At 42.0% G+C, this 143027-nt stretch overlaps 8 protein-coding genes, 1 long non-coding RNA gene and 1 pseudogene across 16 annotated transcripts; 4 read left to right on the top strand and 6 right to left on the bottom strand.

The window, feature by feature from the left end:
• Window positions 1–6125: 6125 nt before the first annotated feature.
• On the bottom strand, window positions 6126–16569 carry LOC115149108 (nuclear FMR1 interacting protein 2-like). The gene is made up of 4 exons (XM_029691633.1): window positions 16465–16569; window positions 13341–15011; window positions 11890–11922; window positions 6126–11723 (listed from the first exon to the last, which is right to left on the bottom strand). Exons 2-4 carry the CDS (start codon window positions 14845–14847, stop codon window positions 11671–11673), a joined length of 1593 nt encoding a protein of 530 aa, XP_029547493.1. The 5' UTR covers window positions 14848–15011; window positions 16465–16569; the 3' UTR covers window positions 6126–11670.
• A 31212-nt stretch (window positions 16570–47781) lies between these two features.
• LOC115148310 (dystrophin-related protein 2) lies at window positions 47782–61901 on the top strand. The gene is made up of 22 exons (XM_029690238.1): window positions 47782–47825; window positions 48016–48172; window positions 50176–50284; window positions 50461–50723; window positions 51037–51183; window positions 51380–51458; window positions 51600–51660; window positions 52047–52108; window positions 52203–52277; window positions 52386–52605; window positions 53738–53823; window positions 53960–54117; window positions 55306–55472; window positions 55562–55673; window positions 55770–55906; window positions 56021–56086; window positions 58507–58554; window positions 58691–58822; window positions 59029–59263; window positions 59383–59506; window positions 59618–59716; window positions 61546–61901. Exons 1-22 carry the CDS (start codon window positions 47782–47784, stop codon window positions 61563–61565), a joined length of 2601 nt encoding a protein of 866 aa, XP_029546098.1. The 3' UTR covers window positions 61566–61901.
• Window positions 61902–62265: 364 nt separating this feature from the next.
• On the top strand, window positions 62266–63552 carry rpl36a (ribosomal protein L36A). The gene is made up of 5 exons (XM_029691632.1): window positions 62266–62353; window positions 62656–62761; window positions 63001–63068; window positions 63242–63364; window positions 63477–63552. Exons 1-5 carry the CDS (start codon window positions 62351–62353, stop codon window positions 63495–63497), a joined length of 321 nt encoding a protein of 106 aa, XP_029547492.1. The 5' UTR covers window positions 62266–62350; the 3' UTR covers window positions 63498–63552.
• Window positions 63553–66334: 2782 nt separating this feature from the next.
• glra4b (glycine receptor, alpha 4b) lies at window positions 66335–78142 on the bottom strand. Its single transcript, XM_029691631.1, has 10 exons — window positions 78057–78142; window positions 76828–76955; window positions 69767–69834; window positions 69450–69673; window positions 69171–69253; window positions 68828–68965; window positions 68524–68738; window positions 68127–68285; window positions 67459–67563; window positions 66335–67173 (listed from the first exon to the last, which is right to left on the bottom strand). The coding sequence occupies exons 1-10, from the start codon at window positions 78113–78115 to the stop codon at window positions 66904–66906; spliced, it is 1449 nt and encodes a 482-aa protein (XP_029547491.1). The 5' UTR covers window positions 78116–78142; the 3' UTR covers window positions 66335–66903.
• A 4159-nt stretch (window positions 78143–82301) lies between these two features.
• Window positions 82302–102212, bottom strand: aifm1 (apoptosis inducing factor mitochondrion associated 1). Of its 6 annotated transcripts, none has more exons than XM_029691625.1 (23): window positions 101951–102212; window positions 100722–100852; window positions 99616–99724; window positions 99480–99506; window positions 94193–94450; window positions 93220–93282; window positions 93034–93099; window positions 92856–92930; window positions 92700–92783; window positions 92525–92590; window positions 92366–92431; window positions 91750–91898; window positions 91427–91557; window positions 91255–91345; window positions 90795–90879; window positions 90602–90678; window positions 88535–88643; window positions 84889–84996; window positions 84501–84730; window positions 84130–84272; window positions 83913–84037; window positions 83087–83280; window positions 82302–82966 (listed from the first exon to the last, which is right to left on the bottom strand). In XM_029691625.1, exons 1-23 carry the CDS (start codon window positions 102036–102038, stop codon window positions 82895–82897), a joined length of 2547 nt encoding a protein of 848 aa, XP_029547485.1. In that variant the 5' UTR covers window positions 102039–102212; the 3' UTR covers window positions 82302–82894. The 6 variants fall into 6 exon arrangements, with proteins under 6 accessions (XP_029547485.1, XP_029547486.1, XP_029547487.1 ...); XM_029691626.1 differs by having other exon boundaries at window positions 92700–92768; XM_029691627.1 differs by having other exon boundaries at window positions 92700–92753.
• Window positions 102213–102773: 561 nt separating this feature from the next.
• LOC115149102 (uncharacterized) lies at window positions 102774–103243 on the bottom strand. Its single transcript, XR_003866798.1, has 2 exons — window positions 103180–103243; window positions 102774–103048 (listed from the first exon to the last, which is right to left on the bottom strand). It is a non-coding gene; the product is annotated as an uncharacterized LOC115149102 (long non-coding RNA).
• A 3009-nt stretch (window positions 103244–106252) lies between these two features.
• On the bottom strand, window positions 106253–111339 carry LOC115149101 (non-POU domain-containing octamer-binding protein). 2 transcript variants are annotated; one of them, XM_029691622.1, is made up of 10 exons: window positions 111224–111339; window positions 110417–110543; window positions 110131–110324; window positions 108529–108830; window positions 108324–108419; window positions 107970–108166; window positions 107554–107741; window positions 107272–107293; window positions 107061–107161; window positions 106253–106752 (listed from the first exon to the last, which is right to left on the bottom strand). In XM_029691622.1, exons 2-10 carry the CDS (start codon window positions 110541–110543, stop codon window positions 106648–106650), a joined length of 1332 nt encoding a protein of 443 aa, XP_029547482.1. In that variant the 5' UTR covers window positions 111224–111339; the 3' UTR covers window positions 106253–106647. The 2 variants fall into 2 exon arrangements, with proteins under 2 accessions (XP_029547482.1, XP_029547484.1); XM_029691624.1 differs by having other exon boundaries at window positions 106253–106749.
• A 6300-nt stretch (window positions 111340–117639) lies between these two features.
• On the bottom strand, window positions 117640–125758 carry zgc:113208 (uncharacterized). Of its 2 annotated transcripts, XM_029691620.1 has the most exons (12): window positions 125244–125754; window positions 124549–124710; window positions 123854–124015; window positions 123159–123320; window positions 122464–122625; window positions 121769–121930; window positions 121074–121235; window positions 120645–120800; window positions 120467–120565; window positions 120282–120352; window positions 118349–118479; window positions 117640–118244 (listed from the first exon to the last, which is right to left on the bottom strand). In XM_029691620.1, exons 1-12 carry the CDS (start codon window positions 125386–125388, stop codon window positions 118010–118012), a joined length of 1809 nt encoding a protein of 602 aa, XP_029547480.1. In that variant the 5' UTR covers window positions 125389–125754; the 3' UTR covers window positions 117640–118009. The 2 variants fall into 2 exon arrangements, with proteins under 2 accessions (XP_029547480.1, XP_029547481.1); XM_029691621.1 differs by lacking the exon at window positions 120467–120565 and having other exon boundaries at window positions 125244–125758.
• A 2637-nt stretch (window positions 125759–128395) lies between these two features.
• Window positions 128396–134712, top strand: LOC115148309 (melatonin receptor type 1C-like; annotated as a pseudogene).
• Window positions 134713–139270: 4558 nt separating this feature from the next.
• vma21 (vacuolar ATPase assembly factor VMA21) lies at window positions 139271–141339 on the top strand. The gene is made up of 3 exons (XM_029691619.1): window positions 139271–139459; window positions 139958–140067; window positions 140289–141339. Exons 1-3 carry the CDS (start codon window positions 139398–139400, stop codon window positions 140432–140434), a joined length of 318 nt encoding a protein of 105 aa, XP_029547479.1. The 5' UTR covers window positions 139271–139397; the 3' UTR covers window positions 140435–141339.
• Window positions 141340–143027: the final 1688 nt, after the last annotated feature.

Here is a 143027-nt window from a genome sequence, read left to right as displayed (position 1 = left end):
ATTGTGGTGGGGATCATGATCCTGAGTTCCTGGAGTGCCCTGTAAGGGTGAAGGAGATTGAGGTGGCAAAAGATTGAGTGGTCAATCGAATCTCCTATGTGGAGGCGATTAAAAAATGGAGAGAAAAAAAGTGATGCTAGTGAAGATATGGTAGTGGACGCACCATAGCCTGTAGTAAATGTTTGCTGCCAGGCAAAATATACCCTGTGTGTTAAAAAGGTGGATTTTGTGGCATTCATTGCCACAGTTATAAACGACACAAGTTTCAAAGAAACTGGACATTATTGTGGCTGCAGCAGGAAGGTTTTTGGGACTTAAGGATTTTACATCTGAAGACTTGCAAGGGGTACTGGCACCAGAAGACCCGCCCTCCCAGGTTCCCCTTGAGCCTGTGTAGGGATTACATCTGTTTTATTTTTAAAAGAAAAGTTGTTTGATTTAGTTTAGTTTATTTAGAATTTCTTGGGGTAGTTTGGTAGTTGTTTTGGTATTTAGTTAAATTTGGGGGAATCCTGTTTCCATCCTGCACAGTAGGTGGTGGAATGCACATTAAATTGGGCAATCGCAAATATACCAAAGAAGAATGTCACGCTACCAATGGGATTAGAGCATGACAATGTTCTATTTCCCACGAGGCTTGGTGGTTATCCAGGGGAGTGTTGGAAAGATTTTTTTGAAATGAGAGAGGAACTGTTGTCATTCGCAATGGATGTAAAAAACAGACTTGACTTTCTGTGTAATGAAAAGAAAATGTGCCACCTTGCATATGTAACAGACACAGTATTTGGGGAAACTGAATGCGAGCATGCAGGGGAAATACAAAACAAATTATTTGACTGTAATCCTGGCTCAGTTGACATGCCGTTATGTGAAATCGAACAGCTGATCGAGTGGTCATGTGACCGAATGCTGCAGACAACGCATTTCCGGGTCACTATGGAGGAGTTTTGGTTCCTGACTTTACTTGGCTCATCGCGCTCTAGCGACTCCTTGTGGCGGGCCGGGCGCCAGCAGGCTGACTTCAGTTGTCAGTTGAACAGTGTTTCATCAGACACATTGCTACAGCTAGCTTCTGGGTTAAGCAAGCGTGTGTTAAGAAGCGCGGTTTGGCGGGTCATATTTCACTCGCCCTTCGCCACTCCCAGGCCCGTTGGGGAGTTGTAACGATGAGGGGGTAAAAACTACAACAACTAGGTGAGTTGAGAATACAATTAGAAATACTGTTTGAATGTTTTGCAATTGACTGCCATAGCTATCTGACCCAATTAAAAAGTAAACATTGGTTGAGTTCGCACGAATTTTCAGATATCAAAATGGGGTCGTAGGCCAAACATTTTTGGGAGCCCCTGTACTAAATGGAGTGTCTCGGATTTAAGTAAATGCTCTGAGATCTGGTTGTTAACATTGTAACCACTAGTGTGCTGACAAAGGATGCTAGCTAGCTAACTAACAAGTTACCTAGCTAGAGACAGTACCTGAGTTCAAAGGTTAGGTAACTAGCTAGCTGGCATGTTAATCCAAAAAAGCTAGCTAAACAAATTGCATGAAAATTCTGTTATGTTGATGTTAGCTAGCTAGCTGGCAGCAAACGTTTAGCCAGCGAACGTGATCTACTTAGCTAGTTAACTATATCATGCCAAAGATTGTTATCTTGTAAACATTGTTTCTTTCACGCACTCTTCTGTCTTCTTCTTTAAAGATGAACTGAAATGCTAAACCAAAGCATGATATAATGTTCTCATATGTATTTAATAATATATCGTGAAATGAAACTTAAAACAAAAAGCTAAATATGAGACTTTTGTCAAACACCTCATAAGTACTTGGAAAAATGTAGGTCACCGGCATGTTGGACTGACATCAGAATCATATCTCCACATACACTATATATACAAAAGTATATGGACACCCCTTCAAATTAGTGGATTTGGCTATTGCAGCCATACCCGTTGCTGACAGGTGTATAAAATCGAGCACACAGCCATTCAATCTCCATATACAAACATTGGCAGTGGAATGGCCTTACTGAAGAGCTCAGTGACTTTCAACGTGGCACCGTCACAGGATGCCACCTTTCCAACAAGTCAGTTCGTCACATTTCTGCCCTGCTAGAGCCGCCCCGGTCAACTGTAAGTGCTGTTATTGTGAAGTGTAAACATCTAGGAGCAACAACGGTTCAGCCGCAAAGTGGTAGGCCACGCAAACTCACAGAACGGGACCGCCAAGTGCTGAAGCATGTAAACATCGTCTGTCCTAGGTTGCAACATTACCTACCGAGTTCCAAACTGCCTCTGGAAGAAACTTCTGCACAATAACTGTTCGTCGGGAGCTTCATGAAATGGGTTTCCATGGCCAAGCAGCCACACACAAGCCTAAGCTCACCATACTCAATGCCAAGCGTCAACTGGAGTGGTGTAAAGCTCACCGACATTGGACTCTGGAGCAGTGAAAACGTGTTCTCTGGAGTGATGAATCACGCTTCACCATCTGGCAGTCCGAAGGACAAATCTGGCTTTGCCGGATGCCAGGAGAAGGCTATCTGCCCGAATACATAGTGCGAACTGTAAAGTTTGGTGGATGAGGAATAATGTTCTGGGGCTGTTCAAAGGTGGGCCAAGTCCTGGGACAGAGCACCAATACATCACACCCAAAAGTGAGAAAATAACTATTCCCTTAAACGCAGATTTAACTCCCACAAAAGACCAGAACAAAGTTTTGAAAATAAGGTTGCATGGTGATACATAAGGGTTCAATATTATAAGCATTTGTAAGTGCATTTATAAATTGTTAATAACTGGAGGTAAATATTGGCTCACTACTTGGCAAACACTGACCAGTTATTGCACTATTTTGACCAATGAAATAACCATTTATTAATGGTTATACATTTACAAATAATTAAATAATCGTTAACAATTATAACCCTTTTATAAACCCCTTACAAATGGAACCTTATTGTGAAGTGTTACAGTATTGGGTAGTTGTAGTGGGGACTAACATTGGAACTTTCTAAAAAGAATACTTTAAAGATGTTTTTAGCTCACATACTATATACTGAACAAAAATATAAATGCAACATCAACATATAAATGCATCAAAATTGGAAAATGTATGGTTGCCACACGTTTGCCGGCAGCCCTACATAGCAGGGCAACTTCCTGCAGACAGAAATCAACAACAATATTCCGAGACCCTTTGTCACTAAGTACAAAAAGGAGATCAGTAAAGAGTACATGTATAACACAATGGGTTAAACAAGCAAGTTGTGTCGGTATAAACACCTCATGACAGAGGAAGCAAAAAAAAGAAAAACAGCTGAGACAGGTTCAGTGGCAGTGAACAGGGAATGATGGGAGAGGGAGAGCAAGGCGCAGCCAGAACTGCACAGGATATTATTAGAACCAAAGGTTTTCCCAAATCAAACTTCAGCACTAATATAAAATAACACGGCTATTACTGGAAAGTATTCATACAGTACATAGTTCATACACTATTGAAAAGAGATGTGTATACTGATTTATTCATACATTGCCTTATGCTTCTTTGATAAATATCAAGTCTACACTGAATTTTTGTTTTTAAAGCCATACTTGTTGGTTGGGGCTGTGAGCCTGGAAGAGGATTAATCAGATAAGAGATGTGTGAACCTTAACTAGCTACAAACATATGATACACATGCATAAATATATAGTAGAACACTGAACTAAGGTTGACAGACGCATAGGAGAGGAAATGGATGAAACCAAGAGAGAAGAACAATATTGAACAAGTGGGTTGATGTTCTGGCTTCAGGAATGGAGGTTCAAATCCACTCTCTTCCTGTGCGTTACACTCCAGCTGGGCTTTGCAGATGGACGCCACTGAGCGAGGCAGATCAGTCAAACTAGATCAGAAAACAATTTAGATCTGTTACTCAGCACCTGAGACCTGAGAGAAGCAGAAAGTCCAGACACACAGAAACAAAGACAGACACACAGCCATCAGCTTTACATGGCTTCATTCTAGCTAACAGCAAACCCAATCCCAAGAAGTACTGCTTGCCACAATATGAATAGCTATACTGCAGTGTTTCAGGACCACCAGGAGATGGGGGTGTTGTCAGGGTAACTGGGACAGCACTTTACCACTCATGATTATTTCCAGACATAGACAAATTCATGTTTTTCTGCTATCTAAAGTAGCCTCAAATGTTTATGAATGGGTTACCTAATGTAGCCTCTGCTTTGGGTACTTGTTGTTCCTCATTTGCCCACAGTTTCCAGTGGTGTAAAGTACTTCAGTAAAAATACTTTAAAGTACTACTTAAGTTGTTTTTGGGGGGTCTCTGTACTTTACTATTTATATTTTGGTTCCCTACATTCCTAAATAAAATAATGTACTTTTTACTCCATACATTTTCCCTAACACCCAAAAGTTACATTTTGAATGCTTAGCAGGACAGAAAAATGGTCCAATTCACACACTTATCAAGAGAGCATCCATGGTTATCTCTGCTGCTTCTGATCTGGCGGACCCACTAAACACAAATGCTTCGTTTGTAAATTGTCTGACGGTTGGAATGGGCACATGCCTATCCGTAATTTGAAAAAACAAGAAAATGGTGCCGTCTGGTTTGCTTAATATAAGGAATTATTTATACTTTAACTTTTGATAAAGTATATTTTAGCAATTACATTTACTTTGATACTTAGGTATATTTAAAACCAAATACTTTTAGACTTTTACTCAAGTAGTATTTTACTGGGTGCCTTTCACTAGAGCCATTTTCTATTAAGTTATCTTTACTTTTAATCAAGTATGACAATTGGGTACTTTTTCCACCACTGAGGGTTTCCGTGTTTTGTTCTCTACCTGTAGCATAGAAGGAACTGTGTTTAGAATTACAAACTCAACCTTTTTTGGTTTCCAGACCAATGTATACCCCTTTTCCATCTGGTTTCAAGATTTGTTCATCCCAAAATACTGATATAAATGGAAGAATGGCGCCACAAATAAAACATGGTATTACTCAACTTTCAATGCTCACCAACATAGCTGTCTATAGCAAATGGTCAGGTGCTGCAGCAACCTTCCATTTTCATAGCAATTCAGCGATGGAGCACCACAGTATGAGTCATAATACCCATAAAACCTAGCAGTCAAACAGGGAAATGGTTCCAATCATTTTCCCACCATTCATTTTTAGGTACTTAAAATGTGCTGTGTTTCATGTAGTTTTGATAACCGTGTAAATCTCTCTGGGACAAGGTGACTTATCAATATAGTCGTCTGTATTTATCCTCCCCCCAAAAATGAAATGCTAACTAGCTGTGAATTTGGCTATTATAAAAAAAAAAAACACAAATGCTGTAATCTGGACGAGACTGCCGAATCGAGGCAAAGGTAAGAATCTCAGGATTAACTGTTAGTTAAATGTAGTAATGAATAAATTGGCTACATTTCTTTAAATGGACAATTCTGTGAACTGTTTTGTGCAAGTTTTAAATCGACAATACCTGTTAGCAAAGGTGTCAGTTAGAGATGACGTGCAGGAGCTTGCAGGGATTTGTAGTCTTGCATGTCTACTTTGATGGTAATTTTAAAAGCATTTTAAAATCAGAGTAAATAGTGCCAAATATATTGGTAAGTCACCTTGTCCGGGAGAGATTTATGGTTATTAAAATGTCACGCCAGGTAAGCCGATGAGAAACACAGCCCTTTATTTTAAGGGTTTCTAAAAAACCTTATGGTAAAAATGAATGGTGGAAAAACAATTGGAACCACCGCTAGGTTTTATGGGTATTATGACACCTCTACTGTGGGGCTCTATTGTAGATTCAGGCACAGGAGGTTGATGGCACCTTAATTGGTGAGGACAGGGTCATGGTAATGGCTGGAATGGAATAAATGGAATGGTATCGAACTCAAATACACGGTTTCCGGTCCAGCCATTATGAGCCATCCTCCCCTCAGCAGCCTCCTGTGGAATCAGGTGCACTTCAATTTTCCAAGTCTTGTCCCAGACCTACTGTGAAATCCTTTATTTCCATTGAAATTTCAATTGAAAATGTTAGGGTAAGGGAGAACAAAACAACTGAAACCGGTAAGCATTTTTAAAGGAAATGTAACACTAATGGAAACTGAAATTGTGAACACTGAATTTCTTTAATTTATTACATTGGTTTGGAATTTAAGGGATATCATGCTTTAAAAATAAAAAAATACATTTAGGTACTCGTAATGTGATGCATTTGTTAAACCATTCCAGATGTCACATTAACACTTAAATGTCAAATTATAAAACAAAATACACTTTCTGCTGTTGCCTCAAATTCTGAGGGGTCAATTTACTTGGAGCAGATTGATAACTCATCAACAGGCACAAGATATGACAGTGAGAACTGGTACAGAGATGGACTTGGCACCACACAGCTGTAATCTTCAGACACATATTCCGTATGACCGCAGTAGCACTGTGGAGCCCCAGAAATAAAACACTTCTTCCTTGTCGTTAACATAGCGATGTGTGTGTCTACAAATATCTCAGGTGCCAAAGAGAGTAAACATGCGTGCGCACGCCCACTCCCCCCATATAAAAACGTTTTAACAGCAGGCATGGACAGCAAAAAGTTGGAGACAGTGTTTTGTGCTCCATTTTCATCCTAAATCCAGCATTTCCCATTACAGACAACCGATAACTGGAAGAAGCAGCACTTTTGGTATTTGTTATCTCTATTTATGTTTTTTTGGAGGGGGGGGGGGGGGGGGGGGGGGGGTGTCCTAACAAATACAACAGACTCCCACAATGGCATTCAGCTGCTGTGGTCCCACCCAAACCTGACTGGCTGAGACAACGGGTGGCTTAGGCTTAAAGTCTTTCCAATCTAAGTGCATGGACCATACAGTAGCTGAATATCTGAGTTGTGTACTGTACCTTTGGCAAACTTGAAATAAGATGGTTGTCAAACAGTACATCTATCTCCTTTACATCACTCCCCTTTAACACGTGATGAACATCAGGGAGAAATTCTTATCAGGAACACTGTGTTCAGTGCTCACGTTGCCAGCATTACTATGAGGAAATGCATTGAACATAAAATCATGTGTACTCTGACAAATAGCAAAACTAAGCAAGGAGTAGGCTTAACATTGTTTTCAGCCACAAGGATCTGAACATTGGGGCTTTATATAAAATTGAGAATTTAGCTTCAATATACAGTAACGAAAATGGTCTTTAGAAAAGTAGGTCTGTGTTATGATCAAATGAGACACCTTAGCCTAATTCTCCCCATTTTCCTTTAAAGCAAAGTAGTTTCGCTCTGGTTGTGCAACTACAAATAAATTAAGTGACAATTCAAAAATAAAACAGCTTATTAAACACGTGTTAGATCAATTGAAAAGTAAAAGTCAACGTTGCTCTACTTCAGACCATAACAACGGACTGACTAGAATATACCAGCAAGCAGTTTATTCAAAATGCAAGCCCACTGAACAATTATTTGCAGGTCATATGATTGAGAGCTGTGAAATTAATTCAAAACAGCTAAAACGCACATTGCTTTCAGCTTCTTCCATGTCAGTGAAAGGAAGCAACAAATGAAGCTGTAAGAAATGTTCAACAGCATTGCAAAATGTTTTAGAAAGAAATATTGGACAAAGAAAATGGCACATCATTTTAGTAACAATATTCAAAACACACAAAAAAAAAAAAATCTTAAAATTACTGTAAAAGCATACTTTTCACTCAGGCACCTGAACATGAGGTCTTGAGAAAAAAAAATAAAAAATAAAATAAAAAAAATGGGACACTTGCATATAATTGGAAGAACTCACTTTCACACGCACACCAAACAGCTAGGCAAAGTGGCCTAACCAATCATTCGGAACTCAGAGGCCTGTGTGAGTATCCTTGAGGTGCTTGCACCTCCTAAGGGGGTTGAAAATACAGACACATCACTTTCATGCTTTTCTTTCATCACACAAAGCACACCAACTCACTCACTTCCCCAGCAGAGTGCTCATAAAACAATCTCCATTAAGAACCAGTTTTTGGTTTACAGGCTACAACACTATCGTTAAGTAATATAGCTATGTTTTCTGAAATCCACATAGCAAAATGTTTTTTTTTTGTTTTTTTTGTTAAGTGTTTGAAGACTTTTGCAATATTTCCCTGGAGATCACTGATCGCTCTTAAAAAAGGTCCAATGCAGCCATTACCTAAATATCAAATCATTTCTGGGAACAATTAGGTACCTTAGTGTGATTCTTTTTGACTGTTTTAATTGAAAAAAAAAAAAAAGGCTTCTTAGCAAAGAACAATTTCTCAACAAAAGCATTGCTGGGACTGTCTGGGAGTGGCCTGAGTGGGGAGGGGGAAAACTGAAAACTTGCCTAGCTGTTACTAGCAGAGAGGTTTGGAACTCTTTCTTATTGGTCTATTAACTCATTTACCGCATAGTGATGTCACCAGGCAGGCCAACACTCCATCCCACCAACACAGGCTGAAATGTCTGGTCATTATCACAATATTATTACAACCTCAGTGTGGAAATATATAAAACACGGGAAATTACATTTGACTGCACAGGGCCTTTAAGAATCAAATTCAACATAAGGGGACATGTCTGAATCAAAACAATGAACAAATGAAGTACTTTGGACTGTTAGCACACTTCTACACACCCATGCAAGACTGCTCCCCCTGTTTTACAAAGAAGCATAGGGCTTCTTGTTCTTCCACTCAGGATCAAAAGTTAAAAAAATAAATAAAATAAAAAAAGGAGGTTAGAGTTATGAAAAAGACAACTTGTTTTGGCTTTTTTACCTCATGCTATGATCTGGTGTTTCCTATTCCAATATTTAGGGAACCTAGTGAAGTTACATCATCAACTGTGCATAAACAATCAAAGCACAAAAACCCAAAACAGTTTTAGCCGCTAATGCCCACCATTGCAAACTGGGTTGTCCATCGCACAAAAATAATTTCCGCTGCCAATCAAGTCAATAAGTGATATTTTTGCTATTGTGCAGCATTAGCAAAATAAGATACCGTGCTCTTGATTGAAGCTGAGCTAATCTGATAACACTTCAACACAGCATACAATGGAAGCAAAACAAAAGGTCTTAATTACCACGTCCCAGAGGTCTATCCTCTGCTTAGAATTCCACAGTGAAGTAACTTAAGTGTGTGTGAGACACAGTTTTGTACACAACAGGGGTGTGTTTGACCTTCTTGTAGTTCCCTCTGTCTGGAAGAATAAGCCAAGAGGTCACCAGGAACCCCAAGTGAGGGCTGGACTAGGAATCTCAGGCATAGATTCCTGCCTTTGCATATAACCTGGACTGGGATTCAGCAGCGGGTACACTCAGAAATGCTTCAGCCCATGAATGACGAGGTGAAAAAAATAAAAAATAAAATAAATCAAGGACAGTAAGATGTCACACTGTCCTATAACAGGTGGAAACCGGTGGAAATCAGTGTGCTTATTAACGTGAAATTTCCTGAACAGAGAACTTAAAGGTTCAAAGCCTACATAACATCTATGACAGCTGATTGCAAGCCATGTCAGTGTTTTCTGCAAGCTAAATGTTTTGGTATTTTAAATCACAGCTCTGTAGTTCATTATTAAATATCACTCCAATTCATATTTGAGCACAATACGAGGATCTTGTTCTGAACCATTTGGCAGAAAACAAAATTATCCAACTTTGTCATGGCTTTACCAATACTACCTGAGTGACATTTTGTATTTCGGTATTTATTCATTTATTTGTCTTACAAAGAACAACAGTCCAAAGCCATTCTTAAAAGAAGTTAGTATTTCATGTCATTTTATATATATAGTATGTGTATCTGTAGTAATTAAAATATATTTAAAAAAAAAAAAGTGTTACATAAAGTGCTATTAATCCACACAATAAACAAATCACTTATGCTAGAGAAAATAAACTAAGACACTTCCTCCCTTAGCTCAAAAAAAGAAGAGAAAGATGGTAGTTCCAATGACATTGTGGCTGTCCACTCATTGTATTACCAAATGTGGCCTGCCTTGCCATGTATAGGCCTCGACACAACCACTTTGATCAAAGACACTGACTGGATGATACTGTATTATGAAACGTCATCACCACATCTCTACAAACAGTACAACAAAGAGTGGCTGGTCTGCGACATGAAATAATTAGTATTGCGATGGTTGTCATGTTTTCTTGGTTATATTAAACTGCGACTTCTCACGTCTCATCCACACCAATACTTTGTGCAAGAAATATTGTCATAACTAGAGAGAGATTAAAAGACCAAATGCTGAAAAAGCACAAAGTATCCTAGGCTGAATAAGTTGGCTAGCAAATAAAAAGCAAATTGTTTGAGCAAGAAAATAAGGAAATGAGCCATTTCTCCATGTAGTATCAGCAGATATAACCTAGGTAGGTCTAATGAATTACTGACATCTTGAGCCTCTTACGGATCAAATACACCAACATTTTTTTTTTAAAGAAATATCACATACATAGCCCTTGTGCCACAATAAGTCACTTCTCATCTTTCAGAAAACTCCCACAATCAGGTGAATAGCTCAAGAGAAGCTACAAATTAAGGAATAGCCTACATCCATCTTAATTTGAAATTAATTAAATATGTGGACTGACAACTGCAAGGGCTTAAGAAGAGTCAAAATAATAAACAAAAGCAAAACTCAGATGAAGACAATTACATAATTAAACTGTTTTTTCAACTGATTAGCATGCCTACCAAAAAGTGAGAACCGAACCACAAGATTATGACCTGTCTTTAGAGAAGTGTCCAATTAGAATGAAACTATCTGTGCTCTGGAAGTTTGTTCCTACTGTAGATCACATCTGAAATCGCTAAACCATACAAAACAAAATAGGTATAAAGAGACACCCAGCAGTCAGTTCTTTGCTGGGCATAGTTATTTCAATAAAGTAATTAAGACAAATGCTTTCCCTAAAATATATTTATAATTTAACCTGCAGCCTAACAGTCTTCTCGTAATCTTTCAATTTCAAGGCATTCTTATCTGAGCTTATAGTTCATTTTATTTCAAAATGAATTCAAATTTGCACATATACTGATGTGTATGTATAAATCATAGCACAGATCTACATATATTGGAATAATTTGAATGCATGAGGACATAAAATGATTGAGGCATCTTACTGTCAGACCGATACTCGCCATATAGTACAATGGGCAACAGGATAAAGGCTTGGGAGGTGCAGTTTGGGCCTTCATCTTATTTCTCCTCAACACCCAGAGGAAGGCGCTATGAGACCAATGTCTAACACAGCAGAAAGTGTCACAAGTGTCCGTTCACATGGGAGACTGAGGCACCCAATATCTCTTTCAAGTGTTTGCGTCTTTGTGTAGTCAAGAGCATCAGCAGAAGCGTCTGCGCTCAACTTCATTCCAATACTTGGATTTATATGTCCTCACAATACCCCTCCCCTTGTCTTCCTCTGCAGCGATGCCCCCCACCGCCCAGCAAAAAATGTGTCCCCATTATCCCATTCTATATTCCAATGAAAGTCTGTCACAGGACACTCATCCGTCAGTCCCAATATCACAGTTGTCTCGATTTTGTTTTTCCAAAGGGATTATAACCGCCAAAAAAGATAACTGCAGCACCCAGGTAGGGAGAAGGTTAGTGTTGACAGACAATCACTACCTCACTGATCAGGTCCATCCTTGGTCTTGTCATAGAAGACTACTCTTTTTGGATCTGGAGGAAGGAAAGGACAGAAATGTTTCAGTGTGTAGGCCCTGTGGAACTTAGTTAGCAATTCATAATGTATGTTATTCAAACTTCAGCTGTATACCTTTTGAACATCAAATAGAAAACCCAATTTCACAACTTTGAAAACACTATACAGAAGAGAGACCTTTACCTTGTTTTTGCAAATTGAAAACATATTCCATTTCTGTATAGAAAAAAAACAAAGATCAATTAATACCTCCAAGTGCATAATACATTTTATTATTAGACACACAATTATGTGATGCTAAAGGATTAAAAGCTTTTGGTGCAAGTGAAATAGTATGTTAAAGCTACCAATGTGTAATAACCAGTGCTCGACTTGGGCCAGAGCTGTCTGGAGTGCTGTACCGGCACCTCCAATTTTTTCAGAACTGCGTACCGGCTCCTCTATGAAACAAAGTTGCCTACCGCTGGCCCGGATTCACACACAGCGTCAAAAAAAGGTTGATCAAAGCGGAATGAAGGTGGGACATGCATCGAATAGCAATGGAGAGTGGGCATTCATATCCTGATTCCACTTTGTTCAGGTTTATTTGCCACTAGTCTGTGAATCCGGTGTATGTGTGCCAGTAGACAATGCGCAGATTGAGAATGCGCAGGATGCGCTGGTCCAAGTTGTCAAATAAGGGAAAGTCATGGAATTTTAATATTGCATTTTCCTAAATACAGTATATTATCAATCTATCAGCCATAATCAGAATTAGGCCTAACCTTCAGCGTGTCTCTGTGTGTGCTGTGCATCATTTGCGTGTATGCCAGTGGGCCGTTGCCCGAGGAGGTAACCTATAAAATAATGATAGACTAACTATATAGCCAATTCAAAACATAACTAGTCATAATACAAGCTCTCTCGCTACTTAACCATTTAGCTATAAGCATTAATGTTGTTGATGCCTTTCCACCAGCACTATTGCGAAATAAATCTGACACCGTTATTGGAAAGCTGGGATTCCTCTATTGAAACAGTAGGCTAGCCATGTAATTCCGACATTAAAAATATTCTAATAGCCTAATCGACAAACTACTTCTATGCTGTGCATAGATATTTTAACCTTATAAGGTTATAGATAAACATGTCTTAGTTAGCTACCTTGCTTTGAAGTAGCCTAACTTATCAATGTTATTTCTGATTCACTGAATGAGGGAATAACTGAATAAATACAAAAGTATTTGGTTGTAATATTCTATATCAAGGGTGGCCAACCATCCTATAGGAGAGCTACTGGGTGTGCAGGCTTTTGTTCAAGCCCCGCTCTAAAACACCACATTGTAGCCTAAACACCAGCTGCTCATATAGAAAACAGACCAGCAGCCTTCGTGTCAATACCACATTTGCGAAGAGTTTTTCCATGTAGGAGACACCACTAATTATTGGTCATAGAAATTTGGTTAGAAGTCATGAAATTCCATCAGTCAAAATGTGTATGAACCCTTAACAGTGAATAATCAGATCTAGCTATAGCATAATGTACATTTGTGAACATGGTCTAATGGGCCTGCACCTTTCATCCCAAGTCAAGCACTAGTACTACCATGTGTTATGCGTTTATAGAAATGACACAGCAGAGCAAGAGGACTTACCTTTAGTGTGATAAGTAACAGCAGCTTTAAGATCAAACAACCCCCAGCTACCTCTGTCCAGGCTCTTAGAGTGGGCCTGCTCTTTAGACGGACCCAACACCAGGTTGGTCAGGGGGGCCTGTGCAGGCTCATCACTAATGTCTTTACCAGAGGCCAACACAACTGCACCTAGACCCTTTGCCTCGCCCTTTGTCTCATCCGGTCCAGACAGCTGAGCCTTTGCCCCATCCTCACCCTTCATTGTAGCAGGGGGGCAAGCTGAGGCACTAGTCCTTTTCTCTGAGTCTTGAGCCAAAGTGAGAAGCAAAGGCTCTGGGATTGATAGGCTAGCATCAAGGCCTGGCTCAGCTGCAACAGCAGGGCATGGCTCCCCTTGAAATGTGACCACCGTAGCCTTTCCCTCCATAGCAGCCACCGGCCTGCTTCCTCCTTCTGGCCCCACATTTGGCTCATTGATGAAGGACAGCCCCCACTGATTCTGGAAGATGTCCCCCAAGGCTTTCTGATTTGTCTGAGCAGCCGGGGTGTCCACTTGGCGAGCACTCGGGAGCACAGGTTGCATATTTAAAGGATTTAGGGGGTAAATGAAAAGAGTACATTTTCTCAGGTCTGCTGTAAGGTTGGTTGAAGAACTACAGTCATTGTCCAAAAAGGATGCTACATTCTCCCCGCATGGGAGAGAGGGGGCTGGTGGAATACTACTAGCAGCAGGAGTGAAGAAGGTACCGACAGAGGGATAACCATTTCCATCTCCAGAAACAGAACCATTAGTAACGCTAGCTGAGGTGATGGTTTTCATAGCAGACATGGGGACCTGTGATAATCTACCAGGCACCTGAGGAGGATGTACCTCTCCTCCAGCTTGGGCTGCTTTCTTGAGGTTCTCCTTAACTTTACTTGCATAACTGATCTTGGGCACTATTTTAGCACTACTGTTGTCCACAGGAAATACTGGAGGGGGCTTGAATAAAGTCCAAGAGTCCTCTTTTGAAGAGGTTGAGAGCTTGGCTTTGGGCCTATCCTCAAACTTTTTACCAAGGGCAACTGCAGCAGTTTTACTGTCTGAGTTTTTCCTCTGTAACTCACCCATAGCCACTTCTGAGGCCACCATCTGCCTGACTGCTGTCTGGGCATCTGCTTTATGGACAAGTCTCGAGTTCACCGCTTTCTCCATTGGTTCAAGTCCAGAAGCCTCTGGCTCCTGTGTAGCATTACCCTGCTGCATGGCTCGCTCCTTTTCGCTTGTCACATGCTCTGTGTTCTTGATGCTGTTACGTCTGGCCTTGCGTTTCTTAGGAGTAGTATATCCACTTTCTGAGCCACTGCCATCGTTGTCAGGGGGTGACTTGCTGGAGTAACCATTGGTAATATGAGCAGAGTTTACCACCCCATTCAGAAGCAATGCAGACTCCTTGTCAAACAGCTTTCCCTCATAGTCATTAGTGAAATTTAAGTCCTTGTCACTGTCCATCTTCTTCTTGTGATCAACACCTTCTTTGCTGTCCATTTTTGAAAGAGTGGTATAAACCTTTCGTGTTGACTTCTGTTTTACATTAGTGTTTATCAAATGTCTGTTACCATTGCTGTTGGTGGGTCGAGGGATACAAAAAAAATAATTTGCAGACAGTATCTTCTCCCCCTCCACGTCACTGGTGTTTATTTTCCCATTGCCTGTAAACGGAAACAAAAGAAAATTGCACTGCCAGTGATACAATAACATGTGAACAGACACACAAACATAAGTCCAAGGAAATTCCATAATTCCCTACCACCTCTCTATATCAAGAGGGACTAACAGCCCTAATCTGTTTACAAGACCTATGCAACCTCGAAGCTCCTTTTGCAGGAAACATGGTGAGGCCTTTACAAGACATGCTGTATCATGGCAATTTAGACTGAATAGGTCAGCTGGTAGCAAGCAACCATGCCAGTGCCCAGATCAGATTCCCTTGAACATAATAGTCCCATAGCCTACTTGTTAACAGATACCATACTTAAATCACTTCAGAAAAACGTGTGCTGTATGTAGAAATAGCAATTACCTACACTCCTATAACTTTTGGTAACCGGAAGGTGGTTGTCAGTGTGACTGAGCCTGACTTTAGTGAATTCAACAGTACTTACCACACTAGCGTCTAAAGACAAAGCTTTCAACTAAATTAATGATTTGCCATCTTGCTCCTAAGAGATATGTATACAATATGAGTTAACAAATAACATCTTAAGTAATGTTATAGAATAACAAATTGTGTTAAGCGTTTTATTTTCCTTATCTGAACTGAAGAGAGGGTTCAAGGTATGCACAATTTTGTTTGCATGCATACCATCAAGTCTAAACTAGTCTAAAGAAACTGGTGATGCTACAATTACATTTCAAACCATGTAGCTAAAAACATCAGTAAGCAATTGTTTCAGAATTGTTTATTAAAAATCTAAATCCTATGCATCAATCAGCTAACTGAAAAGACAATTCTAACTGTTAACACTCCTCAGGTCATCTACCCAGGCTAACATGTTTGCGTGGCTTCATGGCTAGTTAGTTAGACGCAACAGGCCCGACCAAGCCGCAGCTGCGTAAGTGTAAAATGTCTGGCACTAGCTCCAGTAGTTATTTAATCACTGGAAAGTCTCAAAATTAAGTTAGGTAACTAGTCATCTTGCTTTTGTAGCCCTGACTGCAGCCAAGTGGTAATTTGTAAACAAAATAACATTGAAACTTATTTTATACTCTCGTTATTAGGATTAGCAGGCTAGCTCGTTAGCTTCCCCGCTTGCATTTTCTAACATGGCCGACAGGAAATGGCAATTCAGAACATTCCAGTGGAGCCGGCTTGTTTTTGTTAACAAAATATTTCACGGAATTCATACCAAATTAGCCCTTACTTTGTGGGATAAACTCAACGTATTCACGTCACAAAATAATTTAACTACAAAATGACTAATTAGTCAAACAGGGGAATTGTCAGAGTACCATAAATGTAGAAATGGGTGGTAAAACCGGCGCACAAGGTCAATCCCCTCTGTCAAACCACCAGCGACAGCTGTCACGCGACGGTTAACTATCCCTAAACTAGCCATACTCAACTCTAGTCACAGCTAGCTAATAAGTTAAATTGATATTTACCAGCTCGCTACCATCCTGCTATGACTGTCCTGCGAGCTAGCACGCTACATTGACGTCGGTAATAATGTGGCTATCTAGCTAGTTAAGTAATTTGTATTTGCTGCCTAACTTTTCCGGATGGCCCAACCTGTTTTCTTCGTCTGCGTTTCCTGGTACTGGAAGTAGATCTGATCATTTTTTAGAGATGATTTGTATTGAATATGATTTCTTTCTTCTTCATAGTGGTGATATCGTCTATCTTGTGCCCGATCTTTGGGCTGTTCCTCCATTGAAGTGTTATAGAATATCCGAGTCCTTCTACCAGTGTGCGCCGTAGCTCACTGGGCAAGTGAAGCAGAAACAGGGACCATCTCAATTGTATCGCCTCGCGTCCTTTCTCCTCGTCTCCTTCTCAAAATCCATTGGAGGAGAAGACCAGAGGGGCGGTACCTCTGGCTTTCTCATACAATGGGTTTTGAGAAGGAGAGAGGACGCGAGAAGAATTCAAATTAAGATCATCCCACGGTCTACTGTCCAATCAACGCGACTGACAAACGGAAGCTATTCGAGGCCTCTGTAAACGTCAGCAGTATGTCTAAAAAGTATCAAAGTCTACTATTTTTGGTGGTTCCCCACCATCATTGCAAACAAAGGTAGTGTAAATACATACATATACAGGTTGAACTAAATAAAAGTTTATGCGAGATTATATAGAATTCAAACAAATGTGAAATGCCACAAGTGGTCTTCACGACCTTTGAGATCTGCTGAGACCATAGAGATAGATAGAGGACTCATCTTTGTATCTGGGCTATTATGGCATCTATGACAGCATGGGCAGCGCCATTGAGGCTATATTCATTATGATTTACCCGCCAGCCACCTGCAGTGCTGGTGTACTGAACCAAAACCTGCATGTCATTCATTTATTTATTGTGGCCACTAGATGGTGGTGATATAGCTAAAATCCATTTACAAACCAAAGGCATTCAAATTCGAAGAAGACAATGCTCTGACAATTGGCTGATAGCTCCCTACAACTGAAATATCCAACATGTCCGATTCATGGACTGTCGATCTATCCGAGTTGCATCCGGATTATACAGACCAATTTCACATGCACACTAGCACTCAGTGCAAGCAGGGAGCAGTGCAAGCAGCAATGACATCACACTGGCGTACCGGACACCCCAGCAGTCTCCGCAAATACATTTTTTTGAAGGCTACGACGGTGCCGGTGCATTGAGTGGAGTTTACTCAGGTGTTCAAAAGCGCATTTCAGACCGAGAGCCTAATGCTTCTTAGGTAGTTCTTTATGAGTTTTAGCTTAGAAAACGATCTCTCCACAGAAGCGACAGTTATAGGGATGGTAAAAACAGTTTGATTGCCGTAGCAACATCAGGGAAACTGGGCAAAAGGGAGTGGTGCTTGAAATACAGCAGTTCTGCAACATCTTTAATTGACTCTCTCATTCTCCTCAGTTGCCGGCCTTAACATGATACGGAAAGATAGTAACTGTATAGGAAGCTCTGTGGACAGGTTGTCTGAATACTGGACAGCCAATAAATTAAAATTATGTGTAGCGCAATGGACATATAATCCACTATTTCTCAGGAAAGTCTGGGTTGGCAATACTCAGTATAGAAATAGTCTGGCCCGCAACCTGGACCTAAAGGCTGTGGTGAAAACATTTGCACACAAAAGAAAGAGGACTTCAGGAGACCAGGGGAGTCTCTCAAGTTGGATTTGATTTAATTTACTTAGAATATTGCTGCCCATTTGTGTAGGCTATTAGCCAGACAAAACCCGCAGAGTTCAACAATAAATAATGGCTGAATTTATCCTCAAACTGACTACTTTTTTTTCTAATTGTTAGGATATTTGATGTCTTTTTATTAAAACGTTTTTAAATAGCTGCTAAATACGGTATAAGCTATAGATAGTACACTGCGTAATGAAACAATCCCTAGTAGGCTAGTGTTTTGAGGTTGAGCTGACTGTATTATTTGACATTAATAGACTGGTTTTATGCACAACAACTTTCTATCCAAGCTGGGAGAGAGCGCGAGGACGGCTCATGTCATGCAGGTTCAGGTATCCTATACAGGACAGTTGTATATTCAATAAATATATATATATATATATTACAATAGGCAATGTTTGAATTTCCAACTTTAATTACTGAACATGCAATGTATTTATTGCCACCAGCTAGAAGTCTCAAACTGATAGCATTGGAACACCGTGTATAGCTTCTTGAAATGTTAGGCTTAACATGAGAAAATGACAACCAAATACACCTACCAATAAACATTTATCCATTAGCCAAAGCAAAGCTATACATGCCCTGGCTCCACAGAGAGCCTATAATTGATTCAATAGGTATGCAGCCGCATAGACATGTCGCAATTTCAGCACCATGCACAGCGATCGGTGGTTTATTCTTTGTGAGTGGCAGTCTGGCTGACACATTCTATTCCATTTTTTTAAAGGGGGGGAGGGGTGAACTTCAACCTTGCGGGGTCCAGCAAAACGTAATCCACAATAATGACGACAGGAATTTTTTATCTGACTTTTCTATGTGGCCGTCTATGGAAATTGTCTTTCAGGGCCCAGATGTCAGTTAAACCGAGGTACAGAAGCAAAACTATAGGAGCAGTTGAAACCGTGTTTCTAGACCAGAACCCTGGCCCCTTGCTCCTGACCAGAGGAGAAAGACTTCCCCCTCTCATTGAAATTCAAGACCGACCCGGTACTAAAGGCATTGTTAGCAAAAAACAGGATCCCCCATTATAGTGAATGGAGGCAATCTTTGTGTAAATATTTCTTTCTTCAAAGACAATCATGGTACCAATAATTGCTTCTAATACAGCAAATGTACAGTGCTTTCAGAAAGTATTCAGACCCCTAACCTTTTTCCATATTTTGTTACATTACAGCCTTGTTCTAAAATATATTAAATTCATTTTTTTCCTCATCAATCTACACACAATACCCCATAATGACAAAGTGGAAACAGGTTTAGAACTTTTTGCAAATGTATATAAAATAATAAAACCGAAATACCTTATTTACATAAGTATTGAGACCCATTGCTTTGAGACTCGAAATTGAGCTCAGGTGCATCCTGTTTCCATTGATCATCCTTGAGATGAGTCTACAACTTGATTGGAGTCCACCTGTGGTTAATTCAATTAATTGCACATGATTTGGAAAGGCACACCTGTCTAAATAATGTCCCACAGTTGACAGTGCATGTGTAACAGTGTAGGTTCCGTCCCTCTCTTCGCCCCAACCCGGGCTCGAACCAGGGACCCTTGCACACATCAACAACTGACACCCACCGAAGCATCGTTACCCATCGCGCCACAAGAGCCACGGCCCTTGCGACGCAAGGGGAAACCCTACTTCAAGTCTCAGAGCGAGTGACGTCACCGATTGAAACGCTATTAGCGCGCACCACAGCTAACTAACTAGCCACTTCACATCGGTTACACATGTAAGAGCAAAAACCAAGCCATGAGGTCGAACGAAATGTCCGTAGCGCTCATAGACAGGATTGTGTCAAGGCACAGATCTGGGCAAGGGTATCAAAACATTTCTGCATCATTCTTCAATGGAAGAAGTTTGGAACCACCAAGACTTTCTAGAGCTGGCCGCCCGGGCAAACTGAACAATCGGGGGAGAAGCGTCTTGGTCAGGACGGTGACCAAGAACCCGATAACTCTGACAGAGCTCCAGAGTTCCTCTGTGGAGATGGGAGAACCTTCCAGAAGGACAACTATCTCTACATCCCTCCACCAATCAGGCCTTTATGGTAGAGTGGCCAGACGGAAGCCACTCCTCAGTAAAAGGCACATGACAGCCCGCTTGGAGTTTGCCAAAAGGCACCTAAAGGACAAATAAGACCATGAGAAACAAGATTCTCTGGTCTGATGAAACCAAGATTGAACCCTTTGGCCTGAATTCTAAGCGTCACGTCTAGAGTAAACCTGGGACCATCCATACGGTGAAGCATGGTGATCATAGCATCAGGCTGTGGCTGGGTTTTTTGGCAGCAGTGACTGGGAGACTAGTCAGGATCGAGGGGAAGATGAACTAAGCAAAGTACAAAGAGAGATCCTTGATGAAAACCTGCTCCATTGTGCTCAGGACCTCAGACTTGGGCAAAGGGAAAAGACTCTGAATGTCCTTCAGTGGCCCGGACTTGAACCCGATCGAACATCTCTGGAGAGACTTGAAAATAGCTGTGCAACGATGCTCCTCATCCAACCTGACAGAGCTTGAGAGGATCTGCAGAGAAGAATGGGAGAAAGTCCCCAAATACGCGCCAAGCCTGTAGTCTCATACCTGTAATGATGGGGCGGTGAGTCGGAAGCAGGTGCAGGTGAAACGCTTTAATAAAACAAGACCACGACACTAACATAAGGCAGTATGCCGATACACAAGAACAATACCAACTGGTGAGTGAACCTGGGAGAGTGACATAAAGGGGAGGAAATTAAGGTAATGGAGTCTAGGTGTGAATCAAGGAATCCCAGGACCGGTGGTTAGTACTCTGGCGACGTCGTACGCCGGAGGGGAGGAGAAGGAGCAGACGTGACAGTACCCCCTTCCCTCTGATGTGCGGCTCCAGCCGCAGGACGACCCCGAGGACGAGGAGCGGGTCGTTCCAGGCGGCGAATGGTGGAAATCAGGGAGGATGTTTGGGTCCAGAATGTCCTCCACTGGAACCCAACACCGCTCCTCTGGGCCATACTCCTCCCAGTCCACCAGATACTGGAGCCGACCCCCACGACGTTGGGAGTCCAGTAGGGATCTGACAGCATACGCCGGGCTCCCCTTGATGTCCAGGGGTGGAGGTGTGTCGTGGGGGACAGCATCAGCTAGGGGACCAGAAACCACCGGCCTGAGAAGGGAGACATATAAAGGGGAGGAAATGAAGGTAATGGAGTCCAGGTGTGAATCATAATGAGTCACAGGTGCAATTAATGATGAGTGCAAGGTGTGCGTAATGATGTATCCCAGGACCGGTGGTTAGTACTCTGGCGATGTTGTACGCCGGAGGGGAGGAGCAGGAGCAGACGCAGACAGAAGACTCAAGACTATAATCACTGCTAAAGGTGCTTCAACAAAGTACTGAGTAAAGGGTCTGAATACTTATGTAAATGTTGATATTTCAGTTTTTTTATTTTATAAATTTGCAAAAATGTCTAAAACATTTTTTGCTTTGTCATTGTGGGGTATTGTGTGTAAATTGATAAGGGGAAAACCAATTTTATACATTTTAGAATAAGGCTGTAATGTAACAAAATGTGGAAAAAGTCAAGGGGCCTGAATACTTTTTGAATGCACTGTATGTCCTTGAACCGATTATTTTAAAATCACCCACAGAAGAAATTAAGGATAATTTAGTTGCTAATGGCAGCCTGCAGTAGCCTGGTAGGCCTTCAACTTGAATTACTCAATGAGAGAGGGAGCACTGAGCTAACCTGCAACGTCACTTCCTATAATAGCTCAAATTGTGCATGTTATGTCTGACTTCATTTGGCTTCAATGCGCTATTGAGTCTTCACATAGGTATGAATGGTGTCACGTGATCGATAGCTTTGTCCATTCATGTATACAGTCATTGCTCCCAACCCAGAGGAATCCCCACCCAGTTGACTACTTTAAAATGGTAGAAGCCCTCAATGGCAATGTCGAAATTAAAACGAGTTATACCCAGTGATGTATATAAACCCTGAATTGATGATGCTATGTATTGGCCAGTGAGAGGCTTTGAAGGAGCATTCCTCCAAAGGAATGAATGGAATTCTACAGTATTTCAGTAAAATGTTTCAAAGACAAAATTACATGTATTTAAGTATTTTATTGTTTTAGTGGGTACAGTAACATTAGAACTTTCATTATTTTACATTTTTTGTTGATCACATATAATTTAAAAGTATGCATTAAGGTGTCTGTAATAGAATAAACATGGCAAAAACAAATGTATACATTAATCAAATATTTTAGACTGGTGGGGGAGTGCTAAGATGGAGGTGCGGTGATTTCAAAACCGTACCCATTGTCAGTCATTTGGTGTATATACATCATTGGTTATATCCATCTAGAGTCCTCTATCTATCACAATGGCTAACACACATTGTGGGGTATTAGCTGCACAGCAGAATGGTTTTTACAATTTGTAATTCTGTAATGTGCATCATTCTAGCTGGTATTCAACTCACACAGGATATAATTTAATCTACATACTAAACTGTCTGTGTGAAAAGCATACCAATTAGATAATATTGTTGAACAAATTTAGAATTTTCAAATATGTGTTGTTGTAGCCATTTATTGAGCGGTGTGTGGTGGACAGCAGTGGTGGACAAATAACCCAATTGTCATCGCTGAGCAAAAGTATTGATACCTTATTAGAAGGTTACTCAAGTGAAAGTCACCCAGTAAAATAGTACTTGAGTAGAAGTTTTTAAAGTATTTGGTTTTAAATATACTTAAGTATCAAAAGTAAAAGTAAAAGTATAAATAATTTCATATTCCTTATATTAAGCAAAGCAGATGGCACCATTGTCTTGTTTTTGAAATTTACGGATAGCCAGGGGCACACACCAACACACACATTATTTACAAAAGATGCATGTGTGTTTAGTGAGTCCCCCAGAACATAGGCAGTAGGGATGACCATGTGTTATCTTGATTAATGTGTGAATTTCACCATTTTCCTGTTCTGCTAAGCATTCAACATATAACTAGTACTTTGGGTTGTCAGGGAAAATGTATGGATTAAAAAGTATAATATTTTCTTTAGGAATGTAGTGATGTAAAATTAAAAGTTGTAAAAAATAGAAATAGTAAAGTAAAGTACAGATACCCCCAAAAAACAACTTAAGTAGTACTTTAAAGTATTTTTACTTATGTAGTTTACACCACTGGTGGACAGCTCTTCCCGTTAGATCTACTGTAAATTGCTATCCAGGCACCAGGTGGTGCCATTTCGTAGTTTATATATTTGATCCCATAGATTTCATAAACTTGAAATGCTGGTAGTCAATGAATGTTTGACCACTGAGAGCGACTCTGAATTTGGCTTTTAGAAGCACATACTGATATTAATCCATGTATAGACATATGTCCTAAGGGTACTACCATGCCATAATAAGAAATGACCTTGAACTGTGAATAGCTTTCATTATAGCATGAAGATAACCCCACTATTTCCCATTTACTTATTGATTACCATAAGGCACCACTAGACATCTCATCACAGAAGATATGTAATATTGGACATCACAAGAGAATCCTTCCCCATAGAGAACCTAGACACTGCCAGTTCCAGTGATTCAGCCACCCCCTCCCCTCCTCACCCTTCCCTTCCCCCCTCAGCCTACTCTCTGAGGCGCTGGAGGTCCCTGTGCATGTGTTGTCCTCTGGAAGTCTACTTGAGTGCAGTGAAGATGAGGATGAGTTAATGTGGCATTATCCTCATCGGCTCCGTTGCTGCTGGCTGCTCGCTTTCATTTGCTTTTCAATTTCTCTCCTCCTTTTGGCGCTGTGGGTGATGCAGCAGGACGGGTGTGGCAGTGAGCAGATTGTGGACGTCCTCTCTCTCAGGAGCCACAGAGACTTTTGGTGGTCCTCGGAACATTGTCCAGTCTGTGGAACGATTGAGCACAATGGTAAGATTCAGATGTGAATCACTTTTGTCTGTGTGTGTTGATATCTGGAGTCATTCATTTCTATGTAGTTGATAATAGTTTGTAAGTTATGTATTTTCCTTCATACCAATCAAGAATTGTATAACACAATTTGCCCAGAAGTGCAATTAACTAATGTGAAGTCGTAAGCAGTCTGAGATTGTTATGCTGTCATTGTATGTTAAAGACTCAAAGACTGCATGAGGAGATCCATGTGAAACAGCAGCACATTATGCTATGTCCTCCAGACCACAGTCACTCCAATGGAATGGAAACAGGGCTCTGTGACAGGATGACCACCAACCTGACCAGGGACATTGACCGTAAGTAGAAATACAACAGTCAAGCATGTGTATTACTCTGAAACTGTAATCTTTTAATAATGTGTCTTTGGTTTTCAGTCACTCAGGCAACATAGAGGGATGTGAAGGCACATGCCTTCTTTACTAAAGTGTCTGTACTAAAGTGTATGTGCCAGACTCTTAAGGCAGCCCTCATCCTCTACATACAACACCCGTTCTGTCAGTCACATTCTGTTAAAGGTCCCCAAAGCACGCACATCCCTGGGTCGCTCCTCTTTTCAGTTCGCTGCAGCTAGCGACTGGAACGAGCTGCAACAAACACTCAAACTGGACAGTTTTATCTCAATCTCTTCATTCAAAGACTCAATCATGGACACACTTACTGACAGTTGTGGCTGCTTTGCGTGATATATTGTTGTCTCAACCTTCTTGTCCTTTGTGCTGTTGTCTGTGCCCAATAATGTTTGTACCATGTTTTGTGCTGCTACAATGTTGTGTTGCTACAATGCTGTGTTGTCATGTGTTGCTGCCTTGTTACAGTATGTTGTTGTCTTAGGTCTCTCTTTATGTAGTGTTGCGTTGTCTCACTTGTTGTGTGTTTTGTCCTATATTTATATTGTATTTATTTTTTATTTTTAATCCCAGGCCCCCGTCCCCGCATGAGGCCTTTTGCGTTTTGGTAGGCCGTCATTGTAAATAAGAATTTGTTCTTAACTGACTTGCCTAGTTAAATAAAGGTTAAATAAAATAAACGGCAGTAACCATACTATTACCGTACTAATATAGTGCTGCTGGAACTCTGAGGTCTGCTTAAAATGGGTTCAAAGCAGTGCTTTGTTTATGCTGATACCAAATTGCCACAGCTTGAATGCTATTGTGGGGAAAAGCCATGTCTTTGCACAATAGACAAATATTGATATTTACGTATGACGTTGATTTACTTTGAATGTTTGCTTTGTTCGTTTATCCCGTATGTGTGGCTGTGTTAGTTTGCAGAGACAGAGGTGTTGACTTGTTTTCCTCTCTGGCTGAAAACACCAGATTAATTAGATTTTCTGCTCAGCTAAGCGTATTAACCATTTTATTTCTCTGCATTGTACAGTTCATTATTTCAGAGACTTGTCTTCAAAAAGAGTGCTCATGAAATAATTTGAAGGCCTGAGGAGTGAATTAATTTAACTATTTAAAGGATTTTCTCTGTGGTAGGATGAGAATGTCTAAACCTTTAACACAGATTTCCAAGGCTTGCTGGGTTGAAAATAATAGTTACTTTTACTGTTATACAGTGCCTTGCAAAAGTATTCACCCTTGGCGTTTTTCCTATTTTGTTGCATTACAACCTGTAATTTAAATGGATTTTTATTTGGATTTCATGTAATGGACATACACAAAATAGTCCAAATTGGTGAAGTGAAATGAAAAAAATAACTTGTTTCAAAAAATGTGAAAAAATAAACAACGGAAAAGTGGTGCGTGCATACAGTGAGGGAAAAAAGTATTTGATTCCCTGCTGATTTTGTACATTTGCTCACTGACAAAGAAATTATCAGTCTATAATTTTAATGGTAGGTTTATTTGAACAGTGAGAGACAGATTAACAACCAAAAAATCCAGAAAAACGCATGTCAAAAATGTTATAAAATGATTAGCATTTAAATGAGGGAAATAAGTATTTGACCCCTCTGCAAAACATGACTAAGTACTTGGTGGCAAAACCATTGTTGGCGATCACAGAGGTCAGACGTTTCTTGTAGTTGGCCACCAGGTTTGCACACATCTCAGGAGGGATTTTGTCCCACTCCTCTTTGCAGATCTTCTCCAAGTCATTAAGGTTTCGAGGCTGACGTTTGGCAACTCGAACCTTCAGCTCCCTCCACAGATTTTCTATGGGATTAAGGTCTGGAGACTGGCTAGGCCACTCCAGGACCTTAATGTGCTTCTTCTTGAGCCACTCCTTTGTTGCCTTGGCCGTGTGTTTTGGGTCATTGTCATGCTGAAATACCCATCCACGACCCATTTTCAATGCCCTGGCTGAGGGAAGGAGGTTCTCACCCAAGATTTGATGGTATATGGCCCCGTCCATCGTCCCTTTGATGCGGTGAAGTTGTCCTGTCCCTTAGCAGAAAAACACCGCCAAAGCATAATGTTTCCACCTCCATGTTTGACGGTGGGGATGGTGTTCTTGGGGTCATAGGCAGCATTCCTCCTCCAAACACGGCGAGTTGAGTTGATGTCAAAAAGCTCAATTTTGGTCTCATCTGACCACAACACTTTCACCCAGTTGTCCTCTGAATCATTCAGATGTTCATTGGCAAACTTCAGACGGGCATGTATATGTGTTTTCTTGAGCAGGGGGACCTTGCGGGCACTGCAGGATTTCAGTCCTTCACGGCGTAGTGTGTTACCAATTGTTTTCTTGGTGACTATGGTCCCAGCTGCCTTGAGATCATTGACAAGATCCTCCCGTGTAGTTCTGGGCTGATTCCTCACCGTTCTCATGATCATTGCAACTCCACAAGGTGAGATCTTGCAAGGGGAGTGACTACAGACTAAAGAAATTATCAGTCTATAATTTTAATGGTAGGTTTATTTGAACAGTGAGAGACAGAAATACAACAACAAAAAATACAGAAAAACGCATGTCAAAAATTGTATAAATTGATTTGCATTTTAATGAGGGAAATGACACCTGGGAGCCAAAAACCTTTCTGATTGAGAGGGGGTCAAATAATTATTTCCCACATTAAAATGCAAATCAATTTATAACATTTTTGACATGCGTTTTTCTGGATTTTTTGTTGTTGTATTTCTGTCTCTCACTGTTCAAATAAACCTACCATTAAAATTATAGACTGATCATTTCTTTGTCAGTAGGCAAACGTACAAAATCAGCAGGGGATCAAATACTTTTTTCCCTCACTGTATGTAGTCACTCCCCTTGCTACGAAGCCCCTAAATAAGATCTGGTGCAACCAATTACATTCAGAAGTCACATAATTAGTTAAATAAAGTCTACCTGTGTGCAATCTAAGTGTCACATTATCTTAGTATATATACACCTGTTCTGAAAGCCCCCAGAGTCTGCAACACCACTAAGCAAGGGGCACCACCAACCAAGCAGCACTATAAAGACCAAGGAGCTCTCCAAACAGGTCAGGGACAAAGTTGTGGAGAAGTACAGATCAGGGTTGGGTTATAAAAAATATCCAAAACTTTGAACATCCCACGGGCACCATTAAATCCATTATAAAAAAATTGAAAGAATATGGCACCACAACAAACCTGCCAAGAGAGAGCCGCCCGCCAAAACTCACGGACCAGGCAAGGAGGGCATTAATCAGAGAGGCAACAAAGAGACCAAAGATAACCCTGAAGGAGCTGCAAAGCTCCACAGCGGAGATTGGAGTATCTGTCCATAGAACCACTTTAAGCCGTACACTCCACAAAGCTGGGCTTTACAGAAGAGTAGCCAGAAAAAAAGCCATTGCTGAAAGAAAAAAATAAGCAAACATGTTTGATGTTCGCCAAAAGGGATGTGGGAGACTCCCCAAACATATGGAAGAAGGTACTCTGGTCAGATGAGACTAAAATAAAGCTTTTTGGCCATCAAGGAAAACGCTATGTCTGGTGCAAACCCAACACTTCTCATCACCCCGAGAACACCATCCCCACAGTGAAGCATGGTGGTGGCAGCATCATGCTGTGGGGATGTTTTTCATCGGCAGGGACTGGGAAACAGGTCAGAATTGAAGGAATGATGGATGGCGCTATATCCTGGGAAATCCTTGAAGTAAACCTGTTTCAGTCTTCCAGAAATTTGAGAATGAGACGGAGGTTCACCTTCCAGCAGGACAATGACCCTAAGCATACTGCTAAAGCAACACTCCAGTGGCTTAAGGGGAAACATTTAAATGTCTTGGAATGGCCTAGTCGAAGCCCAGACCTCAATCCAATTGAGAATCTGTGGTACACCAGCGGAACCCATCCAACTTGAAGGAGCTGGAGCAGTTTTGCCTTGAAGAATGGGCAAAAATCCCAGTGGCTAGATGTTCCAAGCTTATAGAGACATACCCCAAGAGACTTGCAGCTGTAATTTCTGCAAAAGGTGTCTCTACAAAGTATTGACTTTGAGGTGGGTGGGTGAAAAGTTTTGCATGCTCAAGTTTTCTGTTATTTTGTCTTATTTGTTGTTTGTTTCACAAGAAAAAATATTTTGCATCTTTAAAGTGGTAGGCATGTTGCGAATTCTAGCTAGGTGGCTAGGTGTCTAACGTTAGCTAGGCTAGGTATTAGGATTAGGCGTTAGGGTTAAGTTTAGGAATTAGGTTAAAGGGTTAAGGTATAGGGTTAGCTAACATGCTAAGTAGTTACAAAGCAGCAAGTAGCTGAAAAGTTATTAGCTAAAATGCTAAAGTTGTCCGTGAAGAGATTAGAACTCGTAACCTTTGGGTTGCTAGACATTCACGTTATACACCTAGCCATCTGTCACAGCTGTCTGAATGATCCGACCAAAATGCAGCGTCTGTTTCGTTCCACATATTTATTAAACTGTGAAACTTAATGCAATACAAAAATAAACTGAAGGACAAAACAAACCGTGACGCAGGAGGAACAAACACTACTCACAAAATATAATCACCCACAAAAACCAAGTGGGACAAACATCAACTTAAATATGACCTCCAATTAGAGACAACGACAACCGGCGGCCTCTAATTGGAGGTCATGCCAAACAAAAAACAACCTAGAAATACAAAACTAGCAACTAAATATAGAAATACAAAAACGGACAAACACTCCCTGTCACGCCCTGACCTACTCTACCATATAAAACAACAACTTACTATGGTCAGGACGTGACAGTACCCCCCCCAAAGGTGCGGACTCCAACCGCACCAACAAAACCAACAACAAAACCCCCCCAAACAAACCCCCCCCCGAAAAAAACTAAACACAAAGGGTGGGTAGGCTGGGTGACTAATGTCTATGGCGGCGACTCTGGTTCCGGACATAGTACCCCCACCGCCCGCTGATCCTCCCGCTTCTGTATGTCTGGAGGAACCAGACCATGGATCATCAACGGAGGCTTCGGACCGCCAACCGCCGCTGAAGACTCCGGGCTAAAGGCCGCCGCTGGAGGCTCCGGGCTGCGGACAAGCACAGCCTAGTTCGTCCTGTGCCGGCGCTCCACCCTTGTGGAGGAGCGTCGCTGGAGGCTCCGGGCTGGGGAGCGTCGCTGGAGGCTCCGGGCTGCGAACAAGCACAGCCTAGTTCGTCCTGTGCCGGCGCTCCGCCCTTGTGGAGGAGCGTCGCTGGAGGCTCCGGGCTGGGGAGCGTCGCTGGAGGCTCCGGGCTGGGGAGCGTCGCTGGAGGCTCCGGGCTGGGGAGTGTCGCTGGAGGCCTGATGCGTGGGACTGGCATAGGAGGCGCCAGACTAGTAACACGCACCTCAGGGCGAGTGTGGGGAGCATGAACAGGACACCCCGGACTGGGCAGGCGCACTGGAGGCCTGATGTGTGGAGCTGGCATAGGAGGCGCCAGACTAGTAACACGCACCTCAGGGCGAGTGCGAGGAGGAGGCACAGGACATACTGGGCTCCGGAGGCGCACCGGAGGTCTGGAGCTTAGAGCTGGCACACCCCGTCCTGGCTGGATGGTTATTTGAGCCAAGCAAGGGCGGAGCGCCGGCACAGGACGAACTAGGCTATGCTGGTGAACGGGGGGTACCGTGCGTAGAGCAGGCGCAGGATAACCTGGGCCGTAGAGACGCACTGGAGACCAGATACGCTGAGCCGGCGCACTTCTTCCTGGCTGATGGCCAAGTCTAGCACGGCAACGGTGAGGAGCTTCTACCGAGCGCACCGGGCTGTGAGTGCGCATGGGCGACACAGTGTGCATCACCGCATACCACGGTGCTTGTTCAGTCACTCGCTCCCCACGGTAAGCATGGGGAGTTGGCTCAGGTCTTAAAACCACCTTCGCCAATCTACCCGTGTGCCCCCCCCCAAAAAATGTTTTGCCGCTGCCTCTCGGGCCTCCGTTGTTGCCTTGCCTGTTGATCTCGTCGCTGTACCTCCCTCGCTGCTTCCACCTGTTCCCATGGGAGGCGATCCCTTCCGGCCTGGATCTCCTCCCACGTCCAGGATCCTTTTCCATCCAGGATGTCCTCCCATGTCTAGTCCATCGGCCCACGCTGCTTGGTCCTTTGGTGGTGGGTGATTCTGTCACGGCTGTCTGAATGATCCGGCCAAAATGCAGCGTCTGTTTCGTTCCACATATTTATTCAACTGTGAAACTTAATGCAATACAAAAATAAACTGAAGGACAAAACAACAAACCGTGACGCAGGAGGAACAAGCACTACTCACAAAATATAATCACCCACAAAAACCAAATGGGACAAACATCAACTTAAATATGACCTCCAATTAGAGACAACGACAACCGGCGGCCTCTAATTGGAGATCATGCCAAACAAAAAACAACCTAGAAATACAAAACTAGAAACTAAACATAGAAATACAAAAACGGACAAACACCCCCTGTCACGCCCTGACCTACTCTACCATAGAAAATAACAACTTACTATGGTCAGGACGTGACACCATCCACCCCAACCAACCACCCTACTTTTGTTTTTGCCCTAAGTAACCATCTGTCTTATGTAACAATACCAAACTTAATGTCTTACTAATTTGAGTGTCCCGGATTTAAATCAAATCAAATCAAATTGTATTTGTCACATGCTCCGAATAGAACTGGTGTAGACCTTACTGTAAAATGCTTACTTACAAGCCCTTAACCTCTCTGGGACATCTGAGACGCTAGAGTCCACACTATCAACAGCCAGTGAAATAGCAAGGCGGCAAATTCAAAACAACAAAAATCTCATAATTCAAATTTCTCAAACATACAAGTATTATTCACCATTTTAAAGATAAGATTCTCCTTAATCCAACCACAGTGTCTGATTTCAAAAAGGCTTTACGGTGAAAGCATAAAATTAGATTATGTTAGGACAGCGCAGAGACAAGAAAAACCACACAGCCATTTTCCAAGCAAGGAGAGGCGTCACAAAAACCAGAAATACAGCTAAAATGAATCACTAACCTTTGATGATCTTCATCAGATGACACTCCCAGGACTCAATGTTACAAAATACATGTATGTTTAGCTTGATAAAGTTCATATTTATATCCATAAACCCCATTTTACATTGGCGCGTGATGTTCAGAAAATGTCTTCCCACCAAAACCTCCGGTGAATGAGCACATCAATTTACAAAAATACTCATCATAAACGCTGATAAAATGTACAATAGTTATTGAAAGAATTATAGATACACTTCTCCTTAATGCAACCGCTGTGTCAGATTTTAAAATAGCATTACGGCAAAAGCACATTTTTCAATATTCTGAGTACAGAGCTCAGCCATCAAAGCAAGCTGTACAGTTACTGGCCAAGTTCGGGAGTCAACTAAACTCAGAAATAGTATTATAAATCTTCCCTTACCTTTGCTGATCTTCGTCGGAATGCACTCCCAGGACTCCCACTTCCACAAGAAATGTTATTTTTGTTCGAAATACTCTATATTTATGTCCAAATACCTCCGTTTTATTCGCGCGTTCAGATCACTAATCCAAAGGCATAACGTGAGAGCGCAAAACCAGAGACGAAAAGTCAAATAGTTCCATTACCATTCATAGAAACATGTCAAACGATGTTTACAATCAATCCTTAGGGTCTTTTTAACATAAAACTTTGATAATATTCCAACCGGACAATAGCCTTTTCATTACAGAGGAAAAAGAAGGAGCGACACGCCAGTGTGCCTGCGCAGTAAACAACTCACTGGTCCCAGGCAGTCCACTGATTGACTGAGCTCCTATTCTCTGCCCAGTAACAGTAGACGCTTGAAACAAGTTTCTAAAGGCTGTTGACAGCCAATGGAAGCCTTAGGAAGTGCAAAATGACCCCACAAACACTGTAGTTTGAATAGGGATTAGACAGAAAAACTACAAGTCACTTCCTGGTTGGATTTTTTTCTTAGGTTTTTGCCTGCCATATGAGTTCTGTTATACTCACAGACATCATTCAAACAGTTTTAGAAACTTCAGAGTGCTTTCTATCCAAATATACTAATAATATGCATATCCTACCTTCTGTGCCCGAGAAGCAGGCAGTTTAATTTGGGCATGCCTTTCATCCGGACGTCAAAATTCTGCCCCCTATCCTAGAGAAGTTAACAAACAATGCAGTTTTAAGAAAATAGAGTTAGGAAAACATTTACTAAATAAACTAAAGTTAAAAAAAGTAACACAATAAAATAACAATAACGAGGCTATATACTGGAGGTACCGGTACTGAATCAATGTGCAAGGGTACAGGTTAGTTGAGGTAATTTGTACATGTAGGTAGGGGTAAAGTGACTATGCATAGATAATAAACAGTGAGTAGCAGCAGTGTAAAAACAAAGGGAGGCCATTTGATTAATTGTTCAACAGTCTAATGGCTTGGGGGTAGAAGCTGTTGAGGAGCATTTTGGACCTAGACTTGATGCTCCGGTACCGCTTGCTGTGCGGTAGCAGAGAGAACGGTCTGGGACTTGCGTGACTGGAGTCTTTGCCAACAATTTTTTGGGCCTTCCTCTGGCACCGCCTAGTATACAGGTCCTGGATTGCAGGAAGCTTGGCCCCAGCACTTCATGGCTACCGACGGGAGTGCTACGGGGCGGTAGTCATTTAGGCAGGTTACCCTCGCGTTCTTGGGCACAGGGAATAAGGTGGTCTGCTTGAAACATGTAGGTATTACATACTCAGTCAGGGAGAGGCTGAAATGTCAGTGAAGACACTTGTCAGTTGGTCTGCGCATGCTCTGAATACACGTCCTGGTTATCCGTCTGGCCCCGCGCCCTGAATGTTGACCTGTTTTAAGGTCTTGCTCATATCGGCTACCGAGAGCGTGATCACATAGTTGTCCGGAACAGCTGGTGCTCTCATGCATTCTTCAGTTTTGCTTGCCTCGAAGCGAGCATAAAGGTATTTAGCCAGTCTGGTAGGCTCAAGTCACTGGGAAGCTTGCGGCTGAATTTCCCTTTGCTAAACGTTATATAGTACATGTGGTGGTGTGTGTGTCTATTTGTCAATAACAGCTTGTGTGTGATGTCTAATATTAAGGAAGTCTCGAGGTATTGCTCACCTGAGGTAGAGTACCTCATGATAAGCTGTAGACCACACTACCTACCAAGAGAGTTTGCATCTATATTTTCCATAGCTGTCTATGAGACCAGGCTGTTGAGCCTGCTGGGAGGTAGAAAAAAGACTAGTTGACCACCACCACTGTAAAAACCCTTTCAAACAGAGAAGATCAGATCTCACTCAGGGAATTTGATGTATTGAGTTGTGTGCTCATCAACAAATAATGATGAGTACTTCTTTACAGCAGCGGATATGCATATATGCATAAATGCAGACACTTTTTTCTGTCATGTAATTCCTTAGGCCACAGTTGTAAGTGTCAACATGTTTTTTCAGTTCATTCTTTTTTAAGGGCACTTCACTAATTCTAAAGCTCTGGTCCTAAGCCAGAAATTGAATCTAAAAGGCTTTTATCAGATCATGTATCAAAGAGCAGACAGTGTGAGACAAACTTGCTTCTTGTCAGGCAACAGAGTTGAATTCCCGCGCCAGCACTGGCGTAGCACACACCCCCGAGCCCAGGGGGTCGGGCCCCCCAGATAGCATAGCATATGAAAGAAATGTTTAGAATTACAGGAAAATAGTTTTAAAACTGCAACATTTTCTCTCAACCTCATGGCAAAATGTGTAGAATAGCAGGAAATTAGCTCAGAGATTCTTGAAAGTTGGGACAACCCTTGTCCATCGGAAACTTTCTTTTTATGGTAAAAAAATTAAGGATTTTGTTGCATAATTATTTTGCTTAAAATTGACATTTAGTGGAATTTTATAAGGGAAAAGATGTGTTTGGTGATTTTTCTAAATACTTTCAATATTATTAATTTCCATGTCGGCTCTATGCTTGGAAATTCCCTTGTTTGGAGCAAAGGATCACAATTATAAACTCTCCCAAAAAGTAAAAAAAAATCTAGAAACTGCCAATAATGGATATTAACAAAAAAATGTTGTTTCTTGCAGTGACTTTAAATAGTTTTTCTTCGCAAAACTGTGATTCCTAAAAAAAAAAAAACGGAGATTTGGATAACTCCATCAGGTTTGTCTATAATCCTAAATTAATCAGGAATGAGCAGGGTCAGCTATACCATGACCCCTTATTCATGTCTTCATTACATATAGTGCAATAAGACACTCATGGTCTATAAAGTTCTCTATTTTTTATCAATTTAAACATACAATATTCGAACCACCATTGTCACAATCATAACAGCATGATCATTACAAAGTTGCACCTCGTCCTTGGGATAATACAAGGCCACTGTTTCAGTATGATATATTGGATAAAGTAATAAAGACAGACACCAATGTCTAGTTCAATAGCCTTGTTCATGCATTGTACAAATCCCTACACGCGGAGTCCGGGGAACAGTCCGGCTAGTCGATTACCTATCAACTAGACTCCGTAACATCATCCTTTTCAATAGAAAGTGCAAACATAACAGCATAACATTAAATTCTTAACAATCAAGTCATAACAATTAAAAACGCATGACATTTTCTTTTTACTTCAGTTGTCATCTTCCTTTCTTTTTAAATGTTTTTTTTTTTTTTTTAAATAAACAGGAGGACAAGTTAACACAGTCTCTTGCTTACAGAGTAAGCCTGTCCGGTGGCTTGCACAGCCGACCCACCCGTGAGTAAGTATGGGCTCTGACAGGGGTAGGATTAGGGCCACGAGCTGGAGAGCTTGGTGGGGTAGAAGCCTCACCTTCAGTTGGCTCATGTCTCAATTCTGCACCTCTTACCCTTAGGCCTGGACTGTGATCCAGCTCATCTAGGTGAGTGTATGGCGTGTTCTGGTTTGTCTGCTCTGCTACGCGCAGATCCACCCGATTGCGACGATAGAGGGAGCCACCAACATCCACCAGGTAAGAGCGTGGTGCAACTCTCTGTAGGCACGTGCCCAGCCTCCAAAGTCCTGTGTGGTCTCCCGGCAGCGGTTTCATCCTTATCGTTTCACCCACCTCCAGCTCTGGTAGGTCTCGAGCAGTCCGGTCGTAGAAGCACTTAGCGAGCTGCTTTCTGTGACGCAGTTTGTCCGTGACGCCAACCATGACGCAGGGCTCAAGTAGCTTGTTAGCTACGGGGATGGCAGTCTTCAGACGTCTGGACAGAAGGCGTTGTGCTGGGCTGCTGTCCATGTTTTCGGTGGGTGTGTTCCTCCACTGTAAGATCGCTTTCCATGGGTCGTTGCTGTCGCGCGCGGCCCTGCTTAACAGGTTTTTTGCAATCTTGACAGCTGACTCTGCCTTGCCATTTGCTTTTGGGTGTCTTGGAGAGGAGGTCACGTGGTCAAACTCCCATTCTGAGGCGAAACGCTTGAACTGTGCAGTGAATTGTGGGCCATTGTCCGTGATTACCTTGTCAGGCTGACCTTGCCTGGCAAACTGCGCCTTGCAGCGCTTTATGACCGTTTCTGCAGACAAGTCAGGGAGCAGTTCAATTTCCCAAAAGTCAGAGTAGTGATCAACAATGAGAAGATAGTCCTTTTGTCTATGGCTGAATAAGTCCATGCTGACGATTTGCCAGGCCCTTGTGGGTAGTTCGTGTGACATCATGGTTTCCTTTTGCTGTTCATGAGCGTACTCGTTGCACGTGGTACAGTTGCTGACAAAGTCTTTAATTTCTGCTTGCATGTTTGGCCAGTATAATGTTTCACGAGCCTGGCGGTAGCATGCGTCACCTCCAACGTGACTGGAGTGTATGCGGGTAAGCATCTCTGGACGTAGTGATTTGGGAATAATGACCTTCTGACCTCTGAACAAGACGCCATTTTGCACGCTGATCTCATCTCGAAAGGTCCAGTATTCTCTCACTGTGAAAGGTGTCTCCTCTTTCAGGTATGGCCAACCTGCGAGAGCCATGGACTTCAGTGATTGTAGGTGTTCGTCCTTGTCAGTGTGTTGCCTGATCTGGGCTAGGCGGTGATCTGTGACGTTTAAGTAGTCTGCCTGATTGATCTGTTGAACATCTTGTTGTTCCTGCTGTAGCGAACAGATGGCCTGCCGCTGATAGGCAGTGCCTCTGCCTGTACATTGTGCCGTTGCCCTGCTCAGTGTGTCGCTGATGTACATCTCTGGTCCTGGCTTGTAAATGACCTTCAGGCTGTAGTTTTGCAGAGTCGGGAGCATGCTTTGAAGCCTCTTGGGCGCGTTGAGGAGAGGTTTACTGAATATGGCAATGAGTGGTTTGTGGTCAGTTTCAGCGGTGACCAGCTCTCGACCATATAAGTAGTGATGGAATCGCTGGCAGGAGAAGACGATGCTGAGGCACTCTTTCTCAATTTGTGCATAGTTCTGTTCGGTGGGGGTGAGCGCTCTCGAGGCAAACGCAACGGGTTGGCCTTCCTGCATAAGGCAGCATCCAAGTCCCCTTTGGCTGGAGTCACTCTGGATTGTGACAGGCTTCGTGACGTCGTAGTAGCGCAACACTGGCATGGATGAAGCCAGAGATTTCATCTCCTGCACCGCGGCCTCGTGCTTGGGTAGCCAGTGCCATGGTGTGTCTTTGTCCAGCAACCGGCGCAGAGGCTCACAGACTGCTGATAGGTGTGGCATGAACTTTGCAAGATAGTTTGCAAAACCGATGAGACGCTGTACGCCTTTTGCATCAGATGGGTTTGGCATGTCGAGGATCGCTCGGACCTTGTCTGGGTCCGGCTTCAGGCCTTTTGCTGAAAGAATGTGGCCATGGAAGTGAACGTCTTTCACCTTGAACTGTAGCTTCTTCAGGCCAAGACGAAGCTTAACTGATCGACAGCGCTCCATCAGTGCCAGGAGCTTCACATCGTGGTCGCGTTCTGCTTCATCGTCTGTTTCACCACAGCCTACGATCAGGACATCATCGGCGATGGGTTCAATGCCCTTGAGCCCAGCCAGTAACTCGTGCTGCTTGCGTTGGTATATCTCAGGTGCCACTGAGACACCAAACGGGAGCTTGAGCCAGCGTTTCCGACCCCAGGGGGTCCAGAAGGTAGTCATGAAGCTGCTTTCTTCGTCCAGCTTGCATTGAAGGAATGCATCTCGGGCATCCACCAAGGTGAAAATCCTGGCCTTGGGAAGCTTGTAGAGGACATCCTCTAGTGTCGGCATGATGTAGTGGGATCGTTTCAGTGCTTGGTTCAGATGCTTTGGGTCGATGCAGACCCTCAGCTTCTCTGGTTTTTTCACTATGACCATATTGCTGATCTAGTCAGTTGGTTCGGTCACAGATGTCATGTGGCCATCGGCCTCATACTTGTCCAGCTGGGCCTTCACAGCCACTTTCATTGCAATGGGCACATTGCGAGGAGCACACTGGACTGGAGTGATGCTCTCATCCACTTCAAAGTGTACCTCCCCAGGCACTGATTCAACGGGCATGTTGAATACATCGTCATATCTGCTGAGTAGTTGTTCTTTGGACAGGGGTCCATGCTGGACATGATCCACAACGTGCAGGTCATTTGGTACAGTGAACTGCATCAGTCCCAGGCGTTCGCATGTAGAGCCTGAGAGGAGAGGATGTTGGCTGGTTTTCACAATCTCAAACTCCAGCTTGTGTTTGCGTCCCCGAATAAGACATTCGGTCTCAAAGGTGCCCATAGAGCTCATTAGCTCTCCTGAGTACAGCTTTAGTCTAGTGTCGCTGGGCAATAGATGTGTGTCAGGTGCCAGATTGATTTTGTCTTTGTAGCTCATTACATTGCATGTAGCACCGGAATCCAGTTGACATTGTTGTTGCTTGTTGTGTAATCGTAGTGTCACAAACCATTTCTTCCCTCTTGAGTGTACAGCCCCAATGGATTCATGCATGTAAATGTCACTTTCACTGTTCAGCTCTGAACATGGAGTGATGTCATCAACACAGTGAATCTTGCCCTCACTCACCCTTCTTTTGCTTTTGAGACACACTTTTGCAAAGTGATTATTAGTTCCACAAGCTCTGCATGGTTTTCCATAGGCAGGGCAGTGCTCTTTGCCACGTGTGTGCGTATTCCCACAGTATTTACATGCTACTGGGCTCTCTGTGTTCACCGTTCGTGGTGAATTACTCTGCCTCGATTGGTTTTGCCTGAATGTCTGCCTAGCAACAGCGTGAACAGTATCAACGTTGGAGCGTGGTGTTTCGATTTCCATTGCTCTCATTCTCATGTCAGTGACTTCGGCAGTGCGGCACATTTCGATGGCAGTTACTAATGTTAAGTCCCTCTCTCTCAGTAGACGCCGGCGTGTATCATCATTTGCAATTCCCAGTACTATTTTGTCACGAATCAATTCATCTTTCAATCCCCCGTATTCACAAGTGGCGGATTTTTCTCTCAAACGGGTTACAAAGTTGTGTACTGACTCACCCTCTTCCTGTTTGCAGCTTCCGAAAACCAACCGCTCGTAAATTACGTTTCTGGCGGGTTTGAAGTAATTCTCCAATGCATCCAATATAGCCTTTGCATCACACTGTTGTCGCGCTGTGAGGGTGAGATTGTGCCGGTAGATATGCCTGCATTCGCTGCCCATTAAACTCCTCAGAGTTGCTGCTTGTACCTCGTTGGGTTTCTCATGTAGACCGGTCGCCAGCGCATAGTCCTCGAATTCATCCCTAAAATTGTCCCAATTAGTATTCCAGTCCCCTGTGAGAACCATGGGATTTGGTGGCGGAATGTTCGCTGCCATAGCGATGGAATAGGAGATTTCTTTGCCTTCAGTCATCGAGGTAGGTAGTGATGCTAGCTAACCAGCTAACAACTAGTTGATCAGTGTTGTGAGTAGGAATCGGCGTGTGTTCGCATATGGAACGTAACCGCGCCTATACTGTACTTAGTTACAAAAATAACAAACGTGTGGTTTTCGAGCCACTTCTGATACCATGTTTCAGTATGATATATTGGATAAAGTAATAAAGACAGACACCAATGTCTAGTTCAATAGCCTTGTTCATGCATTGTACAAATCCCTACACGCGGAGTCCGGGGAACAGTCCGGCTAGTCGATTACCTATCAACTAGACTCCGTAACAGCCACTCTAAATATGCAGTTTTGTCTCACAACACCATGTCACAGATGTCTCAAGTTTTGAGGGAGTGTGCAGTTGGCATGCTGACTGCAGGAATATCCACCAGAGCTGTTGCCAGAGAATTTAATGTTAATGTCTCTACCATAAGCCTCCTCCAACGTCATTTTAGAGAATTTGGCCGTATGTCCAACCGGCTTCACAACTGCAGACCACATGTAACCACGCTGGTCCAGGACTTCCAAATCCGGCTTCATCACCTGCGGGATCGTCTGAGACCAACCACCTGGACAGCTGATGAAACTGTGGGTTTGCAGAACCAAAGAATTTATGCAGAAACTATCAGAAAGCGTCTCAGAAAAGTCATCTGCATGCTCATCATCCTCACCAGGGTCTTGACCTGACTGTAGTTCGGAGTCGTAACCGACTTCAGTGGGCATATGCTCTCCTTCGATGGCCACTGGTTTCAGTTGTACCGGGCAGATGGCGTCGTGTGGGCGAGTGGTTTGCTGATGTCAACGTTGTGAACAGAGTGCCCCATGGTGGCGGTGGGGTTATGGTATGGGCAGGGATAATCTACAGACAACAAACACCCCATGTTGCAAGGATCTGTACACAATTCCTGGAAGCTGAAAATGTCCCAGTTCTTCCATGGTGGGTATTCACCATACATGTCACCCAATGATTATCTTTGGGATGCTCTTGATCGATGTGTAAAACAGCATGTTTCAGTTTCCGCCAATATCCAGCAACTTCACACAGCCATTGAAGAGGAGTGGGACAACATTCCACAGGCCACAATCAACAGCCTGATCAACTCTATGCGAAGGAGATGTGTCTTGCTGCATGAGGCAAATGGTGGTCACACCAAATACTGACTGGTTTTCTGATCCATGCCCCTACAGTTGAAGTCGGAAGTCTACATACACCTTAGACAAATACATTTAAACTCAGTTTTTCACAATTTCTGACATTTAATCCGAGTACAAATTCACTGTCTTATGTCAGTTAGGATCGCCACTTTATTTTAAGAATGTGAAATGTCAGAATAATAGTAGACAGAATGATTTATTTCAGCTTTTATTTCTTTCATCACATTCCCAGTTGGTCAGAAGTTTACATACACTCAATTAGTATTTGGTAGCATTGCCTTTAAATTGTTTAACTTGGGGCAAACTTTTCGGGTAGCCTTCCATAAGCTTCCCACAATAAGTTGGGTGAATTTTGGCAAATTCCTCCTGACAGAGCTGGTGTAACTGAGTCAGGTTTGTAGACCTCTTTGCTCGCACACGCTTTTTCAGTTCTGCCCACAAATTTTCTCTAAGGTTGAGGTCAGGGCTTTGTGATGGCCACTCCAATACCTTGACTTTGTTGTCCTTAAGCCATTTTGCCACAACTTTGGAAGTATGCTTGGGGTCATTGTCCATTTGGAAGACCCATTTGCGATCAAGCTTTAACGTCCTGACTGATGTCTTGCGATGTTGCTTCAATATATGCACATAATTTTACTTCCTCATGATGCCATCTATTTTGTGAAGTGCACCAGTCCCTCCTGCAGCAAAGCACCCCCACAACATGATGCTGCCACCTCCGTCCTTCACGGTTGGGATGGTGTTCTTCGGCTTGCAAGCCTCCCCCTTTTTCCTCCAAACATAACGATATTCACGTCCTGACCAGTATAGGGGTTATTGGTTATGGTAGTTTAGTCAGGACGTGGCAGAGGGTATTTGTTTTATATGGTTCGGGGGTTATGTGTATGTAGAGGGGTATTGTATTTATGTGTTCCGGGGTTTTTGGTGTATGTTCTTGTTTTGGATTTCTAGGTTTTCTAGGTTTTGTATTTCTTTGTTGGCCTGGTGTGGCTCTCAATCAGGAACAGCTGTACATCGTTGTTCCTGATTGGGAGTCATACTTAGGGAGCTTGTTTTCACCTGTTTCTTGGTGGGTAGTTGTATTTTGCACTGCTGTTGTTATAGCCTGTGAAACTGTCGGTCTGTCGTTCTTTGTTTATTGTTTTCGTGTTCACTTTAATTAAAATAAATAATGATGAGCACGCAACCCGCTGCGCCTTGGTCTCCTTCTATCTTCAACGACGATCGTTACAGAACTACCCACCACAAGATGACCAAGCAGCGGGGATTTGAGCACCGGCCTGAAGGTTGGACCTGGCTGAAGGAACGGCAATATTGGGAGGACAAGTTACGGGAGCTACGGAAGCCTGAGAGGCACTTCCAATAATTTTTTTGGGGGGGGCACACGGGTAGTTTGGCGGGGCCAGGATTAAGCCCCAAGCCAACTCCCCGTGCTTATAGGAACCAGCCTGTCATTAGTCAGGTCCCGTGCTATGGGGTGATACGCATGGCGTTGAGGCCGAGTATTCACAGGCCGGTGTGCGAGGTGCCAGCGCCACGCATTTGCCAGGGAGAAGTGGGCATCCGGCCGGTATGGGCGGTGCCAGTCCTGTGCTCGAGACCGCCAGTGCGCCTCTCCAGTCCAGTATGTCCTGTTCCCGCTCCTCGCACTAGCCATGAGGTGTGTGTCTCCAGTCTGGCACATCCCAAGCCAGCACCACGCACCAGGCCTCCAGTGCGTCAGCTCAGTCCAACTCAGCCTGTTCCCGCTCCCCGCACTAGCCCTGAGGTGCGTGTCCCCAAACTGGCACATCCAGTACCAGCACCACGCATCAGGCTTCCAGTGCGTCAGCCCAGTCCAACTCGGCCGGTTCCTGCTCCCCGCACTAGCCCTGAGGTGCGTGTCCCCAAACTGGCGCATCCAGTACCAGCACCACGCATCAGGCTTCCAGTGCGTCAGCCCAGTCCCGAGTGTCCGGCAACAATACCTCGTCCAGAGTGTCCGGCAACAGTACCTCGTCCAGAGTGTCCGGCAACAGTACCTCGTCCAGAGTGTCCGGCAACAGTACCTCGTCCAGAGTGTCCGGCAACAGTACCTCGTCCAGAGTGTCCGGCAACAGTACCTCGTCCAGAGTGTCCGGCAACAGTACCTCGTCCAGAGTGTCCGGCAACAGTACCTCGTCCAGAGTGTCCGGCAACAGTGTCTTGTCCGGCAACAGTGTCTAGTCCGGCACCGAGTGAGACGGCCTACTGTCCGGCACCGAGTGAGTCTGCCTACTGTCCGGCACCGAGTGAGTCTGCCTACTGTCCGGCACCGAGTGAGTCTGCCTACAGTCCGGCACCGAGTGAGTCTGCCTACAGTCCGGCACCGAGTGAGTCACCCTACAGTCCAGGGTCATCAGTGAATGGCCTCAGGCAGAGGATTTTAGTGGGGGTGGATGGGTCAGGTAGGGGACTGAGGCCTGAGCCGGAGCCACCTCCATTGTAGGAGGTTTGGGGAGGGGGGGTGTAGCACAGGAGCCGTCGGTGACGGCAGCCACCCTCCCTTCCCTCCCTTTAGTTAGGGGTTTATTTTTGGGGGTTTTGTTGTGAGGTGCATCCGGGTTCTGCACCTTTGGGGGGGGGGGGGGGGGTACTGTCACGTCCTGACCAGTATAGGGGTTATTGGTTCTGGTAGTTTGTTCAGGACGTGGCAGAGGGTATTTGTTTTATATGGTTCGGGGGTTATGTGTATGTAGAGGGGTATTGTATTTATGTGTTCCGGTGGTTTTGGTGTATTGTCTTGTTTTGGGTTTCTAGGTTTTCTAGGTTTTGTATTTCTTTGTTGGCCTGGTGTGGCTCTCAATCAGGAACAGCTGTACATTGTTGTTCCTGATTGGGAGTCATACTTAGGGAGCTTGTTTTCACCTGTCTCTTGGTGGGTAGTTGTATTTTGCACTGCTGTTATTATAGCCTGTGAAACTGTCGGTCTGTCGTTCTTTGTTTATTGTTTTTGTGTTCACTTTAATTAAAATAAATAATGATGAGCACGCAACCCGCTGCGCCTTGGTCCCCTTCTATCTTCAACGACGACCGTTACAACGATGGTGAATATGGCCAAACAGTTCTATTTTTGTTTCATCAGACCAGAGGACATTTCTCCAAAAAGTACGATCTTTGGCCCCATGTGCAGTTGCAAACCGTAGTCTGGCATATTTATGGCGGTTTTGGAGCAGTGGCTTCTTCCTTGCTGAGCGGCCTTTCAGGTTATGTGTATATAGGACTCGTTTTACTGTGGATATAGATACTTTTGTACCTGTTTCCTCCAGCATCTTCACAAGGTACTTTGCTGTTGTTCTGGGATTGATTTGCACTTTTTGCACCAAAGTACGTTCATCTCTAGGAGACAGAATGTGTCTCCTTCCTGAGCGGTATGACGGCTGCGTGGTCCCATGGTGTTTATACTTGCGTACTATTGTTTGTACTGATAAACGTGGTACCTTCAGATGTTTGGAAATTGCTCCCAAGGACAAACCAGACTTGTGGAGGTCTACAATTTTTTTTCTGAGGTCTTGGCTGATTTCTTTTGATTTTTCCATGATGTCAAGTAAAGAGGCACTGAGTTTGAAGGTATGCCTTGAAATACATCAACAGGTACACCTCCAATTGACTCAAATGATGTCAATTAGCCTATCAGAAGCTTCTAAAGCCATGACATCATTTTCTGGAATTTAAGCTGTTTAAAGGCACAGTCAACTTAGTGTATGTAAACTTCTGACCCACTGGAATTGTGATACAGTGAATTATAAGTGAAATAATCTGTCTGTAAACAATTGTTGGAAAAATTACTTGTGTCATGCACGAAGAAGATGTCCTAACTGACTTGCCAAAACTATAGTTTGTTAACAAGACATTTGTGGAGTGGTTGAAAAACTAGTTTTAATGACTCCAACCTAAGTGCATGTAAACTTCCGACTTCAACTGTACCTTTTTTTAAGGTATTTGTGACCAACAGAGGCATATCTGTATTCCCAGTCATGTGAAATCCATAGATTAAGGCCTAATTTATTTATTTCAACTGACTGATTTCCTTATGAACTGTAACTTTCAAATCTTGTTTTGAGTTTGCAAGAAAGGCATTTCACTGCACTTGTGACATTGAAACTTGATGCTGTGTTTATATTTTTGTTCAGTGTATATATTAAGATATATTTTTGTGTTTTTTTTTTTTAGATTGTCCCGTCTTTCAAAAATCTCTGAATGTCACGCCCTGATCTATTTTACCTGTCCTTGTGATTGTCTCCACCCCCTACAGGTGTCACTTATTCTCCCCAGTGTATTTATCCCTGTGTTTCCTGTCTCTCTGTGCCAGTTTGCCTTGTCTGTTAGTCAAGTCAACCAGTGTATTTTTCCTGTACTCCTTTTGCTATTCTCTTTTTGTTAGTCTTCCTGGTTTTGACCACTGCCTGACTCTGTACTACCTTCCCACCTGCCTGATCATCCTGCCTGCCCTGACCTTGATTCTGCCTGCCCTTCGGTACCTTTTGGACTCTGAGCTTGTTTTGACCCTTTTGCCTGTCCGCGACCACTCTCTTGCCTTACCCTATTGGATTAATACATATTGTAAGACTCCAACCATCTGCCTTCTGTGTCTGCATCTTGGTCTCGCCTTGTGTCAAGGTCCTGAGCTCTAAAACAGGAACATTTTCTCTCAGCCTCATGGCAAAATGTGTAAAACCGTATGAGATTCGCTATAAATACTGCACATTTTTCTTTCTGCCCCATGGAATAAAAAATGTATCCTCAAGTAAAGGGGGGGGGGCTTACTCTAACCTTTCGGGGGCACGCGAAACTGCACTGCACTACTCCGCCCCAGCTAATACCAAAGTTATTTTGGAAACATCACTCTAATGCAAACATAGGCAAGGTTCTCACTTCTCACCAAAATTATATTTTTACGATAGTGAGGGCCATAAATGATAAGGAAACCATTTCTGTTTAGTCCTGTTTTACTAAGATATTGTGGCATACAATAACTGTATTATATGTGATATTGGGCTCTTTTGCCAAATGACTCAGCCCTGCAAGTTATGTCTGTCACAAGCATTTTATGTTTTTCCTGGCAATGATGTAGGTGTAGGATCTTAATTTGATCACTCTTTTGTTGCTGAGACTCTTCCTGCACCCTAGGAAATGCAAAGGAGTTTTGTGATTTGCATAAATTCACTGAAAGCCCACTCTAACACACATATTAACAGCATTGCACTTTTCATGTAGTTGACGTTTGGCCAGCTAATAGCCTAACCATCGATCAAGCAACATTATGGACTAACCATTCAAATCCTGTTGCTGCAGGATTATTTTGCTGTGACAATATAGGTCAAATTAAGATCCTACATATGTAGTGCTAGAGAGCATGATTCCCAGTATGCAGTAATGCCAAGTCTCATAGATTTGGCACAAGACACAGAATGGTTGCCTTATTTGCAGTGACACATTTCACTGTAGTGTGTACAGTGGCTCAGTCAGGATCACAACCATGCTTAAAGATGAGAACAGGTACAGTATATAGTTTGCAGGAATAAATCACTTAAAGATTTAGTCCGATTCTTGTCTACGTTTGCTGTTTATTTGTTTGTATTGTAATGGCCATCTGTCATGTGTACCTGCTTGTGTCTCATCTAGCTCGGGGACGCCTCTCCATGCCACAGTGTCAGTGTGAGCCACAGCCACACCCTGGGGTTCCGAGGGACCAGGAGTGGGCCAGAGACGGCAGAGGACCAGCCAGCCAGCAGGGAGGGCAGTGTGAAGACTGTGAGATGTGTCTGTGGTGTAGGGGAGTCCAACACAGTCCTCATAACACCAGGTAGGACTGTGCAGAGGCAGGATTTGTGTATAATGCATTATTCCTAATGCTTGGAGAGAAGTGTATAGCACTGGGCAGAAAGTATGTATTTCTGTTGACTGGCCATGTCTGAAATGTTAGCGTTAGCCTTGGATCTGCAGAAACCACACATACTTAGTATGAACTTTGTATGTAATATATGTATTAATGTAATATGCATGAATGTGTTTTCATAATATTATGTATAAGTTGAGTCTTAATATGAGCATGAGTCCACGAAGAGCATGTTTATTTGTGCAGTGTGTGTGTGTACAGTATGTGTGTGTGTGTTATGCCTGTCCGTGTGTGTATGTCCTGTGTACGCTGATGTGAGGACTGATGTTTCTGGGTTAATTATTACACAAGGTAAACCAGTCAAGCGAAAGGAGAGAGATGCAACCCTGCATTTCCCCGGGCATTAGCTTTCAGCTTCCATACAGAACAACCCATTTTTATTTTTACTGTGATGCCAGTAGAAGTCAAACACAACCCTGGTAGTTTGAAGCATGCATTTGTGTGATGGTAAGATCACATAATCATTTTTAAATTGCTTGTTGTTTATTTTGCTTAACAAGCGGTTTGAGATTCTGTCTGTAATGAAAGCGCTATTAAAGTTCAATAAATTATCATTATTAGAATAGATATTTATTCCACAATATCCTTAACTGTGGTGTGTTTTCTTTAACAAATATGTTGTGATGTGCCCTCCTAGATGTATTTATATCATGCGACTTATCATCTGCCATCTGTTAATTTAGCCCCTGACTTTCTGGACCTGTGTCTGTGGCTCTGTTTTGTCAATTCCATTATTTCCTGTTTGGTTACCGTTTACAGTTTTGGTAAATTGCTACTTGTGTGCTGTGTTGTTTTTGTCACTGCTGAGGAAAGTGGAACTTATTGAACCAGGGAGAATTCCATGGAGAGCGGGGTAAATTAGTGCTAACCCAGAGCTTATCTCCCAGGCTTTAATTAGCACATAAACCATGAAGGGACTCCCACTGACTCTCACAGCACTTAATAGACAGGCTGGATGTAGCATTTTAATTGCTGGTGTTGACATTGAACTGACAGAAAGTAGACGTTGCTCTGAATCATAGATAACGCAGAGGGGAACATGCCCTGCAAGAATGTTACTTGTCAGTACCATGTTGGATTGTGCGTTTGAGGGTTCCCTCGTTCAGACTGCTGGGCTCAGAAGTGGCCTCTAGCAGGACATTGATTGACTCTTGAAATTTAGGTCAGCTCAGGGGTCACTGTTGAACTCTAGGGCAATCTCAATTGCATACTCCTCACGTCCTCTCCCCTCGCCTCCTTCTCAAAACCCATTGGAGAAGTTCACCTCTGGCTTTCTCATCCAATAGGTTTTGAGAAGGAGGCGAGGAGAGGGGATGCGAGGTTTATGCAATTGAGATTCTCGCACTGTGCTGATAGGCCTAGATGGAGAGCATGGTCTTGCTCGGTTTTCTGAGGAAGTCATTACAGTACATTTCAAATATATCCATTAATGTGTTTGAAATTCTTAACCACCGACGCATAAAGATTACCCACTTTCAAACTTTTCACATATTTTGGAATGATTTGTGAGAAAAATGCTGTATTTACTCAACATTTAACAATGTATGTACGATTAGTGTTTGTCTGTGTTTCAAAATGTATTTCCAATGCACACAGTGTAGGACTGGAGACTCTCTCAGACATTAACGAGAGGCTACAGCGTTCGCTACAGGGCATCATTGATTGGCTATCTGTGAAGGATGAGGAGCTATCTGACAGTTTGCCTTTACATGGCGATATAACAAACTACAAGCATCAGAGTGAGGTACATCAGGTAGGCCAAAACAATCTATAAGATATACACTACTGTTCATAAGTTTGGGCTCACTTAGAAATGTCCTTGTTTTTGAAAGAAAAACACATTTTTTGTCCATTAAAAGAACATACATTTGATCAGAAATACAGTGTAGACATTGTTAATGTTGTAAATGACTATTGTAGCTGGAAACGGCAGATTTCTTTTTAATGGAATATCTACATAGGCGTACAGAGACCCATTATCAGCAACCATCACTCCTGTGTTCCAATGGCACGTTGTGTTAGCTAATCCAAGTTAATCATTTGAAAAGGATAATTGATCATTAGAAAACCATTTTGCAATTATGTTAGCACAGCTGAAAACTGTTGTTCTGATTTAAAGAAGCAATAAAACTGTCCTTCTATAGACTAGTTGAGTATCTGGAGCATCAGCATTTGTGGGTTTGATTAAAGGCTCAAAATGGCCAGAACAAAGAACTTTCTTCTGAAACTCATCAGTCTATACTTGTTCCGAGAAATGAAGGCTATTCCATGTGAGAAATTGCCAAGAAAATGAGGATACTGGCCTTCTAGGCAGAGTTGCAAAGAAAAAGCCATATCTCAGACTGGCCAATAAAAATAAAAGATTAAGATAGGCAAAAGAACACAGACACTGGACAGAGATATGGCTTTTTCTTTGCAACTCTGCCTAGAAGGCTAGCATCCCAGAGTCACCTATTCACTTTTGACATTGAGACTGGTGTTTTGCGGGTACTATTTAATGAAGCTGCCAGTTGAGGACTTGTGAGGCATCTGTTTCTCAAACTAGACTCTAATGTGCTTGTCCTCCGGCTCAGTTGTGCACCGGGGCCTCCCACTCCTCTTTCTATTCTGGTTAGAGACAGTTTGCGCTGTTCTGTGAAGCGAGTCGTACACAGCGTTGTACGAGATCTTCAGTTTCTTGGCAATTTTTCGCATGGAATAGCCTTCATTTCTCAGAACAAGAATAGACTGATGAGTTTCAGAAGGAAGTTCTTTGTTTCTGGCCATTTTGAGCCTGTAATCGAGCCCACAAATGCTGATGCTCCAGATACTCAACTAGTCTAAGGAAGGCCAGTTTTATTGCTTCTTCAATCAGAACAACAGTTTTCAGCTATGCTAACATAATTGCAAAAGGGTTTTCTAAGGATCGATTAGCCTTTTCAAATGATAAACTTGGATTAGTTAACACAACGTGCCATTGGAACACAGGAGTGATTGTTGCTGATAATGGGCCTCTGAACGCCTATGTAGATATTACATTACAAATCAGCCGTTTCCAGATACAATAGTAATTTACAACATTAACAGTGTTTACACTGTATTTCTGATCAATTTGATGTTATTTTAATAGTGCTTTTCTTTCAAAAACAAGGGCATTTCTAAGTGACCCCAAACTTTTGAACGGTGGTGAACATTTTATTTGTTTGACTTTTATTGTCAATTTTTTTGCAGGATATGTACACAATATCCATGTGCCGTATATAAATATAATAATGGCCTTGTACAGTTATTTCACATTAAGCCATTGTTTATGGGGCGGTTGGCAAGAATGGTTTTGATGATCTTTATATGCCCGTACAAAATCATCTCTACAGTCTTTGACGTCTGTCTGTTGTACTGAATCACAAATGCCCAACGCATGCAATGTATGAAATGTAGTCCAAGTGAAATTCTAAATAGAGAGAGAGTACTTCAACCCACATTATGATGTAGTCTGAATGTATTGTCATTGGAAATCAACACAGATTCAGTCTGGAGCCTAAGCTTGTGAATATTTCTTCTCTTGTTTGCTCCTGGCTATATTTGCAAGTCCACAGAGGTCTGTTATCTAATTCAGTTACAAGGATGAAAAAAACAAGATATCCAGTGTCTTATGCATACTCCAGTTTTCTGGTTTTATTAACGTTAAATCTTGTTATGCTGCTATGTGCAGCACTTAACCCAGAGCAGATAGAATGACGATGGAACGGATGTCTGTTCTCTTGATCTCTTTTTTAGGTTTTCGTTGAGGAGTTAAAGTCTCGGGGACCCTTTATTTACTCGGTGTTGGAGTCCGCTCAGGCCTTTCTGTCACAATGTGCCACTGTGGATCCAGATGACAGCAAAGGTGGGGAAGTCAACAAGATATGGCAAACCCAATTATCAGACCAATAAGTTAAGAAGTTAGTTATGTGTTCCTGGTTAGGAAGAAAATGCTTATCTCATAATATGCTGAATCCTGATTTGTCATTGTCTCTCCAGTGAGATCTGCCCTTTCTGTTCCTCTGCATCTCCTGTCTGTAGACGTGAGTACTCGGCAGCAGAGTGTAGGTCGCTGGGTGTGGAGGCAGGCCGCAGTGGCCAGAGACCTGTGGGAGAGTGTGATGACACGCAGTGTTCAGCGTCACAAACACATGCAGTGTACTCTGGAGCGCCTCACAGAGCTACAGCGGGCTGTGGAGGAGCTGTGCCTGGACATGGAGCAGGCTGAGGGGGTGCAGGAGGCCTGGGGGCCCATAGGAAACCTCCTCATTGACTCACTGCAGGACCACATCGATGCCACCAAGGTATGCAGGAATCAACAACATACAACCATTTTGTTTTCCACTACTAAGGTCCATTTTTATTTTCCATTATATAATGATTACTTAGAGTAACATTGAAAGTGAGCTGATATGCTCCAAATGCTTAATGAGTGCGCATGGGCATAGAATAACTAAATTAGCAGCTATTCTCTGCACATTATATAGTTTGATTTATTCTAGATTGCTTTACCAGCAGATACAGCATATTTGGTCAAAGACCCTACATACCAGGATGTTGTGTTATGATTGGCAAATGGTTGCCATGTTAGTGACTGGCATGGCCTCTATGTTGTAGTTGTTCCAGGAGGAGCTGACTCAGGGTCAGGAAGGCATGAAGCATGTCAACCAGCTAGTCCACCAGCTGACCATCTCCAGTGTCCCCCTGTCAGAGGACAACACCCAGGGTCTGCAGCAACTCAACACCAGGTGGAAACTGCTGGAGGTACAAAAAAGGGAGAGGCTAAAATCCTATATGAGATTTTACAATCCTGATCTGCCCCTGCAACAATGTTCTCCAGCAGTCTCATTTTTCCCATCACTTTCCTAAAGCCTCTTGTTGTCAGATCCCATGTAGTATGTTACTCTGTCCCTGGGAATATGCTGTAGCAGGCTTAGAGATGTGTGTTTCGCTGTTGCAGGAGTCCACTGAGAAGAGGCTGAGGCATCTGCAGGATGCCCACAGAGACTTTGGGCCCAGGTCCCAGCATTTCCTCTCTGGTAAGCTGTTTCTCTCTTTCTCTGCTGGAGAACCCCCTCAGAACACTGGTTACATTTACCATGTTGTGTGCCCTTGCTCTTCTGGTTACATTTTCCATGCTACATTGTTGTGCTTGCTTGATTTACATTGTTTCATTTTAGGTTCAGTGCAGATTCCATGGGAACGTGCCATATCGCCCAACAAAGTGCCATACTACATTAAGTAAGCATAAATAAAAACACAAAACCAGTGTGAAAAAACATCAGCCTTCCAGCACAAATACAAGTCTAGCACCATACAGTGGTTCTTCCTTTAAAAGTTTAGAGCTTATGCCGCGACCGTTTGTGGTAGATGGTGGCAGATTGTGGTAAATTGTGTCATTCTGGCAACAATGGCTGACACTTAAATAACGTGCCATATAATTCTGCAGCACTCCGCAAGCTGTGCTGCAGTAAGGCCGCAACTTTTAAAGGAAGAACCACTGTAGCATGTTACAACAGTTTCCCTGTTTTTGTGACCCGTGTCCCAGTTTGTTTACTGTGACCTCCATATTTACTGTGACCCCTGTCCCTCTATGTCTCTCTACATGTTACTCTCTTTTGCTACAGCCATCAAACCCAGACCACTTGTTGGGATCATCCACAGATGAAAGAGCTCTACCAGGCACTTGGTAAGACTGAAGAAAAGGATCGCCATATGATTGCAAGGATGCTTCCTATTATGGTGTTGATCTAAAGATGCCATTATTTACCATCTTTCCCCAGCTGATCTGAACAATATCAGATTCTCTGCCTACCGAACAGCCTTGAAGCTGCGACGTGTACAACAGGCCTTGAGATGTGAGTGTGTTACTGTGTCCAGTGGCCTGTCATATTAATAGCCCCACTCAATCACCGCAGCAGTAGTGTCACAGCTAGCGCCCTTCTCCCTTTCCCCTCTACCCAAAGTGGACAAGCTGAGCCTTGGCTGTGTGGCAGAGGTTTTCCAGGGCCTGGGGTCGGGGTATGATGACCCCGTGGTGGACGCTGTTGAGGTTATAGATGTCCTGGAAGTCATCCATGCTCTGACCAGCCTGTACGAGCAGCTGGAGGAGAAACATGGCGTCTTGCTCGACATCCCACTCTGTGTGGACATGTGTCTCAACTGGCTGCTCAACGTATACGACAGGTCTGCCTAATGGAACATCTTCTTCATTTTCTACAGTTTATTCCCCTTTTTGTCTATCCTTTAGCCTTTCTATTCCCAATCTCTATCTATTCCATAACATGTCACTCTCTCCACTCTTTACCTTAAATATTTTCCCTCCGTCTCTCTCTGCATCTTTCTCTCTTCCTCTAAGAGACATCCTAGGTCAGACCCACGTCAGGGGTTGCTCTCTCTATCTCTTAGATAATTTAGCTACAGTACATCACTCTTAGCAGGGCTCCTTGGATTAGCCATTCAGTTTAGTGAACAATATTCCCCAGGGCAACATCACCAACCAAGTATCAAATAAATATCCAATGTTGCGTGACAGCGCTCAGTTTGTGTGTGTGTGTTTTATACTGCGGCCTTTACGCTCTTTGGATAGCGTGCATTTGTCCCTGGGAGATTGTATGTGTGTGTGTGAAGACTGTGTGGACGTGTTTAACTTCTTGTGGGGATCAGAAGTCCCCACAAGAGTAGTAAACAAACAAACATTTGACCATTTGGGGACATTTTGTTAGTCCCCACAAGGTCAAATGCTATTTCTAGTGGGTTTAGGGTTAAGGTTAGAATTAGTGTTAGGGTTAGAATTATGTTTAGGGTTTGGAGCTAGGGTTGGTTTTAGGATTAGGGTTAGGAGCTAGGGTTAGGTTTAGGGTTAAGGCTGGGTTAGGGTTAGGGTTAAGGTAAGAGTACGGGTTAGGGTAGGGAAAATAGGATTTTGAATGGGACTGAATTGTGTGTCCCCACAAGGTTAGGTGTGTGTGTGTGTGTGTGTGTGTGTGTGTGTGTGTGTGTGTGTGTGTGTGTGTGGCGCTATAAATGCATTCATATGCACTTCAGCTGAGCGGCTGAAGGCCAAAACAGTGAGTATAGCGCTCTGGGGCTAACACCTGGATATCTTATGAATGTGCGTGGGTAATGAACCATGTGCATTTGTGTGTGAGAAGGAGAGAGATAGTGAGGGTGTATTACTGCATTATCTCATGCTTAGATGGCAGTTGACTCTGTTGAGTAAGAATGTATACCACTGTGAAAAAACATCCACCTCACCCCATAATGTGTGGCAGTCAAACACTGAGACGTCCTCTTTTTCTCTCTCTGCACCCTCTAGTGGCCGTAATGGGCAGGTGAGAATCCTATCCTTCAAGACAGGACTGGTGTGTCTATGCAATGCTGACATTCAGGAGAAATGCAAATGTAAGATGTGCTTTGTTACTGTATATGATGTATTTCCAATCAACCGTAACTCACATAATCACTACAAGCAAGTTCAAGAGTACAGAGAAGTGTAGGTTGTGTCCTATATGTCCTGTCTGAGGAGAGGGTATGTCAGATCTGTTCTGGCAGGTGTCTGGGCCTGGTGGATGTGCTGACCAGCAGCACCTCAATGCCCTGCTTCAGGAGATAATCCAGATCCCATGGCAGCTAGGAGAGGTGGCTGCCTTTGGAGGGAGCAATGTGGAGCCAAGCGTGGCCAGCTGCTTTCGCATGGTGAGCTAGGATTTACATTGGTCAAACTAGCTGCTACTGTTAAGTATAGCTAAGGTTTTCCCCATCTAATTCCCTGTTATTGTGTGAGATTACAATAAGTAAAATCCAATCTGTGTTAATAACTGATACTTGTCATTAGATTATCTCCAATCTTGATATGTGATGTTGTTGATTATCGAAGTGGATTTTGAACATTCTTTAATCTATAACAAATAATGTGAGCAGCAGACTAAGGTCACAGAGGATTTGAGGCTGTTTATAAGTCTTTGAGTAGCTCTGAGACCATGGTGGAGAGATGCATATGCCTGATTACACTGTGAGCCCTATTCAACTAACCATCTATGATGACAGTTATGCTAACTCAAACTGTATAATGTTAAAAGCTAATGTCAAACATTCATGATAAATACTGAGACATCAACGCCTTGTTTCTGATAGACTCTTTTAGATCAGCCAGTCATATGTCTGCTGCCTCTGTTTCATCTTGACATATCTGAGTGAGATTAGTAAACAGTCAACTATGTCAAAGGGGTCATGGCATTTTAATAGGCTGTGTTGACTTATCTGAAAGGGCTAATTACCACAGGCTCTGTCGCTCTGACCTTTTGCTGTCTGTCAGCTTGTTTGTGTGGGCTTTACGGAGGTACATATGTGTACATTGGTGTATTTGTGTATATTGTGTATATTTGTATGTCCACATGCATGTCTGTTTGTGTAGTAAATATGTGATTTGTCCTCTGGTATGTCCCCATGATAGATACTCAGCAGTCCTTTACTCCAGTGGCATCGGGATGCTACTATAGCAGACAGGCTTTATCAGGCTCCACAGCTGGATTAGAGCACACCACTGGAACCCAAACGGGAATGACAACTTAATTATGCAATTTCTCTCATCTAGGCCCTCAAGAAATTTAACATGGAGTGCCTTTCAAACCCTTTTAATGAGAATTTAGTCCAGTAATGAACATTAGTGACTCATGAGGCTTTTCTTTAACATTTCTTATCATCAATGTCATGAATTATTTCTGGCAATGAATGACTGTGAAGCGCCAGTAATTTCCTACAGCTCTACTTAGTCAGTCTCTGAAGGGGACCAGCTGCCCACAGGGTGCCAGAGAGCACAGGCCCTGCCTTCGGGATCTCTGGTGGTCTCATGGTCCTCTTCTCCTCCCCACCGTGTGGCTGCAGGCTCCTGGGAAGACCTCCATCCAGCTGTCCCACTTCCTGGATTGGATGAGCCTGGAGCCCCAGTCCGTTGTGTGGCTGCCCGTGCTGCAGCGAGTGGTCCAGGCAGAGAACGCCCAACACCAGGCCAAGTGCTCCATCTGCAAACAGTGTCCCATCAAAGGCTTCAGGTTAACCACAGGGCCTCGACAGGGGAACACCATTTCAACCATCTAGAGAATGTCAATAATATTTTGGCTTTTAACTCATTTTCCCCCAGATACAGAAGCCTCAAGCAGTTCAATGTGGACATTTGTCAGAGCTGCTTCCTGTCCGGGCGTACTACCAAGGGCAAGGCTTTAATTTACCCCATCATGGAGTACTACACCCCAGTAAGACTAATTTTATTAGGCCATACTACACCCAAGCATGGCTACAAGAATATTCCCATGGAATTGAAATGTACATTATTTTCTGATCTCTGACAGACCACTTCAGGGGAGAGGATGCGTGATTTTGCCAAAACATTGAAGAACAAGTTCAGATCAAAGCAGTACTTCAGCAAGCATCCCCAGAGGGGCTACCTGCCTGTACAGTCTGTCTTGAGGTCAGGGAGTGAGGAGACGTGAGTCCACAGAATTAGTTCTAAAGCCTGGGAGGTCTTATGTGATGGCACATCCGGAGACTGTCAGCATAGATTGACTCCTGACTTTGATTGACATCTCTGTGCTTCCTTTAGGCCCAGCTCATCCCCGAGGCTTCCCCACTCGGACACACACTCCAGGATTGAGCACTATGCCTGCAGGTATGAGTCAAGAAATCCTAATATAGCATCAGCCACCTGCTCCTGCCCATTAGCTGGGTGGACTTCACCCTGGGGGTGTTGGGTCAGGCTGAGTCAGAAAAGTGGGCCTGAAGCCTACCAGCACTAGGGCCAGGAGGAGAGCACGCCAAAGGTTAGCAGTGTCCACAGAACCTTATAATCCAGTTTCTCAGGCAATAACTCCTGCAGCCTATATTTGGAACAGCCGGCGCTGAGATCAGCAGCCTGCTGAACACTACGTGTTCCCCGGCAGCACTGTGTTTACTTCAACAAAGCAAGTATTATGTCAGCCACACATTTGTCAGTTTCTTTACTTCAATGTCAGTGAAGAAATAAAAAAAAACTTCTCTAGTAACTTCTTAATTTTCATCTGTTCACTATCCATGCATGCAGTCTTTATCTGTCCCTACATTCGGCCCTCAGCAGCACTGCTCACAGTGTGCCTTTTCTCTGAAATAATCTTCTCCACACAGATGAACATCATGCCACTAATGAGTATGGTGGAGTGGCGTGACTCCCTTATTTCGGCTTAATCATATTAAAACATTTAGTCTGGCGTGTCCTCTTTCTCTGCAAGATCATGTTTATAAGAAATTAAAGCAAAAAGTGAAGAAAACACAGAAATGTAATTCTGCTAAGGAAAGTGTCTACAGAAAAGCACAGAAGCCTGATTTAGGAGCAACAGAAGGAGCAACAGTTGTTCCCCCTTGTAATGTTTAGACTGCTGCATTTGTACTTCTTGGAATTCCCTCCCATGATACATGTTCCATTTACCTCACAGTGAACTACAGTTCCAGTCATAAGTTTGGAAACACCTACTCATTCAAGGGTTTTTCTTTATTTTTACTATTTTCTACATTGTAGAATAATAGTGAAGACATCAAAACTATGAAATATCACATATGGAATCATGTAGTAACCAAAAAAGTGTTAAACAAATCAAAATATATTTTATATATGAGATTCTTCAAAGTAGCCACCCTTTACCTTGATGACAGCTTTTCACACTCTTGGCATTATCTCAACCAGCTTCACCTGGAATGCTTTTCCAACAGTCTTGAAGGAGTTCCCAAACTCGTTGGCTGCTTTTCCTTCACTCTGCGGTCCAACTCATCCCAAACCATCTCATTTGTGTTGAGATCGGGTGATTGTGGAGGCCAGGTCATCTGATGCAGCACTCCACCACTCTCCTTGGTCAAATAGCCCTTACACAGCCTGGAGGTGTGTTTTGGGTCATTGTCCAGTGGAAAAACAAATGATTGTCCCACTAAGCGCAATCAGATGGGATGGTGTATTGCTGCAGAATGCTGTGGTAGCCATGCTGGTTAAGTGTGCCTTGAATTCTAAATAAATCACTGACAGTGTAACCAGCAAAGCACCCCCACACCATCACACCTCCTCCTCCATGCTTCACGGTGGGAACCACACATGCGGAGATCGTCCGTTCACCTACTCCGCGTCTCACAAAGACACGGCGGTTGGAACCAAAAATCTTACATTTTGGCTCATCAGACCAAAGAATGGATTTCCACCGGTCTAATGTCCATTGCTTTTGTTTCTTGGACTAAGCAAGTCTCTTCTTATTATTGGTGTCCTTTAGTAGTGGTTTCTTTGCAGCAATTCGAGCATGAAGGACTGATTCACGCAGTCTCCTCTGAACAGTTGATGTTGAGATTTGTCTGTTACTTGAATTCTGTGAAGCATTTATTTGGGCTGCAATTTCTGAGGTGCAGTTAACTCTAATGAACTTATCCTCTGCAGCAGAGGTAACTCTGGGTCTTCCTTTCCTGTGGCGGTCGTCATGAGAGTCAGTTTCATCATAGCGCTTGATGGTTTTTGCGACTGCACTTTAAGAAACTTACAAGGTTCTTGACATTTTCCGGCTTGACTGACCTTCATGTCTTAAAGTAATGATGGACTGTCATTTCTCTTTGCCTATTTGAGCTTTTCTTGCCATTATATGAACTTGGTATTTTACCAAATAGGGCTATCTTCTGTATAACACCCCTACCTTGTCACAACACAACTGTTTGGCTCAAACGCATTAAGAAGGAAATCAATTCAACAAATTAACTTTTAAAAAGGCACACCCGTTAATTGAAATGCATTCCAGGAGACTACCTCTTGAATCTGGTTGAGAGAATGCCAAGAGTGTGCAAAGCTGTCATCAAGGCAAAGGGTGGCTACTTTGAAGAATCTCAAATCTAAAATATATTTTGATTTTTTTTAAACATTTTTGGAGTTACTACATGATTCCATATGTGTTATTTCATAGTTTTGTTGTCTTCACTATTATTCTACAATGTAGAAAATAGTAAAAATAAAGAAAAACCCTTGAATGAGTAGGTGTGTCCAAACTTATGACTGGTACTGTATGTTTTTACTGTCTGCTTCTGTTCAAGACTCGCTGACATAGAGGACCAGAACTGCTCCTTCTTCAATGAGAGCCTGTAAGTTCATCATATAAAGCTCTTACTTAATGATACAAAATGAGACTGTGTCCAAGATGAACATTACATTATCTTTACTCAGGTTTTCTTACATGTCCGCATAGTTCATTCTGTCCTTCCCTCTGTTAATGGCCAGGGATGAGGATCAGTATCTTGACCGCCTGGAGCAGGACTCCCTGGCCTCCTGTCATCATTACCTGGGTTATACAGGCTGTGAGACCCAGGATGAGCTGCAGAGGACACTGGCCATGCTGGAGAATGAGAACAGGTGAGAGGTCACTAACGCTCATGTCCTTATCATTTCATGAGTGGTGAGGTCAGTCCAATCCCGTCCAAATCAAAATATTTCTGCCATCAGGGTATCGAATCATATCCAATCATCATTTGTTTACCTCTGGTCTGCCATAAGAGCTTAGATGAAAACATAAAAACACAAATGAGTGCCTGGGGTCACAAAGGTGTAATTTCCCCCAGGGTGCTCCAGGGGGAGTACCGACGTCTGAAGTGGCAGCACGCTGAGGCCCAGGCATGTCCACACCTGAGGGAGGGCTCTGTGGACCAGGAGGACTACCAGGACCAGGCCTTGCTGGCTGAGGCCAAAGACCTGAGGCACCATAAGGGCAGGCTGGAAACCCGCATGCAGATCCTGGAGGACCACAACAAGGAGCTAGAGTCCCAGCTCCACCGGCTCAGGGAGATTCTACAACAGGTGAGTCTCAGCCAGAGGTTAGCAAATAGGGGGATGCCTCGAATGCACAGTCCTGTCCACATGAAAGTGCATAATTTTATTGTCTTGTGATATTAGAATATGTTTTGTGAGTCCAACAGAACAGAGATGATTCAGAGGACAATGTATCGACTGGAACACCATCATCTGTGTACTCTCCTGTGTCACGAAGAGACCAGCTGGGGAGACAGCTAAACTCAGGAGCCTCCAACACAGAACCCCCAGGTAACATACTACGCTAGTTTGATATGAGGATTAACTATCAAAGACATGTTGCTATTAGGGGCTTGTCTAAAAGGCAGCCCTCATGCCTTTGTTTTCCCTATGTGTAATCAGGGCCGGCCTTGGAGCCAGAGCAGGGTGTTACAGCCTATCACCTTCAACAGGTCATAGAGCAACTGAAGAACGTCTTCCCCTTAGAGACCAGAGAGAACGGTAAGTTCAAAGGGGTGATAACCCACCGTACCTTCTCCGCTATGCAATCTGGTTTCAGAGCTGGTCATGGGTGCACCTCAGCCACGCTCAAGGTCCTAAACGATATCATAACCGCCATCGATAAGAGACATTACTGTGCAGCCGTATTCATCGACCTGGTCAAGGCTTTTGACTCTGTCAATCACTGTATTCTTATTGGCAGACTCAACAGCCTTGGTTTCTCAAATGATTGCCTCGCCTGGTTCACCAACTACTTCTCTGATAGAGTTCAGTGTGTCAAATCGGAGGGCCTGTTGTCCGGACCTCTTGCAGTCTCTATGGGGGTGCCACAGGGTTCAATTCTCGGGCCGACTCTCTTCTCTGTATACATCAATGATGTCGCTCTCGCTGCTGGTCATTCTCTGATCCACCTCTACGCAGACGACACCATTCTGTATACTTCTGGCCCTTCTTTGGACACTGTTAACTAACCTCCAGACGAGCTTCAATGCCATACAACTCTCCTTCATTGGTCTCCAACTGCTCTTAAACGCTACTAAAACTAAGTGCATGCTCTTCAACCGATCACTGCCCACACCTGCCCGCCTGTCCAGCATCACTACTCTGGACGGTTCTGATTTAGAATATGTGGACAACTACAAATACCTAGGTGTCTGGCTAGACTGTAAACTCTCCTTCCAGACTCACATTAAGCATCTCCAATCCAAACTTAAATCTAGAATCAGCTTCCTATTTCGCAACAAAGCATCCTTCACTCATGCTGCCAAACATACCCTCGCAAAACTGACCATCCTACCAATCCTCGACTTCGGCGATGTCATCTATAAAATAGCCTCCAACACTCTACTCAACGAATTGGATGCAGTTTATCACAGTGCCATCCGTTTTGTCACCAAAGCCCCATATATTACCCACCACTGCAACCTGTATGCTTTCGTTGGCTGGCCATCGCTTCATACTCGTCGCCAAACCCACTGGCTCCAGGTCATCTACAAGTCTCTGCTAGGTAAAGATCCGCCTTATCTCAGCTCACTGGTCACCATAGCAGCACCCACCTGTAGCACACGCTCCAGCAGGTATATCTCACTGGTCACCCCCAAAGCCAATTCCTCCTTTGGCCGCCTTTCCTTCCAGTTCTCTGCTGCCAGTGACTGGGACGAACTGCAAAAATCAATGAAGCTGGAGACCCATATCTCCCTCACTAGCTTTAAGCACCAGCTGTCAGAGCAGCTCACAGATCACTGCACCTGTACATAGCCCATCTGTAAACAACCCACCCAACTACCTCATCCCCATACTGTATTTATTTATTTATCTTGCTCCTTTGCACCCCAGTATCTCTACTTGCACATGAATCTTCTGCACATCTACCATTCCAGTGCCTAATTGCTATATTGTAATTACTTCGCCACCATGGCCTATTTATTGCCTTTACCTCCCTTATCTTACCTCATTTGCACTCACTGTATATAATTTTTCTTTTTCTACTGTATTATTGACTGCATGTTTGTTTATTCCATGTGTAACTCTGTGTTGTTGTATGTGTCGAACTGCTGTGCTTTATCTTGGTCAGGTCGCAGTTGTAAATGAGAACTTGTTCTCAACTAGCCTACCTGGTTAAATAAAGGTGAAATAAAAAAACGTTTAAAAAACAAAGGCTGCATTCTTCTGATAATGATCAATGGGATATCTCCACTGCATAATCCTTATTACATCAGAAAAATATGTCTGAAAAGTATGCCAGCCTTCTTTGACCATCTCTGGATATTCTCTAATGGTGTGTACTTAGTACATTTAAATGTCTGTTCTTTTTCTTTTTGGCCCCATAGGTGTTGCATCGCCTTTTTGACTTGTTTGCCATTCCAGAGACCAGACTGTGAACCTAACAACACCTATCCTTAACGGATAGCCTTCAAGATTCCTCTCACTATGATCAAGCACATATCACTACTGAGATCCATGTGTGTTTTATCCACCTTAATACACATTGAAGTGAACAAACAGGCTGATAAGGAATACGTTTCACAAAATAAGTGTACATTATGGATGTCCAGTGGCCAAATGTACTACTGGATGGAAATATGATGTGTTGTTTTATGGTTTCAGGCCCATCTTTGTCTATGTGTAATATTTCATGATGTTGATATTTTTTACATTTTCAAGAATGAATAAATTCATAATTCAATGTTTCTTTCTAACCGTTTAATTATTTTGCACAAAAGTACATTTCCACATGAAGTTATTCAATATTCTGGCTTTCTAATAGTTTAAATATATGAAAAAGTTATATTTCATTGTCACAATGTCGGCCCACAGAGGGAACAGCCATACAAATCACGTATCAGTACTTTCCATGCAAGGATATTCTCTTCTGTTAAATGGACTTAATCGACAGGACGGCACAATTTTCACGCCACTATACCGAAGTGACTTTTTCGTAGCAGGTTAGGAGAACTTACACAGCAGGTTAAGATAATTAACGTAGCGGGTTAGGCGACTGGGGTTAAGGTTAGGAAAATGGTTAGGGTTAGGTTTAGAGAACGCTCTCCAGCCGACCCACACATTTCCGGTTTACTACCGGTGTACGTCATTTACATGTGGTCTCCTTACATTTTCTTCATTTGAGCTCCTGTCATGGTATGTTTATTCTCCACGCATTTCTAATTCACATCTTTTTCTAATATGTATATTAGCTAATGTACAGACATACGAGCCAGTTGGTTGCGGCCCTAGCTAACATATTCGCAAAGGTGTTAGCTAGCCAGCCACGTAGCTAACGTTAGCTAAGCGAACACTTCCAATGTGTAACGTTACTTCGCAATATCGCTAGCTAACGTTATTGAAATTGCTAGCAAGCAATGTAACACAGGCTTCAGTAGAGAGGAAGTCTTAACTATATCTTTGGTACAGTCATTTACTAGTGTTTATGTTGTATTTAGGTAAACGTACCGAAGACCCGCAGGACTTACTGCAAGAAATGTAAAAAACATCAAACTCACAAAGTTACCCAGTACAAGAAGGGCAAGGATTCTCTGTATGCACAGGGTAAGTTTGCTACGGAGTTTAACGTTCAAATCAAATTGTATTGGTCACATACACGTATTTAGCAGAAGTTATTGCGGTTGTAGCGAAATGCTTGTTAACTTAGGACTTTAAAACTTAGGAGCTAGAAGCAGAGCTGCCATTTGTCGTTACTTCCCAGTCTCTGTCTGCTTGAACATTCACATGTATTTATGCGTGATGTCTACCTCGGCATGCATTAATCAGGTAACAATCTATTTTAGGCAAAAGGAGATACGACCGAAAGCAATCTGGTTATGGTGGCCAGACAAAGCCTATTTTCAGGAAGAAGGTATGCAAGAATCACAATGGGGAAATATTTTACAAATGCACTGTTACCCTTCTAAAGATGGGACTTGTTTTCAAATTGCCTCTGTTTTAGTTACCATGTCTACCCTAGTCGGCACATGAATAATTTCCATATTTTTATGTTGCATGCTTGAACCCTTGTGATTTGTCCTGCAGGCTAAAACTACAAAGAAGATTGTGTTGAGGCTGGAGTGTGTGGAGCACAACTGTCGGCAAAAGAGAATGGTACCCATCAAGCGATGCAAACACTTTGAACTGGGAGGAGACAAGAAGAGGAAGGTAATATAAGACAATTTATCTTCTTATAGATGGTGATTTGAATCTATTTGCAGCAATCTGTGAAATGTTATTTTTTTTGACCTAATCACTATCCTTTTTCTTACTCTTTCAGGGCCAGGTCATCCAGTTTTAAACAGTTTCTCTTTTCTTGGGCCACTTTTATCAATAAAATCTATATTCTAACTGTACCTGAACTTGTACTATATTTACTGTTGTCACTTGATAATAAACTCCTAGTATACATTGGAACCAGTCAGACAAGTGATCTTGAATTGTCTGACACATGCAGTTACACATGAAAATGCCCTCCTTTTGGCAAATCTGACCACGACTCCATTTTGTTGCTCCCAGCCTATAGACAGAAACTAAAACAGAAAATGCCCGTGCTCAGGTCTGTTCAACGCTTCAAGATTGCTTCGATCACGTGGACTGGGATATGTTCCGGATAGCGTCAAACAACATTGATGTATATGCTGATTCGGTGAGCGAGTTTATTAGCAAGTGCATCGGTGATGTTGTACCCACGGCGACTATTAAAACCTTCCCCAACCAGAAACCGTGATTTGATGGCAGCATTCGCGCGAACCACTGCTTTTAATCAGGGCAAGGCAACCGGAAACATGACTGAATACAAACAGTGTAGCTATTCCCTCCGCCAGGCAATCAAACAAGTTAAGCATCAGTATAGAGACAAAGTAGTCGCAATTCAACGGCACAGACACGAGAAGTATGTGGCAGGGTCTACAGTCAATCACGGACTACAGAAAGAAAACCAGCCCTGTCTCGGACCCCGATGGCTTGCTCCCAGACAAACTAAACAACTTCTTTCCTCGCTTTGAGGAACATACAGTGCCACCAACACGGCCCGCTACCAAAACCTGCGGGCTCTCCTTCACTGCAGCCAATGTGAGTAAAACATTTAAACTTGTTAACCCTCGCAAAGCTGCCGGCCCAGACAGCATCCCTAGCCGCGTCCTCAGAGCATGCACAGACCAGCTGGCTGGTGTGTTTAAGGACATATTCAATCAATCCCTATCCCAGTCTGCTGTTCCCATATGCTTTAAGAGGGCCACCATTGTTTCTGTTCCCAAGAAAGCTAAGGTAACTGAGCTAAACGACTATCGCCCCGTAGCACTCAATTCCGTCATCATGAAGTGCTTTGAGAGATTAATCAAGGATCATATCACCTCCACCCTACCTGTCCCCCTAGACCCACTTCAATTTGCTTACCGCCCCAATGGGGCCACACGACGCAATCACACTGCCCGAACCCATCTGGACAAGAGGAATACCTATGTAAGAATGCTGTTCATCGACTACAGCTCAGCATTTAACACCATAGTACCCTCCAAACTCGTCATTAAGCTTGAGACCCTGGGTCTCGACCCCGCCCTGTGCAACTGGGTCCTGGACTTTGACGGGACGCCCCCAGGTGGTGAGGGTAGGAAACATCTCCATCCCGCTGATCCTCAACACTGGGGCCCCACAAGGGTGTGTTCTCAGCCCTTTGCTGTACTCCCTGTTCACCCATGACTGCGTGGCCATGCATGCCTACAACTCAATCATCAAGTTTGCAGACACTACAGTGGTAGGCTTGATTACCGACAACGGCGAGACGGCCTACAGGGAGGAGGTGAGCGCCCTTGGAGTGTGGTGTTAGGAAAACAACCTCACACTCAACGTCAACAAAACAAAGATGATCGTGGACTTCAGGAAACAGCAGAGGGAGCACGCCCTCTATCCACATCGACGGGACCGCAGTGGAGAAGGTGGAAAGTTTTAAGTTCCTCGGCATACACATCACGGACAAACAAATGGTCCACCCACACACAGCGTGGCGAAGGCAAAACAGCGCCTCTTCAACCTCAGGAGGCTGAAGAAATTTGGCTTGTCACCAAAAACTCTCACAAACTTTTACAGATGCACAATCGAGGGCTTCCTATCAGGCTGTATCACCGCCTGGTACGGCAACTGCTCCGCCCACAACCGTAAGGCTCTCCAGAGGGTAGTGAGGTCTGCACAACGTATCACCGGGGGCAAACTACCTGCCCTCCAGGACACCTACACCACCCGATGTCACAGGAAGGCCAAAAATATCAAGGACAACAACCCCCCCCCCCCAAGCCACTGCCTGTTCACTCCGCTATCATCCAGAAGGCGAGGTCAGTACAGGTGCATCAAAGTGGGGTCCGAGAGACTGAAAAACAGCTTCTATCTCAAGGCCATCAGACTGTTAAACAGCCATCACTAACATTGAGTGGCTGCTGCCAACATACTGACTCAAATCTCTAGCCACTTTAATAAAAAAAAAATTGGATGTAATAAATGTATCACTAGTCACTTTAAACAATGCCACTTTATATGATGGTTACATATCCTATGTTACTCATTTCATATGTATATACCATCTACTGCAGCTTGCCTCTGCCGTTCGGCCATCCATATATAATGTTTACATACCCTACGTTACTCATCTCATATGTATATACTGTACTCTATACCATCTACTGCATCTTGCCTATGCCGTTCGGCCATCGCTCATCCATATATGTACATATTCTTATTAATTCCTTTACACTTGTGTGTAATTGTGAAGTTTAGATATTACTGCATGGTCGGAACTAGAAGCACAAGCATTAACAGCTGCTAACCATGTGACCAATAAAATGTGATTTCATTTTGATCTGTAGTGAAGTTTGGATGATGCCTTCCCCCCCTAATTGACTATCAAATGTGAGCAGAATGTAGGTTCTAGTTGTTAAATACTCCTCAGAAAACAAACTAGATAATCCCCATGTATTATTCAGTGTTTCTAATGGATTAGCTGTGGATTTAATACTCCTAAAGGTGTACGCTGTATCCTGAACTTCCATTACCCTCATATGTATGTTTTCTTTCAGAATGGACAAGTTTAGGAGCATCACTGAGACAGTGACAACAGCAGTCATTCATTTTCACACTAATCATTCATTTGGCTTTTTGATTTGTTTAATTGAGGATGACAAAGTCAATACTTGACACAGTATGATAATCAAGGACATTGCCTAACTAGACAATTCAATATGTCCAGCATTCACTTCTGTACCAATAATGTACAAATCACAAATGGTACCATATGTTGAAATCAATATATTTGTAGGGGTTTATGATTTGCCAATACGGTAATGTGGCAATCCACAAGAGTACAAAATAAATACAATTCTGAAATACCAAAAAATATATATTTTTCCATGCAGTCCTGCTTCAGTATCTGGACATGTGCCCTCCATGGGGGTGACATTAAAAGTATCCATAGTGCAAGAAGGCCTATTATGCCATTAGTGCGTTCCATTGGAATTGTAAAAAAAACTTAAGGATGAAACTTTGAAGAGACAAAGTTTGCTTACTTTCATAAAAAAATGAATGGACATGCAGTCAGTTCTTTATCCATTGGCACAGCTGATGGATTTCTAACAATGTCTCAAAGTGTTCTGTGGAAGACTAGATTCAACTCGGTATTGGTTTCTAGTGCTATAATCCATTCCTCAGATGTTGGTTTGTCACAGAGTAGCTCGGATGGCTTCATTCCGCAGCACTTTGTAGGTGAGCCAATAGAAAACATTGAAGCAGAGGAAACTCAGAGGGAACACAGCCCTGGATATAGTGTCAATCCTTTTTGCCCGATCTACAAACTGCCTGCGGATGTCATACAGTGGAAACCCAGGAGGTAAGGCCTGAAAGATTGGGGCATCCATCTCTGGTGGTGCATCTTCTGCTACTCCATAACTATGGAGAAAATAGGCCTGACTCTGCTCTGCCAGTTCCTGCTCCTAGGAAAGAACAAAAGGAAAAGGGTCAAATATGTGTCACCCTCAACCTGCAACATTTTCTCCACATTTCTTGCCACATACAGTATTATAATTATTCAAGTGTGGCAAAGTAAAAAAGGACTTGGATTTTGTGATGAATACATTTCACATGAGAGAGATTAAACAGATAGCGATGACAACCGTATCACTGTGAGATCTACCATTTTGTTTTTCTAAGTGAACAAACAGTGGAATATCCCCATTAAACTAGACTCCAGTCAATGTGAGAAAAGTAGGAGTTTTTACCCTGGCACAGACACTGCACTGCTGAGGGCCAGACAAGGTCCCCTGGCAGGTGTTGTTGCCTGGCACGCTGTTACCTTTCACTTTGCTGCTCTCACCACTTCCCTGCTGATAGAGCCAGAGCAACATGGAGGTTTAGCAGGCATACGGGAATACTGTGATTCAATCTAAACAACATGCAGTGGCACATTACTGATGACATTCAAGTATGTTAACAGAGTCTGAGAAATACCAACAATGTGTAAAGGTCTCAAAATAAGATGAGACTTAGGTAAAACAGTAGGCTACCTGGTCCCTGGAACTGATCTAGATGGAGGTGTCAGGGAAAAGTATTGGACATTTTCATAATATAGTGGAAGGCTAACTGTGGAGCTACAGACAAACTAGTACTACAAGTCAGTTCAATAATTCCAGATAATTATTTTTTTGATCACTCTTTTGGGTTACTTGTTTATTTTGAAGTCCAAAGTGAAACGAAAAGCCAAGCTGTTGAGTAGAGCAATTATAGCCAGAAGAAGGAAGAAAATGAGTTGAATTTAGAACAGGTCTGTGGATCTCCCAGCATGATACGACAGCCAGGTGAACTGTGTTGCTGCTGCATAACAGGGCATAGAGGGAATAGCAGGCGACAGCAGCCTGAGGGAGTGGGCTGCACAGGGTCTTGTACTCACAGTTCTCTGCCGCTGTTGTTCTTTGATCTTTTTCCTCAGTCTGAAGAACTCTTTGTGCTGTCGTGAGACAAAGTTTACTGCGGCATACTCCAGCAGTGCAGCAAACACAAAAAGAAGACACACAGCCATCCAGATATCAATGGCCTTCACATAAGATACCTACAAACAGATGAATAAGTGTTAGAACTTCAACATGCAGGTAAACAACTGAAATAACCTGTGATGAATAGGTATAAAAGTATAAAACTGGTAACTGTATAAAAGTATTAAGTATAAAACTGGTAACTGGCATTTTCTGAATTAAATAATCTTTTGAAATCAATTTTGATTGAATGTATGTAGGTTGTCCAGCTAGAACACCTGAGCAAAATAAAAGATCAAACATTTCCTCTCTTACCTTAGGCAAGGATGCCCTGGACCCAGAGCTTTGTGTTGTCATGGTGAGCACTGTGGTGATACCAAGGCCCACTCTAGCTGGGGCAGCATCCATGTTGATCCAGAAGGAGACCCAGGAGAGGATGACGGTTAGCAGGCTGGGGATGTACATCTGGATCAGGTAGTAACCCATCTGTCTTTCCAGGTGGAACTTTACCTCGATGCAGGCGAATTTACCTGCCAGCAGATGCCAGATGGTTAGAGATGAATACATTGTCATTAAGCAAAGTGTGGCAATAACATTCCATTGAGAGTCCAGAATCTACCTGTGTTGTAGTGTTTGGTGCAGTAGCCCAAGTCTTTCTCCTCTTTCAACACAAACTGAGGAAGCATTAGGTCATCAGCCACCTGCACAGGGCCAATGTCCAGCCACTGGAAACACAGGTCATTCATGGTGTAGCCAACTAGAGCACAGAGGAGAAGGGAGAACACGGGTTTCTTTTATTCATGATCTAGCCCGCTACAGAGGGAGAGGCAAGTTTATTTATAAAGTTGTCAACATCAAAAGCCTGTCTAGTCAAGTGTAGAGAATGGGGAAAAAGAGGCACCAGGAAGTGAAACTAGCCGAGTGCAAAGAATGGATAAAAAAAGAGGTAAAAGAAAACTCACAGCTTTCCAGCTGCATAGAGCATGTCTGAATGTCCATAGGGAAGTTCATCAGATCCATAGGGCAGGACAGGATCAGAGTTAACCTGACTCACAGAACCAGAAGCACATAGTGAGAGGGTGAATAGAAGACAGGCATGGGGAGCTATGTACACTAATATTACTTTTGGCTTCAAATTGAGTGTTGATAATTATTGTTACTGATCACATGTTATAAATAACACAATTGTACTCTTATATATCATTATGAGGAGAGACTACTGTTTTAGAGACACCGGTCACCTGATACTGTAGAGGACATTCCCATTTTGGAAAATCCGCAGCAGTTTGTTGTCTGTGGTGACTTCGTGAAAGTTTGCCCCTTTTTCATTGGCAAAGAAAAGGTCAGGTTTCCAGATGGAGTCCAACATGGAAGGATCCAGGTCCAGAGAGTCATCAGGGTACTCCTTATAGGCTAGTCGTGGGTCATTCCATTGTTGCCGTAGAAACACATTGAGCCGATAGTCCTATGGTCGTTATAGTAGAAAAGAGACAGTGTATTAAAGGGAGCGAACAGCCGCTGTTTGGAGGAAAGGTGGATGAGGATAAAAAGCCCTCACCATAGTGGTTTCTGTGATGGACCCAAAGCTGTTGATGAACAGGTTGATGGTGACATTCACAGGAGGACCTGAAAAATAGTCCATCAGAAACACAGCTACTCATATATACTGGATTATAATTTCCACGTGTTTCACTATACTATTTTCTGAAAGAGACCATTTTTCATTGCTTAGCCTGTACTGTAAAATGCATTACTCATACAGTACATGTTCATTCATACATATTTATTCATATTTCAAGGAAAAGATCTGTGGCAGAGCAACTGTGGCAAATAAAAACGGATCTGAAAACATTGTCAGGTCTATTTAATAATGGGATAATATTGTATTCCAGCGCACAATGGAATAAGAACTATTTTACTGTATATACTGAACAAAAATATAAACGCAACATGTAAAGTGTTGGCCCCATGTTTCATGAGCTGAAATAAAAGATCCCAGACATTTTCCATAAGCACAAATTTTGTGCACAAATTTGTTTACATCCCTGTTAGTGAGCATTTCTCATTTGCCAAGATAACCAATCCACATGACAGGTGTGGCATATCAAGAACCTGGGGACAATAAAAGGCCACCTGTGGCAGACTGCACTAGCATCGAATAGTCCCCGCGATATGCAACTTTTCAGGGAAGTCAGGAACCAATACACGCAGTCAGTCAGGAAAGCAAAGGCTAGCTTTTTCAAACAGAAATTTGCATCCTGTAGCTCTAACTCCAAAAAGTTTTAGGACACTGTAAAGTCCATGGAGAATAAGAGCACCTCCTCCCAGCTGCCCACTGCACTGAGGCTAGGTAACACTGTCACCACCGATAAATCCACGATAATCGAGAATTTCAATAAGCGTTTCTCTACGGCTGGCCATGCTTTCCTCCTGGCTACCCCAACCCTGGCCAACAGCTCTGCACCCCCCGCAGTTACTTGCCCAAGCCTCCCCAGCTTCTCCTTCACCCAAATCCAGATAGCAGATGTTCTGAAAGAGCTGCAAAACCTGGACCCGTACAAATCAGCTGGGCTAGACAATCTGGACACTCTCTTTCTAAAATTATCCTCCGCCATTGTTGCAACCCCTATTACCAATCTGTTCAACCTCTCTTTCGTATCGTCCGAGATCCCTAAAGATTGGAAAGCTGCCGCGGTCACCCCCTCTTCAAAGGGGGTGACACTCTAGACCCAAACTGTTATAGACCTATATCCATCCTGCCCTGCCTTTCTAGTCTTCGAAAGCCAAGTTAATAAACAGATCACTGACCATTTCAAATCCCACCGTACCTCCGCTGTGCAATCCGGTTTTCGAGCTGGTCACAGGTGCACCTCAACCACGCTCAAGGTACTAAACGAAATCATAACCGCCATCGATAAAAGACAGTACTGTGCAGCTGTCTTCATCGACCTGGCCAAGGCTTTCGACTCTGTCAATCACCGTATTCTTATCGGCAGACTCAACAGCCTTGGTTTCTCAAATGACTGCCTCGCCTGGTTCACCAACTACTTCTCAGACAGAGTTCAGTGTGTCAAATTGGAGGGCCTGTTGTCCGGACCTCTGGCATTCTCTATGGGGGTACCACAGGGCTCAATTCTTGGACCGACTCTTTTCTCTGTATATATATATATATATATATCAACGATGTCGCTCTTGCTGCGGGTGATTCCCTGATCCACCTCTACGCAGACGACACCATTCTGTATACAGTGGGGGGGGGGGAAAGTATTTGATCCCCTGCTGATTTTGTACGTTTGCCCACTTACAAAGAAATGATCAGTCTATCATTTTAATGGTAGGTTTATTTGAACAGTGAGAGACAGAAAAACAACAAAAAAATCCTGAAAAACGCATGTCAAAAATGTTATAAAATGATTAGCATTTTAATGAGGGAAATAAGTATTTGACTCCTCTGCAAAACATGACTTAGTACTTGGTGGCAAAACCCTTGTTGGCGATCACAGAGGTCAGACGTTTCTTGTAGTTGGCCACCAGGTTTGCACACATCTCAGGAGGGATTTTGTCCCACTCCTCTTTGCAGATCTTCTCCAAGTCATTAAGGTTTCGAGGCTGACGTTTGGCAACTCGAACCTTCAGCTCCCTCCAAAGATTTTCTATGGGATTAATGTCTGGAGACTGGCTAGGCCACTCGAGGACCTAAATGTGCTTCTTCTTGAGCCACTCCTTTGTTGCCTTGGCCGTATGTTTTGGGTCATTGTCATGCTGGAATACCCATCCATGACCCATTTTCAATGCCCTGGCTGAGGGAAGGATGTTCTCACCCAAGATTTGACGGTATATGGCCCCATCCATCATCCCTTTGATGCGGTGAAGTTGTCCTGTCCCCTTAGCAGAAAAACACCCCCAAAGTATAATGTTTCCACCTCCATGTTTGACGGTGGAGATGGTGTTCTTGGGGTCATAGGCAGCATTCCTCCTCCTCCAAACACGGCGAGTTGAGTTGATGCCAAAGAGCTCCATTTTGGTCTCATCTGACCACAACACTTTCACCAGTTGTCCTCTGAATCATTCAGATGTTCATTGGCAAACTTCAGACGGGCATGTATATGTATTCTTGAGCAGGGGGACCTGGCGGGCGCTGCAGGATTTCAGTCCTTCACGGCGTAGTGTGTTACCAATTGTTTTCTTTGTGACTATGGTCCCAGCTGCCTTGAGATCATTGACAAAATCCTCCCGTGTAGTTCTGAGCTGATTCCTCACCGTTCTCATGATCATTGCAACCCCACGAGGTGAGATCTTGCATGGAGCCCCAGGCCAAGGGATATTGACAGTTCTTTTATGTTTCTTCCATTTGCGAATAATCACACCAAATGCTGTCACCTTCTCGCCAAGCTGCTTGGCGATGGTCTTGTAGCCCATTCCAGCCTTGTGTAGGTCTACAATCTTGTCCCTGACATCCTTGGAGAGCTCTTTGGTCTTGGCCATGGTGGAGAGTTTGGAATCTGATTGATTGATTGCTTCTGTGGACAGGTGTCTTTTTTACAGGTAACAAGCTGCGGTTAGGAGCACTCCCTTTAAGAGTGTGCTCCTAATCTCAGCTCGTTACCTGTATAAAAGACACCTGGGAGCCAGAAATCTTTCTGATTGAGAGGGGGTCAAATACTTATTTCCCTCATTAAAATGCAAATCAATTTATAAAATTTTTGACATGCGTTTTTCAGGATTATTTTGTTGTTATTCTGTCTCTCACTGTTCAAATAAACCTACCATTCAAATTATAGACTGATCCTTTCTTTATCAGTGGGCAAATGTACAAAATCAGCAGGGGATCAAATACTTGTTTCCCCCACTGTACATCTGGCCCTTCTTTGGACACTGTGTTAACTAACCTCCAAACAAGCGTCAATGCCATACAACTCTCCTTCCGTGGCCTCCAACTGCTCTTAAACGCTAGTAAAACCAAATGCATGCTTTTCAAACGTTTGCTGCCCGCACCCGCCTGCCCGACTAGCATCACTACTCTGGACAGTTCTGACTTAGAATATGTGGACAACTACAAATACCTAGGTGTCTGGCTTGACTGTAAACTCTCCTTCCAGACTCATATTAAACATCTCCAATCCAAACTTAAATCTAGAATCGGCTTCCTATTTCGCAACAAAGCCTCCTTCACTCACGCCGCCAAACATACCCACCTAAAACTGACTATCCTACCGATCCTCGACTTTGGCGATGTCATTTACAAAATAGCTTCCAATACTCTACTAAGCAAACTGGATGCAGTCTATCACAGTGCCATCCGTTTTGTCACCAAAGCCCCTTATACCACCCACCACTGCGACCTGTATGCTATAGTCGGCTGGCCCTCGCTACATATTCGTCGCCAGACCCACTGGCTCCAGGTCATCTATAAGTCTATGCTAGGTAAAGCAACACCTCATTTGGCTGCCTTTACTTCCAGTTCTCTGCTGCCAATGACTGGAACGAATTGCAAAAATCGCTGAAGCTGGAGACTGATATTTCCTTCACTATCTTTAAACATCAGCTATCTGAGCAGCTAACCGATTGCTGCAGCTGTACATAGCCCATCTGTAAATAGCCCACCCAATCTACCTACTTGCACATCACCATCTGCTCATCTATCACTCCAGTGTTAATTTGCTAAATTGTAATTACTTCGCTACTATGGCCTATTTATTGCCTTACCTCCTCACGCCATTTGCACACACTGTATATAGACTTTCTTTTTTTCTATTGTGTTATTGACTGTACGCTTCTTTATTCCTCTGTGTTGTTGTTTGTCGCACTGCTTTGCTTTATCTTGGCCAGGTCGCAGTTGTAAATGAGAACTTTTTCTCAACTAGCTTACCTGGTTGCCTACGGAGCTGTGAGGGGAACGGCACCTCCGTACCTTCAGGCTCTGATCAGGCCCTACTCCCAAACAAGGGCACTGCGTTCATCCACCTCTGGCCTGCAGTTCCCGCTCAGCCCAGTCCAAACTGTTCGCTGCTCTGGCACCCCAATGGTGGAACAAGCTCCCTCACGACACCAGGACAGCGGAGTCAATCACCACCTTCCGTAGACACCTGAAACCCCACCTCTTTAAGGAATACCTGGGATAGGATATAGTAATCCTTCTACCCCCCCCCCCCCCAAAAAAAGATATAGATGTACTATTGTAAAGTGGTTGTTCCACTGGATATCATAAGGTGAATGCACCAATTTGTAAGTCTGCTAAATGACGTAAATGTAAAAATAAACAATCTAAAATGTGCAGTTTTGTCACACAACCCAATGCCACAGATCTCAAGTTTTAAGGGAACGTGCAATTGGTATGCTGACTGTAGGAATGTGCACCATAAGCCGCCTCCAATATCATTTTAGAGAATTTGTCAGTATGACCAACTGGCCTCACAACCGCAGACCACGTGTAACCACGCCAGCCCAGGACCTCTACATCCATCTTGTTCACCTGCGGGGTCGTCTGAGACCAGCCACTCGGACAGCTGATGAAACTGAGGAGTATTTCTGTCGTTAATAAAGCACTTTTGTGGGGAAAAACTCATTCTGATTGGCTGGGCCTGGCTCCCCAGTGGGTAGGCCTGGCTCCCAATTGAATGGGCCTATGCCCACCTATGGCTGTCCCCCTGCCCAGTCATGTGAAATCCATCGATTAGGGGCTAATCACTTTATTTCAATTGACTGATTTCCTTATATGAATTGTAACTCAATAAAATTGTTGAAATTGTTGCGTTTATATTTTTGTTCAGTATAATAATAATAATAAATTTGTATAAAGCTTTTCATTACAGAGTTATTTTTGATACTGTATATATACAATAAAAACAACATACATTTAGAATCAAGGCAGGTAAAATAGCAATAGTGGGCTGGGTGCTAAATACATTTTAGATTGGGACTAGGACTATCAAAAATTCAGTCTGTAGAAGTGGGTTTTAAGGCCCGTTTTAAAAGTTCAGAGTGATGGTGCAGCTCTCAGATGGCCAGGGAGAGCATTCAATAGGCGAGGGGCAAGGGACCAGAAGGGTCGGTCCCCCATAGTTCGGAGATGTGTCTTGAGGACTTGAAGCAGTAGGATTGACTTGTAGCAGAGAGTGCAAGGTGGCTCGCTGATTGAGATGAGGTCGCTGGGCTTCAAATACAAGCATGACCATTTTGAGTCAATCCTGTAGTTGACCGGTAGTCAGTGGAGTTGGACCAGGATCGGGGTGATATGGTCTGACTTCTTGGTCCTGGTCAGGACCCTGGCAGCACTGTTCTGGATTAGTTGGAGCCTCTGTAGGGATTTAGCTGGGAGACCCCCAAACAGCGCATTGTCGTAGTCATTCTGAGAGAAGATGAAGGCGTGGATGAATTTCTATGCATCTGGCTGGGAGAGTGATGGTATGACCTATTGGAAGAGGTAGGAGGAGAACCAGTTCAGAGCTGTTCCAGAGACAGCAGTGTGCTCGCTGAGATGCCACAGGAGGATGATGTAGTGTACAGAGTCAAAAGCAGCACTGAGATCTAAGAGGAGGAGGATGCTAGGAGATCCAGAATCAGCAGCCATCAGCAGGTCATTGGTAACTTTAATCAGAGCTGTTTCGGTGCTGTGCAAGGGCCAGAAGTCAGATTGGAAAACCTTTTACAACTGATTAGATGACAGATGCGATTGAAGCTGGTTTGCAACCACTTTCTCCAGTACTTTTGATAGGAAGGGGAGGTTGGAGATGGGCCTGTAGTTGGATTGGATGTGCTGGTCAAAGTTGGGTTTCTTCAGTAAGGGGGTGACTGCAGCTGTTTTGAAGATTGATGGTACTGTACCTCTCCGGTCAGCAGGGACTTGTTGATCAGGGTGGTGAGAAACATAAGCAGGCTTGATGAGCAGGTTTTGAGTAGGGATGTAGGGAGCAAGTGGTGGCCTTTCATTTTAGAGATGATTGACTGCACAGCGGTGGATGTGTTTACACAGTTTATAATGTGGCAAGCTGTCTTGTATTAGATTGAGTAATCACAAACAGACAGGATAAAATGGTTGTCGTTTCCAATATGCTCCCATTAGTATATTGCATCTCTCAACTCCTGACATCATAAATATTTCATAATGTCATTTCCTAAGAGGGTATAATTTATTGATTCTACTTAAATTAGTGTATTTATAGACAATCGGCAGGGAGTTACTTTGCATTGCATTCACTGGCATATTTCAGTGATGTGCAGCAAATATAAAATATATATGATGAGATTTGACCCTTGAGAAATAAAGAGGAACTATGTCAGAGGGAATCTGCTGGCTTCGCTGGCTGTGGAGAAACAGACTGAACTAGGGGCTCTATTCATTCAGATCCCGAGATAACATTTTAAGGTAATTTCCGATTGAGCTAACATATGCAGCATATACTGTAAATGCAGTCTCAGCTAAAGCGGGAATATTGCCTTTACATTTCAATCACACTGTAAGGCTGAACTTCTGCGACGCGGATTTAATAGAGCCCAAGGTCTGTGGATTAACATACACGCAAAATTACACTTTTCTAACCAAAAACAAATGCTCTGAATAATTCCGGCTTCAAGTATCAAAATAAATAATAATATAATCTACAGTGTATTGCATTATACCTTTGAAGTTGGGTCTAATGCGGGCGTCATACCCAGATGTCCTTCCCATGAGTTTATCCAGAAAGTCAGATGGGGAAGGGGCCTTCCCTACCCTGCTAGGTAGCTTCATCTCCTTACAGGACCCAGGCCTGCCAGAGGGGAGGAAGAGGAGCAAACTGTGAGAGGAATGTCAGGAGTGGTATTATCTGGAACTGATGGGCAACTACTGTTTCAGATGGTCATAATAAAGGGATGTGATAGAAAGGATTTGATTCATAAAGGTGAAGAGTTACATACTCTGCTCACCAAGTGATTTTCTGCAAAACATATTTCTTTGAAAATATAAGGCGGGAATAAGAATGGTAGGGATGATATATGCTTTTTGTAATTACTATTTCTTTGTAATCAGCCACAAGCAGTAAAGTAGTGACTATTTTTTGTAATAAAATTGGCATATTCATGTATTACAATGAAGAGATGGTACTTGTGTTGGTGTGATCATTTATATTGATTTTAGTAAACACACAGGTCATGTAGCTTTCTCCTTTATGTAGACTGCGTTTATCTAATCCCTGGACAAAATCATCTCTCCACTGTGTCTTTCCCAACAGTCCAAATCACCTTGCTCCCTCTATCAGCGCTTTTCTTTCACAGATGATCCTACTTTGTTAAGTGTAGGACTTCTACGGTCTAGTCCCAATGCATTTGACTAACAGCAGAATTGTATAAAATTGTTAAGATAAATGTAGAGTTGTTGTATGAATAAATATTTAATACAGGGTAAAAGTCTGCAGAATTTGGAGGAATAACTACGTCATACACCTTTTAGTATACAGTCTAAATAAATATCCTACAGTTATTGGTAATTATTTTTACAAAATGTAATGTAGAACATGATTAGCTCATCAAAATCAATTAAATATGTATTATACATGTATTATTTTTAGGCACATTTAAAAAACATAATATCTTGTAGAACATATGAACCTTTCAAGGTGAAAAAACTGATTTTATTTCTCTGTGATGTTCATATAATTGGGAAAACATTGTACATTCCCCATGGAACAACAACTTCTCTCACTTCAAACGTAGCAGATCTCCATTTCTTCAGTTTACACATAAATGCACATTTAAACATCTTCATTTTTTCTTAGTCTCCTTTAAGTTTTACTCAAACAACCACAGGCATAGGCTATAATAAAACAATAAGTACTTACTAAGCCAAAAGGCAAGACAATTATGTATCTTACCTGCATTGTAGAAAGCAGACCGAGGAGACCCATACCATCCATAGGACTAGTGAAAGCATTCTCTGCTTACAGCTCTATGTATAAAATAAAATACAAATGGATGAAGTAATGTTTAGAGGCATATAACTCAGTGAAGAGTCTGTGAACCTAGGCTGAGAAACATGGTGTTGCTCCTCTACCCAGACAAATCCTTATTGAGCCCTCTGAGCCTCTGGCTCTCTGCAGGTGTAACATCCAAGATGATGCTGGTCTATAATTCAAGGTCTGGGGAAGTTTTGCCATGTGATTTCTTGTGTTGAAGACCCACAAGCTTTATGTCTTTTTCATAGCCAAATGCATGCTCCAGGAATAACAGTAGGAACATTTAAAGAGACAGCAGCATTTGAGACCTCTTTTTTTTTTTTAAGTCAATGCGTCTTTAAAGTTCCAAATATTTAGAGACTTTATCTTATGATGGCTATAGACTTTAACCTCCCTGGGCGAGGTGGGACGCTTGCTATAACTTAAATTTCTCAAAAATATGACTTTTTTACACCATTTTAAAGACAAGACTCTCGTTAATCTAACCACATTGTCCGATTTCAAAAAGGCTTTACAGCGAAAGCAAAACATTAGATTATGTCAGGAGAGTACCCTGCCAAAAATAATCACACAGCCATTTTCAAAGCAAGCATATATGTCACAAAAACCAAAACCACAGCTAAATGCAGCACTAACCTTTGATGATCTTCATCAAATCAAATTTATTTATATAGCCCTTCGTATATCAGCTGAAATCTCAAAGTGCTGTACAGAAACCCAGCCTAAAACCCCAAACAGCAAGCAATGCATGTGAAAGAGGCACGGTGGCTAGGAAAAACTCCCTAGGAAAAACTCCCTAGAAAGGCCAAAAACCTAGGAAGAAACCTAGAGAGGAACCAGGCTATGAGGGGTGGCCAGTCCTCTTCTGGCTGTGCCGGGTGGATATTATAACAGAACATGGTCAAGATGTTAAAATGTTCATAAATGACCAGCATGGTCAAATAATAATAATCATTGTAGTTGTCGAGGGTGCAACAAGCACGTCCGGTGAACAGGTCAGGGTTCCGTAGCCGCAGGCAGAACAGTTGAAACTGGAGCAGCAGCATGGCCAGGTGGACTGGGGACAGCAAGGAGTCATCATGCCAGGTAGTCCCAAGGCATGGTCCTAGGGCTCAGGTCCTCAGAGAGAAAGAAAGAAAGAGAGAAAGAGAGAATTAGAGAGCATATTTAAATTCACACAGGACACCGGATAAGACAAGAGAATACTCCAGATGAAACAGACTGACCCTAGCCCCCCGGCACATAAACTACTGCAGCATAAATACTGGAGGCTGAGACAGGAGGGATCAGAAGACCCTGTGGCCCCATCCGATGACACTCCTAGGACATTATATTATACAATACATGCATGTTTTGTTCAATCAAGTTCATATTTATATCAAAAACTAGCTTTTTACATTAGCATGTGATGTTCAGAACTAGCATACCCACCGAAAACTTCTGGTGAATTTACTAAATTACTCATGATAAACGTTCACAAAATACATAAATTATTTTAAGAATTATAGATACAGAACTCCTTTATGCAATCGCGGTGTCAGATTTTAAAATAGCTTTTCGGCGAAAGCACATTTTGCAATATTCTGAGTACATAGCTCGGCCATCACGGCTAGCTATTTTGACACCCACCAAGTTTGGGACTCACTAAACTCAGAATTACTATTAGAAAAATTGGATTACCTTTGCTGTTCTTCGTCAGAATGCACTCCCAGGACTTCTACTTCAACAACAAATGCTGTTTTGGTTCCAAATAACCCATAGTTATATTCAAATAGCTCCATTTTGTTTGTGCGTTCAGGTCACTATCCGAAGGGTGACGCGCGAGTGCATTTCGTGACAAAAAAAATCAAAATATTCCATTACCGTACTTAGAAGCATGTCAAATGCTGTTTAAAATAAATTTTTATGCTATTTTTTCGTAAAATAGCGATAATATTCCAACCGGGCAACGTTGTATTCATTCAAAGGCTGAAAGAAAAAAATGGAGAATTCTCGTGACCGCGCATCTCCAGTGTCACTGTCCCCAGGCTGACCACTCACAAACTCTCCTGCTGTTCTTCGCCCAGAGACAGCAGACACCCCATTCCACTTTCTGGCGGCTTTAGAGAGCCAATGGGAGCCTTAGAAAGTGTCACGTTACAGCACAGATGCTGTATTTTCGATAGAGATGCAACAGAAGGACAACAAATTGTCAGACAGGGCACTTCCTGTATGGAATCTTCTCAGGTTTTGGCCTGCCATATGAGTTCTGTTATACTCACAGACACCATTCAAACAGTTTTAGAAACTTTTGAGTGTTTTCTATCCAAATCTACTAATTATATGCATATTCTCGTTTCTGGGCAAGAGTAGTAACCAGTTTAAATCGGGTACGTTTTTTATCCGGCCGTGCAAATACCTAGCCCCAACAGGTTAATGAGCACAGTTTGGATCCACAGTCAAGGCATTTTCTATTAAATAAATACCTTTTTTCACCTAAAAATAAAAACACAATCATAACAGAGAACATGGACATACATTCCCCAAATATATATACACTGAACAAAAATATAAACGCAACATGTAGTGTTGGTCCCATGTTTCATGAGCTGAAAAAAGAAATCCCAGAAATGTTCCATACGCACAAAAAGCATATTTCTCTCAAATGTTGTGCACAAATTTGTTTACATCCCTGTTAGTGAGCATTTCTCCTTTGCCAAGATAATCCATCCACCTTGGTAGCTGTAGCATATCAAGAAGTTGATTAAACAGCATGATCATTACATTGGGCTGGGGGACAATAAAATAGCACTTTAAAATGTGCAGTTTTTCCACACAACACAATGCTACAGATCTCAAGTTAAGGGAGCGTGCAATTGGCATGCTGACTGCAGGAATGTCCACCAGAGTTGTTGCTAGAGAATTGAATGCTAATTTCTCTACCATAAGCCCCCTCCAACGTCATTTTAGAGAATTTGGTAATACGTACAAACGGCCTCACAACCGCAGACCACATGGGGGGTATTTCTGAGGAGTATTTCTGTCTGTAATAAAGCCCTTTTATGGGGATAAACCCATTCTGATTGGCTGTGCCTGGCTCCCCAGTGGGTGGGCCTATGCCCTCCAAGGTCCACCAATGGCTGCATCCCTGCCCAGTCATGTGAAATCCATAGATTAGGGCCTAATGAATTTATTTCAATTGACTGATTTCCTTATATGAACTGTAACTCAGTAAAATCTTTGAAATTGCATTTATATCTTTGTTAAGCATATTTCTAGATACAAGTCTACCTCCATTATTAAAATAATTAATTTCAAGAATGTATTAAATAAACATTAATTGGTAAAAGGATTTTGAATTATTCAAGAATGAAGAGGGGCACTCAAGGCAGTTAAGCAGACAAATGAAAGAATAAAGGGCACAACATTGTTATCAAAAGGAAAGTAATTTAAAGGTGTACAATACAAAAGTGAAAGACATTTTGTATATTTCTTTATGAGAAGTTCTCTCGACTAGTTAATTAAACTACCCCTCGAAGGGATACGTTTTCTGTTCACAGGTTAATTACTTGTCTCTTTCAACACCTAGATAAATTATCCCACCTTTGGAGGAACAGTCAGACATAAGGCGACAATACATTTCACACATTACTTTTAATAATTACGCCTATGGCAGACTATCTTAGCAAAAGCGATGCTAGCTGTACCTCACACGTGTTAAGACATTTCCTTCACATCTATAAAAACTCCCGCTTTCCCACAGGGAGGTGTTTAAGAGCCAAATAGTGTCAGCAGATTGGGAGAATTTTTTTTTCTTTAAAATCATGCAAGTCTTCTGCATGTAAAAGCATTTCCAGTTCCATAGTGGTTAAGTAGGCCAGCTTTAATTTTAATGTGGCAGCCTTCTGTAGAGTATAAAGTTATACTGCAGACCTACTTTCCCAGGGAGTGGTTCTGTATGCTGTAGCCCACACAGGTCAGGCACCCTTGGAGCAGGACTGCCTGTTCCCATCCACTCTGAGGAGAGCCATGACACTTTAACCTGAGAACTCCCAGGACAGTAACAGTCTATGTGGGAGCAGTGCAGGCAGGTGAGCAATGATGGTTGGGAATGGATCTTTTGTTCAACAAAACAGTCTCAACATGGTAAACCATAGCAAAAGCCACTGCATAAGAGACTCCATATTTGAGCTTGTGTGATTTAATTACCAACATTTAAACAATGTGAAACCAGGTTATAATACAAGTTCTTTTGGAAATGTATCAAGGGACTTCATCTTAGGAAATAACAATGCAAATGGTAGGATCATTTCAATTTAAAAACATGTTTATTGCAGCCTTTAACAATAGGAGCTGCTCTGATCACACTGAAAAACAACCTCTATGTACCAGTATGTTGTTAGGCTTGTACACTGTCACCTGTATTCCCGGGATGGATAATTTCACCTTGATCACAAAACGCAGAATAGATCTGGGGATATGGGGGCGGCATTCATTCTATAGACTGATCGACATGGGGAATATTTGTACTCACTACCTTGAATAGAAAATAAGAAAAAAAAACATGCATGTGATAGAAATTACAAACATGACAATATTTCAGCGACATTAAAATGTACAGAGTAGATTTGTGTCCAGAGATTCTCCCTTTTCAAGTGCAGCATCATAGTGGGGTCTGCCAAAGCCTGGCGATGACTGTGAAAGTTCAAAGCCTTTATGAGTAGTGACAGCACACATCTCTCCCAGCATAGGCTCAGCCTCCCCAGAGGAGAGAAGACTCAGTCCTCGTGAATGTTGAAGAGCTTAGCCACTTCATTCAGATCGGCATGTTCCTCTCCATCTTTGATGATCTGCAAAGACAAGAATGCAAAGCAGTCTATATTTAACTGTTTTCAACATCACTTAAGTGACATGGAGCGGGTTAAAGAACAGAGAAATATGTATCCTCTGACATTTGTGACAGTTCTCACCTTCCTTGCAACGGGCATTCTGTTGAACACGTTCCACAGGATAATGCCCACCACCACTTTGTCTCGCAGATAGAAGATCACTCCTTTCCCGTAGTTGTCCTTCTGCTCGGGTACTGGAGGGGGTTCAGGGGTGGAGGAGGCTACAGGGCTACTGGCCGTCCCCTCAGTCTCACTCTCTGAACGGATTCCAGTTCCTATCAGGATAGGAAAGACGCTCAGTCTATGTCTTTGAAACAATTGTTTGGGGGGGGGGGGGGGGGGGGGGTTTAAACATTTAGTTGATTTGTAAAATAGAGGTCCTTCTGTAGAATCAAATCAAATATTTGTCGTCACATGCTTTGTAAACAACAGGTGTAGACTAACAGTGAAATGCTTACTTACAGGCCCTTCCCAACAATGCAGAGATGAAAAAATAAAAAATGATACCGCGAGGAATAATTACACAATGAGCAACGATAACTTCGCAATATACACAGGGTACTAGTACCGAGTCAATGTGCAAGGTAATAGAGGTAGATATGTACATACAGGTAGGTGTAAAGTGACTTGGCAACAGGATAGATAATAAACAGTAGCAACAACATATGTTATGAGTCAAAAGAGTTCATGCAAAAAGGGTCAATGCAGATAGTCCGGGTAGCTATTTAACTAACTATTTAGCAGTATTATGGTTTGGGGGTAGAAGCTATTCAGGGTCCTGTTGGCTCCAGACTTGGTGCATCGGTACCACTTGCAGTGTAGTAGCAGAGAAAACAGTCTATGACTTGGGTGGCTGGAATCTGACAATTATGTTGACTGTAAATCAGTATAATGTGGATGGTTATACCTGACTTCTCTGTGGCAGCTTTGGGGGTGTCCTTAGCAGTGGCTTTGGCAAATACCCCAACCGTTGGAAGGCTACTGTCTACTATCCCAATGGCCTCATAGCCGACATCAGGCCCCAGGTCACTCCTGTGGGACACAATAGGACATGAGATAAAAGGTTAGAGGAGAGGGAGTCACTGACGACTACTGACAAGGAAACTGAACGATATGACTCGTACCAGAACATGGACTGATGCCAGTAGGGCTTATTGGCTCCAGTCATGTTCTCTCCGGCCAGCCGGCCACTCACGACTGCATGGTCATGGTGCTCCACTCGCCTGCGGCCCAGTCTGATGTCATAGAAGCACGCTGCATCACCTGCCTGTAAACAGAGGACAAAGGATCACAACAGTGGCCTATATAGTCATGACACATCGGTAATAAATGACAACACTTTTTAGTTTCCTTGTGCTTGAGAATGAGAGTAAAGGATGCACATCTTATGAGATGTTCTCAATCTTTCAATGGGGGAGCTCTTCTTTACTGAGAATTGACCTTTCAGAAAAAAATGAAGTAGGAGCCGAAGACAACCACTTGAATTTGCACTTACCACCCATATATTGGACCTAGCCTGCAGTTCTGCGTTGACCCGAAAGCCCCCAAAGTCAGAGTCTACCTCCAGACCTGCTGACTTGGCCAGCTCTACGCTGGGCTCAAGCCCAACAGCTGCAACAATATGGTCCGTCTTCACCACACGACCATCCTTCAGTTTGATCTCCACTTTACCATCTTTGAAGCTCACAGCTTTTACCAACGCTTCTGTGATGATCGTCACTCCCTCTGTAAAAGGTGAGAGATGAATTATTTAAAAAATGTATCAACCAGGCGAGGTTGGCAATGGCCGCCTCAGTCATTAACACAGGGGAGAAGAAACTCCCATATACAGTCCATTAGTGAAACATACAAGTAATAGAGATTAAGAGGTTTCCCCTCCTTACCGCTCTTGACTTTGGCTGTTGTCCAGTTGCTTAGATACTCCGGCAGCACCTTTCCCATGTTGCCCTTCTCAGGAAACATCTGGATTACCTCCAGGTCAGAATCAGCAGCTGGGAGAAGGATGGACAGACACACATTACAAAAGGGGCTGTGGTGAATGTTGGTTCAGCAATAGTGTCAAATCGACTGGAAAAATACATGTTTGAAAATTTGGGCCATAGACGCATCCTATGTGTTTTAATCAAATCAACTATATGTACTGAGCTTGTCTGATAATTATTTAATCAAAACAGTTCGCTTAAAGTAAGACACACAAATGACTAGAGGGAGTTTGACCGCAATTGATTTGAATGTGCCTGGCCTGGCACAGACTTACTGCGCTGTGTTAATTTTTTTGATTTTTTTAAAGACGGCGAGGGACTGTGTGACTAGCACCCGTTCTCTCTCTGTCCTCCCTGCTGCAGCGACCACCACAAAACAACTGTGTGCATTGTACTGTTGTGTTACCGAAATCTCTCATTTGTCTTTGAGAAACATTCCCTATCGAATGCACGTGACCAATAGGGCCTGACCTATAGAATATTATTAGCAGATCAATAAATTGGTTATAAACAAACTCTGAACACCGTAACATGTGACAACAAAATGGATGCAGAGGACGTGACAAATAAACTCGCAACGGGGGAATGTTTACTGGTTCCGCAGGAGGTAAAGGGGAAGTCTGATGTCTGGATAAGAGCGTCTGCTAAATGACTAAAATGTAAATGTAAAAAAATGGAACAAATTTGAATGGTTGTGGAAAATACTGCCGATCAAGAAAAAGAAGGTATGGAGCAAGAGCTGCGTGGATATTATGTGTGTTAAGAGCTGCGTGGATATTATGTGCGCCGAACAAGTGCTGTTAGATTACAATATCATTTTCCTGACCGTTTGGAACCACAAACACAAATTATAAATACTTGAGAGTCTGTTGTCATTTTTGTTTTGCAAAGCATTTATTACAGAAAATACTAAAAACAGTCGCATTCATTTGTGAATGCAATTTTCAAATTGGAAAGGTTTAGGCCTATTTATTGTTACGCTAATTATGTAATGGTTGCTTTGTTATTTTATTTTAAACAAAATGCTTGATTGCATTTCATATCATGAATGACTCCTATGCTGTGTGATGACATTAACAAATAAATGATTGATTGATACAGTAGCCTATATAAGTATTGAAATATAGGCCTAAGTTAATTAAGCTACTAAGACTAAACAGGATGCGCTCTTAGGCCTATAGATCAATGATGGAATACAAGGCTAGTAAACCTAGTAATAACATTACTTATTGATCATCATAATAGTAATAATAACAATAAGGAGATCAAGGAAAAGGGAGGGTTATTATAATAAACATAATTTGACCATTTGGAACAGCGTAAACACTAAATAACAATACCATGGTCTAACAAAAAAAAGTATAAAGCCTTTATTACAGCATAGCAAAGATTAAAAACAACCACATTTGTGAAATTGTTGCATGAGACTTGGTGCTCATGGAATCAGTACACCCAAACAAACAAGCACCCAAACAGGATCTGTCTTATTTGGAAAGTATTCAGACCCCTTTACTTTCGACATTTTGTTACAGCCTTATTCTAAAATGGATTAAATCGTTTTTTTCCTTCATCAAGCTACACCTCACCATCTACAAAGCAAAAACAGGTTTACAAACATTTATTTTTTTTAAAAATACAAAAACTGAAATATCACATTTCCTTAAGTATTCAGACTCAGTACTTGTTGGCCATGATTACAGCCTCGAGTCTTGTTTAAAAAAAAAAAAAGTGGTTAGAGCGCTGGGCCAGTAACCGAAAGGTTGCTAGATCGAATCCCTGAGCTGACAGTGGGTTTTACCTTGTCAGCTCAGGGATTCGATCTAGCAACCTTTCGGTTACTGGCCCAGCGCTCTAACCACTAGGCTACCTGCCACCCCATATAATACCAAAAGCTTGGCACACCTGTATTTGGGGAGTTTCTCCCATTCTTCTCTGCAGATCCTCTCAAGCTCTATCAGGTTGGATGGGGAGCTTTGCTGCACAGCTATTTTCAGGTCTCTCCAGAGATGTTCGATCAGGTTCAAGTCCGGGCTCTTAGCTGGGCCACTCAGAGACTTGTCCCAAAGCCACTCCTGTGTTGTCTTCGCTGTGTGCTTAGGGTCATTGTCCTCATGGAAGGTGAACCTTTGCCCCAGTCTGAGGTCCTGAGCGCTCTGGAGTAGGTTTTCATCAAGGATCTCTGTACTCCGTTCATCTTTCCCTCGATCCTGACTAGTCTCCCAGTCCCTGCAAAACATCCCCACAGCATGATGCTTAACCGTAGGGATGGTGCCAGCTTTCCTCCAGACATGACGCTTGGCATTCAGGCCAAAGGGTTCAATCTTGGTTTCATCAGACCTTTTACTGAGGAGTGGCTTCTGTCTGGTCACGACCATAAAAACATGACTGGTGGAGTGCTGCAGAGATGGTTGTCCTTCTGGAAGGTTCTCCAGGAACTTCTTAGTCACCTCTATGACCAAGGCCCTTCTCACTCAATTGCTCAGTTTGGCCAGGTGGCCAGCTATAGGAAGAGTCTTGGTGGTACCAAACTTCATCCATTTAAGAATGAAGGGGGCCACTGTGTTCTTGGAGACCTTCAACGCTGCAGACATTTTTTGTTACCTCCCCGGATCTGTGCCGACACAATCCTGTCTCCGCGCTCTACAGACAATTCCTTCGACCTCATGACTTGGTTTTTGTTCTGACATGCATGGTCAACTGAAGGACAGGTGTGTGCCTGTCCAAATCATGTCCAATCAATTGGATTTATTGCAGGGGACTCCAATCAAGTTGTAGAAACATTTCAAGGATGATCAATGGAAACAGGATGCACCTGAGCTCAATTTCGAGTCTTACAGCAAAGGGTCTGAATACGGTATTTGTTTTGTTTTTTATACATTGGCAACATTTCTAAAAACCTGTTTTTGCTTTGTCATTATGAGGTATTGTGATGAGAAAAAAAATATTGAATCAATTTTAGAATAAGGCTGTAAAGTAACAATTTGGAAAAAGGGGTAGGAATACTTTCCAAATGCACTGTATATACAGATGATTTATAAAACAAGTCACATTTAACAGTTAGGCTATTGATTATAAAACTAATTAAATTGGGTTTTCCTCTCTCAATACTTTTCTTAAGATAATTAAGGCAAGGGCTGTTTTCTGATCTACCAACTCTGCTGCTGCATTGTTCTCAACACCAATATGCTGGTTAACTTTGCTATTATGCACATAGCAACATGGTCTAGGAAATGGCGTCAATTCAACAGCGCACTGATGTGTTTCAGAATTGCGGACAGCGACCACTATCCAACGCAGGAGAAAGCGCATTTGTTATAAAATAATATTTTATTTGTGTTGCACCAACGTTCTCACATAATATAACCACCATATACAATTTAAGTTTCACATGTATTAGACTGATGGACTGTGCCATCTCCACGGTCTCCCCAATGGATAAATCCACTGTGACAGGTGTCTTGTACACTATGAAATCTTGATCTACCAATAGCCTATCAACCAAACAATCGACCAGTGGACAAAATGGGGTCAGCCCTACTTAACTTACATCTCCTGCCCAGGGCACAGGCCAGCTCACTCCCCAAGAAACCTCCTCCAATGATGGTGATGGATTTGGTGTCTCTGGAGACCTTATCCAAAGCTTTGAAATCTTCAACCTAGGGATGACATCAAAAAAGCATTTTCATGAGGTGGATTTGAAAAGTAACTACAAGTATTCCCTGTCAAAAAACATACTTGCTGGCACTCATCTTAAACCATCATTTATTTTGAATGATCGACGTCACTATAGTTTTACGCAAAACAGGAAATACATGACATAACTCAGGGCTCCATTGTAACAAACCTAACGCAATGGTAAATCTAAGTGCAGGAGGTAGCGCTATAGGTTCAGGGGTGTCAGAAATATTTTTACTAATTTCACCATCACAGTTATCGGTGCACTTGCTGGCGTTGGCGCGAAAGGGCTAGGTTTTGATAAATAAACAATTTGTGGGTATGGCGATACGTGGTTGCTTCAAGTTCTGTATTGCCTTGGAATCAACTCCAATTCCAATGTTAGTCCGTTATAGTTTGTTAAATGACTTACAGAAACAAAATAACAAAATGTAGACCTATCCCATCTTTGATAAATAGGTTAACTTGAACCCATTTGCAGTCCACATTGTTCTAAGTAATTGTATGGCTTCAATAGCATTCACACTGATATAGGGGCTAGGCCTACTGTAAATGAATTATTGATAAAGGCCTAAAAAGAGAAGGAATAATTTGAATCAAATTCTAAACAAAACATAGGCTGTCACACTTACAGGCACCATCATTTCTACCTGTGGGCATATAATATTAAAATGACACAGACTATGAAGAGTTTAACACTTATCCAAACTTTTCACAGTAGCTGGACAAAGATCCAATATAAATAGCAAAGGATAATGTCGTTAATACTGCTCCCAAATAGGCCTGTTTTTTTAATGAACATAATCCGAACCATTTTACAGGTCAGATCTCCAAAAGTTGCATTGCAAGTGCGCTATGGACGTTGTCAACATAAAACCAGGAAGGTAATTTATTCTAACAAGTCTGGTTGGAATAAAATTAAATTAAAAAGCAATATGTTGTTTTTTAAACAATAAATGTAAAGATATAAAAAAAAATGTAATCTACAGGTTAAAAATACATGTAGCCTGCATCATGGGCATGTAGCCCGCATCATGGGCATGTAGCCTGCATCATGGAGGGGGTTTTACGCACGTCCAAACCGGGACCTACATGACTAAAATAATGTGGGCCTGCCTACAATGCATAGATAAAAAAAGGAATGTCAGCTCAGTTTTACTCCTCTCAAACTTGATATTTTAAGAAAGCTTTGATGATGAATATTTACTTCCAAGCTGTATCAGAAGCCAAACCCTTTATCGACAGTTCTGACTACTTCGCGATTGTATTAGGCAGACAAAAAAAGCCTTCATTGAGAAGGCAATGCTTGGTTTTTAATAAAATTTAACGAAAATGGGAAGAAACATTCGTTTTTTTTTACATTTCTAAATACAAAGTATACAGGCACCAAAAGCACATTAGGCTGCTCTTGTTCCATGTTCATATGTGCAGTGTGCTTCTTGGCTGGATAGGCTGCGTTTTTGAGGTCAAAATTCATGCCATAACCAACTACGTTATCAATAAAACCAGCGTTTGGTTGGTCTTAAATATCCCTATCAGTACTGCCTGAAATTAGCACTTAAGGACACCGCACACATTTTCACCCCGCCCAACTGAGTGCAATTGAGCTAATATAAGACAGGTAAATTGCTAAACCTGGCGTTAGGGCTGGAAAATGCCAGCGCGACTGTTTGCAATTTCGTCATGGAAAAACTAACGTGCGTTTGACACTAGCGCCGCCTTAACTCCAGCCCGAAAATAGAGCCCCCAGGCTTGTGATGCATTAACACCAGTCCCTGAAGATGACTAAATAATAGCCCCTACCTAACATTGTAAAGGACCTAGCTTCAGCATGTTTTGTTGTCATGTCAATGGTACCAAACACCAAATGAATGAATCCTCGTCTTGTGGCTACTGCACACACCTTTTAAAACATTGCCTAAAGAATCAATGTGTTTACCTTTCTAAACAGTGTAGTCCTCTTTGTCACCTCTTCTCCAGCTCGCTCAATCACTTGCAGATTCCTTGGGACTCCACCTTAAGAAAAAAGCTCAAATTAATTACTGCTCAGTCCTAGCCTGTTGTGAATGTCGCACCCAAGTCAGCAGCTAAACAGGATGCGCTCAATAAACTGGATTTTCACCATGGTTTACCTGTGGCAATCAGGCACTTATCATAGGAGATCTCTGTGTTGTCACTCAGTGTCACTTTGTTGCCCCTCACGTCCATGTGCACCACCTGAAGAAGATTGGGGAAGGTTTGATAAAAATTTGATATTAGGACAACATGCTCATCACTCATAGATTATTCTTCATGGAGGTTGGGTGCTGGATTCTCATTAGTAAAATACATTGAGTGAAATTGATAGCAATCTAAGGATAGGGTTAGTAATTTATTCACCAATAAATCATTCACCAATAAATTAATTATTAAAGATTATCCTTGGAGTGCTGTCCATTGCAATCTCCAAGAAGGTTTGATAAATCCTTTTACTAAATCGGAATAAGTTTGGAAAAGATAGCATAACTAATGAAATGGAAGCAAATTCTTCAATTATATAGAATTATAGCTCAAGACCAGAATACTATGCTATAAAAACAAAAAAGCACCAACCTTTTTCCCAGTGAGCACAGCCACTCCTCCATTCTCCACTTTCTCCAAATCCTGAGGACTGACGTAGAATGAGGGAGGCTGGAAGTAGATGCTGAAAACCAGAAATAAACACGCATTAATACAAGAATATTGCACATGATTGTGTTCTGTTAACATGTGAGCACACACACACCTTCTCTCCTTGCCATTCCACTGTTTGAAGCGCAAGGTGTCAACCACACTGGGGTCATCAGAGAACCACAGCTCCTTGGAGAGAGGAGGCCTCATGTATGGAAGGTCTGGTTCATCAGTGATAATCAATACCTGTGGAGAGATATCAAAAGAAAAATAGATTTTGGTTAAGGAGCTAAAATAGATTAGTTATGGTCTAAAGAAATCAACATGAGGTAGGACTGCATTATTCTGCAAAACTCAAACCATAATGAGCCTACTATCATAACACAGCTTGCTAAGTTCTTGGTCACTCCATAGATCAACAGAGAGAGGCCCACTAACCCTGGCTCCTGGGTCCCTGGCCCTGATGGAGCGTGCTGCAGCGAAGGAGGCCGTGCCTCCGCCAATCAAGAGGTAGGGGGCGTGTGAGGGAAACTCTACAGGGGTAGGTGCAGGGACCTCAGCAGGTGCAACAGTTGCAGGTTCCGCAGCTGGGACAGCAAATAGGTAAAATCACTGCCTGATCTGATACTGTGGACTCAGAGGTAGACCCCAAGCATGCTCCATCCTGCTGTACAATGGAAAACCTCAAGTCTAAAAACACCAGAACCATGTGTAGGAGATTATCGTTTAGCCGTACAATGACTATTGCACAAGTAACCTTAAAAAGGAAAGGAGATTCAAATGGAGTTAAGGGAAAACAAAAAAAGTAAAATTGTTATCCATCCATGTGAGAGCTTTATCACTTAGCATAAACAGGACCCAAACATAGACAACGAGTAACCTTAACTGGGAAGGAAAAAAAATGAAATCAACGTAACCATAAACAGAATATGAATAAAGAAATAAAAAAGGAGAGATGTGTTGGAAGTAACCATATGGTGTTTACAGGAAAAACCATAGTGATGTGTTGTGTCTGCCCCCTCCCACTTCAGCAGAGGTTGGACTCAGGTCTTACCACTCTCTGTCTCTGTCTGCGGCTCCGCTGTTTCTGCAGGAAGGCTTTCTGCTACTGGTGTTGGTTCTGTTAGTATAACCGAAGCGTTAGGCAATTGGGGGAAAAAAATCTGAAAAATCTATTTTGATCATTTTCCTATGCACTGGTCTGAGTGCTTACCACTCTCCACAACGGGAGCAGGAGGCTCTTCTGTAACCTCCACGGGGGACGGTTCCACTGATGGTTCTGTTTAGCACAATGGCATTTTAAAAATGGAACTACTTATTCATTATGCTAGTAGTGACTTGACAAAAAAAAATAAAAATAGTTCATCTTCATTGGCCAAAGCTCTTACCACTCAGAGCTGGTTCACTTGGCTGCTCCACTGCTTCTTCTGAGACCGATCTAGCTACAAGTGCTGCTTCTGTTAGCATGGGTCCTAAATTATTAACTCTCTATTTCCACTAAAATAAAAGTGAACAATTATTTATTCCATGAAGTCAGATCTTACCACTGTCAACTACTGGATCAGCATCAGGCGTCCCTACTGATTCTTCAGGAGCTGGTCCTACCACCGGTTCAGGTGCTGTTGGGGGTAATCCATAGTCCATGATTATAGGGTGAACTCCACATTAAAAACCTATGGGAGTGGAGGGCCTGCTTTCTTTATCCATGCAACCATGCCTTACCAATCTCAGCCTCTGGTGTGGTGGGAGGATCCTCTTGTTCCACTGCAGCAACTTCAGGGGACACTTCTGTGTATTTGACCAACATTCTTTAAAAACGTTCTGAGGGTCTATGATACTTACAGGCCAAGCATTGATTTGACTAAAATGGGGAGTTCTCTTCTAGCAACTTTAAGCCATCACCCTCACCTTCGACAATAGGGGTTATTTCCGGAGTTTCCGCAGGAGCATCTTCCGTAACAGGTGCAATCTCTGTTAGTAGGCATGACCGTAAAGGTTAAGGGGAGTGATACAAAAACGGGACGCTTGAAAATGTGCTGCACTGGTTTTAGCTCTTCTCCATTTGCTATGATGTAGGCAGCTTAATGGACTTCATAGAGGAGTTAACTGTAAAGGTGGGATCTGCCTCCCTCAATGAACACAACCAGAACATTAAGGCAAAACATAATGCAATAAAACACAAAATTCATTTTCAACAATATGTAATAAAAAAATAGAACATTCCCATAACATCCAGTAGTTATAACGGGAAAAGAAACAGAGATTGGAAAGGCTGTGGTGTTAGTCAAGATTTTAAACTATTAAAACCAAATACAGAAAATGTGAGACAGGAGGAGATCCATTCACAATCATGGACCTGTGGGCTAGGTATTGTGTCAACCAACAGACATCCATAGATAGCTGACAAACTCCAATGACTATGCCCCCACCAACCGGACCCATCCTAGCTATACGTTTGAAGTAGTACACATTACATTCAAGGACATTGTATGGCGGGGCATGTGAGTGGAGTTTCAGAACATATGTGCTGTCACAAAACAAGATCGGATGAGTACACATCGCACCCAGACAGTTGATCCAAGTTTGAGAAGACAAAAAAAATTGCAGAATAGGAACAAAGTAGACAACAGGGAAATGTGCTGAAGGGAGGAGAGCCACTTGAAGAGGGCGTTAAAACAGAGAAATAGTCACATGCCACAGATAGAAGAGGTTTGACCAGAAACCGGCCCCATGCAACACTCAGGACAGGCAACTAGATAAGCTAGTTCTCAGTGTAAGAACTTAAGCACCTCTATACACATAACGGGGTGTGAATGCATTTGGAAGTTCCAGACGTGACAAAGGAATATACGTATATAAATAGCTATATATTCTATAGAACCTGTAGATAGTTCCGTTGTTTCACAGGGGGCGGGTTCCTCTGGAGGTGGGGAGCTCTCCTCCACAGCCGAAAGCGACACCTCGCTCTTAGCCGCTATAGGCGCAGAGCTGTCAGCCGCTATAGGCGCAGAGCTGTCAGCCGCTATAGGCGCAGAGCTGTCAGCCGCTATAGGCGCAGAGCTGTCAGCCGCTATAGGCGCAGAGCTCTCCTCGCTCTCAACTGCTATAGGTTCAGAGACCGAACCCTGCACAGAGGTCTCTTCATGGTGAGAGATCACATGCAAACTCAACACATATCAGTAGCTAAAGGCCTTCTACCCTGCTCCAACAGCTAAGGGCCATATGATTGACCAAACTTAAAGGATCAAGCTCAGCAAAGCTAAAGGCAGCCTGGTAAGTGCAAGATGATAGACAATGACTAGGTTGAACAAATGGAAAGCAGAAGCATGGTAGGTTGGTAGACAAAACTATAGTTTTCATGTTAGCTTTACTTTGAACACACAATTTAAAAACTATTAATAACAGCCAAATTAGTGTTGCGAACAGAAGTGACATTGGTGTGATGCCAGGGGTAACTGCTTTATAGAGTATTCATGTTTTCAGTGAAATCTTGCTATGCCCACCAAACTTTAAAATCTGAAAAGTCACAAATAAAAACCGAACCATGTAAATTTTAAAAAATTATCCAACATAAGCATCCATGCCCCCTAGTGGTGCTTTTCCAAAGTTTGACAATAAACATCTAAATATGAAATATACAGGACATTCGGAAAGTATTCAGTCCCCTTGACTTTTTACACATTTTGTTACGTTGCAGCCTTATTCTAAAATGTATTAAATACAATTGTCTTATCAATCTACACACAATACCCATAAAGACAAAGCGATAACAGGTTTTTAGAAATGTTTGCTAATGTATTTTTTTTTTTTTAACTGAAACTCCTTATTTACATAAGTATGCAGACCCTTTGCTATGAGACTCTAAATTGAGCTCAGGTGCATCCTGTTGCCATTAATCCTCAAATCAAATGTTATTTGTCACATGTGCCAAATACAACAACCATGAAATGCTTACTTACAAGCCCTTAACCAACAGTGAGGTTCAAGAAATAGTTAAAATAAAAGTAACAGAATTACATAACAATAACGAGGCTATATACATGGAGCCCGGTAACCAAGTAAATGTGCAGGGGCACAGGTTAGTCGAGGTAATTTCTAAATGTAGGTGGGGGTAAAGTGACAATGCAGCGAGTAACAGCAGTGCAAAAACAAAAGGGGGGGGGGGTCAATGTAAATAGTCCGGGTGGCCATTTGATTAGCTGTTCAGCAGACTTATAGCTTGGGGGTAGAAGCTGTTAAGGGGCCTTTTGGACCTAGACTTGGCACTCCGGTACCGCTTGCCGTGCAGTAGCAGAGAGAACAGTCTATGACTTGGGTGACTGGAGTCTGACCAATTTTGGGGCCTTCCTCTGACACCACCTGGTATATAGGTCCTGGATGGCAGGAAGCTTGACCCCAGTGTTGTACTGGGCCGTTCGCACTACCCTCTGTAGCGCCTTACGGTCAGATACCGAGCAGTTGCCATACCAGGCGGTGATGCAACCGGTCAGGATGCTCTCGATGGTGCAGCTGTAGAACTTTTTGAGGATCTGGGGACCCATGCAAAATCTTTTCCATCTCCTGAGGGGGAAAAGGTGTTGTCATGCCCTCTTCACAACTGTCTTGGTGTGTTTGGATCATGATAATTTGTTGGTGATGTGGACACCAAAGAACTTGAAACTCTCGACCCGCTCCACTACAGCCCCATCGATGTAAATGGGGGCCTGTTTGGCCCACCTTTTCCTGTAGTCCACGATCATCTCCTTTGTCTTGCTCACATTGAGGGAGAGGTTGTTGGCCTAGCACCACACTGATAGCCTATAGGGAGGAGGTCAAAGACCTGTCTCATCATTGACAGTGATCAGCCTTGCCACTGTTGTGTCATCCTTAAGATGTTTCTACAACTTGGAGTCCACCTGTGGTAAATTCAATTGATTGAACATGATTTGGAAAAAAGGCACACCTGTCTATATACAGTCCCACAGTTGACAGTGCATCTCAGAGAAAAAAACCAAGCCATGAGGTGGAAGGAATTGACAGTAGACATCAGAGACAGGTTTGTGTCGAGGAACAGATCTGGGGAAGGTACCAAAACATTTCTGCAGCATTGAAGATCCAAGAACAAAGTGTTCTCCAGCATTCTTAAATAGAAGAAGTTTGGAACTACCAAGACTCTTTCTAGAGCTGGCCGCCCGGCCAAACTGAGCAATCAGGGGAGAAGGACCTTGGTCAGGGGGGTGACCAAGAACCCGATGGTCACTGACAGAGCTCTAGAGTTCCTCTGTTGAGAACCTTCCAGAAGGATGACAATCTCTGCAGCACTCCACCAGGCCTTTAGGGTAGAGTGGCCAGACGGAAGACACTCCTCTGTAAAAGGCACACCACAGCCCACTCCGAAGTTTGCCAAAAGGCACCTAAAGGACACTCAGACCATGAAAAACAAGATTCTCTGGTCTGATGCAGCCAAGATTTAACCCTTTGGCCTGAATGCCAAGCGTCACATCTGGAGGAAACCTGGCACCATCCCTACGGTGAATCATGCTGTGGAGATGTTTCAGTGGCTGGGACTGGGAGAATATTCAGGATCGAGGGAAATATGAACGGAGCAAAGTACTGAGAGATCCTTGATGAAAACCTGCTTCAGAGCGCTCAGGACCTCAGACTGGGGCAAAGGTTCACCTTCAAACAGGACAACGACACTTAGCACACAGCCAAGACAACTCAGGAGTGGCTTCGGGACAAGTCTCTGAATGTCCTTGAGTGGCCCAGCCAGAGCCCGAACGAACATGTCTAGAGAGACCTGAAAATAGCTGTGCAGCAACACTCCCCATCCAACCTGACAGAGCTTGAGAGGATCTGCAGAGAAGAATAGGAGAAACTCCCCAAATACAGGTGTACCAAGCTTGTAGCTTTATACCAAAGACTTGAGGCTGTAATCGCTGCCAAAAGCTACTGAATTAAGGGTCTGAATACTTATATAAAATTAGTTTTTTTAAATAAATAAATAAATAAATAAATAAATAAATAAATATATATATATATATATATATACACATATATATACACATATATATATATATATATACACACACACACACACACACACACACACACACATATATAAATAGCTAAAAAAATAAAGGGAACACTTAAACAACACAACGTAACTCCAAGTCAATCACACTTCTGTGAAATCAAACTGTCCACTTAGGAAGCAACACTGATTGACAATAAATTTCACATGCTGTTGTGCAAATGGAATAGACAACAGGTGGAAATTATAGGCAATTAGCAAGACACCCCCAATAAAGGAGTGGTTCTGCAGGTGGTGACCACAGACCACTTCTCAGTTCCTATGCTTCCTGGCTGATGTTTTGGTCACTTTTGAATGCTGGCGGTGCTTTCACTCTAGTGGTAGCATGAGACGGAGTCTACAACCCACACAAGTGGCTCAGGTAGTGCAGCTCATCCAGGATGGCACATCAATGCGAGCTGTGGCAAGAAGGTTTGCTGTGTCTGTCAACGTAGTGTCCAGAGCATGGAGGCGCTACCAGGAGACAGGCCAGTACATCAGGAGACGTGGAGGAGGCCGTAGGTGGGCAACAACCCAGCAGCAGGACCGCTACCTCCGCCTTTGTGCAAGGAGGAGCAGGAGGAGCACTGCCAGAGCCCTGCAAAATGACCTCCAGCAGGCCACAAATGTGCATGTGTCTGCTCAAACGGTCAGAAACAGACTCCATGAGGGTGGTATGAGGGCCCGACGTCCACAGGTGGGGGTTGTGCTTACAGCCCAACACCGTGCAGGACGTTTGGCATTTGCCAGAGAACACCAAGATTGGCAAATTCGCCACTGGTGCCCTGTGCTCTTCACAGATGAAAGCAGGTTCACACTGAGCACATGTGACAGACGTGACAGAGTCTGGAGACGCCGTGGAGAACGTTCTGCTGCCTGCAACATCCTCCAGCATGACCGGTTTGGCGGTGGGTCAGTCATGGTGTGGGGTGGCATTTCTTTGGGGGGCCGCACAGCCCTCCATGTGCCTCACCAGAGGTAGCCTGACTGCCATTAGGTACCGAGATGAGATCCTCAGACCCCTTGTGAGACCATATGCTGGTGTGGTTGGCCCTGGGTTCCTCCTAATGCAAGACAATGCTAGACCTCATGTGGCTGGAGTGTGTCAGCAGTTCCTGCAAGAGGAAGGCATTGATGCTATGGACTGGCCCGCCCGTTCCCCAGACCTGAATCCAATTGAGCACATCTGGGACATCATGTCTCGCTCCATCCACCAACGCCACGTTGCACCACAGACTGTCCAGGAGTTGGCGGATGCTTTAGTCCAGGTCTGGAAGGAGATCCCTCAGGAGACCATCCGCCACCTCATCAGGAGCATGCCCAGGCGTTATAGGGAGGTCATACAGGCACGTGGAGGCCACACACACTACTGAGCCTCATTTTGACTTTTTTTAAGGACATTACATCATTGTTGGATCAGCCTGTAGTGTGGTTTTCAACTTTAATTTTGAGTGTGACTCCAAATCCAGACCTCCATGGGTTGATAATTTGGATTTCCATTGATTATTTTTGTGTGATTTTGTTGTCAGCACATTCAACTATGTAAAGAAAAAAGTATTTAATAACATTATTTCATTCATTCAGATCTAGGATGTGTTATTTTAGTGTTCCCTTTATTTTTTTGAGCAGTGTATATATAAATTTGTAAACATTTCTAAAAACTCGTTTTTGCTTTGTCATTATGGGGTATTATGTGTAGCTTGTGGGGGGGGGGGAACACTATTTAATCAATTTTAGAATAAGGCTGTATGGTATCAAAATGTGGAAAAAGTGAAGGGGTCTGAATACTTTCTGAATGCACCGTATAACTAGGCTTACACGTTTTTCCTCTTAAGAAAAGTCATCAAATAATCCTTTATTCCAGGTTTTGAACACTGGTTTATAAAATTTCTCAAAAATAGACTCAATGCCTAGCTAGAACGCACCGGGTCAAATTGAAGAACAATTTTGCTTTAATCTGAACTATGCAACATAATCACAAAAGGCTAAATTCTCACCAGACCACTAATGTTATACCATCATGCACATTGTTACATAAAACAGAGAGACTACATGTTAATGTATGACATAAGGGTTGGGGACAGGATTGTTATCGGCAAGCAACTAAAATTCTCACCTTGTGGAGTTTCAGCAGCTTGTTCGCCTGAAAGACAAGATGTACACCACAAGGGTAATTGTGTTGAAATGTAAAGACCAAAAATGCAGATGTGACTTCAGACTGCCAATGTGTGCTATGAATCGAACCTTCTCACCTGGGACCTCTGTGATTAGTTGTTCTGGCACTACCTTATTTGGTCTGGAAGCAATTTCATTAATTCGTTCCTGATATCGCTCTTTGTCTCCTTTGATGGTGCGGTAAGCCTGTGAAGATACAAAACATTACATCTTTAAACCTCTTTTCAGGGATTTTTCTGCCATTGAAATCTTTGGGCAGGCCGCCTAAGCGTTTTTTTTTTTTTTTCAGGATGCCTATGTCCAAACAGTGTAAAAATAAATTTGCTTTCGGGATGGAAAAACACAGTATTTTTTCTTTAAATATAATCATTGAGAACTAACAAATCACCAAAATAAAAGCTAGACAGCTAGTCAGGGAGAAGTGAAAATTCCAAAAACCACACGTTTAGCAGTATTGATTTTGTTATTATGCTTGAGCAAAATAACAGCATTAGCCAGAGCAAAATGCATAGAATTGCAGGAAACTAGCTTTTTTTTAATCATTACATTTTTTTCCTCTACGTCGCCAAAATGGGGGCCTCTAAAATGTTATCTAAAATTCAGCCGTGCTGACAGGTCCAACTACCTAGGCCCCTTTTTGACCCCCCCCCCAACTCACTTGAATCTTAAATAACTACATTTGCCAGGTTTAAAACCAGAAGGTCTAACACACAGTATTTAAAGGCCTCTGTCAAAAGACATGTAATACATGGGTGAATGAGGCAAGAGGGCAATGACAACAACAACTGTTCAATTCCATTGAATAAAGTCCATACATAATCATTAATAGGGTGACCCACACAGTTCTGGCCAAAACCCAGAAGACATCAAATGCCAACCAGACTTGAAATAGCACCTTACAGTTTGAAGCCCTGATGACATTTTGACTGAACTAAAACAGTCATCAGCTACAAAGGTCAACAACCTATGGTGTCCAATATATTTGCCCTACTTGTTTTTTTTATTTTTAAAGCTAGCCTATAGCACCAAGCAGGTGCACGTGACAGTACACTTTCACAACAAAGCATGATTCACAGTACTACAATCAAAATCCTTTGCATTCACATTGTGATTAGACAAAAGTATAATGCACTGAAACTAGTGTGCATAACTGAAATAAATGGGCAGGACACTTATTACTTACATAAAATCCTCCCCCTACACAGGTTGCTCCCACTAGGAGGTAGTACAAGTTGTTGTCCCCTCCACTCCCTGGAGTTCCTGATGACATGTGGGCCTGTGGAACCAGTGGCAGTCTTCTCTCATTGTTCAACACTGAAATGAATCAAGGTGTATGTTAAGTAAGCTGGGCCGGAGCAAAAGCCTGAACATATAGTAGCTGTCCTGGACTAGAGTTGAGGACTCCTGCTGTAGTGTTTCCATTAGCCTAACTCAAATAGTACATTACTTTTCTGTGGATAATGTAAACAGAAATAGCCTTCATGTGACAAGTGATGACACTAGTCAATCATTCTGGTGATTTCATAAAGGTAGTTTAACAGATCAGTTGAATCTGTTCTCTCTCTCACCATCTCAATAAGACCTTGGCTGCAAAGATAACCTGACTGGCTGATAATGATGCATGGCTCAATCATACCAATACTTCCTAAAATACATATAGACCTGGTGGATGATCCAGTTTGACATTATAAACAGTCTGAAATAAACGTTATGTGTATATGCACCCGAGACCGTGTTACAAGCCCAGCCCCCCCCCCAAGTTATATAATTTCTGCAAACATTCGAATATCGCCCAAAATGTGAGAAACAAATTACTGAAGTTTCAAGTTCATATCTAGCTCAGCTGGTTTACTGAACTTTTTTCCTGCAGAAAATATGTCACGATGGTCCAATGAATTTGAGATGACGGTGCCCACCACGTAGCCACGGTAGACATGCTTTCTAGCAACGACCTTGGCGGAATACATGGCCATGGGGAGGTTGCGCCACAACAGTTATGATAAGACAGGGCCACGTCGGTTTAAATGCGAGAATATTTCATCCTAGTTAGCAGACATACCCGTGTGTTTCATTACCCACCTGACTACTGCTAACGTTAGTAACTAGCTAGCTAACGTTAGCTGTCTGTCTAGTTAGCTAGCTAGCTAGCTACCTACCTACCTACCTACCTACCTACCTACATACATACATACGACACTTAATTAACGTTAGCTAGCCGCATCTGTAGTTAGTGCATTTTGCTGCACATTAACGTTACTGACTAGCTACCCTAACAAAGTTATCAGACTGAAGTAGTTCATGTTTGACTTGGGGTGTAGTGTACAGTGAAACCGGCTACCCAACCGGCTAACAACTGCAGTTTCAAAGTTGCACTGGCTATCCAGGGCTCACCAAGCTGCTAACGTTACTTACCTACTCCCCTTGCATTTTGCCGGCACAAAGTTGAAGAGGATCTGGCGAGTGGGGCTAACTTCTTCCACAGGTTTTTACACGTCCACATTTCGAGTTCACGATTGAGAAACCGCTAGCTACAAGCTAGATCTCTACAACAATGTCGTTGGCACGCTTTTGCCAGAGACTTCTAGCTCAAATAGCTAGTACCTCTGAAGTATAATTAGAACGGCTAGTACTAGCTACAAGGCCAGACAGATTTTTTTTTTTAGGTCATCTGATTCAAAAGCGTTTTTTTTGTCATCACGCAATGCCCGCCCATCTCACCATTTCATTGGTGGTTGACTTTATGTGTGCATGTTCTTTCGATGCACATTGGCTCACACGCATGTGTTCGAGCATATCAACAATTTCTCTGGTTTCAATTTTACGCAGATGCAGTCATGCTTGTTCAGGAGAGTTGGTGTGCGCAAGACTGAGAAAGTAGGCTTGCTCTAATAAATAATTGTACAAAATAATGATTACAGCAAATATGGTTTATAACTTTGAGATCTGGTGCTAAAACCCCAGTGTATTCTAAAATCAGAGCTGGAGAAGCATAACTGTCATTGAAAAGTCAATTGGAGTTATTTATTTATTACATTGTTTGGAACAATAGAACTTCTCGCTGTTCCTGCAGACCGTTCTCGAGTTTACAAGTATAATTCCTGATATTTTTTAGTTCATTCCGGACCTAGCTACCGAACTGCCCAGTTAGCTCTGTAGCTGGCTAGATAGATAGCAAGAGGGAAACAATGGCAGAATACACTCTATCCTATATACTTACTTTACTTTTATTTTTTTCTGTTGTCACTTTACGAGATGTGTACCTGGCAACATATTTTCTTATCATGATGCTCCTCAATCTGTCAACAATGTGGACACTGACTTTAAACGCCATCAGCCTGATCAGATCAGGCAAATCTGCCAAATGTGGAGCATCCTAGTGAGGTTCTGGATCTGAATTTTAGTTTTTGGTAGCTAATAGCAATTTATTTTTACCAGTTTGAATTGTTAACAATTTATAAAAACATCACTTCACCTTGCAGGATAGTGTACAGATGAGTTCCCCAGTGTTTCCTGCGGATACAACGAGATGTTTAAAGAGCCGTCTCAACCTATTAGCCAGTCTTACTCTAGCATAAGAATAGCGGGGGAGAACTATCCAATGACACAATTTACTGATAAATGGGTATCTCTGAAGAAATTACCTTAACATTATTCTTCATCTAGCTGGCTAATCTGTGTCTCATCTGCATTGTGTTTTGGTATACCTCTTTCCTTCTAGGTACATTGGAAACTACAACAGTGCCTTACAAAAGATTTCATCCCCCTTGGCAGTTTTCCTATTTTGTTGCATTTCAACCTGCAATTTAAATGGATTTTTTATTTGGATTTCATGTAATGGACATAGAAAATAGTCCAAATTGGTGAAGTGAAATTAAAAATAACTTGTTTAAAACAATTATACAAAACAGAAATGGTGCACACATATGTATTCACCCCCTTTGCTATGAAGCCCCTAAATAAGATCTAGTGCAACCAATTATCTTCAGAAGTCACATTATTAGTTAAATAAAGTTCACCTGTGTGCAATCAAAGTGTCACATGATCTCAGTAAAAATACACCTGTTCTGAAAGGCCTCACAGTCTGCAACACCACTAAGCAAGGGGCACCATGAAGACCAAAGAGTTCTCCAAACAGGTCAGGGACAAAGTTGTGGAGAAGTGCAGATCAGGGTTGGGTTATAAAAAAAGATCCAAAACTTTAAACATCCCACGAAGCACCATTAAATCCATTATTAAAAAATGGAAAGAATATGGCACCACAACAAACCTGCCAAGAGAGGGCCGCCCACCAAAACTCACAGATCAGGCAAGGAGGGCATTAATCAGAGGCAACAGAGAGTAAAGATAACCCAGAAGGAGCTGCAAAGCTCCACAGTGGAGATTGGAGTATCTGTCCATAGGACCACTAAGTCGTACACTCCACAGAGCTGGGCTTTATGGAAGAGTGGCCAGAAAAAAGCCATTGCTTAAAGAAAAAAAATAAGCAAACACATTTGGTGTTTGCCAAAAGTCATGCGAGACTAAAATAGAGCTTTTTGGCCATCAAGGAAAATGCTATGTCTGGCACAAACCCAACACCTCTCACCATCTCCACAGTGAAGCATGGTGGTGGCAGCATCATGCTGTGGGGATGTTGTTCCATCGGCAGGGACTGGGAAATTGGTCAGAATTGAAGGAATGATGGATGGTGCTAAATACAGGGAAATTCTTGAGGGAAACCGGTTTGTCTTCCAGAGACTTGAGACAAAGGTTCACCTTCCAGCAGGACAATGAACCTAAACATACTGATAAAGCAACACCTTTGAGTGGTTTAAGGGGAAACATTTAAATGTCTTGGAATGGCCTAGTCAAAGCCCAGACCTCAATCCAATTGAGAATCTGTGGTATGACTTAAAGATTGCTGTACACCAGCGGAACCTATCCAATTTGAAGGAGCTGGAACAGTTTTGCCTTGAAGAATGGGCCAAAATCCCAGTGGGTGAATAGTTACGCACACTCAAGTTGTTTTTCTGTCTAATTTCTTGTTTCACAAATATTTAGCATCTTCAAAGTGGTAGGCATGTTGTGTAACTCAAATGATCCAACCCCCCCCCCAAAAAAAATCCCTTTTAATTCCAGGTTGTAAAGCAACAAAATAGGAAAAATGCCAAGGGGGTGAATACTTTCACAATTCACTGTACTGCAAAATGTCCATCACTGATTGGTAATGGTCAAAACCTATTCCCTGCACTTGGAATGGACACTCCTGGAATATGGTCATGGAGCCAACAGAACACGGTAGCTTTTTGCACCATCTTCAACTGTGCAAAGTAGACTATTGGTTTTGGGCTAAATGTGATTGTGTTTACAATTATGCATCTGAAATTTTCCTGCATGCTGACATTTTCATTCAGCAGCATCTTAGAGATTGGCTCCCGAGTGGTGCAGCGGTCTAAGGCACTGCATCTCAGTGCAAGAGGCGTCACTACAGTTCCTGGTTTGAATACAGGCTGTTTCACATCCGGCCGTGATTGGGAGTCCCATAGGGCGGCGTACAATTGGCCCAACGTCATCCGGGTTTGGCCATCATTGTAAATAAGAATTTGTTCTTGCCTAGTTAAAGGTTACACATCCTAGTATTATCCACTGGTGCTTTTGAAGTGACACTTGACAGTGAGCTAGTGTTGTCCTTTAAGTGGCTTACTGCAGAGCTTGCCAAACTTTTTCACTCATGAAATAGATGTGGCACAGTCTATGGCCACAAGCTCTGTCCCCTCTTGTTGGCCGATTGCTAATGCATGACTCAAACATTACAGCAAAATCAACAGGCTAAAAAACATTAGCTGACATGGGCTAGTTGATCTGGACATTTGACAAGTTCTAAATAACTCTCACGTTCTGCAATGACAAGAGAAACTGCTGATGCATTACCTCATTTCAAAATTGACCACCTTGTATTGCATCGATGGGTAGAAACACAACTAAAGTTCTCTCAAATATACAGAATATTAGTGTTCTATTCATTCCCCTTTCTCTACAGATAGACCAATGTGGTCCAAGCTTGAATTAGGATGCATCCCTACTTTCTGAGATCTTGGATGGTTGCTTGTAGTTAACATGCAGGCTAAGTCTACACTTCAAGCTAACAAGAGACTGTCTCATGGCTAAATTAAGGTCTGCACTAAACAGCATGCTGTGGGTTCAAGCCTGATGTCCTGCCACATCATATTCCTGCTGCCCTTGGAAACATGGAATACCTCAGCTTGCTTTTTTCCATTTAACGGCAACTATAAAAGAAAGATATTACTGACAGATCTGATGAACGTCAAATCAATAGGGAATTACCCTTTTGTTTTGATCTGTAAATAAATGTCAAGCGCAGTTTGTCAATGTGAGTTGTAGACTGGCAAAAAGTTGAACTGTTAGACAAACACTTGAGTTAAGTGGCAATAAGAGTAACACCCTATTTTACAGTACATTAGACCATAGGAACAATGGTATGCTTCACTCAAATACCTTTATACTATTTTTATATCATTTTCACTGATGTGTAGCAGTGCTTTAGTAAAAATCGAAATGCTTTAAAGACCAAGTCTTCAAATCATACTTGTAACTACATTGTCCTCTTATGCATGTCTTTTATACCGTCGCTGAACCAGCCTTTTGAAGGAAAGGATTACATTCTAACACAGTTAACATGAACATTAAAACATGAAAAAGTACCAAAAAAACCTACATGAAATTAAGATTTTATTTAAAGCTGTTCAGAAAGGCTTAGAGAGAGAATGAGCGTGACAAATGTACTATTGCTATATAAAAGTACATTGTTTTGAGGAGTGGTGTAGTGGTATAAAAATAGGTGGGTAAACTGATCGCCGGTCACGGTGAAAAAAGCAACACTCCACACATTTGCAATGCATTTACGTTTACCCTCCACTACACCACTGGTTTTGAGGAATAAAAAGAAAGTCTATACAGAAGCAGTATTCATCTGAAATACGAAAATGCCAACTTGACACTTAAAAAAAAAAATCCCCATACAATTTTTCACAGTACATAAAATGTAATAATCCATGTATGACTTAAAATATAGTACAGTTTGAAAAGTAAAAAAAGTTGAATTGACCATTTTAGAATCTGCGACGCTTGTTGGAAAAGTCAGCAGGGCCTTGGCCAGGGCCTCTTGCGAAGCCAGGTTGGCCTCCTACAGGCATGGTGTCGTTTCCTGCCCCCTGCTGGGAAAAAAACAGAAAATGCATAACATGAGTGACAATGACAAATGAAAGTGAGTCTGTTGCAGCGGTATATTTACTTGACACTATTAGGACACCAGAGGTGAAATGATCAAAAACATGTTTATGTTCTCTTTGGCACAATAAATTAGTTAATCTTGGTATGTAAATATATTGTTTGTTATTCTAAGTTTGTAAAGTGGTTGTTCCACTGGATATCATAAGGTGAATGCACCAATTTGTAAGTCGCTATGGATAAGAGTGTCTGCTAAATGACTTAAATGTAAAATGTAAATGGTCTCTTATATTACCATTAAAGGGGGGTTCTCAGCAGGCATGTTGGCAGCTCCAGGGTTGGGCCCGCTGGGCTTTCCTTCAACACCACCCATTGAGTTTCTGTTCATTCCTTGACCTACACCAAACCAAGACAGACAGCACATCTGCAAACCAATGCAATATATACTAGACAACATGGTGCCCTTGATAGCGCAGTGAAGATCTGACCGCTAATGGAAAACTTACCTTGCATGTGCATCCGCATCTCCTGCTCCCACAAAAAAAGATAAAAACATATTCAAGGTATTTCTTAAATCAGATACATTAAACAATATACAGCTTTCAGAATACCCAACCAATTTTTTTTTTTTTTTAAGCAAATACTTGTCCTTTTTGCAATTGCTGAATACCAGTAACCACAAACAAAACAATTGTTAAGATGCTTAGAAACATTTTAGGCAACTTTCATTTCTGTGTATTGAGGAATAAATCTGTACATTTAAGCAGTGTCAAGAAGCAAGGACTCACATTTCCAGGGAAGTTCCCCTTGAAGCCCTCCTGCTGCCTCCTCATTCTCTCCTCGGTGTGCATCCTCATCTCCTCCTCCCTCCTGCGATGCTCCTCTTCCTGACGCAATTCCATCTGCTTCCTCTTCTGCATCTCCTGGTTATGGAGCTCCTCCATTCTCCTCAGCTCCTCCTGACGCCTCAGCAGGTCTATAACGAGATAAACACCCCATTTGTTAGTAACCCAGTCAAAAGACCTAAAACATATGAATCAATTGCCAACAGGACTACATTCAAGCGGTGTGGTATGCGATTGACCTCTGGGCTAAATCTGGTGGTAGGACACTTTTCCAATAAGACACAACGTTGTGTTTATCAGTATCCTAAACTTTGTATTGATATGCGTCTTTAGAGTGGACCGAGACCATACATGCATACCTTGTCTCATCAGGACAACCTGGTGCTCATGTCTGGCTGCCTCCATCTCCTGCTCCAGCTTCTCCTGAGCCTCCTTTATGTTCCTGTCGACCTGCTCATACTGCTGCTTCTCCATCTCCAAAAGGGCCTTCCAGCGCATGGCATACTCATACTCAAATGTCCCTGGCTGAGCAAACCTTGGTGGATGCTCCCGCTCCCTGGCGGAGAGGTTTTACATAAGAGAAACAGCTCAGTACGCAACATTTTCAAGTTATGGATTGTGCCTCTTTTCAGCAGCAAAGTGTGAGATTGTTGTACGCACAGTTCTGACCAATGCATTCTGAGAAAGTATGCCAACTCCGTATGATTACTCACTTGTGAAAAACTTGGTTTTTGTTTACAATCCTCTCTGGCAGTCCCTCATCCTCATCAAACTGCTCCATTGGCTCGACTGTTACTGGCCTGGGGAATCTGAACGCAGAAAACAATCAGCATGACGACTTCTGCCATTTTGAAAACCTCACAACAAATGCATTTGAAACATCAACATGTTTTAATACATTTCCAGCATAATACTTACGCAGTCAATAGAAAGGCTCCATCTGCACACCTATCCAGAGCCTTCCTTGCTGCAGGCTTGGCTGTGTATTCCACAATCCCCTTTCCTGTGGGTCTCCCTCTATCATCCACTATAACTATGGCCCTTTCAATCTGGCCAAAGAAGGAGAAAGCCTCTTCCAGGAGCTCATTGGAAATGAACTGTGGCAAATTCCTCACAGCTAGAGCAGCACCATGTGTCGCAAACCGCACGCGCAACTGTCTGCCTCTGAATGAGGTTTCATCAAGTTCGGCTTTAGCAATCTCAGCCACTGTTTTTGTCTCCTGTTGGTAGAAAATTATAAAATTAGAACATTTCCAAATTGGTCACATAAATAGAAAGGTTGGCTATTTAGCAACAAAACCAACACTTAGGGCAAAACAGACAGGGTTGGCTTAAGGCAGCAGCATGCATTAGTTTGGCTGGCGCCCAACCGAACTCAGCTAGCTAAACAAGAGTTCTTGCATATTGCCTTAAAAACCTTGGCTTGAAAAACTAGGGAAAAAAAGCGACAATAGCACCGTTTGTCCATTTTGAGATGACATAGCCAGCATACACTTCCTCAAAAGTCAGAAATTTCATTTAACTAGGCAAGTCACTTAAGAACTAATTTTTATTTACAATGACGGCCTACCCCGGACAAACCCTCCCTTAACCCAGACGACGCTGGGCCAATTGTACAGCCCAGGATCGAACCAGGGTCTGTAGTGACACTTCTAGCACAGATGCAGTGCCTTAGACCGCTGCATCTAAGATGAGATTTTAGTCACGCAATTTCACATCTAATATGTTTGCAGTATTTCTCAATGAAAAAATGTGCATGAAAATGAGTTGTCTCTGGTTGAATGACAAAGACTATTGAAGCATCCCTACCACTGACCAATTGCCAACAAAGGGGTGTAGACTTCGGCTTGCCTCCAGAAAAAGAAAAAAAAATGTGTGCGCCTGAACAGCTGAAAAAACCCTCACCGAAGCACAAAACGTCAAAATGTTGTCATAAAATATGCACAAACTCTTCCTAACTGTTTCGGCTGGGAAGCATGCAGACGCCTTTAGACAACATGTAAACTATTTTGTCTCCAAATGTTCATTGAAAACAAAAACATTTGCACAATGAGCGCTTGTCTCACATACATCATTAGAGTTGTTAGTTAGCTAGCGAATTTTTGCCATATTAGCATGCACATGACAGTCAAAACATGCCATGCTATCAATAACATATGTGCTGAAACGAAGCCAAGATTGTTGCTAGCTATCTGACCGTTCAGATTCATAATGTACACCTTCCAGCCACCTCGTTGCGCAAATCATGTGTGAGGTCAGCCAGCCAGTCTGTTTTCCATATAATTTAGGATTGAGGAATATAACTTCCATCACTTGAATATGCTGCTGCAACAGAGTGGAAATTCCACCTGACCGGGGTGTGAACTCACAACCCTTCTCAATGTAACAACTCACTCGAGGCACTGTCAATACCACTGACCTGGAAATGCCAAGGCAATTCTGAATCCGGGGCGACAGCATTTACAGATCTCAGTAAGGCAGTAGAGATACACTTGGTCATCCACTACACTAGCAACTTACCAGTCTAATGAATCCAAACCCCCTGTCCTTGTTGATGAAAATCTCAGCTGCCTTGCCATACTTGGAAAACAACTTCTCCACCTCCGCCTCCGTAACACCAGTTGGTAAATTTCCCACAAAGAGACGGCTACGTTGAGTGTAAGTCTTCTCTCCGGGTTTCCTGAAGTTCTGTAGATCTATGGTTATCCCAGCATCTACAGAGAAGCAACATATTATAATCATGTAATATAGGAGGATTTCATTTCCTTCCAATACAGGGCTCAGGAGGCAATGAATCCCATCTTACTTGGGCTCTCCTGCTCATCTGCATGCTGTCCATTGCTGTTATCTCCAGGTTTTTTCTGACTTTCCATCTGGTGTCTAGATGGGCCATGATTCTGCTGTTCACCACGGGGGCCCCAGTTTCCTTGCATCTAATAAAAAAGGACAGTCATTAACACAGTCACTACAGTAATTATAGAGAACATAATCGGGTTAGCTAGTTATGAAAAAAATGAAAAAAGATTCCAAAGCCAGATGAACGATATAACGTTAACTAGCTATTGTAAGTGTTCAGTTAGTTATATAACGTTATCTGATCATTTCACAAAGTCTAAAATATTTTTGGTTAACGTTTAACAAGCAAATAGTAGATGGTAAAGAGTGGCGTTTTGAGAGATAACGTTACTATCGGCTAAGTAATGAAATGCGACATCGCTAGTTAGTTAAGTTGTCAAGATAGAGTAATGCGACTACCTAACGCGTTAACGTTAACTAGCCGAATTTGAAAGCCACCTAATTAGCTAGCTAACTAGTTCAAGGCGTGCATTGGCAGCTAGCAAAAGAACATCGATGTTGAAACAATCCGTTAACGAACTAAAACGTAGTAGCACACGTTCGATAACTAACGATAGTTAGCTGTTAGCTACCTTATACATTTGAGAAGCTGGCTAGCAACATCTCTAGCTAGCTAAGCACCCTCACTCCTAGCTAACAATAGCTAGCTAGCACACTCGTTTTTTTTCTAGCAAATTAATCCAACATATTGCTAACTAATATAAGATACTTCTCAGATGAAAGCACCATTTTTGTATATTCAACCATTACTTCATACCTTTACCAAAATAAATGTTTTGGTCAATACGATTCCAACGCACGTAGCAGGGAAAATCGCTCTATACAAAGAACAGAGAATGGATTTCACAAACAACCTTGATAACGCATGAGAAAGTAGATTTGCTGACGGAGAGGAGGAGATGTCGTAAAGACATGCAGTGATTGGAACAATTGCCGTCAATTATATAGAGAACAACATATCTAACAATCTGATTGGTGCATATTCTATTTGAATGTTCTTTGATTTTTGTCTGGAAATGACGTTTATAGTTTGTACGACGCTAAAGGGTAAGATAAATAGTAACTGTGTCTTTTTGTAGGCACCAATAACTCCGCCATGGTTTGTTGGACAAAGCCTGAGGGAAATGAATGGCGTTTTGTGATAAACGCCCAAAATAAGGAATGTGGTAAACACAGGCTTAGCAGATTTTATACGTTTTGTTCTGAGATAATCTTCATCAGCTAAAGTCACTTTTTGTGAATTTTGACAAATTTATGTTATAAAACAAGCACATAAAGGCTTCATAATTCCAGTGGCGACCTGTCATTCAGGGAAGTTTTTGAGGCCTACCTTTTAAAAAATATAGATTTTTGATTGCCTGTCTGGTGGATTATTGTAATCAAAAGGAGAGACTTTTAGATTTCTTAAAAACAATCAAACTTTAGTATTTAATTACTGCACTAATGGAGCTGGTCGGTAATCACCCCTGGAGGTGATCACTGAGAACTCAACGAGCTGGTTTGAGCCACAGTATTTTGTAGCGAAGTCCATCCTCCTTCTGTCTACATGACAAACAACAGATGTATGGAATGGGTCACAAGGTTAAGATTTGTATAAAAGATACTTATAATTCACAGCAGACAGTATCTGCTGTAAAAACAGTTCTCATTGTGTAGAGACCAAGGTCTGGCACGGGAGTCATCTCTCCCTGGTCCCTTTAGAACAGAAACATTAACTCATGCTCTGGAATGCAGTATCACCCAAATATATCGTAAATCTTCCAGAGTCCCATCCTCAGTAGAACACACACAGATGAGCGTTCTAACAACCCCTAATTCAAAACAACCATTTGATGCAATTACAACATTAGAACATCATCTTGCAATTTTGCTCTCACACCTGTTTTGCATATTATTTTGGCATTAATACATACCACATATCAGTTTGCAAACAATGTAAAAATAAAATAATTGAGTTAATAAAGCCGCATACAAACTTGATCTGCTATTCAGGGTGTGTGGTCCCAAGTCTGGGTTTAAGGTCTCTTTTCCAAGCTTAAAAGGATAAACATTCAACATTGGCCATGCTGTCAATCCAGCATGACATCTGCCACGCTCAAAACAACTGGAAACTCGGGAACTGGGAAATCTGACTTCAGTGAGTTCAAGACAACTGGGAACTCTGGAAAAAAAAAACGAGCTCCGGTTGGGATAATACATTTTGAACGGTCATCCAAGTCAGGAATTCTGGCCTCTTTCAAGAGCTCCGACCTGAAGATCACTGACATCATCATGATGCAACCTTGTTTTTTTTAAAGTTTCCAGTTGTCTTGAAAGCACCATAAATCCAGAGAATGCCAGACTTTGATGACAAAATTTGCCCACGAAGGACCGCCGCACCACCTCCCTGTTCAAGTGAGCACAGCACAACAAGGCAAGTCTAAAAATGTCTTTATGCTGTTGCATAAATGATGTAATATGCCAGGGAGATATGTATACTGTAGCTAAGAAAGTAATACTAAGTGTATGTTGTGTAGTAAGCTGTTGTCCCTCACCCTAAAAATGTTGTCAATTTTCCCCTCTTAATTTTGCCTACTGTTCTCACTTGGCGGTGCACATGTAGCCAATAGCCTGTTTAGAGAAATGTCACCATCAGATATTGTAAGAGCTTTCATTGTCTGGTTATATACCCCCTTTATTTTTCATTCGGTTCTGACTTGGTGTACAGGGAGAAGATGGTAATAACGGCCCATGTTCAATTCTGACGCTGTACATTTCAAAAGTGCTGAACAAATAGTTACACTGACTACGTCCGTCCTAGGTCGCTCATTATTGTCTTAATCGAAATAACAGATTGCCTCTTATCCACTCGTTGTCCCCTTATGCCATAGTTTGTACAACTCAATTGTCAGTAGAAACCACATTTGTTTAAGCAAGTCAGCCATATCAGCTGTTTTTTTAAATTAGGCTGAATTAACTGTTTCGCTGCCAAACAAGGCTCTGCTGATAGCCGGGGCCCTGTTTCAGAAAGCGGGTTTAGTGACTCAGAGTTAGTTGACCCAGAGTTGAAGGAAACTCTGGATTTTCGGTTTGACAAAGCCAGTTCAGCTTAACTCTGAGTCAGTTACTATAGCAACATACTCTGTGAAGCTAACCTGCTCGCTGGCAGGTTTTCTTCAACTAACCCTGAGTTTCTCCTCCTCTTTAGCTGAAGCCTGCAGACTGAAGGAGGTGTCAGACATGGCGTGTCCTTTTCTTGAAGAGCCAGTTGATATTGAAGCACAAATACTCTGCAGAAATCTCCGTTGGGAGAGGGTAATCAGACCCCGCTTGGATGTTTTATCATTCCCTGATGATTATCTGTTTGAGGGTTTCTGTTTTTCTACACAATCGTTCAAATCAAATCAAAGTTTATTTGTCACGTGCGCCAAATACAACAGGTGTAAACCTTACAGTGAAATGCTTACTTACAGGCTCTAACCAATAGTGCAAAAAAGGTATTAGGTGAACAATAGGTATGTAAAGAAATAAAACAACAGTAAAAAGACAGGCTATATACAGTAGCGAGGCTACATACGGGCAACGGTTAGTCAGGCTGATTGAGGTAGTCTGTACATGTAGATATGGTTAAAGTGACTATGCATATATGATGAACATATATGACTAGCATATATTGGCAAAAAAACGAAGTGCAACACAAACAATTTATTTCCTGAACTGAGAGCATGTCCACGATGTGTCATATGAATGATATAAGGGCTGAAAATATTGTGAAGATGAATGATCTATCTGCATTGTGTCCCACTTTAACCATATATATATATAGTATATTTCCAAGGCAACCGTCTGTCGGGCTGCCAGAAATGTGACTCTGGCACTGAAACGTTTACTGTACACTTGTGGTGTTCCCAAGTCACAGACCCACAAGACTCATCAGAGAGCAATTCCACAGAATTGCAGGTATCAGTCTCAGCAATAATTAATTTATTTAGTATGAAGCTTAACTTTAATCAGTTAATTTGATATATTTTAGGGTTTCCAGGTGTGATTAGCTGCATAGATGGCATTCATATTTCTATCACAGCTCCTTCAGTAACTGAAGGAGATTATGTGAATAGGAAGTATTTCCACAGCATTAATGTGCAGGTAGGCCTAAATAGTAGCCTTTAGCATTCCTAATGAAAGATGAAATGAAAGTAACAATACAGTTACTGCAACTAATTACTGTTCTGCACTGTGAAGATCATATGTGATGCAACCCACATCATCAGCAACGTGGAAGCAAAGTGGCCTGGGTTTGTACATGACTCGCACATTTTTCATAAGTGTACACTGAGCGCTAGATTTGCCTATATAGCTATATCCTATTATAATCAATATTTTGCTTCATCCTATTGCAACTGAAAATTTAAACTGTATCCTCGTATTATCATAGGAGAGTTCGATGGTTACCTGCTCAGTGACAGAGGGTACCCCTGCCAGCCCTATTTGCTGACCCCTTACCCTGATCCTGAGCCCGCAGCAACGTTATAACTTGGCTCACTGCAGGCCAACAGCCAGGGTAGAGATGACCATTGGGATGCTCAAGGCCCGGTTCCAGTGCCTTCGTAGGCTCAGGGTCACCCCAGAAAGGGAATGTGACATTATTGTGGCATGTGTGATTCTCCACAACATTGCCACAATTAGAAGAGAACAATATCCTACTCAACCAGTGAACGATCCTGACCACCTCGCTGATGCACGAGATGGAAGAGCAGTCAGAGACAGAATATGCTACCATCATTTCTGATTGACCCATCACCTCCCCAGTGTCAAGTAAAGACAATATGCCTTTCTTTTTATGAAGTCTTCTTTATTCCCTGCAAGTACAAATACAGTAGTTAATATTTTTTATGATGTTGTTCAAACAAGTAAAATCATCCACCTGTGGGCACCTCACTCACCTTTAACTGATGTTCCAGCAGTTGTATTTGTCACAACGTCCACAGAAGGTGGCGCCTCTCCTCGGTCGGGCGGTGCTCGGCGTTCGTCGTCGCCGGCCTACTAGCTGCCACCGATCTGTGTTTCAGTGTCTGTTAGTTATGTCTGTTTTTTGATTGCACCTGTTTCGTGTTTGTCATTAGTGGGGGGGTATTTAGTCTGTCTGTGTTTAGTTAGGATTCGTGCGGAAATGTTCTTTGTTACATTGTATAGGCAGTAGGGTTGCCGGGCTGCGCCCCGTCTGCCCGTTTGGGCAAAATATGGATTTTGCCTTTGGATTTATTAAATCAAGTTTGTTCCAACGGACCTCAGTCTCCTGCGCTTGACTCAACCTAAAACAGTTCTACCCGCTCGTGACAGTATTTCTATCTTTTGCATCTGCAGCCTTATGTGGTCAATTTCTAAATTAATTTTTCAATTTGGTTCTCCAAGTACACCTTGTACAGCTGTTTCATAGGGAGCTATAGGAACACAAAAATGACATTGAATTTCACAGTGCCAGGTCTACTTAGTTTCATTGTAAGTCCTGTGCCAAACTGCAGTCTCAACAGTGAAGAGGCAACTCCGGGATACTGGCCTTCTAAGCAGATTTCCTCTGTCCAATGTCTGTGTTTGCCCATCTTAATCTTTCATTTTTATTGGCCAGTCTGGGATGTATTTTTCTTTGCAACTCTGCCTAGGCCAGCATCCTGGAGTCACCTTCTTCACTGTTGACGCTGAGACTGGTGTTTTGCGGGTACTATTTAATGAAGCTGCCAGTTGAGGACTTGTGAGGCGTCTGTTTCTCAAACTAGACACTCTAATGTACTTGTCCTCTTGCTCAGTTGTGGACCGGAGCCTCCCACTCCTCTTTCTATTCTGGTTAGAGCCAGTTTGCGCTGTTCTGTGAAGGGAGTAGTACACAGCGTTGTACGAGATCTTCAGTTTCTTGACAATTTCTCGCATGGAATAGCCTTTATTTCAAGGAACAAGAATAGACCGACGAGTTTCAGAAGGAAGTTCTTTGTTTCTGGCCATTTCGAGCCTGTAATCGAACCCACAAATGCTGATGCTCCAGATACTCAACTAGTCTAAAGAAGGCCAGTTTTATTGCTTCTTTAATCAGACAGTTTTCAGCTGAGCTAACATAATTGCAAAAGGGTTTTCTAATCATCAATTAGCCTTTTAAAATTATGAACTTGGATTAGCTAACGCAACATGCCATTGGAACACAGGAGTGATGGTTGCTGATAATGGGCCTCTGTACATTAAAAATCAGCCGTTTCCAGCTACAATAGTCATTTACAACATTAACAATGTCTACACTATTTCTGATCAATTTGATGTTATTTTAATGGACAAAAAATGTGCTTATCTTTGAAAAACAAGGACATTTCTAAGTGACCCCAAACTTTTTAACGGTAATGTATACTCAAATTCTGCATACGCATTCATTAATATTTCTAACTCCACTAGGGAGAGAAGTAGGAGGTTCGAGCCCTTTTTTCTCCTGTTGCCATGATGAATCATGTTATCTGCGTTCCATTGATGAGGGCTTTTAATCTCCTCATGCACATGCTTTACTCTGGGTTAACTTAACTCAGTTGATTTTGTTATCACCTGTTCTGAAACCAAAAACTCAAGAGTTTGAGAGCTCAGAATTAGTCAACCCAGAGTTCAGGTTTAAACTCAAGTTTGTTCAACCTGCTTTCTGAAACAGGGCCCAGGTTTAGCAGTGGTAAGGTGTTGGGTTGTTGAGACAGCTTAAAGTAGGCCCTACCAGGTTGTGGGCACTGTTTGTCACCATTATAGTGCAATGAATGTATTGTTTAATGTTGTGTAGTGGCTTTGCTGGCATGCATTAAAACAAATGTTTTAATTGTTTGCCCCACCAAGATTTACATGCTAAAATCGCTGCATAATTCATAAAGGATTTGTATGTTAACTAACTCAAATGTACGTATAAATCCCTTTTTACATAACTGCTATTATAATCACAGAACAAAACGTATAACATCGCCTAAATCTGAGTTATCCTCAGACCTTATTTTTAGCGATTATTCCAAAACCCTATACTTTCTTCCCTTAGAGATGGCTGAACAATCCAGAGGTAACTAATTTCCAGATTTTAGGACTACAAGCTGGTGAGCTCTGTAGCTCATATTCTTTTTGAAGCGCACAATACCCACTTCATAAGAGGTGAAAGACGCATGAGAATAACAATTACACAGAAGCTCCAAGAAATGGAGTTAGGTATCTCAATTTTTTTTAAAGTCACATTAAAGTTAAACATTGCATTTCCAGTATCAAAAACACCACAAACATTGCATTTCCAGTATCAAAAACACCACAAACACACATTTGCAAATAAAACAGTCAAACTCATGCACTTATTTCTGTACCCCAGTGGAGGCTGGTGGGAGGAGCTATAGGAGGATGGGATCGTTGTTATGGCTGGAATTAAATAAATGGAATCAAATGTCGTTTCCATATGTTTGATAACATTCCATTTAAATTCCTTCCAGCCATTACAATGAGCCCGCCCTATAGCTCCACCCACCAGCCTCCCTACTGTACCCATATAATGAATACAAGCAGGGTGCAGTTATTTTGGCTTAACCCTCTTGGCACCCTCCTTGTAGTCCTCCTTGGTCAGTCGGTAACCCCAGTGCTGTAATGTCTGTCTGACCACAGGAGAGATTGTTGGGTTGTCAAAGCCACAGCCTGACCGGACTACTTTGGCGATAAGATTATTTCTCCACCGGCCTTTTACCCCAGCACACTTTGCCCATCGCCCGATCTGACGCTCATCATCCTTAGTACGCCGACCATGGTAAAACCTGTAGGGAATTTACATTTCAGAGTAAGAAGACACTAATGTAGGAGAATAGAAAGGAGCCTTATTATACCCAGTCTGAATGTACTGTATATATTCTGCAAATACCTGCAGTACCACTGAAACCACCCATAGGGATCCTGGGTTACAATCCATCCACTGCTTTCCCACATTTCTAGACTGCCTCCACACTTCACTTTGTATGTGTTTACACTGTCTCTGTATGTTAATGAGGCCACCTGTATGGGGAAACACATAATGCATTATTTATTACAAGCAGTGTGAGCCTGGCTTTGTAATGTCTTATTAGTAGGGATGCACGATATATCAGTGAACATATCAGAATCGGACGATATTAGCTAACAATGCCAACATCAGTATCGGCCCAATGTCTAGTTTAATGCCGATGTGGAAAACCAAAGTTTTCCAAAAAAATCTAAGCTGACGTGCATACCTATATAACGTAGGTACATGACGTAATGATGCCACGTAAAATTTTGCGCTACATGTGCAACACAGCATTCCTAACCTAGCCCACAATGTCTGCTGTGTGGATCGAGCAGTCAACAAGTCGAGCAGTCATTTGAAAGAGAAAGAAAATTTCAGCGAGACAACTCAAAGGCGAAATCCATTAACACCAAGATAATGGAATCCATTGCCCTTGACAATCAACCATTCTCTGCTGTGGGTGATGTTGGATTTCTCGCGACTGGTCGAGCACCGGTACACACTACCAAGTGCGCTATTTTTCCAATTTTGACCTACCAGAGTTACACAGTAATACGCTAATGTTTTCTGGCTGTCACTGAGTAGACTGATACCCCATGTCATTCATCCACAATCCATAAGTAAGGCTGTACAGTGAAATAAGTATGCCCTCAATGCAATTCTAAAGTATAATACATCCAGTGTGATTTCAACCGATTTTTGATTTCTATAACATTCCAACCTCATTTAGCATGATCTATTCAATTATGGCATAATTCTATTATTTGTATTAATTTGCATCACTGTCAATGACATGCTTTTATTTTGAAGGCTAACTGCAAAGTCCACTATTGTGGCTAATCCTTATTGTGGCTAGCTTCACATAGATGGGTCCGACCACCATTAATCAAATAAGAACTGTCTTATAAATTAGGGTTATTTTAGATGATAACAGCTAGCTAGCTAACTATAGCTACTGAAACAGATGGCGTTTTGCTATGTTTTTGGGGAAGAACATTGCTTGCATCCATGAGCAAGCTAGCTTTTTTTTTAAATGACCAGCACTGTAGGTACGCGAGACAACTTCACCAGCATCATAGCATACGTATCGATGAATCGTTGTGACATATGAAATACGAGTGATAGTGTAATCAATGTGTAATAACTACGTCAAATGTATGAACACGTTAAATTATGTGACGTGCAGTCATATTCAGGTCCTGATTGGTCAAATAGTGTTATTTGACCTGTATCTTTTTGACACGCAAAGACCCAAACGGCATTCCATAGAAATCCTGGTTGAGAATGAAACGACTGAATAAATGAACAACGAAACAGCACAGCAAGTAAATGAAAGAACTAGGTTTTGATTATGTTTTACTGGTAAATGACAACAAAATATTTTTTTTGGTCAGTGTGGTGTGTGTGTAACCCTTATTTAACTAGGCAAGTCAGTTAAGAACAAATTCTTATTTACAATGATGGCCTACCCCGGACGACGCTGGGCCAATTGTGCACTGTCCTATGGGACTCCCAATCATGGCCGGATGTGATACAGCCTGGATTCAAACCAGGGAATGTAGTGAAGCCTCCTGCACTGAGATGCAGTGCCTTAGAGCGCTGCGTCCATGTGTGTTAACTATTTAACTGTGTACTAGAATGCTAAAAAGGCCACTAAAATGTTAAATATCGGATATCGGTATCTGGGTTTTTTGGCAAGGAAAATATCGGTGCATATATTTCTGCAAATTTCCAAATGACTCAAAAAGTCTAACTTGGTCAGGATCATTATGCGATCATAACAACATTGGTGGGCATGCTTATGACAAATCACCTGTGTGGGAATGTTCAAACCTTTCAGCCAATCCTCAGGGAGTTTCTTCCATTCATCTTTGCAATTTTGTTCTATGATGAAAGAAACAAAAAAGGTGTGATTAGTAAAGTGGTTAACCTACATTAGTAATTAAGTCATAACATCCAAAGTAATGATTTTAGATTTGTGTGGGATAGGCTACTCACTTGTGACCCTTGAGTATATTGGTCTGAAGTAGGTACCACCAAAGCTGCCAGCTTGAAGTACTTCTTTTGGTGACATGTTAGGTTGGAACTGTGGGAAGTCTAAGAAAAATACTTGTCACCGAGCCTTCTGTGGAATGAATGTCCATGTGTTTAAACAGAGTTGCATATGTAGGCATACCTTTAAAAACAAGTTGTCCTTTGTCATTCTTTGAAACCTCTAGGCATCCATCCCGAATCATCTTCTGGCTTGCATCTTTAGAATTTAGAGAAACTTCAGAGCTACGCAAGAATTTGTGTTTTTTCTTGCTTGAGCCCTTCTTCATTTTAACCTTTTCTGTGGGAAAGTAAAATTATTTTAGGTGGCTAACGTAATTGGCACTCCTCAGAAACGCAGTCTTCCATAGGAATGAATGAAATTCTAGAATGTTTCAAGGACAACAATTATGTTTATTTAAATATTTTTCGTTGTTGTAGTGGGGACAGTAACATTAGTAGTTTCCAAAATGATGCTTTAAGGAAAATGTTTTTATATATTTCTTTGGTTCCAACCAATGGTTTATATATACCTTAGAAAACTGACAGTGGGTGCCGTGACTCACTCACTTACCCTTGTTCAGAGCATTATTTGCGCTAGTCTTGCCTCTATCCTTCGATTTCAGCTTTTTGCAGTCTGGAAGACTTGTCTCAGATGAGGAAGCTTTTCTTTTTGTAGAAGTTGTCCTGCTGCTTTTCCCCATGTTTCGTCTCGTCATGTTCCTTCCTGTAGGCCCTAGACAACGTTCAAATGAAAACGACCAAGCATTGGAGTTGCACAACCCTAGCTACAATGGATTTGTTGTGAAGAAGAAGGGACTCAACTGTATCCTCAGTATGAATGAATGAGAAAAAATCGTGTTAAGTAACTGCGCATCTCACTGTTTATGTAATGCTACGGGTGCGCCTGCTTTACAAGCCAGCGCGCCCCGACCAATGCGCCGTAGTCAGATGACGCGTTCCAATCAATGACATATTAACCCTGGATTGCTGATGCTATGTTTTGGCCATGGAGAGGCTTTGAAGGCGCCAAATTGGCACTCCTCAGAAACGCAGTCTTCCATAGGAATGAATGAAATTCTAGAATGTTTCAAGGACAACAATTATGTTTATTTAAATATTTTTTGTTGTTGTAGTGGGGACAGTAACATTAGTAGTTTCCAAAATGATGCTTTAAGGAAAATGTTTTTATATATTTCTTTGGTTCCAACCAATGGTTTATATATACCTTAGAAAACTGACAGTGGGTGCCGTGACTCACTCACTTACCCTTGTTCAGAGCATTATTTGCGCTAGTCTTGCCTCTATCCTTCGATTTCAGCTTTTTGCAGTCTGGAAGACTTGTCTCAGATGAGGAAGCTTTTCTTTTTGTAGAAGTTGTCCTGCTGCTTTTCCCCATGTTTCGTCTCGTCATGTTCCTTCCTGTAGGCCCTAGACAACGTTCAAATGAAAACGACCAAGCATTGGAGTTGCACAACCCTAGCTACAATGGATTTGTTGTGAAGAAGAAGGGACTCAACTGTATCCTCAGTATGAATGAATGAGAAAAAATCGTGTTAAGTAACTGCGCATCTCACTGTTTATGTAATGCTACGGGTGCGCCTGCTTTACAAGCCAGCGCGCCCCGACCAATGCGCCGTAGTCAGATGACGCGTTCCAATCAATGACATATTAACCCTGGATTGCTGATGCTATGTTTTGGCCATGGAGAGGCTTTGAAGGCGCCAAATTGGCACTCCTCAGAAACGCAGTCTTCCATAGGAATGAATGAAATTCTAGAATGTTTCAAGGACAACAATTATGTTTATTTAAATATTTTTTGTTGTTGTAGTGGGGACAGTAACATTAGTAGTTTCCAAAATGATGCTTTAAGGAAAATGTTTTTATATATTTCTTTGGTTCCAACCAATGGTTTATATATACCTTAGAAAACTGACAGTGGGTGCCGTGACTCACTCACTTACCCTTGTTCAGAGCATTATTTGCGCTAGTCTTGCCTCTATCCTTCGATTTCAGCTTTTTGCAGTCTGGAAGACTTGTCTCAGATGAGGAAGCTTTTCTTTTTGTAGAAGTTGTCCTGCTGCTTTTCCCCATGTTTCGTCTCGTCATGTTCCTTCCTGTAGGCCCTAGACAACGTTCAAATGAAAACGACCAAGCATTGGAGTTGCACAACCCTAGCTACAATGGATTTGTTGTGAAGAAGAAGGGACTCAACTGTATCCTCAGTATGAATGAATGAGAAAAAATCGTGTTAAGTAACTGCGCATCTCACTGTTTATGTAATGCTACGGGTGCGCCTGCTTTACAAGCCAGCGCGCCCCGACCAATGCGCCGTAGTCAGATGACGCGTTCCAATCAATGACATATTAACCCTGGATTGCTGATGCTATGTTTTGGCCATGGAGAGGCTTTGAAGGCGCCAAATTGGCACTCCTCAGAAACGCAGTCTTCCATAGGAATGAATGAAATTCTAGAATGTTTCAAGGACAACAATTATGTTTATTTAAATATTTTTTGTTGTTGTAGTGGGGACAGTAACATTAGTAGTTTCCAAAATGATGCTTTAAGGAAAATGTTTTTATATATTTCTTTGGTTCCAACCAATGGTTTATATATACCTTAGAAAACTGACAGTGGGTGCCGTGACTCACTCACTTACCCTTGTTCAGAGCATTATTTGCGCTAGTCTTGCCTCTATCCTTCGATTTCAGCTTTTTGCAGTCTGGAAGACTTGTCTCAGATGAGGAAGCTTTTCTTTTTGTAGAAGTTGTCCTGCTGCTTTTCCCCATGTTTCGTCTCGTCATGTTCCTTCCTGTAGGCCCTAGACAACGTTCAAATGAAAACGACCAAGCATTGGAGTTGCACAACCCTAGCTACAATGGATTTGTTGTGAAGAAGAAGGGACTCAACTGTATCCTCAGTATGAATGAATGAGAAAAAATCGTGTTAAGTAACTGCGCATCTCACTGTTTATGTAATGCTACGGGTGCGCCTGCTTTACAAGCCAGCGCGCCCCGACCAATGCGCCGTAGTCAGATGACGCGTTCCAATCAATGACATATTAACCCTGGATTGCTGATGCTATGTTTTGGCCATGGAGAGGCTTTGAAGGCGCCAAATTGGCACTCCTCAGAAACGCAGTCTTCCATAGGAATGAATGAAATTCTAGAATGTTTCAAGGACAACAATTATGTTTATTTAAATATTTTTTGTTGTTGTAGTGGGGACAGTAACATTAGTAGTTTCCAAAATGATGCTTTAAGGAAAATGTTTTTATATATTTCTTTGGTTCCAACCAATGGTTTATATATACCTTAGAAAACTGACAGTGGGTGCCGTGACTCACTCACTTACCCTTGTTCAGAGCATTATTTGCGCTAGTCTTGCCTCTATCCTTCGATTTCAGCTTTTTGCAGTCTGGAAGACTTGTCTCAGATGAGGAAGCTTTTCTTTTTGTAGAAGTTGTCCTGCTGCTTTTCCCCATGTTTCGTCTCGTCATGTTCCTTCCTGTAGGCCCTAGACAACGTTCAAATGAAAACGACCAAGCATTGGAGTTGCACAACCCTAGCTACAATGGATTTGTTGTGAAGAAGAAGGGACTCAACTGTATCCTCAGTATGAATGAATGAGAAAAAATCGTGTTAAGTAACTGCGCATCTCACTGTTTATGTAATGCTACGGGTGCGCCTGCTTTACAAGCCAGCGCGCCCCGACCAATGCGCCGTAGTCAGATGACGCGTTCCAATCAATGACATATTAACCCTGGATTGCTGATGCTATGTTTTGGCCATGGAGAGGCTTTGAAGGCGCCAAATTGGCACTCCTCAGAAACGCAGTCTTCCATAGGAATGAATGAAATTCTAGAATGTTTCAAGGACAACAATTATGTTTATTTAAATATTTTTTGTTGTTGTAGTGGGGACAGTAACATTAGTAGTTTCCAAAATGATGCTTTAAGGAAAATGTTTTTATATATTTCTTTGGTTCCAACCAATGGTTTATATATACCTTAGAAAACTGACAGTGGGTGCCGTGACTCACTCACTTACCCTTGTTCAGAGCATTATTTGCGCTAGTCTTGCCTCTATCCTTCGATTTCAGCTTTTTGCAGTCTGGAAGACTTGTCTCAGATGAGGAAGCTTTTCTTTTTGTAGAAGTTGTCCTGCTGCTTTTCCCCATGTTTCGTCTCGTCATGTTCCTTCCTGTAGGCCCTAGACAACGTTCAAATGAAAACGACCAAGCATTGGAGTTGCACAACCCTAGCTACAATGGATTTGTTGTGAAGAAGAAGGGACTCAACTGTATCCTCAGTATGAATGAATGAGAAAAAATCGTGTTAAGTAACTGCGCATCTCACTGTTTATGTAATGCTACGGGTGCGCCTGCTTTACAAGCCAGCGCGCCCCGACCAATGCGCCGTAGTCAGATGACGCGTTCCAATCAATGACATATTAACCCTGGATTGCTGATGCTATGTTTTGGCCATGGAGAGGCTTTGAAGGCGCCAAATTGGCACTCCTCAGAAACGCAGTCTTCCATAGGAATGAATGAAATTCTAGAATGTTTCAAGGACAACAATTATGTTTATTTAAATATTTTTTGTTGTTGTAGTGGGGACAGTAACATTAGTAGTTTCCAAAATGATGCTTTAAGGAAAATGTTTTTATATATTTCTTTGGTTCCAACCAATGGTTTATATATACCTTAGAAAACTGACAGTGGGTGCCGTGACTCACTCACTTACCCTTGTTCAGAGCATTATTTGCGCTAGTCTTGCCTCTATCCTTCGATTTCAGCTTTTTGCAGTCTGGAAGACTTGTCTCAGATGAGGAAGCTTTTCTTTTTGTAGAAGTTGTCCTGCTGCTTTTCCCCATGTTTCGTCTCGTCATGTTCCTTCCTGTAGGCCCTAGACAACGTTCAAATGAAAACGACCAAGCATTGGAGTTGCACAACCCTAGCTACAATGGATTTGTTGTGAAGAAGAAGGGACTCAACTGTATCCTCAGTATGAATGAATGAGAAAAAATCGTGTTAAGTAACTGCGCATCTCACTGTTTATGTAATGCTACGGGTGCGCCTGCTTTACAAGCCAGCGCGCCCCGACCAATGCGCCGTAGTCAGATGACGCGTTCCAATCAATGACATATTAACCCTGGATTGCTGATGCTATGTTTTGGCCATGGAGAGGCTTTGAAGGCGCCAAATTGGCACTCCTCAGAAACGCAGTCTTCCATAGGAATGAATGAAATTCTAGAATGTTTCAAGGACAACAATTATGTTTATTTAAATATTTTTTGTTGTTGTAGTGGGGACAGTAACATTAGTAGTTTCCAAAATGATGCTTTAAGGAAAATGTTTTTATATATTTCTTTGGTTCCAACCAATGGTTTATATATACCTTAGAAAACTGACAGTGGGTGCTGTTTTGAAACCATCTTTGCACCCCCATCATTGTAAAAAATATTTTGGAATCTATATAAATGCATTTATTAATGTCTACATTGGCTTTTGCCATGTGTATTCTATTAAAGACACCTTAATGCATACTTAAATATACTGAACAAAAATATAAACGCCACATACAACAATTTCAAAGATTTTACTAAGTTACAGTTCATAGAAGGAAATCAGTTAATTGAATCTCCTAATCTATGGATTTCACATGACTGGGCAGGGGTGCATCCATGGGTGGGCCTTGGAGGGCATAGGCCCACCCACTTAGCAGCCAGGCCCACCCACTGGGGAGTCAGGACCAGCCAATCAAAAGGAGTTTTCCCCCACAAAAGAGCTTTATATTACAGACAGAAATACGTCCATTTGGAGAGCATAAGGTGGGGAGTTTTTGAGTCGTTAAGTCAGACTTTCCTCTTGATTGCTAGCTATAGCATAAATTCTTAGTTTCACAGTGTTATCTGACAAAGGTATTGATGTGAGTTTCTGTGCCTCTGCCTCCCCACATATTGTTTTCACCATATAAATTGGGCCAGTTATATCAAAGTCTCTGCAATAGTGTGTGGTTTCATATTATAGCGGGCATAGCCATTCACCATGGGAATGATTCAAGTGCAACGGTCAGGTGCAGCCGATCTAAGGGTGCTCTCTGATTGAATTTTAACTCTTAGATTTGAATACATTTCATTTAGATTTTTAAGGTTAACCACGTTACAATGATTTTCAGAGAAAAAGACAATGTCATAATATAAACACTGCCGTTCAAATGTTTGGGGTCACTTAGAAATGTCCTTGTTTTTGAAAGAAAAGCACATTTTTGTCCATTAAAATAACATCAACTTGATCAGAAATACAGTGTAGACATTGTTTTTGTTGTAAATGACTATTGTAGCTGGAAACTGCAGATTTTTAATGGAATATCTACATAAACTCACAGAGGCCCATTATCAGCAACCATCACTCCTGTGTTCCATTGGCATGTTGTGTTAGCTAATCCAAGTTTATAATTTTAAAAGGTTAATTGATCATTAGAAAACCCTTTTGCAATTATGTTAGCACAGCTGAAAACTGTTGTCTGATTAAAGAAGCAATAAAACTGGCCTTCTATAGACTAGTTGAGTATCTGGAGCATCAGCATTTGTGGGTTCGATTACAGGCTCAAAATGGCCAGAAACAAAGAACTTTCTTCTGAAACTCGTCTATTCTTGTTATGAGAAATGAACTGTCCACCCAATCAAAGGATCAGAGAATTAATCTAGTATTGAAAGCATATGCTACAGCTAGCTAGCACTGCAGTGCATAAAAGGTGGTAAGTAGTTGACTCAAAGAGACAGAAAGGCAATAGTTGAAAAATTTTTATTTTGAATATTTTATTTTTGCATTTTCCAAATAAGAACATTCATAACAAAAGTGAAAATATATTAGACAACAATATGACAAAGTGACAGTAACAGACAAGCGTAAAAAAAATAAAAAATATATTATATATACAAACATACAGTAAATAAGTAATAAAGAGTAAAATAAAAAATAATAATAATGAGACATTGGATCATATGGTCACCTGCCGTAAACTACATATTATACATTACGTGTGAAACATTATGTGAGGATTACATAGAGATTCAATCAATGTGATGTGAGGGGAGATTCACCATATAGTCAATAAAAGGTTGCCAAATTCTGTAAAATGTCTCTAACTTATTCCTAAAGCAGTAAGTATTTTTTTCCAGTGGGATACAACTATTAACTTCCGATAGCCACATTGCAACTGGCAGGGGGAATCCGATTTCCATTTCAAGGCAATACATTTCTTGGCAATCACTAGCAATATTTCTGTTAGCTTTATAGTATGGCTTTGCCTAAGATTGGAGTTAGACCTCCGGGTCTAAAGGGAATGCAACCCTGTGAATTGAGGATATGGTATCGCATACCCCCTGCCAGAAACTGTGTAGTTTTGAACACTGCCAAGTGGAATGGAGGAATGTTCCTTCATCTGAGCCACATCTAAAACATAGCGAGGAGATATCAGGGTTGAACTTGTGGAGTCTAGATGGGGTGATATAGAGCTGATGGAGGAAATTAAACTGGATCAGTCTGTATCTGGAGTTCAATGTGGATGTAATACCATCCCTGCATAGGTCACTACATAGACCCTCATCAAGATTAATACCCAGATCTTTTCCCCCATCTAAGTCAGGGTTTATCTAGCTCAGGCAGTGTTAGTCCTGACATAAGAGCATCGTAAACACGGGAAATGGTCTTGAGTAGTGGTTGGTCTGCATGGCAGAGTTGTTCAATAGGTGACATCTTAGGTAGGTTCCATTGTCCCTTGAGAGTCACCCTAATAAAGTTTCGTAGTTGTAGGTAGCTAAAGAAGTCCCTGTTAGGCAAGTGGTATTTCTGTTTCAGCTGATCAAAAGACATAACTCCCTCCTCATAACAATGTTCCAGAAGAGTGATCCCCTTATCAGACCATGGTCTAAAGTTACTATTCTGGAAAAGAAATCCCTCTCATCTGAACAGCTCATGCAGTTTGCACCATGCCAGGACAGAATGTATGATTAAAGGGTTGTCTGTGATGGTTTTTATAGATTTTCTGTCCCATTTGTAAAACAATTCTGCCCCAGTATCATCATTTACCTCAAACTTTTCAATGTTCAACCATGAGGGAGAGGGACCATTGTCATACCTCTGAGCCAGAAACCTAGACTGTGCAGCTCAGTAGTACATTCCAAAATTGGGGAGGTTTAAGCCCCCTTGACCGTAATCAAGGGTCAGTTTATCCAGGCCAACCCTAGGGGTTTTGCCATGCCAGATAAACCGTCTGGTCAGCTTGTCGAGAGAGGAAAAGAATGCTGCGGGCACAGGGATAGGGAGAGATTGAAACAAATATAGAAATCTGGGCAGGACATTCATTTTAATTACATTGATTCTACCCAGTAGAGTGAGAGGCAAGTCCATCCATTTACACAGGTCACCCTCCACCTTTTGCAACAAGCTGGCCAGATAGAGTTTATAGAGGTTCTTCAGGTTACCATCCACCATTATGCCCAAATATGTGAAGCCCATAGGCGACCATCTAAAAGGAAACTTGTGATTGATGGTATGGTGGTCAAAGACAGACAACGGTAAGATTTCGCTTTTATCAAAATTGACCTTATATCCAGAGAAAGAACTATAACACTGTAGTAGGATCTGCAAGTGAGAGAGGGAATGTTCTGGGTTTGTTAGAAATAAGATAAGGTCGTCCACAAAGAGTGATAACTTATGGGTATGGAGGCCCTCCTCAAAGCCATGTCTGTCAGGGCACTAGTTGAACAATTTTTAACAAATTAATTTCTTCCAAAATGAAGGAGAAGAAAGTTTATTTTTTATGGATTAATTTATTTGTATTTTTGTTACTTTAGCTAATATGGTGACAAACGATGAAAGGCTGTGTGTAGTGGTTATGATATGGTTTGGCTTGGAAAGGTTTTTTCGCCAGGTCACATACAGCTGATGTGTTGTGCATTGAAGTCCACAAGTGAAGGGACAAGGTGAGAGGAGGAGAGAAGGAATACAATGTGTCTGCAATAAATGTAACTTTGTTTACGCGTGATCAGGGTGTATTCATTCCGCCGATTCTGTTGAAAGCGTTTCTTAAACGGAAGCGAACGGAACAAAACAGGAATAAACATACCTGAATTTCTTCAATAGAAACTCTTGTTTGCAACTATTTAATGTGTCACTGTCTGTCCATGTGTCACTGTCTTTCACCTCACATGTTTCTTTTGACCTGTGTGCACCTACGTTGTAAACTTTCATTCATAGGCTAGGTTGTAGCAACCTCATGATGGGTATATGGAATATTTTTGTATCATGTAGTAGCCTAAACCTCTTGCTGTTACATTGAACTGGGTGAATGGAATATGAATGAGTCATCCAATATGCTGTAATAGAAATAAGGCCATGCTCTTGGGAAAAAAAATTGTCCTCCATCTTAAATGTCACTGACCACCACTGGATGAATCACACTTCACCATCTGGCAGTCCGATGGATGAATCTGGGATTAACGAATGCCAGGAGAACGCTACCTGCCCGAATGCATATTGCCAACTGTAAAGTTTGGTTGAGAAGGAATAACGGTCTGGGGCTGTTTTTCATGATTCTGTGCTTCCAACTTTGTAGCAACAGTTTGGGGAAGGCCCTTTCCTGTTTCAGCATGACAATGCCCCCGTGCACAAAGCGAGGTCCCTACAGAAATGATTTGTCTGTACGGACCTCAACCCATCGAACATCTTTGGGATGAATTGGAACGGCGACTGCGAGCCAGTCTTAATCGCCCAACATCAGTGCCCGACCTTACTAATGCTCTTGTGGCTGAATGGAAGCAAGTCCCTGCAACAATGTTCCATCATATAGTGGAAAGCCTTCACAGAAGAGTGGAGGCTGTTATAGCATCAAAGGGGGGACCAAGTCGATATTAATACCCATGATGTTCGATGCGCAGATGTCAATATACTTTTGGTCATGTAGTGTATCTTGTATTTTATGTGGCATACTTGTCAAACCTCAAGACCTTAAGTGAAACTGATACATTTTACAATTCATACTAGTCATTCTATGCCAATTGATTTTCATTGAAGGCAGACAAACCAATTCATTCCTTTCTCTTTTGAGTAATTGCCACTTCCATTTTTGTGGCAGAGCTGCGATGAGATTGTTGATACAAGTATGGAACAACCCATGTTAAAAGTAAGCCTTTTAATTGATTATTGCTTTGTACAGCTGAGGCTCATTCATTAGTGTTTATGATGCACTTAACAAATATATTTTGGATTTCAAAGTCTGCTAATGTCAGGAACTGAGTGGGAAGAATATTTATTTTTAAGGCTATGAGGGAGTTTGTAAATGTGGAGAATAGCAAGAGAATATCAGGGACAGCTATGATAAGTGATTGGGATGAAACCCCCAGTATGGTTATTTACATTAACATTTTTGTCATTTATCAGACGCTCTTATCCAGAGCAACTTACAGTAGTGAACACATACATTTCATTTCATGCAATTTTTTTACTGGCCCCCCATGGGAATTGAACCCACAACCCTGGCATTGCACACACCATGCTGGCATTGCAAACACCATGCTCTACCAACTGAGCCACAGGGAAGTTACGGTTATGGCTGCCATCAGCTGACAGATTTAAACTGTCAGTGTCTTTCATACTGCAGTTCATAGTTCAAACCACAAAGTGAAAAGAAGTACAAGCAAGCAGTTAATTCCGCAGGGCAAACCTTGCCCTGGACCAGGGAATCCTATCAAAAGCTTAATCTGCCTTTTCCAGATTTGGCCAGTTTCTCCAGCTTGGTGGCCCCTATACTGTACCTGCACTACCTCCCATCATGTTCCCACTCCCAGTGCAATGTATTCCGTGGCCCCAGCAAACAAGTTCCAGAACACAGTAGCGGACCAAGCTGTACTTCGGTTGGCCCCTTCAGAACTAGTCCCCATGATCACTTAACATCAATGGATTCCTGCCTTGGAGAATGTTCATTGTCAATCTATTTCATATTGTATATCATGTCATCACTATCTGCAGCTTGGATAGAGAACTCATTGTTTGTTAGGCTCTTGCTTAGTATCTCACATTTTCAAGATGGATGTGATAGATGTTGCCGCTACTAATGTTCGTATGCGATTAAATCAGATTTACATGCTGCAACTTAGCATCAATAAGATAATTGTATTGCATGAGGATGGAAGACTATTTGCCCATACATTTTATCATAAGATACCCTCTTGAGTGAAGATTAGATAAGAATATTTGGACCCAGTATCACTCCAAGCTTGTCGATGAGAAGTTAGATTTATGAACATGACATGTTCCGTTTGTTTCCCTGTGACTGTGGGATATAGCTTCAACGAAAAATATAGACATTATGTGAGTTCAAGGCTGCAGTAATACATCTGTCTAGTATTCTATGAACAAGCTACTGAACCTCTGTGCAGAAACTAAACCAGTCAGTTTGAGATTTAAAAATAAATCAAAAGTGTCACGGCTGTCTGAAGGATCGGACCAAAATGCAGCGTGTTCGTAGTTCCAAATATTTTATTTACCGTGAAACTAAATGCAATACACTAAATACACAAAAACAACAAACCGTGACGCAGAGAGAAAACACACTACTTAAAAATGAATCACCCACAAAAACAGGTGGGACAAACATCAACTTAAATGTGACCTCCGTTTAGAGACAACGACAACCGGCTGCCTCTAATTGGAGTTCATACCAAACAAAACCAACATAGAAATACAAAACTAGAAACTGAACATAGAAATACAAAACCTAGACAAACACCCCCTGTCATGCCCTGACCTACTCTACCATAGAATATAACAACTTACTATGGTCAGGACATGACAGTAAGGTGCATTTTTGCATGTGAAATCATTCATAATGAATGCACAAGCTAGTGTTTCTCACTTCATGTGAATAAATACCAGGATTTTGCCTTTGGTTTAACTTTAGGATGATAATTTCCTCAGAGTCCAGACAATTCCATAATTGAGGTGTGTGTTTCTCTGGCTTGGTATTGGTCATCAGAGGGATAGATACTGTACACGGACTCTACTCCTGTCAGGAATAATCAAGCTCCATAAATCAAACGGTGACATATTGAGTCCACAGCAGAAAATTATTTTGCTGATGCTTCTCAGACACTTGAAGTGGTGATTTTAGCATTTAAATCTTGGTGGGGCAAAAAAAAATGTGTGATGCATGCCAGCATAAACACAACACTAAACAATACATTAATTGCACTATACCACTGTTACACCTGGCTATCAGCGGAGCTTTGTTTAGCAGTGAAACAGTTCAATCAGCCTCATTTACTGCATTTAAAACAAATATGGCTGTCCTGCTTAAACCAATGTGGTTTCTACTGACAATTGAGATGTACAAACTATGGCATAAGGGGACAACAAGCGCATAAGAGGCAATCTGTTATTTTGATTAATAAATTAATGAGTGACCTAGGACAGATGTAGTCAATATAACTATTTGTTCAGCACTTTTGAAATGTGCAGCTACAGATTCAGAACATGGGCCGTTCTTACAGTGTTCTCCCTGTACACCAAGTCAGAACCGTATGATAAAAAGGGGGCATATAAGCAAACAATGAAAGCTCTTACAATATTCAATGACATTTCTCTAAAACAGGCTATAGGCTACATGTGCACCACCAAGTCAGAGCAGTAGGCTAAGTTATGAGGGTGAGGCACATGGGCTACTAACAGCTGACTAAACAACATACACTTAGTATTACTTTCTTAGCTACAGTATACATATCTCCCCGGTATATTACATAATTTGTGCAGCAGCATACAAAACATTGTTGGACTCACCTTGTTGTGCTGTGCTCATTTGAACAGAAAGCTTGTGCGGCGGTCCTTTGTGGGCAAATTTTGTCATTAAAGTCCAATCTCTGGATTTATGGTGCTTTCAAGACAACTGGGAACTAAAAAATATATATATATATTTCAATCATAATGACGTCAGTCATCTTCAGGTCAGCGGCTTAATCATGGGCCTCAGTGTCATTGTCTCCATCTTCAATATCACGGCCATTGCAATCAACCGCTACTGCTACATTTGCCACAGCCTGCACTACAACCGCCTGTTCAGCACCAGGAACACCTGCTGCTACCTGGGCATCACCTGGCTGCTCAATGCCATGGTCACGGTGCACAACTTCTTTGTGGGCTCACTGCAGTACGACCCACGCATCTACTCCTGCACCTTCGCCCAGACTGTCAGCTCCTACTACACCATCTCTGTGGTGCTCATCCCCTTCCTGGTGCCCCTCTTGGTGGTCTGTTACTGCTACCTGAGGATCTGGGTGTTAGTCATCCAGGTGAAACAAAGGGTGAAACCAAATGACAAGCAGAAACTAAAGCCCAGCGACCTTCACAACTTCTTGACTATGTTTGTTGTGTTCCGATTGTTTGCTGTGTGCTGGGGACCACTCAGCTTTATTGGCCTGGCAGTGGCCACTGACCCGGAAGGGTGGTGCCAAATATCCCAGATTGGCTTTTTGTCACAAGCTACTTTTATGGCCTATTTCAACAGCTGTCTCAATGCTGTCATCTACGGGCTACTCAATCAGAACTTTCGTAAGGAATACCAGCACATCTTCCTACGGCTGTGCACCCCTCTAACAATTTTTGTGGAAGGCTCCATGTGTGGGACTGAGGGATTTAAAAGAACAACAAGTAAACAGTCACATGTAGTGTTTAAACAGCAATCAGGCAAGGGTGAACCTGTAGGTGAATAGCAAATGACTGTGCACTTATTCCTTTAAAATACTATGAAATGGCACAAGAAAAATGTATTTGATCAAATTATAAATGTGTTAAAAAATAAAAACATTTAACCTGTATACAGTGGTGGGAAAAGTACCCAATTGTCATACTGGAGTAAAAGTATAGATATGTTTAAATAGAATGTTACTCAGGTAAAACTGAAAGTCACCCAGTAAAATACTACTTGAGTAAAAGTCAAAGTATTTGGTTCGAAATATACTTAAATATCAAAAGTAAATGTAATTTCTAAAATATACTTAAGTATAAAAAGTAAAAGTATAAATCATTTCTAATTCCTTATATTAAGCAAAGCAGATGGCCCCTTTTTCTTGTTTTTAAAATTGACAGATATCCAGAGGTACACTCCAAAACTCAGACATAATTTACGTACTATGCATTTGTGTTTAGTGAGTCTGCCAGATCAGAGGCAGTAGGGATGACCACGTGTTCTCTTGATAAGTGTGTAAATTGGACCATGTTCCTGTCCTGCTAAGCATTCAACATGTACCGAGTACTTTTTGGCACTGAAAATGGCCCCCAAAAGGTTATTCCCTTTTTTTGGGGTTCATCGAGGAACCTCCTTAGTTAGTGTTTTTTTTTTTTTTTTTTGCAGGAACCTAACTGCCTAACTGAAACATTTCAATTTGAAAGGACAGCAGGTGCAGGCACTTAACTAAAACAATTAAGATCTCCTCAGTTTAAGGTAAGGTTGTCCCTTGTATGATCTTAATTTATATTATTTTATGATGATACAGTACCATGTAACTTTTCATATTTGTGCAAATCTTTCTAAAACAGAAAATGTACACAATTCAATGGATATCAATCAACAAAGATGTAAGAATATGTACTGTAGGCTATAAGAACATGTTGAAGGCTAGCTGTATTGAATGCAAATGACTGAACTGCTCACTTTTCTGTCTGTCTGCAGGTATACAGACGGAGGCACACAAAGGTATGTCAATTGGTATGTTATGCTGATCACATTTACCATCCTCCCTTACCTTTTCAATGAATATCCCGTAGGCCTCTACATTATGGAAAAGATATGTGTATGAAAACCATTATCAAAACAGTTTTTTCCATCACATTCACCACAAATACCAAAGGTATGAATTCTGTTGTGTAGGCATGTTTTGTTAATCATCTGTATAATTACTATTTTGGGGATTCACAGACTTCACCCTCCCTACATTAATGAATATGCACTTCAAACTCATTCTGGCTATGGATACGGAGAACATCAACACATTAACATCAACACGCCAGAGGATATACTCATTGGACTTGGGGCTCTGCCGGGAGGTTACCTCATATTTAGATTTTTTTTAAATCTGCTTTGCCACTAAAATCATAATAAACACTGAGAACTAAAATATTGTGTCATTGTTATGCGTATTAATAATGGGGGGGGGGGTATTTAAAAAATAAACCCCAAAATGTTCTCCAAAGGTTCTTTGCGGATCCATTAAAAGGAGTTCTTTGAACTTATAGGGGTTCCCCCACAGTTTCAATTTGAACAACCCCTAAAGGGTACTCCAAGAACCTTTTTGTTTTCACAGTGTAGAGAAAAGTTTGTATTGCAGCCAAGACTTACACATGAACGTTGTCCTTCATAAATTGTATGTAGAAATTTTCATAGAGCATATATGAAACAATACAAGTACCAAAGGAGTTTAAAGCAAGACACTGATGTGTCACCCAGGTAATGAGAATGAAACAGTTTTGACCTCATCCGTGATATTGTCCCTTATCAATCCCATCTAAAATGTGTCATTTTCACCTTTAATTTATCTCATCCTAATCAAGTGCTGAATGAAGGAGAAATCCACTTTATGCATAGATGTTATCTGACTTTAATCACTCATCACTCACCCTCTTATGGGACCGAACTAGAACTGTGTTAAAGAAACATGTATATTCCAATCCTGCCATGTGCATTGTTATGACCTCTACATGCCACTTGTCTTTCATCCTATACTATCGTTGTGAGAGTGGTGTGGGGTAGACAAGTGTGGTTTGTTTGGATATGGTGCATGTGTAAACATAAGCAAAGAGGCACGAATAAAAGAGGGCTGAGGCACAAAATGACCACCCAGCTCATGATGAGGAAGAAACCAACTCACTAAAGTCAAGGATATAATGAACCCAGCAAAAGCTTCCTCTATAGAATGTATGGAATGTGAGCATCCCCTAGCCAAATCAATAACAGTTAACAGTGTCCTGCTACAGTGAATGGGATATAATCAAACTACACAATCATTGGATATCAAACAAATAAAGTGAATCAAGTGCTTTTGAAGTGATATAATGTTGTGGCCCTTTGGGAAGGGCCGAATTACCGAACGGGCACACAGGGCACGTGGCCTGGGGCCCGAACTTCCAGGGGGATTTCAGATAGCATATTATGAACACGTCGGTTGGGTCTCCCCTGGAGGTCGAGCCCCCCACCCAGATAGCATATGAACATATCAGTTGAGGTCCCCCTGGAGGTCAGGCCCCCCGAGATAGCATATGAACACATCATAAGCCATGGCAAAATGTGTAGGATTGCAGGAAATTAGCTTTAAAACTGCAAAATGTTATTTTCATCTCATGGTAAAATGTGTAAAATAGCATGAGATAGGCCTAAGGTATAAAACTGAAGAAAATAAATATCTGCACCATGGCAAAATGTGTAGAATTGCAGCAAGCTAGCTGTTTTCCCAAAAAATATGTAGGTAGGTGACCCTGGGCCCCAGATTTGGAAGTCCGGGCTTGCCTTTGGGTGGTATGTCCCTTTCAAGAATAGTTGTTCTGTTCATTGGGCACATGGTTGATCGATATACGTGGCTTTATGGGCTGTGTAATCACTTCACTCTCCATACTTTGGCAAAGGGCACTCGCTGTAAGGACGTGAGTAGATTTTTTTCCAGAGATGTGTTCTGCTGCCTCAGTCAGTGCAAGTCATGCACTTATTCTAATACAGTCAAACTGCATGGTGACCTGCGTGCACCTGTTTTTTTGCCAAGGCAATTTGAAAGCAACCAAACCTTATTGTAATTGCATACAGTACCTCTCTGAATGTAAAATATATGATAAGAGCAACATATAAATCACTTCCTATACAAGGCCAATCATATATGAAGAGATTCTTGCACTGGTCAACCAACATTGGTAGAAATGCAACACATATTGATGGATTGAGGATCCTTTACCTTACTACTCAGTTATTTTAACAAATACAGTGAAGACTGTGCTGCACAGTTGTGAGAAAGAGCCATGGTGATTAGTGACATTACCCAAAAGTTTTGTTCAAAACAAAATCCAAGTTTGAGGGGCATGCAAAGTGGTTGAGATGTGTGACTTTTTGTAAACGGATGTGAAACTACAGATTGCATTTTGGTAGGGAAAGCCAATTATTTATATACACTAGAAGACTGACAGTGGGCGCTGTTTTGAAGAAAAAAAGAAAAAATATATAAAAACCTTTCCTTAAAGTATATATTTTTTAAAGTACTAATGTTACTGTCCCCACTACAACAACGAAAATACTTAAATACATGTAATTTTGTCCTTTGTGAAACATTTAATTGAAATACTGTAGATTCATTCTTATAGAGGACTGCTTCTTCTGGAGAGTGCCAATATGGCCGAACGGTGGCTTCAAAGCCTCTCATTGGCCAATACATAGCAAAATAGCAATCCAGGGTTTATACGTCGTTGGGAAAACCCTTCATTCAGTCAGGGAGGGGATTTTATTCATCTGGCCCCGGGCACCAGAAAATAAAAGTGACGTAATTAGCATGTGGAGTAATGAGTAGAATTCTGTGTTTTCACATACTTTTGATAAAAACGCTTTATCCGCCTTCCAGTTAAAAACTAGTTTGAAAATTAAAACATATATTTAATGGAAAATATAGGTTTCTGGACGATGCTGCCTCGTTGACAACATGACGGAGAGACGCAGATTACTGTTCGATTTGTGAAGGGCGCTCCTCCCTTACCACTTTTGCCCATTCACGTCACAGACCATAGACCGGTGCCCGGCACCCAGAATAATCGAAACCGCCCATTGGTAAAACCAGAGTAAAACAGGTTGGCCTAGTAGTCACGTTGGTTTAGTGCCGATTCTAAGAGTATGTTACCCTCTAGTGGTAAGATCTTGCAATTACATGGACTCATATTTCCATTGATCAGCATGCTTTTCATGTCTTAAAAATAATATTACTGTATACAATTTCACGAATATGTCTTTCTCTGGGAGAATGGCTATGAAGTGACATTTTAAGCATCAGGTCATCATGTTTTATTTATTTTTTTAACCTTTATTTAATTAGGCAAGTCAGTTAAGAACAAATTCTTATTTACAATGACAGCCTACCAAAATGCCTACTGTGGGGACGGGGACTGGGATTAAAAATACAAATATAGAACAAAACACACATCACGACAAGAGAGACACCACAACACTACATAAAGAGAGACCTAAGACAACAACATAGTATGGCAGTAACACATATCAACACAGCAATGTGACAACACATGGCAGCCGCACAACATGGTAGCAGCACAAAACATGGTACAAACATTATTCGGCACAGACAACAGCAAAAAGGCAAGAAGGTAGAGAAAACAATACGTCACGCGAAGTAGCCACACTAAGTGAGTACATCTGTAGAGATAGTAAGAAAAATATCCTCATCAGTAACAACATTGGTGAATAAAATGCTCCTGTTAAAAACATAGACATGGTACAAAGAACACTGATTGACGCTGCACAAATAAAAATATATACTATGTCAGGGGCTCCCGAGTGGTGCAGTGGTTTAAGGGACTGCATCTCAGTGCTTGAACGTCACTTCAGATCCTGGTTTGATTCCAGGCTGTATTACAACCGGCTGTGATTGGGAGTCCCATTAACTGTCTTTTGCCTAGTTAAATACATGTTAAATAAATAAAAACGTCAGCACCATCGACTTGGTCAACTTTAAAATGTAAACGTCATGGTCATGTGATGTTACCAGGAAGTCCTTTATGTTTTCATCGCCACACTGCAAGAGCCACGACATAGTAATCTTTTATAGAAAAATATTGCCTGTGTCATTCAGTTAAACCAAAAATGGATAACTATAATAAACAATCTTTGAACTCAATGCCAGGTCCCGTTCCAGATTTCAGAGGGTAAGTTATTACGGATAGGCAAAAGGTTGCGAAACTGGAGCCTTGCTAGCTAACTAAGACGGGATGGATTGCTAGCTAGCTAGATATCTTGCTATCCCAGCTTGTGAACTTAATTTATGCAATACTATCTACTTGCATGTAGCTGCATGGTTACATGCAATGTTGTTAGCTACTGTACCTCACCATGGGCATACAGTATTTGACCACCTACAAAATCATCACCAAACAATAAATATAGCTAACTGCTCTCTCTGTCCAGGGTTAACCAACTAGCTAAATTACTCTACAGTTATACATGCACATTAATAATGGGTTTATGCATATAATGAAATTATACTTTACCAATTTACATGTTTTCCTTATACATTTCCGTTTTGTTTGCCTGTATAAGAAACAGTGTATGAATCTAACAAGTAAAGTGTTAAATTTGTGAAATGTGGTCACCAAATCATCTAAATTAAGAAGAAAATGTTTTTTTTTTGTTTCATTCTCTTTCAGGAACGATGGATCATTGGTGTCTGTACTGAAGACGCTGCTGTTTTTCACAATCATGATGATAACCCTGCCAATAGGATTATATTTTACATCAAAATCATATATTTTTGAAGGTAAATTTGATAGCTAACCCACCGCTTGCCCACCAAACATTTAATTATGCGCAGCAGGAGCCACATTGTTTTTGTTTAGTGGAATATTTTATGTAAACTGTCTGTTTTTGGTGTCATTTTCTAAAGACATCCATTTCTGCCATCATGACGGCTTTTCCGTAAGCCTATATTGTTTTAATGTCATACACAAGAACATTTTTTTTTCTCTCTTGCTTCCTCAGCTTCTGGGTATTCCAGCAATGACAGTTATTTCTATGCTGCCATCGTGGCAGTGATAGCTGTCCATGTGGTCTTGGCCCTCTTTGTGTATGTTGCATGGAATGAGGGCTCTGGGTCACATCAGACAAGAGAAGGAAAGCAGGACTAGGAGGATCAGGCTGTGTGTGGACCAGGAGAGGATGACCACATCACTACCACCACACACAGAGAAGACAGTGAGGCTACAGCCTAGAGCCCACTGATGCAGTGCAATAGTGGATGGTTGATGTTCAGGATTTATATGCTTGGAGAGGCACGAAAGTATGCAATGTGGTGTTCAGGCATAAGAATATGCAGCAATTGCTCAATGAGTTTGTCCAGTTTCAGCAGTTAAAAAATGAGGGACAACTATTTTTAAGACATGGGACCCTATTAAATATAACCTGGTAACAGGGCTTTGGGGATAGGTTTTCTTAGAGAAGGGTAGAGCATTGTATTTTCGTGTATTGCCATATGCCATAAAGGTAAGCAATCATCATTCAGTCATTGTCTTGAATCTAAATACTTGATAAACATCTGTAGGTATCAACCTAATATGAACACCTGTGGCTTTGCATCATCGGAGGTTAGATTGTATCAAAATAAAAAAGAATGGATAAAATAGATGGCTGATGATAAGTCTTAATGTCATGTACCACATCTATCTTCACTTCATCTGTTTTTTTTTACTTTAGAATGCATGTTTTTTCTCACAGATTCCTTCAAATGTGATTTGCACATTGTAGTTTGTTGAACTCCCAAGGCTCTTTTTGACTGTCACATATGTTGTATTCTATATTTGTTTTCACCTAATTTGATACAATTCATAATGATACGTGAAATACCCATGAAGTGTTTTTTATTGATCATGCTTGCAGAGACCTCCACCCTGGGTCTCTTTATGTAAGCTTGTCTCAACAAAAATATATTCAAACTGACACCATGAAGGTGTGCTGTCAGGGTTTGACAATTGGATGAAATAGAATAGTCATTGGGGGATAACAACGGGTTGTTCAATAAAGCATTCATCTCTGATTTGTGGTTCAAGAATTATAAAAAAAATGCTTTCAATTCACACAGCAAATACTTACTGGAAAAGAAAGAAAGAATAAAGGTCTTGACTTCATGACAGGCAGCAAACCAAGAGTTTAAAAACATGGAAAGTTAAGACAATCATGGAAACCTTGAGAACATGTCTGGCTTCTGATGGAGGAAATATGGAAACCAAGGCCACTGACTCTACTTAAATGCCCAATGATTAAGAAATCTAACCATTCCCTCAAAGAAAAACTATGCATTCTACAAAAAGGCAAAACTAGCATTAAACCTCAGATTTAAGTCAGGCTGAATGTATATAAAACTTCAGATCAATGTAATGAACATATAATAAATAGTACTTGGTAGACATACTACACTTACACGTACAACACAAACCTTTTCTGAAACCAACTTGTCACAGCAAGACTGGCAGCCATGTGTTTCAGGTCAGGATTGGAGCAGTGGGGATTTTAGCGTGTAATTATTGGTGGGGCAAACAAAAAAATAATAATTGGGATGCATGCCAGCAAAGCCACTGCACAACACTAAACAATACATTAATTGCACTATAACGCTGACAAACGGTGCCCACAAACTGTTAGGGCCTGCATAAAGCTGTCCCAGCAGTGGAGTCCCAACAGCAGTCCCAACACCCTACACTCAGAAATGAAAAGGTTCCTGGAGTATCGTTCAGCAGTTCTTCAAATTGAAACTGTGGGGGAACCCCTGTAAGTTCTTCAAAGAACACCTTTTAATGGATTCTCAAATAACCGTTTGAAGAACCTTTCAGGGTTAATTTTTAAACTACCCCCCCAACTCCCGTGTAGTTATTAATTATAATAATATGAATAGGAACAATAACACAATATTTTAGTTCTCAGTGTATATGATTTTAATGGCAAAGCAGCATTTAAAAATCTAAATGTGAGGTGGACTCCCGGCAGAGCCCCAAGTCCAATGGGTTTATCCTCTGGCGTGTTGATGTTAATGTGTTGATGTTCTCTGTATCCTTAGCCAGAATGATTTTTCAGTGCATGGTGATTGAACAAGTTTCCTGTCATATTCATCAGAGATGTAGGGAGGGTGAAGTCTGTTAATCCCCAAAAATGTAATTATACAGATGATTAACAAAACATGCACACAACAGAATTCATACCTTTGGTATTTGTGGTGAATGTGATGGAAAAAGCCTGTTTGGATAATGGTTGTCAAATCAAATTTTGTCACATGCACGGAATACAACAGGTGTAGACCTTACAGCGAAATGCTTACTTACAAGCCCTTAACCAACAATGTAGTTTTAAGAAAATACAAACAATTTTTTTTAAATAAAAGTAACAAATAGTTAAAGAGGAGCAGTAAAATAACAATAGCAAGGCTATATACAGGGGGTATAGAGTCAATGTGCGGGGGCAACGGTTAGTCGAGGTAATTGAGGTAATATGTACATGTAGGTAGAGTTATTAAAGTGACTATGCATAGATAATAACAGAGAGTAGCAGCAGCATAGAATTTTTGTAAAAAAAATATATATTTCACCTTTATTTAACCACGTAGGCTAGGCGAGAACAAGTTCTCATTTACAACTGCGACCTGGCCAAGATAAAGCAAAGCAGTTCGACACATACAACAACACAGAGATACACATGGAATAAACAAACATACAGTCAATAATACGGTAAAAA

The sequence above is a fragment of the Salmo trutta genome, chromosome 15 (genome assembly GCF_901001165.1).
Source record: "Salmo trutta chromosome 15, fSalTru1.1, whole genome shotgun sequence".
In the NCBI taxonomy this organism is placed as follows: Eukaryota; Metazoa; Chordata; class Actinopteri; order Salmoniformes; family Salmonidae; genus Salmo; species Salmo trutta.
Note: the sequence above shows the minus strand (reverse complement) of the source record. Positions and strands in the feature narration are given on the sequence as shown.

Excerpts from the sequence above, each read along its gene's own strand:
- glra4b (XM_029691631.1), bottom strand. The coding sequence starts at position 78,115 with ATGCTTTCACTAGTCCTATGGATGGTATGGGTCTCCTCGGTCTGCTTT. Across the intron at positions 76,956-78,056 it reads GTCTGCTTTCTACAATGCAG|GCCTGGGTCCTGTAAGGAGA; the intron begins GTAAGATACATA and ends CCCCTCTGGCAG. Across the intron at positions 68,739-68,827 it reads CACCAAACACTACAACACAG|GTAAATTCGCCTGCATCGAG; the intron begins GTAGATTCTGGA and ends ATCTGCTGGCAG.
- LOC115148310 (XM_029690238.1), top strand. The coding sequence starts at position 47,782 with ATGGAGAGCATGGTCTTGCTCGGTTTTCTGAGGAAGTCATTACA. Across the intron at positions 51,661-52,046 it reads AAAGTGCCATACTACATTAA|CCATCAAACCCAGACCACTT; the intron begins GTAAGCATAAAT and ends CTTTTGCTACAG. Across the intron at positions 58,823-59,028 it reads ATGCTGGAGAATGAGAACAG|GGTGCTCCAGGGGGAGTACC; the intron begins GTGAGAGGTCAC and ends AATTTCCCCCAG.
- vma21 (XM_029691619.1), top strand. The coding sequence starts at position 139,398 with ATGGATAACTATAATAAACAATCTTTGAACTCAATGCCAGGTCCCGTT. Across the intron at positions 139,460-139,957 it reads CCCGTTCCAGATTTCAGAGG|GAACGATGGATCATTGGTGT; the intron begins GTAAGTTATTAC and ends ATTCTCTTTCAG. Across the intron at positions 140,068-140,288 it reads AAAATCATATATTTTTGAAG|CTTCTGGGTATTCCAGCAAT; the intron begins GTAAATTTGATA and ends TTGCTTCCTCAG.
- rpl36a (XM_029691632.1), top strand. Across the intron at positions 62,762-63,000 it reads GGATTCTCTGTATGCACAGG|GCAAAAGGAGATACGACCGA; the intron begins GTAAGTTTGCTA and ends AATCTATTTTAG. Across the intron at positions 63,069-63,241 it reads AGCCTATTTTCAGGAAGAAG|GCTAAAACTACAAAGAAGAT; the intron begins GTATGCAAGAAT and ends TTTGTCCTGCAG.
- LOC115149101 (XM_029691622.1), bottom strand. The coding sequence starts at position 110,543 with ATGCAAGGAAACTGGGGCCCCCGTGGTGAACAGCAGAATCATGGCCCA. Across the intron at positions 107,742-107,969 it reads GGTTGTCCTGATGAGACAAG|ACCTGCTGAGGCGTCAGGAG; the intron begins GTATGCATGTAT and ends ATCTCGTTATAG. Across the intron at positions 106,753-107,060 it reads CTGAGAACCCCCCTTTAATG|CAGGGGGCAGGAAACGACAC; the intron begins GTAATATAAGAG and ends TTTTTTTCCCAG.
- zgc:113208 (XM_029691620.1), bottom strand. The coding sequence starts at position 125,388 with ATGACGAGACGAAACATGGGGAAAAGCAGCAGGACAACTTCTACAAAA. Across the intron at positions 124,711-125,243 it reads AAATAATGCTCTGAACAAGG|GGCCTACAGGAAGGAACATG; the intron begins GTAAGTGAGTGA and ends AACGTTGTCTAG. Across the intron at positions 120,801-121,073 it reads AAATAATGCTCTGAACAAGG|AAAAGGTTAAAATGAAGAAG; the intron begins GTAAGTGAGTGA and ends ACTTTCCCACAG.
- LOC115149108 (XM_029691633.1), bottom strand. The coding sequence starts at position 14,847 with ATGGACAGCAAAGAAGGTGTTGATCACAAGAAGAAGATGGACAGTGAC. Across the intron at positions 11,923-13,340 it reads TGTTACTTATCACACTAAAG|AAATGGAATATGTTTTCAAT; the intron begins GTAAGTCCTCTT and ends TTTTCTATACAG. Across the intron at positions 11,724-11,889 it reads TTTCAATTTGCAAAAACAAG|ATCCAAAAAGAGTAGTCTTC; the intron begins GTAAAGGTCTCT and ends TCCTTCCTCCAG.
- aifm1 (XM_029691625.1), bottom strand. The coding sequence starts at position 102,038 with ATGTGGACGTGTAAAAACCTGTGGAAGAAGTTAGCCCCACTCGCCAGA. Across the intron at positions 92,591-92,699 it reads AAGTGAACCAGCTCTGAGTG|AACCATCAGTGGAACCGTCC; the intron begins GTAAGAGCTTTG and ends TGTGCTAAACAG. Across the intron at positions 84,997-88,534 it reads CTGTGCCCTGGGCAGGAGAT|CTGCTGATTCTGACCTGGAG; the intron begins GTAAGTTAAGTA and ends TCCTTCTCCCAG.